Source organism: Mobula birostris, chromosome 12, assembly GCF_030028105.1.
Source record: "Mobula birostris isolate sMobBir1 chromosome 12, sMobBir1.hap1, whole genome shotgun sequence".
NCBI classification, from domain to species: Eukaryota; Metazoa; Chordata; class Chondrichthyes; order Myliobatiformes; family Myliobatidae; genus Mobula; species Mobula birostris.
Genome location: NC_092381.1, coordinates 18958583 through 19081648, shown reverse-complemented (window position 1 = coordinate 19081648; position 123066 = coordinate 18958583). Strand labels below are relative to the sequence as shown.

Here is a 123066-nt window from a genome sequence, read left to right as displayed (position 1 = left end):
TGGAAACACCAATGCCCTTGAACAGAAAATCCTACAAAAAGTGGTGGATACGGTCTTGTCTATCATGGGTAAAGCCCTCCCAACCACTGAGCACACCTACATGAAATGCTATCGCAGGAAAGCAGCATCCGTCATCATAGACTCTTACCATTAGGACATGCTGTCTTCTCACTGCTGCTATTAGGAAGAAAGTACAAGACCTCAGGACTTGCAGTACCAGATTCAACAATAGTTATTACCCCTCAACCATCAGGCTCTTGAACCGGTGGGGATAACTTCACTCAATTTCACTTGCCCCATCATTGAAATGTTCCCTCAACTAATGGGCTCACTTTCAAGGTGTCTTCATCTCATATTCTTGATGTATCTTGTTTATTTATTTATTATTATTGTTTTTTCTTTTTGCATTCCAGTTTGTTGTCTTCTGCAGTCTAGTTGAACATCTTAGTTGAGCGGTCCTTCATTGATTCTGTTATGGTTATTATTCTATAGATTTATCAAGTATACCTGCAAGATAATGAAGGGTTGTATATAGTGACATACGTATATATACTTTGATAATACATTTACTTTGAACTTTGTACTTTTCCAAGTATAAGAGTCAATTTAGGCAACCACAAGACGTAAGTCAGGCAACACCAACATTCGCTCTGTAATAATTAGCAACCTTCCAAACCAGGACTCTTGTACCTCCCTCTAAAGCTGGACCCTTGACTTCCTGATCAGAAGCCCACAGTCAGTGCAGATCAGATATAACATCTCTTCCTCGCTGGTGATCAACACCAGTGCACCTCAAGGTTGCATGCTTTGCCCACTGCATTCATAACTGTGTGGCTAAGTGCAGTTCAAATGCCATTGGTAAATCATAATCAGGACTGACAAAGGGTCTCAGCCTGAAATGTCGACTGTACCTCTTCCTAGAGATGCTGCCTGACCTGCTGCATTCACCAGCAACTTTGATGTGTGTTGGTTGAATTTCCAGCATCTGCAGAATTCCTCGTGGTTGCATGATCATCTTGTATGGAGGGGCCAATGCACGGGATTGCAAGAGGCTGCAGAAGGTTATGAACTTAGCCAGCTCCACCACAGGTAAAACCCTCACCGCTATTAAGGATGTACCTCAAAAAAGTAGCATCCTTCCTGAAGGACCCTCAGCATTCAGGACATGACCTCTTCTTAATATCATCAAGGAGGAAGTACAGGAGCCTGAAGACCTACACTCTTCAGGAGGAACAGCTTCCTATTATTTTAGGAAACAAGTATTTTAGGAACAGCTTCTTCCTCTCTGCCATTAGATTTCTGAGCAGTCCATGAACCCATGAAAAGTACCTCATTATATATTTTTTTCTAAAATATTAATTTATTTCTGTAATTGATACGGTTTTTAACTTTGTACTGTACCGCTGCCAGAGAACGACAAACTTCATGCCACATATGACTGATAATAAACAGTCCGTTGCTGCTTCAAAGCTTGTGGTAGATGTATTGATCGAAGATACACAGGTTCATTTTCGTCATCTCTTCCAAGTAAGAAGCCACCTCATCAAAATTAGAAGCTTGTGTGACGGCGAGCATTCGGTAAGCACAGTCCTTCCTACGCACACAAACGTTGCCTTGTCATTCTGCTGTCACAGTGCTGAGTGTATGCCTTCCCTGCTATATTCTCATAACGGGTCTTAAACCGAGTTCATGTGCTCGGGTTGGCTTTACAATGCCTTTCCTGCCATACACTTCACAATATTCCGTTTCTTTACTTATGGGGATGTGTAAATGTGTATAGATTGTTTGTACTGTCAGAGCAGTGCTGCCAGGATAATCAAGGACACGACCCACCCAGCTAACACACTTTTCGTCCCTCTTCCCTCTGGGAGAAGTCTCAGGAGCTTGAAGACTCATACGGCCAGATATGGGAACAGCTTCTTTCCAACTGTGATAAGACTGCTGAACGGATCTTGACCCGGATCTGGGCCGTACCCTCCAAATATCCGGACCTGCCTCTCGGTTTTTTATCACCACCTTACTTTCCATTTTTCTATTTTCTATTTATGATTTATAATTTAAATTTTTAATATTTACTATTGATTTGTAATCCAGGGAGTGGGAAGCGCAGAATCAAATATCGCTGTGATGATTGTACATTCTAGTATCAATTGTTTGGCGACAATAAAGTATAAAGTATATACTCTATTTGATGTAGATACTTATGTTTATTTTGTAGTATGATTGTAACTACATCATATTCTAATTCACATGTAGTCTTATGTTAAGTTTTTGGATAATTAAAGATCCTGGAACATAGAACATAGAATAGTACAGCACAGTACAGGCCTTTCAGCCCACAATGTTGTCCTGTTGCCCAATAAACGGGGTTCATCACTCTCAGAAGGAGAGAGAGATAGGAGGTCTGCCAGGAGCTCACACTGGACAAAAATAGCACAAAGCTATTATTGTGCTTTCTGGTAGATATCTTTTTGTAAATGTTGGCTGTTTTCGCTAACTTTTCTAGGTTTGATTTTTGCCGCACCTGATAAACGGCCTTGAGCAAAAGTGCTGAGCAACTCCAGCAGTTTTTTTCCTTTGGTCATAACCCACATACTTAACAACTTGTTAGGGAATATAACCCACATGCTTTATAATCTCCGCAGCTCAGCTGGGTGTGAGTGAGCAGGTGAGTCTGTATTGACAAGCTAATATAACTGATAAAAGAAAATCACCTGAGGCTAACGACAAACATTTAAGCTGGCTCACACGCAAAAAATGCTGGTGAACGCAGCAGGCCAGGCAGCATCTATAAGAAGAGGTACAGTCGACGTTTTGGGCTGAGACCCTTCGTCAGGACTGCCTGTTTATGTCTAATGGATGTGGATGCTTCACTCTCTTGCCCACCACAATGCCTCATAATGTCCTTCATATAAACACAAGCCTTCATGGATCATAAGACCATGAGATGTAGGAGCAGAAGTAGGCCATTCAGCCCATCGATCACTGCCATTCTATCACCGATCCCAGATCCCATTCAACCTCATACACGTGCTTTCTCGCCATATCCTTTGATGCCCTGACCGATCAGGAAACAATCAATTTTCGCCTTAAATATACACACGGACTTGGCCTCCACCGCAGTCTGTGGCAGAGCATTCCACAGATTCACTACTCACTGGCTAAAAAAAATTCCTCTGTACCTCTGTTCTAAAAGGTCACCTCTCAATTTTGAGACTGTGCTCTCCAGTTCTGGATACCCCCAACATAGAAAACATCCTCTCCACATCCACCTTATCCAGACCTTTGAACATTCAGTAGGTTTCAATGAGATTCCCCTGCATTCTTCTAAATTCCAGTGAGTACAGGCCCAAAGGTGCCAAATGCTCCTCATATGTTAACCCCTTCATTCCCGGGTTCATCCTCATGAACTTCCTCTGAACTCCTTTTGGAGATAACGGGCCCAAAACTGTTGACAATACTCCAAGTGCGACCTGACCAGTGTCTTATAAAGTCTCAGCATTATCTCCTTGCCTCTATATTCAGTTCTCCTTGAAATAAATGCCAACATTGTATCTTGCCTTCTTTACCACAGACTCAACCTGTAAATTAACCTTCTGGGAATATTGCACGAGGACTCCTAAGTCCCTCTGCACCTCTGATGTTCATGGACAGAAATGGTAACACAAACACGAGGAAATCTGCAGATGCTGGAAATTCAAGCAACACACACAAAAAGTGCTGGTGAACGCAGCAGGCCAGGTAGCATCTATAGGAAGGGGTACAGTCGACGTTTCGGGCTGAAAACCTTCATCAGGACTAACTGAAAGAAAAGCTAGTAATAGATTTGAAAGTGGCAGGGGGAGGGGGAGATCCAAAATGATAGGAGAAGACAGGAGGGGGAGGGATGGAGCCAAGAGCTGGACAGGTGATAGGCAAAAGGGATGCGAGAGGATCATGGGACAGGAGGCCTAGGGAGATAGAAAGGGGGAGGGGGCATAGCCCAGAGGTTGGGCAAGGAGTGATAGTGAGAGGGACAGAGGGAGAAAAAAGGAGAGGAAAAAAAAGGGAAAAATAAATAAATAAACAAACAAACAAACAAACAAATAAATAAATAAGGGATGGGGTACGAAGGGCAGGTGGGGCATTAACAGAAGTTACAGAAGTCAATGTTCATTCCATCAGGTTGGAGGCTACCCAGACGGAATATAAGGTGTTGTTCCTCCAACCTGAGTGTGGCTTCATCTTTACAGTAGAGGAGGCCGTGGATAGACATATCAGAATGGGAATGAGATGTGGAATTAAAATGTGTGGCCACTGGGAGATCCTGCTTTCTTTGGCGGAAAGAGCATAGGTATACAGCGAAACGGTCTCCCAGCCTGTGTCGGGTCTCACCAATATATAGAAGGCCACACCGGGAGCACCGGACGCAGTATATCACCCCAGCCGACTCACAGGTGAAGTGTCGCCTCACCTGGAAGGACTGTCTGGGGCCCTGAATGGTGGTAAGGGAGGAAGTGTAAGGGCATGTGTAGCACTTGTTCCACTTACAAGGATAAGTGCTAGGAGGGAGATCGGTGGGAAGGGATGGGGTGGATGAATGGACAAGGGAGTCACATAGGGAGCGATCCCTGCGGAAAGCAGAAAGGGGGGAGGAGGGAAAGATGTGCTTAGTGGTGGGATCCCGTTGGAAGTGGCGGAAGTTACGGAGAATTATATGTTGGACTCGGAGGCTGATGGGGTGGTAGGTGAGGACAAGGGAACCCTATTCCTAGTGGGGTGGCGGGAGGATGGAGTGAGAGCAGATGTGCATGAAATGGGGGAGATGTGTTTGAGAGCAGAGTTGATGGTGGAGGAAGGGAAGCCCCTTTCTCTGAAAAAGGAGGACATCTCCTTTGTCCTGGAATGAAAATCCTCATCCTGAGAGCAGATGCGGTGGAGACGGAGGAATTGCAAGAAGGGGATGGCGTTTTTGCAAGAGACAGGGTGGGAAGAGGAATAGTCCAGGTAGCTGTGAGAGTCCATAGGCTTATAGTAGACATCAGTAGATAAACTGTCTCCAGAGATAGAGACAGAAAGATCAAGAAAGGGGAGGGAGGTGTTGGAAATGGACCAGGTAAACTTGAGGGCAGGGTGAAAGTTGGAGGCAAAGTTAATGAAGTCAACGAGTTCAGCGTGCGTGCAGGAAGCAGCGCCAATGCAGTCATCGATGTAGCAGAGGAAAAGTGGGGGACAGATAGCAGTATAGGCTTGGAACATGGATTGTTCCACAAAGCCAACAAAAAGGTAGGCATAGCTGGGACCCATACGGGTGCCCATGGCTACACCTTTAGTTTGGAGGAAGTGGGAGGAGTCAAAGGAGAAATTATTAAGAGTAAGGGCTAATTCCGCTAGATGGAGGAGAGTGGAGGTAGAGGGGAACTAGTTAGGTCTGGAATCCAAATAGAAGTGGAGAGCTTTGAGACCTTCCTGGTGGGAGATGGAGGTATATAGGAACTGGACATCCATGGTGAAAATAAAGCAATGGGAGCCAGGGAACTTAAAATCATCGAAAACTTTCAGAGCGTGAGAAGTGTCACGAACATAGGTAGGAAGGGAGATAAAACAGTGTCGAGGTATGCAGAAACGAGTTCGGTGGGCAGGAGCAAGCTGAGACAATAGGTCTACCTGGACAGGCAGGTTTGTGGATCTTGGGTAGGAGGTAGAAACGGGAAGTGCGGGGTGTGGGAACTATAAAGTTGGTAGCAGTGGATGGGAGATCCCCTGAGCTGATAAAGTTGGTGATGGTGTTGGAGACAAGGGCCTGGCCACCTGGTGCTCCTTAGTGGGATCATGATCGAGGGGTAAAGAAGAGGAGGTGTCCGCAAGTTGTCGCTGTGCCTCAGCAAGGTAGAGGTCAATACGCCAGACTTTTTAAGCCTCATTCCATTTGTGTATTTTCTCACAATTTTACAACAGAAATGGACACTGAGGGTTCTATCATCCTTTTCACTACGTACTTGTTTATCACAATGGTAGCAGTGCAATCGAGTATAATATCCTCCAAAGGGAGAATACCTGTATGTGACTTCACTTAAAGTAGGGCTGCTGATGCACGGTCCTTGACAGGTCAAGGTCAGGGTCTAGTGGCATGAGAACTCCTGACCTTTCATTGCTGCAACCTTCCTCCATCTTCACTGCCATTGTGATGTGTCATCATCACCCGCCAGTTCCACTCTTGAGGTCTTGGTTGGATTATTCTTTGTCTGGAACCTTCCACTTGACCTTAGCATCATTAGTGACCCTACTAGGAGCTGAGCTCCAGATGGCTCGGGATCTCAGGAGCTCATAAACCTCTTCAGCACAACAAGCTGATGCTCCTCAGAGAAGTTCTTAGTTCAAGGGTGACTATACCATACCAAATCCTAGTCGGGAACAGGTGTCCTCTCTCCCCGTCCTTCACTTTCCTGAGGTCTAATTCCATCACTAGTGAGAGTCTTTCCTTTCCTTCACTGGGATGGATGATGACTTTGATGCTAAGAGACCGGAGGAATCTTTATCATGAAGTCATTGAGCTGAACAGCACAGAATCAGGCCATTCGGCCCAATTCATCAGTGCCAACCAAGGTGCCCGAGCCCTGTTTGGTTGTGTTTGACCCATATCCCTCTAAACCAGAGGTTTCCAACTGTTTCAATGCTATAGACCACTACCATTAACCAAAGGGTCCTTACTCTAACCCTAGGGTCCTTGGACCCCAGGTTGGGAACACCCGCTCTAGGCAAAGCGTCGTAAGTGCATGGAACACCCTGCCAGGGGTGGTGGCAGGGGCATTTACATTAGGGACATTTAAGAGACTCTAAGGTAGGCATATGGATGAAAGAAAAATGGAGGGCTATGTGGGAGGAAAGAATTAGATTTATCTTGGAGTAAGTCAAAAGACAGCTTTACTTGACACATGTACATCAAAACATTGAACATACAGAGAAATGTGTTTTTGCTTCTTTGTTTGTGATGTGCCTGGGACAGCCCACAAGACTTGGCATACTTCTGGTGTCGACATAATATGGTAGTCAGTGGCTGTTCACCTTAAGCATGCCCCTCGTGATTTTATAAACCTCTGTAAGGTTATCCTTCATTCTCCTTCACTCCAGCCTAGCCAGACTCTCCTTAGAACCCAAACTCTCCAGTTCTAATAACATACTTGTAAATCCCTTCTGGACCCTCTCCATTTTAATGACATCTTTCCTACAGCTGGGTAACCGGAACTGTACACAATGTTCCACACGTGGCCTTACCAACGTCTTTTACAGCTGTAACATGTCATTCCAGCTCCTGTACTCAATTAACCAAGGCCAGTGTGCCAGTCGCCTTCTTCACCACTGTTCCCTCAAAGCTGCGCGGGTGCGTGGCCGTGCAGTAACTGAAATGCTCCCATGCACATATCCTTTGATGCCGCGAAGCTGGAATTTCCTTTGACATAACGCTGTATTAAAGTGCCACGCAAGTTTTCAAGCCACGTAAAAATTTTCTGCTCAGAGCAATGGTTAGTCCACGCAGCTGTGAAAAAAATTTAGAGGGAGCATAGTTGGCCATCCACTCTAGTCTACCTGTGTCATCATTTTTTAGATCTCTGGATTCCTGAGTCTTTCTGTTCAGCATCATTCCCCAGGGTCTAAGTCCTAATATTCTGGAAAGGGTGTAAAAATTTCCAAGAAAGTTACTTTGTTTCAGAAACTATGTCTGTGGAATCTGATATCATGGAAATTGATAGCAATTTGTATGATGAAGGGCCTCAGATTGAAACTTCAACTGCTTATTCCCTTCATTGATGCTGCCTGACCTGCTGAGTTCCTCCAGCATTTAGCGTGTGTTGCCCTAGATTTCCAGCATCTGCTTCCAGAATCTTCTGTATTTATCATACACACTGATGTCCAGAGACTGTTCTGCTGAAGGAGGAGGCTGATTCAGGCCCTCCAGCCCAACCTATTCATGCTGTTCACGATGCCCAGCTAAACCGGTCCCATTTGCCCGCATTTGACCCATATCCCTTTGAACCTCACCTATCCATTTACACTCAGTGGCTACTTTATTAGGCTCATTAATGCAAATATTTAATCAGTCAATGTATAAAAGCATGCAGGCATGGCCAATGTGGTCAGTTATTGTTCAGACCAAACTTCAGAACAGGGAAGAAATCTGATCTAAATGATTTTGCTAGTGGAATGATTGCTGGTGCCAGATGGAGTAGCTTGAGTATTTCAGAAACTGATGATCTCCTATGATATTTATGTGCAACAGTCTCTAAAGTTTACAGAGTGAACGGCAGTTCAGTGGCTGAAAACATTTTGTCAATGAGAGAGGTCAGCAGAGGTCAGCAAGACTGATTCAAGCTGACAGGAAGGCAACAGTAACTCAGATAAATAGTCCCTGCCCTTCATTGCCACCACCTCAGTCTTCGATCAGGACCAAAGCACTTGGTTGCAGCAAAAGTTCATCAAGTAAGGGTTTGCTCACCAAGGGAGAGTTGTGTTATCTCACTGGTGAGAGATTGCAGAACTCTGAGATGCAGAGGCATCTGGGCGTTCTACAGCCCCAAATGCAAAAGGCTAGTAGGTGGGCAGAGCAAGTCATTAGAGAAGCACGCGGAATGTTATCATTTATTGCTCGGGGAGCTGAATTGAAAGCTTCATTTATATGAGGCTCTAATGGGCCACAAATGGACTGCAGTGTAGAATAATACCAGAATCAGGTTTATTATCACTGATCATCGTGAAATTTGTTGTTTTGCAGCAACAGTACAGTGCAAAGCGTAAAAAACTATGTTACAATAGCACATAAATAAATAAACAAACAAATATACAATAAATGAACAAATAAATAATTATAAATGCACAGATAGATCAGAATCAGACGAAGAATCAGGTTTAATATCATCGGCCTGTGTTGTGAAACTTGTTGTCTTTGTTGCAGCAGTATATCGCAATACATAATTAAAGAGAAAGAAATTGTGAATTACAGTAAGCATACACATATTAAGTAGTTAAATTAAATAAGCAGTGCAAAGAAATGGAATAAAAAACTAGCGAGGTAGCGTTCATGGGTTCAATGCCCATTCAGAAGTCGGATGGCAGAGGAGAAGAAGTTGTTCCTGAATCATTGAAGGTGTGCCTTCAGGTTTCTGTATCTCCTTCCTTATGGCAACAATGAGAAGAGGCCATGCCTTGGGTGATGGGGGTCCTTAATGATGGACGCCACCTTTTTGAGATATTGCTTCTTAAAGGTGCCCTGGACACTACAGAGGCTAGTGCCCATGATGGAGCAGACTAAGTTCACAACTCTCTGTAGCTTACTTTGATCATGCGCAGTAGCCACACTCCCCTCCCACCCCACAGCAAACAGTGATGCAGCCAGTTGGAATGCTCTCCACGTTACATATGAAAAGAAATCTGTGGATGTTTTTGCTGACATACCAAATATCCTCAAACTCCTAATGAAATAATGTCTTGCCTTATTTTATAGCTGCATCGATATCCTAACTGATAGGCTCCAGTTAGGTCCTCAGATATATTGACACGTAGGAAATTGAAATTGCTCCCTCTTTCCACTTCTGATCCCTCTATGAGGACAGGTGTGTGTTCACTCGTCTTACCTGTTCTGAAGTCTTTTTTTGTTCCTTTGTCTTACTGACATTGAGTGAAAGGTTGTTGTTGTGACAGCACTCAACCAGCTGACGCCTCGCTCCTGAACGCCCTCTCATCACCATCTGAAATTCTGCCAACGATGTTTGCATCATCAGCAAATGTATAGATACCATTTGAGCTGTGCCTAGCCACACAGTCGTGGGTGTAGAGGGAGCGGAGCAGTGGGCTAAGCACACACCCCTGAGGTGCACCCGTGCTGATTGTCGGTAAGGTGGAGATGTTATTTCTGATCTGCACAGATTATGGTCTTCCAGTTAGGAAGCCAAGGATCCAGTTGCAGAGGGAGGTACAGAGGCCCAGGTTCTGCAGCGTTTTGACCAGATAAATATTGCAAAAATAGAGCAATAGTCTTCAGACTCCTGTACCTTCTCTTTGTTGGTAGTAATGAGAGGAGGATATGTTCTGGATGTTGAGGGTCCTTAATGATGGATGCCATTTTCTTGAGGCATCTTCTTAAGCTTAGGTAGAATGGACGTCCACTTCTTTCTTCCCAGGGTAGATTTGGTTAATACGAAGGGGTGTAACTTGTAAGTGTTTGAAGGAAAGTATAGGGGGGATGTCAGGGGTAGGTTTTTTACACAGAGAGTGGTAGGTGCATGGAACGTGCTCTCAGGGGTGATGGTACACTGAGATACATTTAGGGACATTGAAGAGACTCTTAGGTAGGTACACATATAAAAGGGAAATGGAGGGCTTTGTAGGAGGGATGGGCTAGACTGATCTTGCAGTAGATCGAAAAGTTTAAGATTTAAGATTAGCTTCATTTGTAAACATGTGCATCAAAACATTGAATCATACAATAAAGTATGTTGTTTACATCCTCGTTTGCGATGTGCTGGGGGCAGTCTGCAAATGTTGGCATGCTTCTGCTGCCAAAATAGCATGTCAGCAACTGATTATCCCAAACCGCACATCTTTGGAATGTGGGAGGAAGCTGGAGCACTCGGAGGAAACTCATGAGGTCATGGGGAGAACATTCAGACTGGTCAGCACATGACAGAGGGCTGAAGGGCCTGTACTGTCGTGTATTGTTCGAGTTCATTTAAAATAAGTGGCTCTTTAGGAGAGATGAGGGAATATTTGTTTTTCTCTCTCAGAAGTTCTTGACTTACTTCCTCAAACGACAGTCTTTGAATGGGCTGAGACAAATTGATACTTGGTAAACAAGTTGGGGGTGGGAGGCGGAAGGTTTGAGGGAGTAGGCAGGAATGTGGAGATGAAGTTACCATGAGATTAGCTAGTTCTTTATTAAGTAACAGAATAGGTTTAAATAGCTAAATGCATACGCCTGCTCCTAATCTGTCCGTTTGCATGCTTGGCTCAGTGCATGATCAGAGGGGCGAGACAAATTTGGGCAATTAGTGTTTGTAAGAAGGAATACAGGCAGCCTTGGGGTAAGGTGTTTCTGTTTTTTCCTCCAGTGGAAACACTGGATGATTTCAGCCTCTCATTAGGAACACTTACAGTAATAGTCCCCCCAGCTAAGGTCAGAATGGATCATTTCCCTATCCTAAGCCCAGACATGTGATGGAACAAGTCGGCTCAGTTTTACTCGTTTATTCTTGCGTGACTTGGTGGAAGGCATGCCCTACCTAATAGATCTATGCAACTGTGAGTACCGGATTAGTAAAGTAAAAATCATAAGTTTATTAAATAATAATCCTCAGATGTAACAGCTGCAAATAAAACCTATTATGTAAGCACACTTGGCAGTACTGTTTACTTGGTTTCAATCTGCTGCCCTAATGCTCAGCCGGTTTAACCTCTTCAGATATGAATACTCTTGCCTTCCAAGGCTGTTATGAAGTCTGTTCCCACCAATCCCTCTGGTGGGGCTTTGCATATCCTAATCCCCTCCGCTCTTCAGAAAAACCTAAAGGTGGTGTCCTAGTGTTATTTATTAGCTCAAAACAAGTTGCTGGAGGAACTCAGCAGGTCAGGCAGCGTCTCTGAAGATGAACAAACCGTTGCGGGCCGACACCCTTCTTCAGGCGCCAGAATAAAAAGGCGGGGGAGGGGAAGGAGGATAGCTAGAAGGTGAAGCCAGGTGATGGGAAAGGTAAAGTGCTGGGGAAGAAAAAATCTGATAGAACATAGAATAGTACAGCACAGTACAGACCCTTCGGCCCACAGTGTTGTGCCGACCCTCAAACCCTGCCTCCCATATAATCCCCCACCTTAGATTCCTCCATATACCTGTCTAGTATTCTCTTAAACTTCACTAGTGTATCTGCCTCCACCACTGACTCAGGCAGTGTATTCCACACACCAACCACTCTCTGAGTAAAAAACCGTCCTCTAATATCCCCCTTGAACTTCCCACCCCTTACCTTAAAGCCATGTCTTCTTGTATTGAGCAGTGGTGCCCTGGGGAAGAGGCGCTGGCTATCCACTCTATCTATTCCTCTTATTGTCTTGTACACCTCTATCATGTCTCCTCTCATCCTCCTTCTCTCCAAAGAGTAAAGCCCTAGCTCCCTTAATCTCTGATCATAATCCATACTCTCTAAACCAGGCAGCATCCTGGTAAATCTCCTCTGTACCCTTTCCAATGCTTCCACATCCTTCCTATAGTGAGGTGACCAGAACTGGACACAGTACTCCAAGTGTGGCCTAACCAGAGTTTTATAGAGCTGCATCATTACATCGCGACTCTTAAACTCTATCCCTCGACTTATGAAAGCTAACACCCCATAAGCTTTCTTAACTACCCTATCCACCTGTGAGGCAACTTTCAGGGATCTGTGGACATGTACCCCCAGATCCCTCTGGTCCTCCACACTGCCAAGTATCCTGCCATTTACTTTGTACTCTGCCTTGGAGTTTGTCCTTCCAAAGTGTACCACCTCATACTTCTCCGGGTTGAACTCCATCTGCCACTTCTCAGCCCACTTCTGCATCCTATCAATGTCTCTCTGCAATCTTTGACAATCTTCTACACTACCTACAACACCACCAACCTAGGAGAAGAGAGTGGACCATTGGAGAAAGAGAAGGAGAAGAGGACCCAGGGGGAAGTGACAGACAAGTGAGAAGAGGTAAAAGAGCATTGTGGTGAATAGAGGAAGAAGGGAGGGGGAGGGATTTTTTTTAACTGGAAGGATAAATTGATATTCATGCCATCAGGTTGGAGGCTACTCAGATGGAATATAGGCTTTTGTTCCTCTGCCCTGAGGATGGCCTCATCTTGGCACAAGTGAAGGTCATGGACCGACATGTTGGAACAGGAATGGGAATCAGAATTAAAATGTGTGGCCTCTGGGAAGTTCCGCTTCTGGTTGATGGAGCGGAGGTGACCGGAAAAGCGGTCCCCCAATTTACAACGAGTCTCACCGATGCAGAGGAGGCCGCATTGGCTGCACTGGACACAATAGAGGACCCCAACAGATTCGCAGGTGAAGTGTTGCCTCATCTGGAAGGACAATTTGGGGCCCTGAATGGAGGTGAGGGAGGAGGGTGTAGTACCTTGGCCGCCTGTAGGGATGTGCCAGGAGGGACGAATGGACAAGGGAATAGTGGAAGAAGCAATCTGCTGCAGAAAGTGGAGAGGGAGCGAGGTGAAGGTATGTTTATTGACAAAAGGAACTGTTTAGGCAGCAGGAAGATGGGGTGAGTGTGGATGCTCGGGAAATGGAGGTGATGCAGGTGAAGGCAGCATTAAAAGTGGAAGAACGATACAAACTGCAGAAAATCTTGAACAATCATTTGGGTTATTGACCTATTTAGAAAATATACTCCCAGATTGGACCATCTTGGAGAGGTCACCCAATGCAGTGGATTTCCCATCTCCCTACCCGGTTTCTCGTAGTACAAAGATACAAAGGAACGAGAAATGGATTGCGAGAGACTGTGGATGCTGGAGTTGTTTGCTTGCCCGCACTCCACTCTCTGTAACACTTTATTCCGCATTCTATTATTGTTCTCTCCTGTACAACGTCAGTGCTTTGTTGTAATGAAATGACCTGTATGGATGGCATGCAAAACAAAGATTTCCCACTGTACTAGTGACAAGACCATTAGACGGTAAGACATAGGAAGAGAATCGTGGCATTTGACCCATCCAATCTGCTCCTCTGTTCAATCATGGCTGATTTATTTTCCCTCTCAGCCCCATTTTTCCTGCCTTCTCACCCTTACTAATCAAGAACTTGGCTTCCATAAGCATCTCAACTCGATGGGTTCACCTCCCTCCGGCTACAGAAATGTCACCTCATCTCCGTTCTACTTGTATTCTGAGGCTGGGCCCTCGGGTCCTAGGCTCTCCCACTATCGGAAACATCCTCTTCACACCCACTCTATCTAAACCCCGTTCCCTGAGGACATCTCTCTTTGATGTACTGGAATGGAAAACTGCGTCCTGGAACAGAAGTGACGGAGGGGAAGGAAGTGAGAAGAGGGAATAGCATTTTTGCAGGAGACAGGATGGGAAGAAGCATAGTCAAGATAACCGTGGGTTTATAAAAGATGTTGGTCGACAGTTTTCCATATACTATATATATTGTGTATATTCTTTGATAATAAAGCCACTTTGAACTTCATACTAGGTCTGCCTACATACATCCAATCTTCCCCAGCCCCATCAGACATTTCTTTCCTCTCCTCCCGCACTCCATCTGCCCACCTCATACACACACACACCCCGCCCACTGGTTCCCCATTGGACCATTGTTCCCATCTGCCCAGCCTTCCTCCCTTATTTGGTTCTATGTTCCACCTACCTCCCTTATCAAATTCCACCACCGGCAGCCTTTGTAACCTCCACCTAACACCTCGTTACCTTGGCTGCTATTTCTACTCTTCCCTCCCCCATCTGCCTGTTACCCCTTCTTGGTTTGATCGCTTACTGTAGAAAATTGGCATGGAACACGTGGTCCAAGATATTCCCATCTGTACCTAGACATACCCATAGCGAACCGTCTCTCTGAAGCCATGTACACAAGTGCTGGAGGAACTCAGCAGGTCAGGCAACATCTACGGAAGAGACCAAGCAGTCAATGTTTCGGGCTGAGCCCCTTCGTCAGGACTGGGAAGGAAGGAGACAGAAGCCAGAATAAGAAAGTGGGGAGGAATAAAGGCTGGTAAGTGACAGAGAGGGGGAAAGACGGTCGGTGAGTGAGGGAGGGGGCAATGAAGTAAGAAGCTGGGAGGTGATATGTGGAAGATGTAAATGGTTGAAAAGAAGGAATTTGACAGAAGAGTATTTTGGTTTCTTTCTTCGGTCAATAGTACCACATTTTGTTTGCATCAATGAAAGACTTTTTTAAATAAAAGGTAAGGGGCTGAAGAAGGAATCTAATAGGAGAGGACAGTGGACCATGGAAGAAAGGGAAGGAGGAGGGGCACCAGAAGGGGTGATGTGCAAGTGAGGAGAAGGAGGAATGGAAAAGGAGAGGAGGGGGAGGGAGGGAGAGATTACCGGAGTCAGAGAAATCAGTGTTCATGCCGTAGGGTTGGAGGGCTTGCTGAGTTCCTCCAGCATTTTGTGTGTGTTGCTCAAGATTTCCAACATCTGCAGAACCTCTGGTGTTTATTTGTCTGAAGCCAGCCACTTATCAGCCGATCTTGTGGTATGTGGAATCTTCTTCTGTGTATTACAAACATCTGACATTCACAAACTTTGAAACAGATGCCTAACAGCTGACGGTTAATCAAATGTTATTAAAATTAAAAAATTTATTAAATACCATTTTAATTTTTTGCAAGTGATTGGAACAGTTAAGGCAATAAACAAGACATTTCAGTTGACGACTAAAGTACGTTTCAGTTGACAACTACATTTAGTCTCCCCATGTTGCTGGGAACTACAGAATGCTGGGTCCCCTGAGGAGATCAAAGATGAAGTATAGACAGAATAACATTAGCAGAGACATCCAAGGATGTCTTGGGCTTGTGTATTTACATGAATGCTCCTTAGAAATGATTTGAGTTGTAATTGAGACCATTTCCCACAGAACGGTCAGGCACCACTTTTAGAATTTGTTTACAGGTATAAGGTTCAAGGTACAAAGGTTCAAAGGTCAAATTTGATACCAGACTGGAATGCTTTTTCTTCACAAAAATCCGCGCAAACAATGAAGCACCCCAAAGAATGAACAACAGTTAGATATAAGAACCCCAAAGTCCCCCCACTCCCCTCCCTCCCGCACATAAGCGCAGCAAGCAATGATACCCCCTCCCCCCACTGGCAAAACAAAAGCATCAGCACCCAAGCGTGAGCAAAGCAACAGCAAAGACATAGACCTGCAGTTACCCTAAAGACTTTGTGTTTCACCCAGGATTCGACGTACCACAGATTCTCTCTCTCCCTAATAAGGGAGAAGGAGGTGTCTCCATTTTTCCCAGTGAGCAGGGAGACATGACAGACAATTTGCTGGTTTATGATGTTAAAAGTCCATTACGTCACTCTTTCCGAGCTCTGTTCCCAAAGATCTCAAGGATCCTGGGTCTTTGGGTACACAGCAGTAGATTTTCTGACTCCGCTGATGTCACATGGGCCTCCAGCCATGACACCGACCCTCGATCCGCCCGTTTCCAGAGCCCTGAGATCTTAGGCTTCCAAATCTGAGCCGGATTCTCAGGCCGAACTCTTGGCGTGCCGAACAATGGCCAGTCCTTAAACCCCTTTCCCACAAAGAACTGAAGTCCGCGTGTAACTCCAGGTCAGGGTCTTCAAAAGAACCCTGAAAGGGAAAAATAAAGATATTAAAGATGGAAGTCGAGCTGTTTCTGAAGACGCAAGCAAAGGAGTTGCTGTTTAACGCCATCTTAACTTCGCTCCGCCTTCAGACTTCAGTATAAGTGGCTTTCTCTTCTACCATGGGAAGGAGAATCCTACAAAAGGTGGTGGATAGAGCCCAGTCTATCACGGGTAAAGCTCTCCCCACCACTGAGCACATCGACACTGAGTGCTGTCACAGGAAAGCAGCATTCATCATCAAGGACCCCCACCACCAAGACCATGCTCTCTTCTCACTGTTCACATCAGGAAGAAGGTACAGGAGCATCAGGACTCTAACCACACGTTCAAATACAGTTATGACCCCTCAACCATCAGGTTCTTGAACCAGAGGAGATAACTTTGCTCAAGTTCACTTGCCCTTGCACAACCTATCAACTCACTTTCAAGGGCTCTTCATCTCATGTTCTTGATATGTATTGCTTATTTGTTAATTATTATTGTTATTATTATCTTTGTATTGCACAGTGTGAGTTCTTTTTCACATTGGTTATTTGTCTGTCCTGTTTGGTGCAGTTGTTCATCGATTCTATAGTGTTTCTGTGTATGCCTGCAAGAAAATAAATCTCAGGCGTGTATATGGTGACATATATATATGTACTTTGATAATAAATTTAGTTTGAACTTTGAACTTTAAATCAGAACTGATTCAATGTATGAGAATATGTTGAAGTCAAGATGCTTTTACAATTCCCAATACAAGTATGTCCACTTCAATTCTTCCCATCCAGTCATCTCCCCATTGTAATCAGCCCACCAACACTGAGTGGTGATCAGCTGGGATCTGCAGGCCCCTTCTACTCACCTGAGTCATCAGAGAAACAGTGAGGCCTAGGTAGAGTGAATGCGGAGAGGACATTTCCTGTGGTGGGGGAGTCTCGGAGCAGAGGGTAAGAATACAAAGACATCTCTTTAGAACAGAGATGAGGAGGAATTTCTTTAGTCAGAGGGTGATGAATCTGTAGAATTCATTGATACGGATGGCTGTGGAGACCCAGTCAAGTTTAAATTTGTTTAATTATCATTCAACCACACATGAATATAGCCAAACAAAACAGCGTTCTTCTGGTGCCAAGGAACAAAACACATTACCAACAACACACAGCACACTGCAAATAGTACAAATGGTTACAATTTCAGAAAAAGATACCGTCACAAAGAAAGGAAAAGTAATATAGCAAAGTCTCTGAATGGCATGACTTTAGATTGTCCTGATCCAGCTTGTTCTTCCACTGAGTGAACACCGGAGAGCAGCACCAGGTGAACACCAGAGGGCAGCACTGAGCAAACACTGGAATGCAGCACCGAGCGAACACTGGAGAGCAGCACCAGGTGAATATCAGAGGGCAGCACTGTGCAAACACTGGAATGCAGCACCGAGCGAACACTGGAGAGGTGAACACCAGAGGGCAGCACTGAGCAAACACTGGAATGCAGCACTGAGCGAACACTGAAGAGCAGCACCAGGTGAACACCAGAGGGGAGTGGTTGATCGGTTCTTGATCAGAAAGGGTCTCTAAGGTTACAGGGAGAAAGCAGGAGAATGGTGTTCGGAGGGATAGTAAGTCAGTCATGATGGAATTACAGAGCAGACTCGATAGGTTGAATGGCCTAATTCTCCTATGTTTTATGATCTTATGATCATATGGTCTCTAAGATAAGCATAATTCATTCCATTGCTTTGACAATGTAGCTTGTTCGATGAGCTGTATTTCCTTCCAAACAGCAAAACTGCAAATTTTCTTCTGAAGTGGAATTGTGCAGATAAAGATTAAAAATACTCTTCTATGTGGTATTAAGGCTCTGGTTCAGACATTTACATATATTCCAGTTTGGAACCAGGCAAACAACTTGGCAGAAACAATTTCATCACTGCACTGGGCTGAACCAATCTATTGGATAGTGAAAGAGTCCGAGAGGATAAATGGTAATATCACTTTATGATTTGCGCATGAGTTACACGTATTGTGTTGTGCACCTTGGCCTGGAGAAATGAAACATTTCGCTGTATGTTTTGATGTACTGTGTTGACCACCTTGGTTTGGAGGACATTGTTTCGTTTGGTGGTATACACCTGTATGGTTGAATAACAATAAACTTGAACTTGTTGACAAGGGGCTTACTTGCACAGGCTGGGGAGTTAAGAACTCAACAGGCATAAACCCTGGTTGGCCATTTAGTTGAGAGAGGAGGAGAAATTCTTCATCCACAAGGCTGAGAATCTACTCTGGAGAACTGTGGTTGATCAGTCTTTCTGGCCAAAGATCGATAACTACACTCAGTGGCCAATTTATTAGGTACCTCCTGCACCAAATAAAGTAGCCACTGAGTGTATGTTCATGATCTTCTGCTGCTGTAGCCCATTCATTTCAAGATTGACGTGTTGCCCATTCAGAGATGTTCCTCTACACACCACTTTTGTAATGCCTGGTTATTTGAGTTACGGTCGCCTTCCTGTCAGCTTGAACCAATCTGGCCTCTCTCCTCTGGTTGCTCTCATTAACAAGGTGTTTTTGCCCACAGAACTACTGGATGTTTCTTTATGTCGTCACACCATTCTTTGTAAGACTGTTGTGCATGAGAATGCCAGAAGATCAGCAGTTTCTGAGACACTGAAACCACCCTGCCAGGCACCAACAATCTTTCCACAGTCAAAGTCATTTTGATCAAATTTCTCCCCGATTCTGACGTTTGATCAGAACAACAACTGAAACTCTGGACCATGTCTGCCTGCTTTTATGCATTGAGCTGCCACATGATTGGGTGATTTTAGTAGATATTTGCATTAATGGACAGATGTACCTAATAAAGTGGCCACTGAGTGCAGTTGGGACACCAGGGCAATGAAGGTGGAGAGGCAGGAAAATAAACTTGAGATTAAGGTTCACAAGTTATTATTGAATGGTAGTGAAATATCAAGAAACTTTGCTGGTCAGGTATCCTTTTATTTGCTATTGCAATGTATTACACCAAAAATATCTTTTCAGCACTTTCACTATCGTTATGTATGTCCAATCTTTGACATTTATGTGACAAACAAATAAAGAGTTGTGATTTAATACAGAAAGCAGAATAATCCAATCATTCCAATTGGAACAGAGATTAAATCTGTTTGAGCTATGTGTATGGAATATTGTGCCTTATAAAAGTATTCAGCCCCTTAACCTTTGTTCACATAAATGAGAATTACAACCAGGGATTTTGATCAATTTAGCTGAGAATTTTTATTTGTGAATCACATGCTCCTTTTTTCACCATAGAGCCCCAAAAAAGGGTAAATTGTAAAGCATGAAACACAAAAAAATCCAAAACTGTAATGTCTGCAGATCAGAGGTATTCATCCCCCTTTGTCCTGTACTTAGTTGAACCATTTCTGACAGCTATTGCAGCCTTTCTGGATACCAATTCCTTCTTACAACATTGCTCAAGCTGTACCTGGTTAGTTGGGGAGTGGTGGTGGACAGCAATGTTGAGATTTTACCAGAGATGTTCGATTGGGTTGAGGTTAGGACTCCGACTAGGTCACCGAAGGACAAGAATTTTCTTCATTTGAAGCCACTCCATGGTTTCTCTGGCAGTGTGCATTGGGTCGGTGCCCTCCTGAAAGACGAACTTCCTCTCCAGGTTAATCTTTCTGGCAGAGTCTAGCAGGTTTTTATCCAAGATCTCTCTGTATCTAGCAACATTCACCTTCCCATCAATCCTGATCAGATTTCCAGACCCTGCTGCTACCTCCACCATACTTTACAGTCGGGCTGGTATGACCTGGCTGATGCTCAGTATTAGATTTATGCCACACGTACTGGTTAGAGTTGGGGCCAAAAGTTCCATTTTAGTCTCATCCGACACAAGACCTTCTTCCACATCTTTACAGTATCTTCTAATTAATGCTCTGAAGAGCCTTTGCAGACAAGGATATGCATTCTTTATTGCCAGGGCTTTTCCTTACCACTCCTCCATAAATACCTTTTTTGTGCATGGTCCTAGAGGTTGTGAAACCGTGAACGTCATCTCCAATTGCAGCCACTAACTTCTACAGCTCACCCAGAATGACTGTTTGTTTCACAGTAGCCTCTCTCACAAGTGCCATTCTAAGAGAGTGGCAATTAAGTTTAGAGGGGCTGCCTACCCTAGGCAGTGTGGCTGTGGTTTCATATTTTTTCCACTTTTTCATGATGGGCTGCACTGAGCTCTGAGGTACGCTCAGTGCCTTTGAGATGGTCTTGTACCCTTCCCTAGACTTGTGTTTCTCTATTATTATTTCCCTGACTTGCCTTGAATGCTCTTCTGTCTTCGTTTTATTTGCTCTGTTGAAAATCTACCATACTGCTGGACCTTACCTAGAGAGGGAGGATTTTTTTCCCCTATGAATTCATTCAAAACAGGTGATCCTCAAATTTTCTACATCAACTAATTGGGTGAGTTAACAATACCGTATTGCACTTGAGGAAAGTGAGTGTAGTAATTTTATTTTTACTAAATTGTTGACAGGTTTTGGAATTTTTCTTTTGATTTGACATGACACGCAATGTTTTGTGGATTAGTTAAAAATCCTACTTCAACATATTTTAAGTTTAGAAAATGAGACAGTAAACTGTGAAAATAGTTGTGGGGCTGAACACTATTTCAAGGCACCGTATCTTTGAAAACATATTGTTTGCTTCAGTTCACAACCTATCATTCCTTTCATATTCTGTTCCCATAGAAACTGGAGATTGCTTTCCATTATATATTTATGCTTTGTTTCGTTTTAAAAGACAGTGCAGTGAAACAGTGTTCACTGTGTGGCCCTGTCTAAATATTAGCTGGATTTGGGGTTGTTTCCATTCAGAATCGATTAATTTAGATGAGAATAGATTGGATTTATTCGTCACATGTGCATTCAGTAGAGTTATTAGAGTCATCAATTGAGTTGTTCGTTCATTAAATCTGTGGGTGATCATGGTCTTTCCATGACCATGATTGTTCTTGGAAAATTTTCTACAAAAGTAGATTGCCATTGCCTTCTTCTGGGTCATGTCTTTACAAGACGGGTGACCACGGCCATTATCAATGCTCTTCAGAGATTGCCTGGCATCACTGGTCTCATAACCAGGACTGGCGATATGCACCAGCTGTTCATATGACCATCCACCGCCTGCTCCCATGGCTAATCGGGCGGGGGTGGGGTGCTCATCAGATGCTACACCTTGCCCAAGGGTGACCTGCAGGCTAGCAGACGGGAGGAGTGCCTTACATCTCCTTTGCATCTCCTCCCCCAACCCCTACAGTGCAGTCAATTACTCGAATGTCATGGAAATGCAGAAAATCTGTATTTTTGAAAATACTTCTCTCTCTTTCTTATACATTGTGTAGCCCTCCATTCACATACAAGGTCTGCAGACTTGAGAAAGATTTGGATATGATGGAAATGTGAAGCACATTCAGAAAGGAGAAAGGTATGCTAAAAGGTGGGGAAAAGGCAAGAAGGTGGACTTGAGTCCATGGTCAGATCAGCCATGATCTTATTAAATGGCGGAGCAGGCTCGATGGGACAGACGGCCGACTCCTCCTCCTATTTCTTATGTTCTTATTCCTCTTTTAATGGGTTGCAGAAAAAGCAACAAAGAAAGAAAGATAGAAAGATTGACCTTATTTGTTACATCTACATCAAAACATAGAGTAAAATGAGTGAACAACAGGAATTCTGCAGATGCTGGAAATTCAAGCAACATACATCAAAGTTGCTGGTGAACGCAGCAGGCCAAGCAGCATCTGTAGGAAGAGGTGCAGTCGACGTTTCAGGCCGAGACCCTTCGTCAGGACTAACTGAAGGAAGAGTTAGTAAGAGATTTGAAAGTTGGAGGGGGAGGGGGAGATCCAAAATGATAGGAGAAGACAGGAGGGGGAGGGATAGAGCCAAGAGCTGGACAGGTGATAGGCAAAAGGGGATACGAGAGGATCATGGGACAGGAGGTCCAGGAAGAAAGACAAGGTGGGGGGGTGACCAAGAAGCTGGGCAAGAGGTATATTCAGAGGGACAGAGGGAGAAAAAGGAGAGTGAGAGAAAGAATGTGTGCATAAAAATGAGTAACAGATGGGGTACGAGGGGGAGGTGGGGTATTAGCGGAAGTTAGAGAAGTCGATGTTCATGCCATCAGGTTGGAGGCTACCCAGACGGAATATAAGGTGTTGTTCCTCCAACCTGAGTGTGGCTTCATCTTTACAGTAGAGGAGGCCGTGGATAGGCATGTCAGAATGGGAATGGGATGTGGAATTAAAATGTGTGGCCACTGGGAGATCCTGCTTTCTCTGACGGACAGAGTGTAGATGTTCAGCAAAGCGGTCTCCCAGTCTGCGTCGGGTCTCGCCAATATATAAAAGGCCACATCGGGAGCACCGGACGCAGTATATCACCCCAGTCGACTCACAGGTGAAGTGATGCCTCACCTGGAAGGACTGTTTGGGGCCCTGAATGGTGGTAAGGGAGGAAGTGTAATGGCATGTGTAGCACTTGTTCGGCTTACACGGATAAGTGCCAGGAGGGAGATCAGTGGGGAGGGATGGGGGGGACGAATGGACAAGGGAGTTGTGTAGGGAGCGATCCCTGCGGAATGCAGAGAGGTGGGGGAGGGAAAGATGTGCTTAGTGGTGGGATCCCGTTGGAGGTGGCGGAAGTTACGGAGAATAATATGTTGGACTCGGAGGCTGGTGGGGTGGTAGGTGAGGACCAGGGGAACCCTATTCCTAGTGGGGTGGCGGGAGGATGGAGTGAGAGCAGATGTACGTGAAATGGGGGAGATGCGTTTAAGAGCAGAGTTGATAGTGGAGGAAGAGAAGCCCCTTTCTTTAAAAAAGGAAGACATCGCCCTCGTCCTAGAATGAAAAGCCTCATCCTGAGAGCAGATGCAGCGGAGACGGAGGAATTGTGAGAAGGGGATGGCGTTTTTGCAAGAGACAGGGTGAGAAGAGGAATAGTCCAGATAGCTGTGAGAGTCAGTAGACTTATAGTAGACATCAGTGGATAAGCTGTCTCCAGAGACAGAGACAGAAAGATCTAGAAAGGGGAGGGAGGTGTTGGAAATGGACCAGGTAAACTTGAGGGCAGGGTGAAAGTTGGAGGCAAAGTTAATAAAGTCAACGAGTTCTGCATGCGTGCAGGAAGCAGCGCCAATGCAGTCGTCGATGTAGCGAAGGAAAAGTGGGGGACAGATACCAGAATAGGCACGGAACATAGATTGTTCCACAAACCCAACAAAAAGGCAGGTATAGCTAGGACCCATACAGATGCCCATAGCTACCTTTAGTTTGGAGGAAGTGGGAGGAACCAAAGGAGAAATTATTAAGAGTAAGGACTAATTCCGCTAGACGGAGCAGAGTGGTGGTAGAGGGGAACTGATTAGGTCTGGAATCCAAAAAGAAGTGTAGAGCTTTGAGACCTTCCTTATGGGGGATGGAAGTATATAAGGACTGGACATCCATGGTGAAAATAAAGCAGTGGGGGCCAGGGAACTTAAAATCATCGAAAAGTTTAAGAGCGTGAGAAGTGTCACGAACATAGGTCGGAAGGGATTGAACAAGGGGTGATAAAACAGTGTCGAGGTATGCAGAAATGAGTTCAGTGGGGCAGGAGCAAGCTGAGACAATAGGTCGGCCAGGACAGGCAGGTTTGTGGATCTTGGGTAGGAGGTAGAAACGGGAAGTGCGGGGTATGGGAATTATAAGGTTGGTAGCAGTGGATGGGAGATCCCCTGAGTGGATAAAGTCGGTGATGGTGTGGGAGACAATGGCCTGGTGCTCCTTAGTGGGGTCACAATCGAGGGGTAAATAAGAGGAGGTATCCGCGAGTTGTCACTATGCCTCGGCAAGGTAGAGGTCAGTACGCCAGACTGCAACAGCACCCCCTTATCGGCGGGTTTAATAATAAAGTTAGGATTAGTGCGGAGGGAGTGGAGAGCAGAGCGTTCGGAAGGAGTGAGGTTGGAATGGGGACAAGGTGCGGTGAAGTCGAGTCGGTTGATGTCCCGTCGGCAGTTAGCGATAAAGAGATCCAGAGCAGGCAGAAGACCAGAGCGGGGTGTCCATGAAGAAGAGGAGGGTTGAAGACGGGAGAAGGGGTCATCGGTGGGGGTGGAAGAGTCCTTGCCAAAGAAGTAGGCTCGGCGACGGAGACGGCGGAAGGAGAGTTCCGCATCATGGCGAACACGGAACTCGCTGAGGTGTGGGCGAAGGGGGACAAACGTGAGGCCCTTACTGAGGACAGAGCGCTCTGCCTCCGACAGTTGAAGGTCGGAGGGGATGGTAAAGACCCGGCACGGATGAGAGCTGGGATCAGAGGGGGGAGGGGGAGGCTGGGGGTGTCAGTGGAGAGGGGAGGATTGGGGTGAGAGGAAGATGGAGCCTCTGAGGGCCCAGGAGCTGACGGTGGGATCTGAGGAAGATGGGGCTGTGGAGTGGTGGTGGGGGAAGGGGAGACGGGAGTCACAATAGCAGCACATAATCGCCGTTTTTTTGACTTTGTCATGTTAGGCAAAGATCGCAAGGTCCTACATCTACGGACTCCAGAGCCTGCCGGCCCCGACACCAGCAGGCATGAACTTCAGATTGCGGCCCCTGCCACTGATCTCGGTGGCTCCAACACCTCAGGGCATATTCAAAACCCGGACTCCAGCAACGACCATGGACACCTTCACAGCCATTGCGCAACCACCAACTGCGACGCCAGCCTTGAACTCCAGGCCGGGTCTTTATGTGCTGCTATTGTGACTCCCGTCTCCCCTTCCCCCATCACCACTCCGTCTAGCGGAATTAGTCCTTACTCTTAATAATTTCTCCTTTGGCTCCTCCCACTTCCTCCAAACTAAAGGTGTAGCTATGGGCACCCGTATGGGTCCTAGCTATGCCTACCTTTTTGTTGGGTTTGTGGAACAATCTATGTTCCGTGCCTATTCTGGTATCTGTCCCCCACTTTTCCTTCGCTACATCGACGACTGCATTGGCGCTGCTTCCTGCACGCATGCAGAACTCGTTGACTTTATTAACTTTGCCTCCAACTTTCACCCTGCCCTCAAGTTTACCTGGTCCATTTCCGACACCTCCCTCCCCTTTCTAGATCTTTCTGTCTCTGTCTCTGGAGACAGCTTATCCACTGATGTCTACTATAAGCCTACTGACTCTCACAGCTATCTGGACTATTCCTCTTCTCACCCTGTCTCTTGCAAAAACGCCATCCCCTTCTCGCAATTCCTCCGTCTCCGTCGCATCTGCTCTCAGGATGAGGCTTTTCATTCTAGGACGAGGGCGATGTCTTCCTTTTTTAAAGAAAGGGGCTTCCCTTCCTCCACTATCAACTCTGCTCTTAAACGCATCTCCCCCATTTCACGTACATCTGCTCTCACTCCATCCTCCCGCCACCCCACTAGGAATAGGGTTCCCCTGGTCCTCACCTACCACCCCACCAGCCTCCGGGTCCAACATATTATTCTCCGTAACTTCCGCCACCTCCAACGGGATCCCACCACTAAGCACATCTTTCCCTCCCCCCCCCCGCATTCCGCAGGGATCGCTCCCTACACAAGTCCCTTGTCCATTCGTCCCCCCATCCCTCCCCACTGATCTCCCTCCTGGCACTTATCCGTGTAAGCAGAACAAGAGCTACACATGCCCTTACACTTCCTCCCTTACCACCATTCAGGGCCCCAAACAGTCCTTCCAGGTGAGGCATCACTTCACCTGTGAGTCGACTGGGGTGATATACTGCGTCCGGTGCTCCCGATGTGGCCTTTTATATATTGGCAAGACCCGACGCAGACTGGGAGACCGCTTTGCTGAACATCTACGCTCTGTCCGCCAGAGAAAGCAGGATCTCCCAGTGGCCACACATTTTAATTCCACATCCCATTCCCATTCTGACATGTCTATCCACGGCCTCCTCTACTGTAAAGATGAAGCCACACTCAGGTTGGAGGAACAACACCTTATATTCCGTCTGGGTAGCCTCCAACCTGATGGCATGAACATCGACTTCTCTAACTTCCGCTAATACCCCACCTCCCCCTGGTACCCCATCTGTTACTTATTTTTATGCACACATTCTTTCTCTCACTCTCCTTTTTCTCCCTCTGTCCCTCTGAATATACTTCTTGCCCATTCTCTGGGTCACCCCCCCCCTTGTCTTTCTTCCCGGACCTCCTATCCCATGATCCTCTCGTACCCCTTTTGCCTATCACCTGTCCAGCTCTTGGCTCCATCCCTCCCCCTCCTGTCTTCTCCTATCATTTTGGATCTCCCCCTCCCCCTCCAACTTTCATATCCCTTACTCACTCTTCCTTCAGTTAGTCCTGACGAAGGGTCTCGGCCTGAAACGTCGACTGCACCTCTTCCTACAGATGCTGCCTGGCCTGCTGCGTTCACCAGCAACTTTGATGTGTGTTGGTTGAGTGAAATGAGTGATTAGTGTTAAATTTAATCAGTCAAAGTCGAAGTGTAGCTATTATCAAAGTATGTTTAGGTTGAACAAGTTGGGTCTTTATTCTTTGGAGCGTAGAAGGTTGAGGGGGGACTTGATAGAGGTATTTAAAATTATGAGAGGGATTGATAGAGTTGACGTGGATAGTCTTTTTCCATTGAGAATGGGGGAGATTCAAACAAGAGGACATGAGTTGAGAGTTAAAGGGCAAAAGTTTAGGGGTAACATGAGGGGGAGCTTCTTTACTCAGAGAGTGGTGGCTGTGTGGAACGAGCTTCCAGCAGAAGTTTTTGAGGCAGCTTCGATGTTGTCGTTTAAAGTTAAATTGGATAGATATATGGACAGGAAAGGAATGGAGGGTTATGGGTCGAGTGCAGGTCAGTGGGACTAGGTGAGAGTAAGAGTTCGGCATGGACTAGAAGGGCCGAGATGGCTTGTTTCCGTGCTGTAGTTGTTATATGGTTATATGTTATATGGTTATATACAACCTTGAGATTTGTCTCCTTACAGGCAGCTGCAAAACAAAGAAACCCAATAGAACCCATTAGAACAAAAGACCATCAAACACCCAACATACAGAGAGAAATAAAGAAAGAAAAAAAAGTGCAAACAAATAGCATTCAGAACCGAAGTTCACAGAAGTGAGTTCACACTGTGATAGTTGCCACAGCTCAGTGCAGAGATGAGTAACCCTCGCGGAGTAACGAGTTGAAGTTCAGCGTGGAGACGAGTGAACCTCTCTCATTAACAAGAAATGCTGCTCACTGGATGTTTTTTTTTGTTTCTTACACTTCTCTCTGTAAATTCCAGAGACTGCTGTGTGTGAAAATCCCAGCAGATCAGCAGATTCTGAGATACTCATCTTGCACCAACAATCATTCCACAGTCAGGGTCACTTAGATCACATTCCTTCCCCATTCTGATGCTTGATCTGAACTACAACTGAACCTCTTGACTTTGTCAGCATGTTTTTATGCCATTGAGTTGCAGCCACACGATTGGCTGATTAGATACACTCACAACACGCTGGAGGAACTCAGCAGGTCGGGCAGCATCCGTGGAAAAGATCGATCGACGTTTCGGGCCGGAACCCTTCATCAACCTGAAACGTTGACTGATCATTTTCACGGATGCTGCCCAACCTGCAGGGTTCCTCCAGCGTGTTGTGAGTGTTGCTTTGACGCCAGCATCTGCAGATTATTTTGTGGCTGATTAGATACCTGCATTAGGGAGCAAGTGTACAGGAGTACCTAATAAAGTGACAACTGAGTGTGTATCATATAGCAATAAATTAGATTTAGACAGTAGCGATGTAGATGAATCCTGTAATATAATTCAAACTGCATGTACCTTTACAAAGAAAAATACTTTGTAATATAGTGCAAAGTCATACTTATAAAGTAAAAGTATAGACAGCTTCTTATTTTCTCTTCCTATCGTCTCTACTTATGTGATAAATCACTGCTAAATCTGAATGTTATTCCAAATTCTTGGAATTCAATGAAGTTTTCTTTGGAATTGTGTCCAAATGTTCCACAAAGACTGAGAGTGACTTGGAGACAATTGCTGCACGGTGAACGCAGTGGATTGCAGAGATATTGTTGAACTCCAGTCATACCATCGAGTTCAGAGGATGATGGAGGTTCCTGATGGTCTATGCTCCACTTGCAGCTCAGGGCCCAAGTAAAGTAGCTACGGTGGAGACAATTGCAAAGTAGTTAGCAGTTAAGGCAATTCATTCTCAGTAAGAACAAATAAATACCAACGAATGGTCAATGAAATTATCTTGAGTTAAGTTGGTTGAGGGAGAGTGATATGGCAAGCTCTCAAGATGATACATACAGTAACTGTGCTGTTCAATTCCCCTTTCCAGGCCTACACTGATCTATCTGTCCTTGGCCTTTTCCACTATCAGGGTGAGGCCCAATGTAAACCAGAGGAACCACACTTTATATTCTGTCTGAGTACAGAATAAATGCACAATAAATTTTACAATTTCTGTTAAGTCACCTCCGATGTGCCCTCACACCTTTAGGTCCTCCTATTTTTGTCCACTTTCCCTAACCCCTCCCCTGCTTCCCATCACAATTTTTTAATCCCATCCTCCCTCCTCCTGGTTTCATTTGTCACTCCCCACACATTTTGCTCACTGGTACTCCCACCACTTAATTCTGGTTCCTTCTGCCATTCACCCTAATAGTTCCCATGATCACCTTCCTTTCTTATCAGATGCCTGCATTTGTTGCCCTTGCATTTCAGCTTGACACCTTGAAAACCTGCCTCCACCTTTACCCTCCTGTCCCCCACCTTGCTCCACCTACCTCTCCTTACTTATGTCATGCTCCATCTGTCATCCACATTCCTGACTCCCTCTTCCTTCCCCTAGCTCGTTCAATCTGCCTAGCAACCTTCACTCTTCCCCAGTGCACCAATCGCCTTGGCTCCTGTCTCAGTACAATGGCTCTCCTTCTTGATACTGGCCATCTCCCCTCCCCAGCCTCTGCCCCGTAGCAGAGCTTACACCCAAAACATTAAACAATACATTTTCTCCCACGGATGCTGCTCCTCCAGCAAATCGTTTGCAGCTCTATGTTCCAGCATCTGCGGTCTTTTAGAGCCTTGTCATGGAGTTCTTGTACATTACAGCACAGAAACACTAAGTCCCTACTGAGCTGTTATTTTGCCTAGTCCCAATGAGACATGTGTGGATCACAGCCCTCCACACCCATCACATCTATGAACTTATCCAAACTTCACTTAAATGTTGAAATGGAATCTACATCCACCACTTCCTCTGGCAGCTTGTTCCACACTCGCACCACACTCTTAGCGACGGTTCCCCTTAAATATTTCACCTTACACCTTTAACCCATGACCTCTAGTTCTAGTTTCACCCAAGCTCAGTGGAAAAAGCTGGCTTAAAATTTACCCTATATATAATTTTGTATACCTCTATCAAATCTCCCCTCATTGTCCTACACTACAGGGAATAAAATCCTCACCTTTTCAACAGTTCCCTATAACTCAGGTCTTCAGACCCCAGCAACATCCTTGTAAACTTTCTAACCTTATTGATATCTTTCCTGTAGGTTGGTGATCAGAACTGCACACAATACTCCAAATTAGGGACAAGAGAAAATCTGCAGAAGCTGGAAATCAAAGCAATACACACGAATTGCTGGAGGAACTCAGCAGGCCAGGTAGCACTTATGGAAGATAGTAAACAGTCGACATTTTGGGCTGAGACCCTTCATCTAAATAAGGCCTCACCAACATCTTCTACACCTTTAACGTAACATCCCAACTCCTGTGCATAATACTTTGATTTATGAAGTCCAATGTGCCATAAATTCTCTTGACAACCTATCAACCTATGACTCCACTTTCAAGGAATTATGGATGAGTATTCCCAGATCCCTCTGTCTATTACACTCCTCAGTGCCCTACCATTGCGTTTCTTCACTACTGTCTCCCACCTATCTTCATATCATCAATTAGTTTAGCAGTCAAACGCCATCTCTGTCATAATTGCAGGTTGCAAGGAATTGAGCCAACACCACCGTCCTCTGGTACCCCTCAATATTTATCACTTATCAATCCAAGTAAGTACTTAACAGGGGAGGAGATGGTACAGGGGAGATTCACCAGGCTGTTGCCTAGGATGGAATATTTCTGTTTTGGGGAGAGACTGGATCTATTCTCCCTGTCCCAGCAGGACAAGAGAGGCCATTACTGAAATATACAAAATAATGAGTGTATAGATACAGTAGGCTGCAAGAAACATATCCCCTTATCAGAACTGGAGGACATAGATTTAAGGTAAGGGCAAAGAAATGCAGAGGGGAACTGAAAGAGAACCTTCTTCACCAAGAGAGTGCGGAGTACCAGGAGGGAGTACTGAATGCAGAGTCACTATCTGCATTTATGAGGTATGTAGACAATCACTTGAAACTCCTAGGCATAGATAGCTATGGGTTAAGTGTGGAAAGATGGGATTGCCTTAGGTTACTTGTCACCAGGATCAGGAACAGTTATTACCCTATCAGACTCCTGAACCAGCATGGATAACTTCACTCAGATTAGTACGGAGGTGAGTGCTCCGTGAGTGCTCCACTGCTCATGTTCTCAGTATTACTTATTTACTTTATTTAAATTATTTGCATAATTTGTCTTATTTTGCACATTGGTTGTTTGTCAGCTTTTGTTTATGTACATATTTTAATAAATTGTATTATATTTCTTAAGGTTGTTATAGCTGGGGGTGGTAGCGGGGATAAGCTGCCTATTAAATGCTCCCAGTGGGGGATGTGTCAAATAGCCTCTGAGCACCAAGTGCAGCTCCTGCCCGTCACATGTGGACTAGCTACTAAACCCGAAGGATCTGTTTTTACTGAGTGGAGAAGGAGCAAAGGTAGGTTACTGGTGCCTTAAGGTCACTCACTTTGGGTAGATGGGGCTTGTCAGCTGTGGTCGGCAGCGCATCTAGAAAGAAAACCTGATCTCAGACCTCCTCTGCCTTGGGAAGGGAATCGGGAGTAAACCCGGAGGGAAAAGCAGGAGATCCTAAGGCAGTCGTCCAATGAGTTCAGCTCTGACTGGCAACTCCTGCGACTCCACTGATGCCAAACTGTACTGGTCTCTGCTGGTCCTTTGGTTTCATCAGCTGCGTGGGCAACAGCTTGCCCTCCATATTGTTCTGCCCTGACCTGCGTACTTAGGGAGCAAGTGCACAACATCCATGCTCAGGTAACCCCACCATCCGGGTCATGCCCTCCCCCCGCTGCCACCATCAGGCAGGAGATACAGAAGCTTGAAGCTCCCCATCATCAACTTTGGGAACAGCTACTTCCCTTCATCTATCCATATTGTGCTGCCCTGACTTACGTACTTGCTTGAGTATCAGTAGAGAGCTCGGACGCAATATCTGTGGTCGATCCTAACCAATGGAGAACCTCAAGATTGTATTTGTTTAGTTTCCTGTAAATGCTTGAAAGAAAGTGAATCTCCAGATAGCGCATGGTGACATACATGTACTTCTACTTTGACTTAACTTTCACTTTGACTAAAATGGCAGCACGCGCGGCCTCTCTGGTGATGAATATCTGTTATCTGTCAAGTAGGGGACCGTGCACAATTCTGATTTGATGGAGACGGACGTGAGAGTACGGAGGAACATCTGAAAAACTTCTGAAATGCCCGCTTCGCTGCCGCTGCTACTGTGTGGTAACCGGAATCTCCAGAGCAGAAGGCCCCGAAATCCTCGGCTTTGTGTGTTTCAGCGGCCGGGGCGAGATCGAAGGCACTCGGGAGGCTGTATCAGAGCGGCTGGTTGGAGGCTTGAAGTTTTCAGACGGACGGACTCAGTGTCGGCTGTGGTCGGCTGCTTCCAAGGCATCGGCAAGTTGACGGTGCGTAGAGGTTTATGGCAGGGATTTTCTCCTTTTGCCGCCTACTATCAGGGACTCGGGGACTTTTGAGACTTTTTTTTACCATGCCCATAGTTTGTTCTTCATCAAATTATGGTATTGCTTTGCACTGCTGTAACTATATGTTATAATTATGTGGTTCTGTCAGTGTTAGTCTTTGGTTTGTCCTGTTTTCTGTGATATCACTCCGGAGAAACATTGTATCATTTCTTAATGCACGTATGCATTTCTAAATGACAATAAACGAGGACTGAGTGTTCTCATAATCTAATCTAAATGGATGGATGCCCACTAGCCAGAGTGGATGAGATGGACTGAATGGCCTGTTTTCACACTGTGACTATGACCCATTTATTCAAGCATCCAGTTTCTTGTAAGTTTGGCAGCCCGTTATCCATATTACTCCCTTGCCATGAGCATTGCTATTTGAAATATTAACCAGCTGTTCAAAGTTAGTGTGCGTTACGATGTATTTTTTTCAGTCGGGAAACATTGATGCTTTCAGTGCCTTGACTGGCTTCCTGGGAGAGTTCATGCTGTTCTGACACAGTAAGAGATTACTCCTAACACCATTTTAATTGCATATTTTCATTACTTTTCTTTCTGCAGAATTCAAACCTCCAGCGTTAATATGGATAAACTTCTATTAATTTTCACCCTTCACACTTCAAGAAACCCACGTGCAATTGTTATTTTTAAGCTGGGTCAATTTTTGTGCCAACAGTCCAAAGACACAGGAATTTCATGTTGGTTTATAAATTAACTTCGTGTGGTGAAGCTGAATGTATTTAAGTGGAAGGGGTCAAAGTTGACATCCTTCTAAGTTGACTACATTTAGTCGACATCTGTAAATTATTCAGCAGCCTGCCCTGTTTTGAGTTATATCCAGTTTATCATTAACAGTTTTCCATGAAATGCTGTTAAAATTGTGACTTCACCTAATTTTTGGAATTCCTGGATTATCACTTGGAAAATGATCCTTTTTTAAATCTATAGTAGTAAAGAATTACAACTCAAGATTATTTTAATTTCTTTAATGGAAAATCCTACAAAAAGTGGTGGATATGGCCCATTTATTCATCTATTGATATATAGTGCAGAATAAGCCCTTCTGGCCCTACAAGCCTCGCCGCCCAGCAATCCCCAATTTAATCTTAGTCTAATCACAGGACAATTTACAATAACCAATTAACCAAACTTTGGACTGTGGGAGGAAACCCTGGCGGTCACGGGGGGAACGGTACAAACTCCTTACAGGCAGTGGTGGGGATGGGTCGGCTGCTGCCTGTACTGTGAAGCGTTGTGCTAACCACTATACTGCTGTGCTGCCCAAGCACCGCAAGAGAAATTCCTTATTCATAAATTGATAATGGAAGTGGTTATCCATATTATGACCCTCCAAGTACCCTTTTGTCTCATCCCTACCTACAGATCCTGTCACAGTTGTTTGGCTAAGTGGCTGAATGTTGCCTGGATCTTTTTTGCTTACGTGAGATACGTAATGCGGAGTCTGTTTGTGATTTAGGATGTGCTTCTTGAAATAGATACACTGAGTACGTGCCTTCAAGATCGTCTACCTCCTCTCTGATTGTAGAAGGCATTTCCTGGGAGGTCATCATCATCATTATTATTATGTGCCGTGTTGTATGACGTGGGCGATCGTGGTCTTCTATCTATCTTTAATCTGAAAAGTTCTGAAAATCCCTTCATAACTTTTGCCTGTCCATTCCTTGATGTAACTTGTGAATGCCATGCACTGACGACCGTGGCTTTTTCTTCCACCAGCCTGGGTGGTGGGGGTCCTCGATAACGGATGCTGCCTTTTTGAGGCACCGCCTTTTGACAAAGTCCTTGATGTTGAGGAGGCTAGTGTCCATGATAGAGCTGTCTGAGTTTACAACTCCCTGCTGCATTTTCCAATCCTGTGCAGTGGCCCCTCCATACCAGAGGGTGATGCGAGTCATTTCATTGCATCTCTTCTCTTTTTTCAATTCTCCCTGCATTCGAATCAATTTCCTCCAAATTCACCGCTCACTGGGGGCAATTTACAGTGGGGAATTAATTTACCAACTGGCATGTCTTTGGGATGTGAAGGGAAACTGGAGCATCCAGATAAAACTCACAAAGTCACAGAGGGAACTTGCAGACTCCACGCAGAGAGCGCCCAAGTTCGAGACTGAATCGACACCTCTGGGTCCAAGAGGCAGCAGCGCTACTCGATGTAAGCTGGAGAATGTAGAGTCATAGAAAAGTACAACACAGAAACAGGTCCTTTGGCCCATCTAGTCCATGCCTAACCATTTTAAACTGCCTCCTCTCATCAACCAAGTGGCGCGTGGTCAAGTGGTTAAGGTGTTGGAATAGTGATCTGAAGGTCTCGAGTTTGAGCCTCAGCTGAGGCAGCGTATTGTGTCCTTGAGCAAGGCACTTCACCACACATTGCTCCTGCATGTTTATAGCCCAGAGGTGGCGGTTGGTGCAGTATGGACAAGACAAGACAAGACAAGACAAGACCTGCACCCGGACCATAGTCCTCCATACTCCTACCATCCATATACTTATCCAAACTTCTCTTAAACATTGAAATCAAGCTCACATGCAACACTTGCACTGGTAGCTCATTCGACACTCCAACAACCCTCTGAGTGAAGATGCCTTCCCTCATGTTCTCATTAAACTTTTCACCTTTTCAAAGTTACTCATCACTTCTATTCATGAGGGCACATTGTTATTGCAATGTTACAATAGTCATGGGAGATTTCAATATGCAAGAGATTGGGAAAATCAGGTTGGTGCTGGATTACAGGAGGGGGAATTTCTAGAGTGCCTACAAGATGACTTTTTAGAGCAGCTCATGGTTGAGCTCACAAGAGGATCAGCTATTCTGGATTGGGTGTTGTGCAATGAACCATAATTGATTAAAGAGCTGAAGGTAGAAAAACCCTTAGGGGAAAGAGATCATAATATGATTGAATTCACCCTGAAATTTGAGGAGCTAAAGTCAGGTGTATCAGTATTACAGTGGAGTAAAGGGAGTTACAAAGGCATGAGAGAGGAGTTGACTGGAAAAGAACACTGGCACGGATGATGGCAGAGCAGCTATGGCTGGAATTTCTGGAAGCAATTCAGAAGGCACAAGATATATACATCCCAAAGAGAAAGAAGTATTCTAAAGGCAAGATGACACAACCGTGGCTAACAAGAGAAGTCAAAACGAACATAGCAGCCAGGGAGGGCATATAATAGAACAAAGATTAGTGAGAAGTTAGATTGGGAAGCTTTTAAAAACCAACAGAAAGCAACTAAAAAAGTCATTAAGAAGGTAAAGATAGAATACAAAAGTAAGCTAGCCAATAATATTAAAGAGAATACCAACAGCTTCTTTAGATATATAAAGTGTAAAAGAGAGACGACAGTGGATATCAGACCACTGGAAAATGATGCTGGAGAGGTACTAATGGGGGAACAACAAAATGGTGGATGAACTAAATAAGTATTTTGCATCAGTCTTCATGGTAGAAGACACTAATAGTATGGTGAAATTTCCTGGTGTTGGGGCATGAAGTGTGTGAAGTTACCATAAATAGACAGAAGGTTCTTGGGAATCTGAAAGGTCTGAAGGTAGCAAAGTCACCTGGACCAGATGGTGTACACCCCAGGGTTCTGAAAGAGGTGTCTGAAGAGATCACGGAGGCATTAATAATGGTCTTTCAAGAATCACTAAATTCTGGAATGGTTTCAGAAGACTGGAAATTTGCAAATGTCACTCCCCTCTTCAAGAAGGGAGAGAAGCAGAAGAAAGGTCTGACCTCAGTGAGTGGGAAGATGTTGAAGTCCATTATTAAGGTTGAGTTCTCAGGATACTTGGAGGTATGTGATAAAATAGGCTGTAGTCAGCATGGTTTCCTCAGGGGAAAATCTTGCCTGACAAACTGTTGGAATTCGTTGAAGAAGTAACAAGCAGGATGGACAAAGGAGAATTGGTTGATGTTGTGTACATCACAAGGAATAAGCTGTTCCTGAATTGTTGAGTGTGTGCCTTCAAGTCTTGTACCTCCTCCCTGATGATAGCAATAAGGAGAGAGCATGTCCTGGGTGATGGGGTCCTTAATGATGAATGCTGCCTTTTTAAGACATCATTCCTTTAAGATGTCCTGGATGCTGAGGAAGCTAATGCCTGTGATGGAGCTGACTTATTTCACAACTTCCTGCAGCTTCTTTCGTTCTTCTGCAGTAGCCTTCCCTCCCCATACCAGATGGTGATACAGCCAGTTGGAATGCATCTGTAGAAATTTGTGTCTTTGATGACGTACCAAATCTCCTCAATCTCCTAATGAAATATAACTGCTGTCGTGCCTTCTTCATAACTGCATCAATATGTTGGGCCCAGGATAAGTCCTCAGAAATGTTGACACCCAGGAGCTTGAGACTGCTCACTCTTTCCACTTCTGATCCCTCAATGAGGTCTGATGTGTGTTCCCTCATCTTACCCTCTCTGAAGTCCACAATCAGTTCTTTGGTCTTACTGCCGTTGCGTACAATGCTGTTGCTGTTGTAGGGTAACTTAATTGGGAGAAATGTTCATAATTCACAACCACTGACACTGAGGTGGCCTTTCAGTTTAAGAAGCTGGTCTGACATGATGTCCTTATTACATAAAGATTTTTAGCTTCCTTTTGTTTTTAGGTTTTGGAGTTCAATAAAATGTGTTACAGGTTTCATTAAACATAAAATGCCTGACTTCATAAAGAATGGAAAAATAGAAGGCTATGAATAATCCTAGGTAATTTCTAAAGAAAGTACATGTTCAGCACAGCATTGTGGGCAGAAGGGCCTGTATTGTGCTGTAGGTTTTCTATGTTTCTATGTTCTATGTTCATTTTATTTGTGAAACCCTACATTGGTGATCCTGATGCTCTAGGACGTTTCCAGAGTTATTGAACATGTCAGACAACACAGTTGCTTAGAAACTGCTGGAGCTTTGGGAGCAAAATGCAGGGTTTGTACTAGCCTGATTTGCTCTGCAAGAAATCACTGCTGACGGCACCAAATTCTACTACAGGTCGACTTTCACTAATTGGGCACCATTGGGACCTGAGGAGTGCCGGATTAGTGAGAATGCCGAACTACAGAAGGATCACATTAAGCATAGTCAGTGCCGGATTACAGGTAGTTGGATTAGTGAAGGTCGACTGTACGTGGTAGCACACTCAGCAATTCGATAGCTGCAAGAGTGGTGAGTCTGCTCGAACACCCACCTGAACACAATAAATACCGATCACCAAAAATTCACCTTTCGCAGACTTTTGGACTATCGGAGTCTGAGCACACCAAACAGTTGCTCTCCTTGTCCAGTCTCGACGATGTGAAACCGGCAGAGCTAAAGGACGACATGCTGTCTGTCCTGGGAAGTCACCATCTTTGTTTTATTTTTAAAGAATTGTTCATGCAGCAAATGCCTGATGAAGTTTGCATAGCCCTCACTAATGCACCTGTGAAGGACCATAGGGAGCTTGCTAAAATGGCTGATAGTCTACACTCAGCCAGGCAGAGACACATAATTCCTCCTCTTTCCGTGCCTCAGTAAGCCCAGTCAGCAAAGTCCCCAACATCCGCAGCCGCAAAGCAGACAAGGCCGGACCTGTGGTTTTACCTTGCTCACTTTGGTAGGAATGCTTGGAAGTGCCGACCATCTTGCAGCTTCAACAGTATCTGTGTATTGGGACATGAGAGGTCTGTGAAAACCATAGGTTCCAGCTGCCATGGATGCCTAGAGTCATCACAGACACCATTTCGGGCAACGCTGGTCATAACCACGGATTCGACAGCGCAGTAGATACGGCAATTGTGCTTGTGAATATGTACGTGTCAGCTAATTATTATTTAATTGTGATAGTATTTAACTCCATACTTGTCATCGTAGTGCTTGTCGAGACTTGGACAGAGCACAGCAATGCTTTGCTGCCTGTTTGCATTCGGCCTTCCCTGAGAAATTGGACTGTCGAGTCAACTGACTCTGTAGGCTAGCGGTATTCGTTTAGTGTTTAGATGTTCTTTCAGCCACAGTGTAGGCTTCATTTTCCATTTCAGTGTTTTAGTTAACGGCCCTGTTTGGCCTGGTGTTTTATTTTCCCAGTAACACTGTTCGCCTTAAAGTCTGTGAACCATTGACCTGGTTCAGTGTCTCTCATTCCGCACTTGGGCCATATCTGAACCTGGTGACAACGCTTCCTGTGTGACATGGGTGCTCAAGTGAGTGTGCTGCTAGCAGTGCCTAATGATGAGAAGGCAAAGAGGGGCGAGACTTCACTGGAGGCTGCCAACAGCAGCAAGATCCACACTTACAAGACATGACAGATGACACTCTGCTTCAGGGGGCAACGTTACACATGGGACTTCATCCTGGCTAAAGCAGCTAGATCTCTGCTTGGTACAGATTTCCTGTGTGCCCAAGGACTTAAGAATTGTCGGCTTGTGGATGTCAAGGACTTTGAGTCGTTACCCTGCTCCCCCAGTAAATTCCCCACAATGCACATGCACCATTGCATATGAGTTTACTCGACTGCTGGGCGAATTCCCAAACCTCACTAAGCCCACATTCTCCACTACTGTTGCAAAACATATTCCCACAACTGGCCTGTCAGTCCATGCCTGCATGTTCAGACTGGACCTAGAAAAGCTGGCAACGTGAAGATTGAACTTGTCAACATGAGAAGACTCTGCATTGTGCACCATTCGTATAGCCCCTGGGCTTCACCCCTCCATATGGTCCCTAAGTCTGATGGTGGTTGCTGCCCATGTGGTGATTACAGATGCCTTAACGAGGTCACCACCCCCCATCGTTACCTAGTTCCACACATCCAAGGTTTCTCGGCATGCTTAGCTGGAAAGTTGGAGGCTCGAAGTTTTCGGATGGACGGACTCAGTATTGGGTGCTTCCAGTGCATCGGCAAGTTTTCGGTGCCTGGAGGTTTATGGCAGGGGGTTTCTCCCTTTTGCCGCCTGTTATCGGGTACTCAGGAGTCGATCAGGACTTTGAGACTTTTTTTTTTTTACCATGCCCATGGTCTGCTCTTTATCAAATTATGGTATTGCTTTGCACTGCTGTAACTATATGTTATAATTATGTGGTTCTGTCAGTGTTAGTCTTTGGTTTGTCCTGTTTTTCTGTGATACCACTCTGGAAGAACATTGTATCATTTCTTAACACATGCATGCATTTCTAAATGACAATAAATGAAGACTGCGTGTTCTCATAATCTAATCTAAGTTAATTTTTTTAACAAAGATAATCTAGTTAGGGGCTACCATCAGGTGCCTGTGTGCTCGAAGTACATCCCCAAAACAGCTGTGATAACCTGTATGGTCTTTTTGAGCTTCTGCGCATGCCATTTGGGCTGAAAAATGCAGCACAGACTTTTCAACGTCTGATGGACTCTGTATTAAAAGACATAGATTTTCTTTTTGTTCACCTGGATGACATACTTAGGAAAATATATTTTCTATTTTCTCAATTGTTATAAGTAAACATAAGAAAGTGAAAAAAAACATAAAAAACATAAGCCAGTGCTTCCAAATCTGAACACATATCTCATCTCTGCACACTTTTTCAGTGCTTAAGCCAACACAGATTGATTATTAACTTTCTTGGCCATCGTATTTCTGCGGAAGATGCATAACTTCGGAACAGTACTCCTTGGCTGGGATCTTTGGTAACCGTTTCTTCGTTCGCTGGCCATGGAGTCTCTGGAATTCGTTGTGATTGCCTCATCACTGCACTGTGAATCCACAAGTCTCTCCTCTCAGCTATTTTGTGAATTACTGGGACTCTCTGAACTGCCACTTCAAGACTGTCCTTGAGTAAGATCTGTTAAGAACGAATTCTAAGTTTGACTGTAAGGGATCTATAGACGCATAACACTGTTAATTTCTGTTTAAGAAAGTAGTTTATTTAATTTTCTATGTTTTGAGTAGATGTAAATAAATATAATGGTTTTAATATTAACACCCGACTTTATTTGTCATCTCTTGCTGCTGGTACATTACGGGATCGTAACAGAACATTTTAGGAACAGATTCATCCCCTCTGTCATCAGGTTTCTGAACGGACAATGAATCCGTGACCACTACCTCACCACTTTCTGCTCTCTTTTTGCACTATTTACTTCATCCATCATTAAGGACCCCCACCACCCAGGACATGTCCTCTTCCCATTGCTACGATCAGGAAGGAGGTACAGAAACTTGAAGGCACACACTCAACATTTTAGGAGCAGCTTCTTCTTCTCTGCATCTGATTTCTGAATGGACATTGAACACTACCTCACCACTTCTTAATTTTCATCTTTGCACTGCTTGTTTAACTATTATATATAAGTACACATGAATTACAATAAGTATATATGTATGCATGTGTTCACATATATAATATACATACACACACACACACACACATATACTTACTGTAATTCATGTTTTCCCCCTATTACTTTGTATTTCATTGTACTGCTGCCACAAAGACAACAAATTTCAGGACATATTCAGTGATATTACACCTGATTCTGATTATATATTATTGTAATTTGTAGTATATTTTATGTATTGCACTGTCCTGTTTTTGCAAAGCAACAGATTTGATGACATACACCAGTAATAATGAACCTGATTCTGAAATGAGACGAATATGAGATTGGTGTAGTTGTCGATGGCCAGTGCAGACTCAGGGACTGTTTCTGTGCTGAATTTCAATGACTCTGCAATACAGAAAAACAAACAGTCTGTAAACTTTTATCAACAGATTTATTTTTATTATGTACAAAATGTTTTGACAAATTAAAACAGTTTTAAGGTATCATTAGGATAACTACCAAAAGACAAAGGTATGGTCTGTCTATCATCCTCTGCAGTGACACCACGAGTCAAAATTTAAAACACTGTGTGCAATTTGTAACATCAGGAGTCCTCTTGCATTTCCAGTTCTGCATATCCTCCTATACACTTAAAGTGAATTAAAGAAATCTATACGATTTAGGAAGGAGCATATTCAAAATCTGCACAGATTATTCTGTTGAACAGACTGTCTATAGGTGTTCTAACGTAGCTGTTTGTGCCATTAATGCAGTATACTGATCCATGGTAATCCAGGAAACACAATTGCACTGTTTTTTAAACTGGAATCCTACCATCCTGGCCATGTTCTCTTCTTGCTGCTGCCATCAGAAAGGAGGTCCAGGAGCCTTAGGACCCACCCCACCAGATTCAGGAACAGTCATTACACTTCAACCATTAGGCCCCTGAACCAGTGCGGTTAACTTCACTCATCCCAACACTATACTGATTCCACAACCTATGGACTCACTTTCAAAGACTCCTAGACTCACGTTCCCAATTTTATTTATTTACTTATTGTGTGCTTGTCTGATTTCCTTTTGTATTTTCACAGTTTGCCTTTGTTTGCCAATTGGCTGTCAGTCTTTGTGTGTGGTCTTTCATTGATTTTGGTTCTATTGTATTTCTTCATTCTACTGTGAATGCCCACAAGAAAATGAATCTCAAGGTAGTGTATAGCAACATATACATACTTTTGGACTTTCAACAATAATTTGAACAATTTCTGAAATCATATTTGTGTTAACAATAGAAAAATCATTTTCATAAACAACACGATGCTAGACCCCTGCACAAGTTTCAGTAGAAAACTCTGCTTTGCTGTTAACCCTTGCACGAAGTAACTAATTGACAGTCAACTGATTGAAAGGTGATTATAAACTGCATTATCCGAGATATTTATCGGGAACGCTGGGTAAAGAGGGGCCTTAGCATCATCAATAATCCCTCCCATCCGTCCACCAAACTCTTTGACCCCCCTACCATCAGGCAGGAGGTACTGTAGCATTAGGACAAAAACTGTTAGAAAAGGAAACAGCTTCTTTTCATAGCCCTAAGACTACTGAACTCCCTGCCGCCACCCAGGTCTCATCATGTTTAAAAAGCCAGTAGCGTTATACTGTTTTCTTTTTAACTTGAGTCATGAATGCACCTTATTATCTGTTAATTTATTTGTGGTAATATTACTGTGCGTGGTGTGTGTGTGTGTTGTGTACCTTGGTCCGGAGGAACATTGTTTCATTTGGCAGTTTATATGTATACAGTTGAAATGACAATAACTTTGAACTTGATTAAGCAAATACATCTTTCCTACACATATACCGTCATAAATATAGTTACATAGCTACATTGGCAGTCAATTAAAACACTGCTGGATGCTGTTCAGAAACATAATTATATATAATATTACTATTTGAAATATAATTTACTAATAAAAAGTGTCCCAGTTCACATACTCAACTTTATAGTAATGTACGTCAAGAAAATACAATGTTGTGATATGTACAGTGTGATAAAAATTGACATTAAAAAAGTTTTAAAAAAGGCAATTTAATTCTAAATCAGTAGTGGACACACATACCATACAGGTTCCAGCAGATAAACCAGTGAATCTGAAATGCAGTAATATGGTTTTTGTTACTGATGGATAATTTGGATTTTCAGGCAGAAAAAGGCAAACTCCCTAGCTTATTATCAATGGCACAAGAATGCACAAATAATTACTATTTAGTTTGCCCTAATAAGTAAGTGCAGAGTTGAATGATGATAATATTTTGAACACATGAAGGCTTCCCTGCAGTTGAACAAGTAAACTTTATTCATATTGCAGGAGTGGCTAAGAAAGCAGTCCGTTAATCTCATTCACCCAATGAAAATGCTGAACCAAGTCTCTATGCTATGAATGCATGTTTCTGGAAATCTCTACAGGAGACAGTCGTGCAAATGACTTTAGCTTCAGAAATTGCTCAATGTGTATAGGATATGGAAGTGCAGTAGAGTGAGACTCTGCCCTGCAGGGACTCCACTCTGTTTCAAGCTGATTGTAAAGAAGCCCTTAATCAAAACAAATGCAGCTTATTAGTGAGACGGACTTCAGAAAATGTGAGATTTATACTTACTTTGCTGATTTTTTTTAACCTTCAGTCTGAAAAGTAGTGAATTCAGTACATTTACCTGATTACAATATTATTCCAGCAGTCATGAAATAAAATAGAAATTCCCCCTGTATTGCAAACGCATAGACATCTTAAATGAGAAACATCATGAATAGTCATTCCTTTTAAATGTTTTATGAACGTTTCTAAACACACATTGATCTGTTAGTTAATTCTAATGTTCTTTGGTTGAATTATTCAAAATATATTATTTACTTTGAAGATTTCACACAAAATACTTCACAGGTCTGCTATTTTTAACCTGTGGAACTTAGTATATCAAAGCAATTTATTTTTAAAAACACATTCCGAATATGAAAGGAAACGGGCACTTCTTTTGAAACGAAGCAAATAGGCAGCATCAGTAGTAAAGTGCAGACAGCAGCCATGACCAACTTTTGACTTAACTAGCCTAGAGCACGGCAGATAACCAAGTGCCACATTTGAGACAGGGCTGGCAAAAAGGGAGTGACTGAATAACAATGACACATGAGATCAACTGGTCAACCTGTTTGTATTGGGTTAGAAATAAGCACTGTCTAGAAGACACAGACTGCTAGAATCTGCCAGACACTCTTCCATGGAACTTCCCAATGTTTGTTGCCTTTGGGCGTGTTTTTCCAGGAGCAGAGGGACATAGAACATTACAGCACAGTACAGGCCCTTCGACACACAATGCTGTGCAAACTTTTAACCTACTCCAAGATCAATCTAATGCTTCCCTTCCACATAGCCTCCTCCCATTTCTTTTTCATCCATATGCCTATCTCAGAGTCTCTTAAATGTAGCTGAGCCTGTTGGAAGTCTACAAAATTATGAAGGAATGGACAAGGAAAATAATGATCTTTGTCCCATGGTGAGGGTGTCCAAGACCAAAGGGCATTGGTTTAAAGTGAGAGGTAGGAGGTTTAAAGGGAAACTGAAGGGGAATATTTTCAAAAAGAGATTGATTGTAATCCGGTATCCACTGCCAGAAGTGGAGGATCCTGTCCGAACATTTAAGAAGTATTTGAATTGCAAGGACTAAATGCAGGTGCATAGATGGGTGCAATGCTTGGCATGGATGTGATGGGTCAAAAGGCATCTTTCTGAACTTGGTGAATCTACGACAAAGTCACCATAAGAATGGAAACATCGTTGTTCCAGCATTCAATATTTAAATAGACAGGTGTTCCTCACTCAAATTCCTGGGCACCCTAGCCCAGCAGTGCAGTGGAACTGACACAATGAGGAACAATGGTGTAGTCAGTCCCACCTTCAAAAGGCCAACGAGCAAGAGTCAAAAACTTGTGTTTGTCAGTAGCTCCCCCATTCCAAGAAACACTTCTGAATCACTGTCACATTAAAGACCCTCAAAAGTACAGGGTACACTTCTCCATTGCTGTGAAGCGGAGTTTGCAGTCCTGGCTAAAATTCCTACCCCAGTCAAAGGACAGGCAGATAAACTAGTTGCTTAACTTCTTAACACAAGAGATTGTGCAGATACTGGAAGTCCAGAGTAACACACGCAAAATGCAGTTGGAACTCAGCAAGTCAGGGCTTCTTCCACCTTCCTTTTCAATGATGATGAAGGGTCTCGGCCTGAAACGTCTTTACGCCTCTCCATAGAAGCTGCCTGACCTGCTGAGTTCCTCCAGCATTTTGTGAGTGTAGCTTAAGTCATTGCTGCTTGAAATGATATTTATCTGCCGAACAATTCTCAGTGCAATTAAAAAGCAACTCACTGTGAATTCATCTTGCACCTGGCATCTCCTTTACCTGACAATGCAGGACAAGCGGTAAGATATTTTTTAAGTAACAGTTATTTAACTAGGTTTTCATGACAGTGGGTCTCTACAAATCACGGTCCTCACATTTATTTATTGATTGATTTATTTTTTGCATGATTTGAACTCATTTGCACATTAGTTGTTTGTCAGTCTTTGTTATGTAAAGTTTTCATAAATTCTGCAGCATTTCTTTATTTTCCTGCAAGTGCCTGCAAGAAAACAAACGCCAAGGCAGTATATGGTGACATACAGTGTACGTACTCTGATAATAAATTTACTCTGAACTTTGGGTTTAAAACCTCTGAGGAAACTCCAGCACAAACAAAGTGCTGGGATGTACTGTTCTACCATTACGCTGCACGGGCTCTCTAGGACATTTCATTCTCCTCCGGTAACATCCCGACCAAGCTAGAAGGAAAAAAAATAACCTGCAGCAGGCTAGCCTCCATCAATCTGATCGGGACCACACTTTGGCTAAAGAACCAGAGGGAGGCTGAGGGATCCTCTCTTAATTCTATGGGTTTTGAATTGCACTTCCACCATGCATAACAGAAGCAGACTGAAAGATAAATGGGAACGCAATATTGGTTTGAGTGTACAGGTACACATAAAACAGAAAGGATAGTTGGACTTCAGTGCAATAACTGCTGATACTAAGAGCCTGTAATCTTCAAAGAGCCTGTAGAGATATAATGGGATGATTGGCCACCTTGTATGTGGTAGTATCTTTTAAATTCTGATTCATAGATAGAGTTCGGTCAATATTTACTCATATAATCAGAGAAAAGTTAAGCGTGTGACACTTGTGGGCTGCCCAACACAATCCTCACTCATTTGATTTGACGCAAATGTCACATTTCGCTGTATGTTTTGATGTACGTGTGACATTTTCATAACATATACCGGTGATATTAAACCTGATTCTGATTCTCATAAATAAAGCCAATCTAATCTTTATCTTTGATAACATCTGGGTTCTGTGCTAACTGGAATTCAGAAGAATGAGGGCGCGGGGATTGCATTGAAACTTAACCAAAAGTTGAAAGGCCGAGATAGAGCGGATGTGGAGAGAATGTTTCCTAAAATGGGGGAGTCTACAACCAGAGGGACTTCTATTTAGAATGGAGATGAGGAGGAATTCCTTTTGCCAGAGACTGGCGAATCAGTGGAATTCATTGCCACAGGCACCTGTGGAGGCCGAGTCATTGTGTATACTTAAGGCAGAAGTTGATAGGTTCTTGATTAATCAGGCCATTGAGGGATGTGGGGAGAAGGCAGGAGATTGGGGCTGAGAGGGGAAATGGAGCAGCCAAGATGAAATGGAGGAACAGACTTGATGGCAGAATTAGTTCTGCTCCTATATCTTATGGTGTGTGGTCTTACATGGGTCTCGTTTCAAGCATAATCTTATTTCTGACTGTAAAAGCCCTTTTAATATGGAATTTCATTACACTCCATCCTTCTGAAGAGCCATTGTCACACTGCCATTAGTACATTTATTCCATTATCTTTGCAATAACTGACAAAGGAAGAGAACATTAACTCTGGCACAAGCTTGTTATTACACAAACTGTAGTTGTAACAGACAGATCCACAAGGTTTGCCCTCGGTTTTATCCCACTTTTCCTACAGCTTCTTCTGGCTTTCAGGAGATCCTTATGAAATCAGTGACAATGGCCTGTAAATATCCTAAATCTACTAATGCTACCCTCTAAAACGAATCTCTCTCATGCCTCAGTGAGTGACATTTTGGTGCCTTGGAAAAGACATGATAAAATATTTACCAGGTGGTATTATATGGAACTCTGCCATGGACAGTGCCAAGCCCGGCCGCCAAACGAGGAGATTTGGGCATGGGGCTAGCAACCCCATCCTGTAAGAACCCAGAGCTACAGAAATGCCAACCGAAGCTCCAAAGACCTCATCCCTGGGAGAGGAAGGGTCAATGAAAATGGGCTGCACCTGGAAACAAGCTGAAAGGTTGGCCCAGCACAAAGGATTCGAGCAAGCCGCTGTCGGTGGTGTATGCCCCGGTAGGGGTGATGGACCTACGCCATTATATGAGTAATATATGAGTGGTAATTTTCATCGGCTAGTTACAGATTTACAACCCAGAGTTCAATTTGCCAACTAGTTAATTATGTTAATTACAAACCAATAACCTTTAGGGTGAAAACAGGCCCTTTGGGCACCCCATTGTGCCAATTATGTTGTCGGATTGAGTCAGTACTATTGACTGCATTTGGTCCATATCCCTTTCAACCAGGGCTTCCCAACCTGAGGTCGACGGACCACTTGCTTATTGGTATTGGTCCAAGGCACAAAAAGGTAGGAACCCCTGTTTTAAACTTTACTGAATTATGGGACATTTCAAATGCCTTCAAAATGTTGCAATTGTATCCACTTCCTCTGCAGCTTAGTCCATATACTCACACCACCTGTGTGAAACATTTGCCCCCCCCCCCACCCCGGTCCCTTTTAAAATCTTTTCTGTCTCACTCTAGTTCTGGACTCCGCTTCCTGAGGGTGGCGGGGTGGAGATACGTCTCTATCAAAGGAGCTGTCAGGTGCTTCTTCCCTCCGTTAGCCTGCAGGTCACCCTTGGGCAAGGTGTATTGCCCCCCCTCACTCCCCCCCCCCCAGATCAGGGTCACGTGAAGCCACGGGAGCAGGTGGGGGATGGTCATATGAGCAGCCGGTGCCTATCACAAGTCCTGGTTATGCGATCACTAACGTCAGGTAGACAATCCCTGAAGCGTTTTGCTAATGGCTGGGTCACCCATCTTGTAAAGACACTGCCCAGGAGAAGGCAATGGCAAACCACTTCTGTAGGGAAGATTGCCAAGAACAATCCTGGTCACAGAAAAGCCAAGGTCACCTCTACATCATAAGACACAGCACATAACGAACAAAAATCAACCATAGGGGAAAGATCACAAACAGGAGAAAATCTACAGATGCTGGAAATCAAAGCAACACGCATGAAATGCTGGAGGAGCTCAGAGCTCCTGCCGAAGGGTCTTAGCCCGAAACATTGACTGTTCCATTTTTCCATAGTTGCTGCCTGGCCTGCTGAGTTCCTCCAGCATCTTATGAGTGTTCCCTAGAGAAAAGACTTTGGCCATAGTTAGGTAGTTATATAGGATAGGTATATGGATAGGAGAGGTATTTGGGGCTATGGTCCGGATGGAACTAGGAAGCAAAATAGTTTGGCATGGACTAGATGGACTGAATGGCCTGTTTCTTCTGCAGTATTCTATGAATCTGTATACCTTATCTGTACCCCTCACAATTTTATAAACCTCTCTCCTCCTACAAGTCTGGAAATGACAGAAGGCAGAGTGATGAAATTAGAATGAAAATGAATGCATCACTCCTCTCCACAGCCCCTCAACTCCCTTCATCATCTTCCCCCCCCAAGCACTGCCACTTTATGCTTACACTCCACACCTCATACCTGCACCGACACAGTCACTGTCCTACTGTGTTTTCACCTGCCCGCTGCTACCGAGAGGAGCTCCCCTTGCCAAGAGTCATTGTCACTTTATCATTTCCCTTCAGCGTCACCTTGTGCTTACATACTCCTGCACTTAGTGTCAGGCATGTATGTATAGGCAGTCTACGTAGGCTAATCATACTTATATGTGGCCACACTCAAACAGTTAATGTACATTGTATTTCATAGGATTGTTTTTACATTGTGTTCTTTATGATTAATGTGTTTTTATGGTGTATCAGATCCAGGATTAATCATTTTGTTCTCCTTCTCGTATACAGAAGAATGGCAAGAAACAGTTTTGAACCTTGAACTACGGGTCAGACAGTGTTGACAATAAAGCGTTAATAGCATTGGGGCTAAACTACTGCTCTTGTATCCTGAGGGGTTGACACTCGATCTGGAGATGAGTTTAAACCTCATCACAGCAGGTGGGGAATTAGAACTCGAGTAAGTACATAAATCCTAGGAGGATTGAGACAAGTGAAGCTTCCCCATCTCCCCCCCCCCCCACCATCTTAACTGAATTTTACAGGAGCACCTTTGAGACCGTCCTGACAAGCTGCAGCTCCATATGGTATGGGAGCAGCAGAGCATTGGACAAGAAGTCCCTACAAAAGACTGTGAGAACAGCTGAGAGGATTATAAGGGGTCTTCCTACCACCTATCAGGGACATTTATCAGGAGCGCTGCGTACGCAGGGCCCTTAGTATTATTAAGGATCCCACCCATCCAGCATCCTTTAACTTTCTACCATCAGGCAGGAGAGTCCGATGCATAAAGATAAGAATGGTCAGGATGGGAAACAGTCTCTTCCCTCAGGCCATTAGGCTTCTGAACTCCCTGCCGCATCGCATTCGAAGTGTCACTGATTAATCTGTTCTGTACATTACAATATTTAATTTATGCACCCTTGTTTACTTATGTGTAATTCAACTGTATATTTTATCCTTACTGTCCTAAGTTAATGTGCATTATATGTGTTTTATGTGTACTACTGTGCTTTAGGTTTGGAGAAACAATATCTCGTTTGATGATATACATGTATATACTTAAATGACAACAAACTTGACTTGATCTGGAACTTTGGGAAGAGTGACCATGAAAGGATTTGGTTGACTTCAATGCCACCTGATTCAATAATGTCCTTTAGGTAAGCATATCTGCCACCCTCACTGGGTCTGGCCTCTACACTCAGTGGGCACTTTATTAGGTACACCTGCTTGTTAATGCCAATATCTAATCAGCCAATCACGTGGCAGCAACTCAATGCATAAAAGTATGCAGACTTGGTCAGGAGGTTCATCTGCCGTTCAGACCAAACATCAGAACGGGGAAGAAATGTGATCTAAGTGACTTTGATCGAGGAATGATTGTTGGTGCCAGATGGAGAGGTTTGAGTATCTTAGAAACTGCAGATCTCCTGGGATTTTCACACCCAACAGTCTTTAGAGTTTACAGAGACTGGTTCCAAAAACAAAAAAACATCCAGTAAGGAAGGCATCGGTCACTCAAATAGCACAACATGTCAATCCTTGAAGTGGATGGGCTACAGCAGCAGAAGACCATAAATATACACTCAGTGGCTACTTAGGTAGAGGAGGTACTTAACGAAGTGGTACTGAGTATATATCACTGCAGGCACTTGTTCTGAACAAGTCGTTAATTCAGAAGAACCCAGGGAAGGGATTATGAAATATCAATCTGACCCTGGGAACCTACTGTTTTTATAATGAGCATATCCTGATACACAAGACTGTTAGCTTTAATATGCCACTTAAAAATCATCTGGAGTTCTCACTTAAAGGATAAAGGAATGTGTTGTGGATTTTGTCGGGATTTAGGGATGCAAAGAGAAAGTCCTTGAGTCATAGTTATACAGCATAGATCCTAGCCATCTCGCCCAAGTCAAACTGCCCAACTGCATGCATTTGGCCCGTGTTCCTCTAACACATACCCATCCGTGTACCTGTCTAAACGTAATTTAACACACTCGTCATTATCTTGAAGATGTAATCCATTTTCTCACCATTAGGTGAAGAAAAAGTGGTTTTACCCACACTACCACAATGTGGACTAAAGCAGCTAAGTACATGCCTTCTTGCGCTACGTAAAAAAATTGGAATGACATCAGATATATTACAGAAATAAGAATATGACATTCAGACCAATCATCCAGCTAAATTCATCTGAAAACCAGCTCAACATCTACCTAATTTCTTGAAGCAAATGATTAATGTAATTGTAAATTAAAAAAACAGGTCTAACAGCCTCTGTGGAGAGAGAAGCAGAGTTAACATTTCAGCTCTGATCACTTTTTATCCACCTGGAGCATTATCTCCTCCAAAGGACCACAACCTTGTCATTGGGTTTGGGGGCTTGTGGGCCTCAATAACCAGAAGAGCTTTGTTGGCTGGAGTCAGCACTGTATGCTTTGGCTCTTGGTAGGGTCACCCATGCCAAACAGGTCAAAGGGTAGAGGCCAGACTGAGAGTGGTCCACCGGTCCTCCAGGTTCGGGGGTTCAGCTCAGGGCTAACAACCTGAGTGGTCAAACAAAATTGTTACAGAGACAGCAATGAAGAATCCTTCTACATCTGTGTGCGATGGTATTCCTGAGTCTCCACCCAGTTCTTGCATGGCTAACTCTTGTGAAAACTAAGAGGAAGCTACTGACATGATGAAGGAAGCCCTGAACACCTCCAGAGATGGAGGACCTTCATTGCTGCCCTAAATGCCTGGGGTGTAATGAGCAGCAAGTAAATAAGTGAAACATTAATTCTTTTTTCTCTCTCCACAAATCATGTCCACACTGTTGCTTATCTCCAGCGTTTTCTGTGTTTTTTTAAAAATCAACATCTACAGTGTTTTTCTTTTGGAACAGTGATTGAATTGACATTCCTTCAGTAACCGAAGGCAATAAAGTGACACTTCCTCCATAAATACTTCTCTCAATATTTTAACAAAATCAGAATGTGCTGGAAAACCTCAGCAGGTCAGGCAGCGTCCATGTAAAGAGGGAGCGTTAATATTTCATGTCTGAGATCCTTATTATCATTTGCTGTCATTACTTACCCGCTCCTGGCTCCTGCTTCATTTTGACACTGGGGCTGTACAGGCCAATGATGGGTGCTTTGCACCCTCTGCTGTCGAAGCGACTGTACTATCACCTTGGCACTGACTTCCAGAAAACTCACGTTCCAGGATCTGCAGTCACTTGTGGCTATTGTGCAAACCGCACCCATTACAAGCTCTCTGTAAGCCAGGAACAAGTTAAGGCTATTGCAATTAAAATTAATTGGTCAATGGGAAACATGGTTCAATATATAGGAACCGCTTTCTAGGAAAAACACATGCATACTTTGACTGCTAGGGTCAAGGTGCATGCAAGGTACAATATCAGTGGTGGGGAGCCGGCGGGGGGGTGGGTGTCAAACGTCAATCCTTCACAATGACTTGCATCTCTCCGTCACGCTGTAGCAGCCGCAACAAGGCAGCAAGCTCGCATTCACAAGCGTCAAAAAGGGAGGCGACTTTGCTCGTCGTCGGTGACAGAAAACGTGTGAGAGGGCGACTGCTCCCTCGCTCCCCATTCAGCTGAAGTGAATGCACAGGAATGACCCATGGGTTCAGAATAACAGGTTCCAACTTTATTCCCTGGAGCACAGCAGAATGGGGGGAGATTTGACAGAATCACTACAAAATTCTGAAGGGTACAGATAGGGTAAACGCAAGCAGGCTTTTTCCCACTGAGGTTGGGTGGAACTACAACTGGAGGTTATAGGTTAAGGGTGAAAAGTGAATTATCCAAAGGGAACATGAGGGGGAAGTTCTTCACTCAGAGTGTGAAAGGAGCTGTCAGTGGAAGTGGTGGATGTGGGATTAATTTCAACATTTAAGAAAAATTGGGACAGGTACATGAATGGGAGGGATATGGAGGGCTATGGGCCAGGTGCAGGTCGATGGAACTAGGCAGAATAATAGTTTGGCCTGAACTAGATGGGCTGAAGGGCCTGTTTCTGTGCTGTAGTGCTCCATGACAATAGGGCTTACAAGAGACTGCAGATGCTGGAGCCTGGAGCAACTAACGAGCTGCCACAAGAACGTGGCAGAGTCTGTGCAGGCAGACGGTTAGTCAGGGCTTTGACTTGAAACCGCTCTTCGGGACGTTGGCAAAGGGATGGTTGATGTTTTGCATCTGATGCAGGGCCTCCGTCTCAACAGACGCTTGCTCAGCCTGCTGAGTTCGTTCAGCAGTTCGTTCTTTTAACTATAAGCAGGGACCAATCCCAGGACTAGTAACCAAAGACCAAATGCTAACTTGTCCTCTTCCCCACAAATAAAACATTTGTTTATATACACTAAATTAATGTGTACACATACAAAAGTATATGGTAAACACAAGAAATTGTGAAGATGCTGGAAATCCTGAGCAACATACACAAAATGCTGGAAGAACTCAGCGAGACAGGCAGCATCTATGGAGGGAAATAAACAGTCGATGTTTTGGGCCGAGAAGTTGACTATTTATTTCCCACCACAGATGAACCTACCCACTCCAAGATCAATCTAACCCCTCTCTCCCACATAGCCCTCCATTTTTCTTTCATCCATCCACTCTCTCCTTCCGCAATTTCCATAATTCAAGCATCTCACTCCCTTAACGCCCTCTTGTTGAAGGACCTCAACCCAAAAGGTAGACCACCCCTTTTCCTCCAAAGATGTTGCTCGACCTGCTGGGTCCTCCAGCAGCTTGTTTCCAACTCTCTGCCACTGTGGCCCTCCCTCACCCAACAGCCTCTATTTCAGCCCTCACCAACCTTCCTATCCCACCCAACGTCCCTTCTAGGGTCACTGGAATCACAAAAACTGACTGCGCCCCCTAAAGGTATTCACACTAATTTCCCATTCCCAGCTCTGGCGTGAGGCGTTTCTTCATTCCAAGTCCAGGCACCTTCTGTAATAACATGCACAAAATGCTGGAGGAACGCAGCAAGTCAGGCAGCATCAATGGACAGGATCAATGTTTTGGGCTGAGACCCCTCATGAGGACCAGAAAGGACTGGGGGAAGAAGCCAGAATTGAGACATAAGCCCTGAGATTTGTTGCTGTACAGGAAGTGAGCTCCAGTAAACCCAGCCCCCTACTCTCTAGATGAACAAATACATATATAGTTCCACGATTCCGCTCCGATATCCGATCCGTTGCCTTAAATCTGGAACCTCCCTGCCTGGGTCACGCAACCCCATTACCTCGAGTGCAAAGGCTTTTCTTTCCTTTCCAAGCAGTGCTTCAAGCAACTGATCTGCTCAGGAAACCTTTACCTCACTATCTTAAGATCATAAGACAAAGGAGCAGAAGTCGGCCATTCGGCCCATCAAGCCTGCTCCGCCATTTTATCATGAGCTGATCCATTCTCCCATTTAGTCCCACTCCCCCGCCTTCTCACCATAACCTTTGATGCCCTGGCTACTCAGATACCTATCAATCTCTGCCTTAAATACACCCAATGACTTGGCCTCCACTGCTGCCCGTGGCAACAAATTCCATAGATTCACCACCCTCTGACTAAAAAAATTTCATCGCATTTCTGTTCTGAATGGGCGCCCTTCAATCCTTAAGTCATGCCCTCTCGTACTAGACTCCCCCATCATGGGAAACAACTTTGCCACATCCACTCTGTCCATGCCTTTTCTTATACCCTTATACCCTTCCACCTCACCCTTTACTCTCTCCTGGCAGCATCCAGCCCTCAGGACCCCCAACACCCAGGACATACCCTCTCCTCATTGCTACCATCAGGGAGGAGGTCCAGGAGCCTGAAGACACACACTCAACATTTTAGGGACAGCTTCTTCCCTTCTGCCATCAGATTTCTGAATGCTCTATGAACCCATGAACACTATCTCACTATTTTTGCTCTCTTTTTACACTACTTAAATCTTTTGTTAGCACTTCTTATAATTTATAACTCTTGACCTCTTCTACCTCACCATTTTGCACTACTAATTTATTTTTTGATTATTTCTTATTGTAGCTTATAGTATATTTTATATATTGCACTGTACCTCTGCCACAAAGCACAACAAATTTGTAGATATGTGTCAGTAATAGTAAAGCTGACTCTGATTCTGATTGGGGTTCTTCAACCTTCTGGTACGTTGCATCTTCTTGTGCAGCTTTGTCAGGTAAAGCCCTTCCAAAAGGCACGTTATTTTCCCAAGTTATTATTTTATCTCTATAAATAAGTTTGGATAAAACCACCCAACAGTTTACTGAGTGCTGAAATCCTGATATCATAAATATTACCTATATTTAAAGGCTGGGAGACACCCGTCAACACCTCTCCTCCTGCGCTCCCAAAAAACGTGGCACAGTTAAGATGCACAGTAACATTATTCCCAGCAGAAGCGAGACACCAACCGCGATATTCCATCTGTTGTCTCACATGGGCGCAGCTAAAAATATATATATATGTATAAAATAATGCATTTTAAAATATGAGGTTAATGTTAAAAAATAATGCTGGTGAATTCGACTGGATGAGAAGCGATAAGGAAACTTAACATTGAGAGGGCGGCTGCTCAAACACAAGAGATTCTGCAGACGCTGGAAATCCAGAGTAACACACACACACACACACACACACACACACACATACACACACACACACACACACACACATACACACACACAGAACGCTGGAGGAACTCAGCAGGTGGGGCAGCATCTATGGAGAGGAATAAACCGTCGATGTTTTGGGCCGAGACCCTTCATCAGGACTGCCTCTTGCTTGCACTCACCCAGGAGCGCCGGGCTAGTGCGGGGGCCACCTTCCACTCTATTCCGCCCTCATCTGTTCTCTGACGTCGCAAGGCAGCCCGTCGAAGAGGGTGTCCTCCACCAGCAGCCCGCTGCGTTTCAGCGAGCGGCAGTCTCCCAGCTCCCGGGGCAGCGCCTCCAAGTGGTTGCCTTTCAGCTCCAGCAGGGTCAGTAGTGCCAGGTTGCCGACCTTGGGCGACAAGATGGAGAGGCTATTGCGGCCCATCCTCAGCAGCTTGAGCTTCTTGCAGAAGTACAGCTCGTCAGGCAGGCTCTCCACCTTGTTGCCCGTGATGCAGAACTCCTGCAGGTTCTGCAGCACCCCGATCTCCGGCGGGATGAAACGGATGTCGTTGTGGCCCAGGTCCAGTGTCCGCAGCTTGTTGCACAGGAAGAGGTGCGAGGGCAGCACCTCGATCTTGTTGTAGCTGAAGTACAGGCACTCCAGGCCGCTCAGCTTCTTGATGTGCTCCGGGATGTACGCTATGCTGTTGTGCCACAGCTTGAGGCTGGCGAGCTTGCGGCAGTGCTGGAAGCTGATAATTTCCTCCACCGACCGCAGGTTGTTCTCCTTCAGGTCCAGCTCCTGCAGGCTGGTCAGGCTGAACACAGCGTGGGGGATCCGCTCCAGGTCGCAGTGCACCAGGCTCAGCTCTGCCAGGTTGGTTAGCTTCTTCAGACTGTTGAGCATGACCAGCTTCGTGCCGTCATTCTGGATGCACAGAGTCTGGAGATGGCTGGAGGTTTCAACGATGGACGGCGGGATCTTGGTCAGGTTGCTCTTAATGCACAGGACCTTGAGGCTTTTCAGCTCCCGCAATGACTCCAGTGTGATGTTCTTGGACAGGTCGGGGCTCAGGGTGCCTTGGAGGTGAAGCTCCTCCAGACACTTCATGCTGTATATCCAGCTGGGCAGCTCCCGCATGTCGTCGAACTTGACCCTCAGGACCTTGAGGTTGTCCTTCAGGAAGGCCAGCGCCGCGCTGTGGATCTTCACGGAGCACTGGTACAGCGAGAGCTCCTGGAGCCCCTCCAGCTGCACGATGGTGGCCGGGATGGTGACGTTGTTGATGATCTCCAGCCTCAGCGACTGCAGCTCGGTCAGCTCGAACACCGTGTCGGGCAGCCCGGACAGCATGAAGAGCTGCAGCTCCAGCCTGTTCTGGCTGTTGGTCTGCAGTCTCTGGCGCAGCTTGTCCGGAGTCCACTCGTTGTTGAGGTTCAGCTGCTTGAGTTTGTTTTCGCTCACCTCGGAGAGGAAGACGGCAAACCTCTTGGAGTACAGGGGGTCGTACTGGTCGATGAGGTGCAGCATGAAAGCAAAGTCGTTCTTGACGTCGGGGATGTCGTCGATGCCTGTCTCGTGCCGGACGTACTCGAAGGAGTATTCCTTAAGGGAACGGTAGAAGAGCCAGTAGAGAGTGTAAAGGCAGGTCAAGCCATAAACACTGACAAAGCACAGGTAGCAGATGGACAGCTTAGAGAACAAGTGTGCCATGGTGTGGTTGCAAGAAAACTTACGGTAGCCAGTCATCTCTTGAATGTTGACCTCACAATCCACCATGAAGTTGACCTTGGACACCAGGATGCTGTTGTAGACCACGATGAAAATGAACTTAATGACTTTGATGATGGTCTGGCGCACATACATGGAATACAGGAGATCTCCTTCTTCCACGTGCAGTCGGAACTTCTTGACCTTCTCAAACAAAGCCTTGGCTTGCTCACCTTCCTTCTGGTCCAGGGCACTTACAGCTGGTTTCTCCACCACTATCTTCTCGGGGATGGAGCGCAGCGACTGGGTCTTGGCCAGATTACCCTCCGAGACAGACAGGCCTGGCGCTACCTTGGCCACATTGTTCACCTCGCCGCCCTTGCTGTCCTTCTCCTCCGGATTCTCGCCAGAGACCTCGGAGAGAGCGCGGGTCGTCCAGGGAGAGTCAAAGCACTTGCCCAGGATTGAGATGAAATGCTCTATCTTGGAGCTGGACCCGGGGAACTTGAACCAAAAGTTGCTGCACAGCATGAAAATCAGGGTGTGTATCAGGACGAGATAGGGGAAATACTTGGCATACCAGTGCAGGGCCCGCTCATAGCACATTTGGTTTATGAAGCTGTACTGCTGGAGGTCAAGGTTAGTCTTCAACCCTTTCATTTCATTGGTAGAAGCTGACATCGGTGTCTGTGACGGGGTGGGTGTCGTGTATTTACTGGAAGAAATGTTGACCAGAGTTTGGTTTGGAACAGGATGCAGGTTATAGAGTGAAGTTCGTTTCGGAAGACAAATAATCTTGTCTTGCATCACCTGGGAAAGGCAGAAACCCAAGGCATTACAATGGATAATGTTTGTGCTAGTTTAAATTGACATATTTAACAAAGAGTCATGTTATTTTTAGAAATTACACCATAAAAACTGCCCAATCTTTTCATTATTCTGCTGCTAGCCTGAGCTTTACAGTTCCTGTACAAAAAAAAATTCAGGAAGTATGAAAGCGAAATGCTGAAAATGCTCAGTGGGTCAGACAGCATCTACAGAGAGAGAAAACAAATTAATATTTCATGTTAATGACATATCAGAGCATGTTATCTGATTTTAAAAAAAGCAAACAATGTGATTATTATCTACATTATTTTTGTTGCTTTTGTAAAGGACATTCAGGCTGCAGAATACTTCACAGTTAATGAGACACATCGGAAATGAGATCAATTTTGTAATGTAGGAACAGAACATAAAACACGACAGCACAGCACAGGACCTTCGGCTCATGATGTTGTGCCAAGACTTTTATCTATTCCAAGACCTGTCTACCACATAGCCCTCCATTCCTCTTTCATTCATGCACCTAACAAAGTTCAAAGTATATTTATGATCGAAGAATGTATACATTAAACAAGAATCGTCTCCTTACAGGCAGCCGGAAAACAAGAAACCCAAAAGAGCCCATTAAAAAAATCTGACAAACACCCAACGTGCAGAGGCAGAAAAAAAAGCAAGCAAACAGCATTAAGAACGAAAGTCAGTCCTCACACTAATCTTGGCCTAGCTAAGAGCCTCTTAAACATGTTTTTTTTTGCTGGCTATTTAGAATTAGAATTTATTTAAATCCTTCATCCATCCCACAACATGAGGGAGTAAAAATCTTGCGTTATGACTAAGTTGCAAAGTACAGACATGTGAATTTAAAAGTCTAATGGCTTGCAGAAAGATGTTGTCCCATTGCCTGTTGGACCTGGCTTTAATGCTGTGCAACACACACAAAATGCTGGAGGAACTCAGCAGGCCAGGCAGCATCTATGGAGAAAAGTACAGTCAACGTTTCGGGCTGAAACCCTCCAGCAGGACTGATGCTGAGGTAATGCTGCGGTAGCATTTGCTGGACGGAAGCAGCTGAAACAGTTTATGGTCGGGGTGACTGGTGTCCCTGATGATCTTCCAGGCCTTCTTTCTGCACCTGCTGCTGCGAATGCCCCCAGTAGAGGGAAGTTCACATCCACAGATGTGCTGGGCTGCCCGTACCACTCTCTGCGGTGCCCAACAGTCAAGGTTGGTGCAGTTCCCGTACCAGGTGGTGACACAGCCAGTCAGGATGCTCTCGATGGTGCCCCTGCAGGTGGTCTTGAGGATTTGGGGGCCCGTGCTGAACTTGAGTGTGCTGTGTATGTTTTGCACCCTGGTCCCAAAGAAATTATGTTTTGTTCAGCTGTAACAATGTATGGTTGAATGCTAATTAAACTTGATTTGATTTAATTTCATGTCCCTAATGTATCTGCATCAACCACCAGACTGGCAGAGTATTCTACACATATGCCACTCATTGCAAAAGAACATTCGTTTGACATTACCCCCCCCCCCATACTTTACTCCCACCTCCTTAAATTTATGCCCCCCCCCCCATATTTGTCATTTCTGCCCTTGGTAAAAGTCTCTGGCTATCCACTCAACACATTCCTCATATCATCTTGTACACCTCTATCAAGTCACTTCTGAACTACCTTCTCTCCAAAGAGAAAAGCCCTAGCTTGCTCCACCTCTCATGGGAAACTGTGCAGGTAGCAAAGAGTAACACGTGATGGTGGTTGAGGTATAAAGGACTGTCCAGGACAGTGTGAGAGGTTGATTTGAAAAAAATGTCACAGGATCTTTTCAATTCAAAATCTCACCTTAAAACTGACATAATCACAAGAGCAGTACTCCCTCACCAGAAGATCCCGAAAGTTAATTGGATTATATCCCTGAAGTGGGATTTGAACTCAAAAATCCATAAGACTGTAAAACAAAGGAGCAGAAATTGGCCATTCGGCCCATCGAGTCTGCTCCGCCATTTTATCATGAGCTGATCCATTCTCCCATTTAGTCCCACTCCCCCACCTTCTTACCATAACCTTTGATGCCCTGGCTACTCAGGTACATATCAATCTCTGCCTTAAATACATCCAATGACTTGGCCTCCACTGCTGCCCGTGGCAACAAATTCCATAGATTCACCACCCTCTGACTAAAAAAATTTCTTCGCATTTCTGTTCTGAATGGGCACCCTTCAATCCTTAAGTCATGCCCTCTCGTACTAGACTCCCCCATCATGGGAAACAACTTTGCCACATCCACTCTATCCATGCCTTTCAACATTCGAAATGTTTCTATGAGGTCTCCCCTCATTCTTCTAAACTCCCAGGAATATAGTCCAAGAGCGGACAAATGTTCCTCACATGTTAACCCTCTCATTCCCAAAATCATTCTAGTGAATCTTCTCTGTACCCTCTCCAATGTCAGCACATCCTTTCTTAAATAAGGAGACCAAAGCTGCCCACAGTACTCCAAGTGAGGTCTCACCAGCGCCTTATAGAGCCTCAACATCACATCCCTGCTCCTATACTCTATTCCTCTAGAAATGAATACCAACATTGCATTCGCCTTCTTCACCACCGACTCAACCTGGAGGTTAACCTTAAGGGTATCCTGTACGAGGACTCCCAAGTCCCGTTGCATCTCAGAACTTTGAATTCTCTTCTCATTTAAATAATAGTCTGCCCGTTTATCTCTTCTGCCAAAGTGCATAACCATACACTTTCCAAAATTGTATTTCATTTGCCACTTCTTTGCCCATTCTTCCAATCCATCCAAGTCTCTCTGCAGACTCTCCGTTTCCTCAGCACTACCAGCCCCTCCACCTACCTTCGTATCATCAGCAAACTTAGCCACAAAGCCACCTACTCCATAACCCAAATCGTTGATGTACAATGTAAAAAGAAGCAGCCCCAACACTGATCCCTGTGGAACACCACTGGTAACCGGCAGCCAACCAGAATAGGATCCCTTTATTCCCACTCTCTGTTTCCTGCCAATCAGCCAACCCTCTATCCACGTATGTAACTTCCCCATAATCCCATGGGCTCTTATCTTGTTAAGTAGCCTCATGTGTGGCACCTTGTCAAAGGCCTTCTGAAAATCCAAATATACAATATCCACTTCATCTTCCTTGTCTAGCCTACTGGTAATTTCCTCAAAAAATTGTAATAGGTTTGTCAGGCAGGATTTTCCTTTAAGGAATCCATGCTGAGTTCTGCCTATCTTGTCATATGCCTCCAGGTACTCTGTAACCTCACCCTTGACAATCGACTCCAACAACTTCCCAACCACCGATGTCAAGCTAACAGGTCTATAATTTCCTTTCTGCTTCCTTGTCCCCTTCTTAAATAGCGGAGTGACATTTGCAATCTTCCAGTCCTCCGGAACCATGCCAGAATCTATCGACTTTTGAAAGATCATCGCTAATGCCTCCGCAATCTCCACAGCTACTTCCTTCAGAACACGAGGGTGCATTCCATCTGGTCCGGGAGATTTATCTGCCTTTAGACTATTCAGCTTCCTGAATACTTTCTCTGTCGTAATTGTGACTGCGCACACTTCTCTTCCCTGCCACCCTTGAGTGTCCGGTATACTGCTGATGTCTTCCTCAGTGAAGACTGATGCAAAATACTCGTTCAGTTCCTCTGCCATCTCCTTATCTCCCATTACAATTTCTCCAGCATAATTTTCTATTGGTCCTATATCTACTCTCACCTGTCTTTTACTCTTTATATACTTGAAAAAACTTTTAGTATCCTCTTTGATATTATTTGCTAACTTTCATAGTTCGTCTTTTCCCTCTTAATGATCTTCTTAGTTTCCTTTTGTAAGCTTTTAAAAACTTCCCAATCCTCTGTCTTCCCACTAATTTTTGCTTCCTTGTATGCCCTCTCCTTTGCTTTAACTTTGGCTTTGACTTTTCTTGTCAACCACGGTTGCATCCTTTTTCTGTTCAAACATTTCTTCTTTTTTGGAATATACCTGTCTTGCACCTTCCTCACTTCTCGCATAAACTCCAGCCACTGCTGCTCTGCCGTCTTTCCCGCCAGTGTCCCTTTCCAGTCAACTTTGGCCAGTTCCTCTCTCATGTCACTGTAATTTCCTTTACTCCACTGAAATACCGACACATCAGATTTCGGCTTCTCTTTTTTATATTTCACAGTGAACTCAATCATGTTATGATCATTGCCTCCTAAGGGTTCCTTCACCTCAATCTCTCTAATCACCTCCGGTTCATTACACAATACCCAATCCAGTACAGCCGATCCCCTAGTGGGCTCAACAACAAGCTGCTCTAAAAAGCCTTCTCGCAGACATTCTACAAATTCTCTCTCTTGAGTTCCAGTGCCAACCTGATTTTCCCAATCCACTCGCATGTTAAAATCCCCCACAATTATCATAACACTGCCCTTCTGACAAGCCTTTTCTATTTCCTGTTGTAATTTGTTGTCCACATCACTGCAGCTGTTTGGAGTCCTATAAATAACTGCCATCAGGATCCTTTTACCCCTGCGATTTCTTAGTTCAACCCATAAAGAATCTGCACCTTCCGATCCTATATCACCTCTTTCTAACGATTAAATATCATTTCTTACCAATAAAGCCACACCTCCCCCTCTGCCTACCTTCCAATCCTTCCGATACACCGTGTATCCTTGGATGTTCAGCTCCCAGAGACGTGCATCCTTTAGCCAGGTCTCAGTGATGGCCACAATATCATACCTGCCAATCTGTAGCTGTACGACAAGATCATCCACCTCATTCCTTATGCTGCGTGCATTTAAGTACAACACCTTAAGACCAGTATTTGGTACTTTTCACTTTGATTTCACTGCAACTTTATTGCACTGCAACTCATCACAATGGCTACAAATTTGCCCCATCACCTGCCTGTCTTTCCTGACATCTTTATTGCTCACTATCTTAGATTTATTTCTGTTTTCCCCTTCCTCCGCTCTATCATTCCAGTTCCCATCCCCCTGCCAAATTAGTTTAAACCCTCCCTAACAGCTCTATTAAACCTTCCCGCCAGGATATTGGTCCCCTTCGGGTCCAGGTTTAACCTGTCCATTTTGAACAGGTCATACTTCCCCCAGAACAGATCCCAACGGTCCAAGAGTCTGAAGCCCTGCCCCCTGCACCAGACTGTCAGCCACGCATTCATCTGCTTGATCCTACTATTCTTGCCCTCGCTAGCACGTGGCACAGGTAGCAATCCCGAGATTACTATCCTGGAGGTCCTGCTTCTCAGCTTCCTTCCTAACTCCCGGAAATCTCTCTTCAGGACTTCCTCTCTTCTCCTATCTATGTCATTGGTACCAACATGTACCAAGTCAACTGGCTGCTTGCCCTCTCCCTTCAGAATATTCTGGACCCGATCCAGACATTCCGTATCCTGGCGCCTGGGAGGCAACACACCATGCGGGTATCTCTGTCAGGCTCACAGAATCTCCTGTCTGTTCCCCTGACTATGGAATCCCCTATGACTAACGCATTACTCTTCACCCACCTTCTCTCCTGCGCAACAGCGCCAGGCTCAGTGCCAGAGACCCGGTCATCGTGGACGTCCCCTGTCAGGTCATTCCCCCTCAACAGCATCCAGAACAAGATATTTGTTGCTGAGGGGGACAACCACAGGTGTGCTCTCCACTCTCCAGGCATTTTTCTTCCCTCTCCTGACAGTCACCCAATTTTCTGACCCCTGTAGCCTAGGGATTACTACCTCCCTGTAGCTCCTGTCTATCGCCTCTTCACTTTCCCTAATAAGCAGTAGGTCATCAAGCTGCTGCTCCAGATCTCTAACACGGTCTCTGAGGAGCTGCATCTCGGTGCTCCTGGTGCAGATGTGGCCATCAGGGAGGCTGGAGGTCTCCCAGGATTCCCACATCTGACACCCTGAACAAAGCATTAACCCTGCAGGCATGCTATCTAATTCTACAGGAATGAAACAGGAAAATCAGCATGGAGATGAGAACACTGAGCCAAGGCTAATGCCAAATAGTATCTTCAACTGTCCATGTTCCGGCTAACCCTCAAGGAAAACGCAAAAGTTATCAAACAATTATCATATACAGTGGCATGCAAAAGATTGGGCACCCCTGGCCAAAATTTCTGTTACTGTGAATAGCTAAGCGAGTAAAAGATGACCTGATTTCCAAAAGGCATAAACTTAAAGATGACACATTTCTTTAATATTTTAAGCAAGATTACCTTTTTATTTCCATCTTTTACAGTTTCAAAATAACAAAAAAGGAAAAGGGCCCAAAGCAAAAGTTTGGGCACCCTGCATGGTCAGTACTTAGTAGTATCCCCTTCGGTAAATATCACAGCTTGTAAACGCTTTCTATAGCCAGCTAAGAGTTTTTCAATTCTTGTTTGGGGGATTTTTGCCCATTTTTCCTTGCAAAAGGCTTCTAGTTCTGTGAGATTCTTGGGCTGTCTTGCATACACTGCTCCTTTGAGATCTATCCACAGATTCTCGATGATGTTTAGGTCAGGAGATTGTGAGGGCCATGGCAAAACCTTCAGCTTGCACCTCTTGAGGTAGTCCATTGTGGATTTTGAGGTGTGTTTAGGATCATTATCCTGTTGTAGAAGCCATCTTCTTTTCATCTTCAGCTTTTTTACAGATGGTGTCCCACAGGGATCAGTGCTGGGTCCATTGTTATATGTCATCTATATCAATGATCTGGATGATACTGTGGTAAATTGGATCAGCAAATTTGCTGATGATACAAAGATTGGAGGTGTAGTGGACAGTGAGGAAGGTTTTCAGAGCCTGCAGAGGGACTTGGACCAGCTGGAAAAATGGGCTGAAAAATGGCAGATGGAGTTTAATACAGACAAGTGTGAGGTATTGCACTTTGGAAGGACAAACCAAGGTAGAACATACAGGGTAAAGGGTAAGGCACTGAGGAGTGCAGTGGAACAGAGGGATCTGGGAATACAGATACAAAATTCCCTAAAAGTGGCGTCACAGGTAGATAGAGTCGTAAAGAGAGCTTTTGGTACATTGGCCTTTATTAATCAAAGTATTGAGTATAAGAGTTGGAATGTTATGATGAGGTTGTATAAGGCATTGGTGAGGCCGAATCTGGAGTATTGTGTTCAGTTTTGGTTACCAAATTACAGGAAGGATACTAATAAGGTTAAAGGAGTGCAGAGAAGGTTTACAAAGATGTTGCCGGGACTTGAGAAACTCAGTTACAGAGAAAGGTTGAATAGGTTAGGACTTTATTCCCTGGAGCGTAGAAAAATGAGGGGAGATTTGATAGAGGTATATAAAATTATGATGGGTATAGGCAGAGTGAATGCAAGCAGGCTTTTTCCACTGAGGCAAGGGGAGGAAAAAACCAGAGGACATGGGTTAAGGGTGCGGGGGGAAAAGTTTAAAGGGAACATTAGTGGGGGCTTCTTCACACAGAGAGTGGTGGGAGTATGGAATGAGCTGCCTGACGAGCTGGTAAATGCGGGTTCTTTTTTAACATTTAAGAATAAATTGGACAGATACATGGATGGGAGGTGTATGGAGGGATATGGTCCATGTGCAGGTCAGTGGGACTAGGCAGAAAATAGTTTGGCACAGCCAAGAAGGGCCAGAAGGCCTGTTTCTGTGCTGTAGTTTTTGTATGGTGTGATGTTTCCTTCCAGAATTTGCTGGTATTTAATTGAATTCATTCTTCCCTCTACCAGTAAATGTTCCCCATGCCACTGGCTGCAACACAAGCCCAAAGCATGATCGATCCACCCCCGTGCTTAACAGTTGGAGAGGTGTTCTTTTAATGAAATTCTGCACCCTTTTTTCTCCAAACATACCTTTGCTCATTGGGGCCAAAAAGTTCTATTTTAACTTCATCAGTCTACAGGACTTGTTTCCAAAATGCATCAGGCTTGTTTAGATGTTCCTTTGCAAATTTCTGATGCTGAATTTTGTGGTGAGGATACAGGAAAGGTTTTCTTCTGATGACTCTCCCGTGAAGGTCATATTTGTGCGGGTGTCGCTGCACAGTAGAACACTGCACCACCACTCCAGAGTCTGCTAAATTTTCCTGAAGGTCCTTTGCAGTCAAACGGGGGTTTTGATTTGCTTTTCTAGCAATCCTACGAGCAGTTCTCTCGGAAAGTTTTCTTGGTCTTCCAGACCTCAATTTGACTTCCACTGTTCCTGTTAACTGCCATTTCTTAATTACATTACGAACTAAGGAAACGGCTACCTGAAAACGCTTTGCTATCTTCTTATAGCCTTCTCTTGCTTTGTGAGCATCATTTACTTTAATTTTCAGAGTGCTAGGCAGCTGCTTAGAGGAGCCCATGACTGCTGATTGTTGGGACAAGGTTTGAGGAGTCAGGGTATTTATAAAACTTTGAAATTTGTATCACCTGGCCTTTCCTAACGATGACTGTGAACAAGCCATAGCCCTAACAAGCTAATTAAGGTCTGAGACCTTGGTAAAAGTTATCTGAGAGCTCAAATCTCTTGGGGTGCCCAAACTTTTGCATGGTGCTCCTTTCTTTTTTTTCACTCTCTATTGTACAAAACAAAAATAATACACTGATCTTGCTTGAAATGTTGAAAAGAATGTTTCATCTTTAACTTTATGACTTTTGGACATCAGTTCATCGTTTACTCACTTAACTATTCACAGTAACAGAAATTTTGACCAGGGGTGCTCGAACTTTTGCACGCCTCTGTATACCAATGTTCACCAAGTGTCCACATGTACTGATATGAACTGTCCCACTATATAGTTTTCAGAGTAATTGTGGAAGTTTGGCAAAGTCCCATTACGCCTGTGGCAAATGCCACTTAAGAACGTAGAGTCATAGAAAAGTACAGCACAGGAAAAGGCCCTCCAGTCCAGCAGGTCCATGCCAAAACACAAGTTGACCAATTGACATTTTGACCCTTCTGCACAACTCATGCAGGTCGGAAAAGTGTGAAGTGATTCACTTTGGAAGGTTGAATTTGAAGGCAGAGTACAAGGTTAATGGCAGGATTCCTGGCAGTGTGGAGGAACAGAAGGTCCATGTGCTTAGATCATTCAAAGTTGCCACACAAGTTGTCAGAGTTGTCAAGATGGTGTACGGTGTGTTGGCCTTCAGTAGTCAGGGGACTGAGTTTAAGAGCCGTGAGGTAATGTTACAGCTATATAAAACCCTGGTTAGACCACACTTGGAATATTGTATTCAGTTTTGGTCACCTCATTCCAGAAAGACTGTGGAAGCTTTCGAGAGGGTGCAGAGGAGATTTACCAGGATGCTGCCTGGATTAGAGTGCATATTTCATGAGGATGGGTTGAGTGAGCTCGGGTTTTACTCTTTGGAGCAGAGTAGATTGAGAGGTGACTTGATAGAAGTGTACAAGATAAGAGATATAGATTAGATGGATAATCAGAAACTCTTTCCCAGGGCGGAAATGGCTAATACAAGGGGGCATTATTTTAAAGTGATTGGAGGAAGGTATGGGGGTGGGGGGCGGTGAATGTCAGATGTAGGTTTCTTACACAGAGAGGGGTGAGCGCATTGAACGCCAGGTCAGGGTGGTGGTAAAGGCAGACGCATTAGGGATATTTAAGAAACTTTTAAATTGGCACGTGGAGGTTAGAAAAATGGAGGTCTTTATAAGAGCAAAGGGTTAGATAGATCTTGGAAAAGGTTAAGAGGCTAGTACAACATTGTGGGGTAGGCTTGATGCTGTACTCTCTCCTTCCTTCTCCTCCCCTCCTTCTCCTCCCCTCCGCTCCTTCTCCCTCCCCTCCTTCTCCTCCCCTCCCCTCCTTCTCCCTCCCCTCCCCTCCTTCTCCCTCCCCTCCCCTCCTTCTCCCTCCCCTCCCCTCCTTCTCCCTCTCCTCCCCTCCTTCTCCCTCCCCTCCCCTCCTTCTCCTCCCCTCCTTCTCTCTCCTCCTCTTCCTTCTTCCCCCTCCCCCTGAAAATGAAACTTTATAAACAACAGAAGCTACATGTAGAAAATGCTAGAAACACATGGCAGCATCGGAGAAACATAGTTACCAATTTAGAACTGAAGGGGCTTCAACATCAAATGAATTCTCAAAGCTCAAAGTTAATTTTGTTATCAAAGTACATGTATGTCACCATATACATCCCTGAGATCCATGTTCTTGTGGGCATATTGAACAAATGTATAGAATAATAACTATAACAAAATCAATGAAAGACCACCCAACTATGGTGTTCAACCAGGGTGCAGAGGACAACAAACTGTTTCCCTTTTCACAGACGCTGCCGGACCCACAGAGCATTTCTGGCATTTTTTGTTTTTAAGGTAAGGGGCTAAGAACTGTTCCAATAGACCAGGTAAGGCCACACCCAAGACCCTACTTCACTGCAGAAAGACTTCTCTCCTCCTGTGCTCAGATCATCTCATAATAAAGGGCAACATACCTGTAGTCTTTCTAAGTGTTTGCTGTGGCTGTGTGTTCAGTATGTTGGGTATGAGGTTGCCCAGGGACCATTTGGATTAATGCTGCCCATTTTGTCAACATTTAAGACATGCATAACTTTCTTGCTGTGTGCACCGAAGTTAATAACTTCACACTTTACAATACCATATTGTGTCTGCCATGATCTTGCCCATTCATTCAGCCTACCTATATCCCCCCTCCACCCCCATCCCCAAAGTCTCCTTATAAATTTTTTCTTTGAGATACAGCATGAAACGAGCTCTTCCAGCCACACCACCCAGAAATCCCCAGATTTCATTCCAGCCTAATCACCGGTCAATTTACAATGATCTATTAACCTACAAGCTGGTACAACTTTGAATGGTGGGAGGAAACTAGAGCACCCAGAGGAAACCCACACGGTCACGGGCAGAACATACAAACTCCTGATACGAGGAAATCTGCAGATGCTGGAATTTCAAGCAACACACATAAAAGTTGCTGGTGAATGTAGCAGGCCAGGCAGCATCTCTAGGAACAGATACAGTCAACGTTTCAGGCCGAGACCCTTCGTCAGGACTAACTGAAAGAAGAGCTAGTAAGAGATTTGAAAGTGGGAGGGGGAGGGGGAGATCTGAAATGATAGAAGACAGGAGGGGGAGGGATGGAGCCAAGAGCTGGACAGTTGATTGGCAAAAGGGATATGAGAGAATCATGGGACAGGAGGCCTAGGGAGAAAGAAAAGGGAGAGGGCGAAAAAAGCCCAGAGGATGGGCAAGAGGTATAGTGAGAGGGACAGAGGGAGAAAAAGGAGAGAGGGAAGAAGAATGTGTGTGTATATAAATAAATAACGGATGGGGTACGAGGGGGAGGTGGGGCATTAACGGAAGTTAGAGAAGTCAATGTTCATGCCATCAGGTTGGAGGCTACTCAGATGGAATATAAGGTGCTGTTCCTCCAACCTGAGTGTGGCTTCATCTTTACAGTAGAGGAGGCCATGGATAGACTTATCAGAATGGGAATGGGACGTGGAATTTCTCCCCCATTTCATGCACATCTGTTCTCACTCCATCCTCTCGCCACCCCACCAGGATTAGGGTTCCCCTTGTCCTCACCTACCACTCCACTAGCCTCCGGGTCCAATATATAATTCTCCGTAACTTCTGCCACCTCTAACGGGATCCCACCACTAAGCACATCTTTCCCTCCCCCCCCCCGCATTCCGCAGGGATCTCTCCCTACGCAACTCCCTTGTCCATTCGTCCTCCCCATCCCTCCCCACTGATCTCCCTCCTGGCACTTATCCATGTAATCGGAACAAGTGCTACACATGCCCTTACACTTCCTCCCTTACCACCATTCAGGGCCCCAGACAGTCCTTCCAGGTGAGGTGACACTTCACCTGTGAGTCGGCTGGGGTGATATACTGCGTCCGGTGCTCCCGATGTGGCCTTCTATATATTGGCGAGACCCGACGCAGACTGGGAGATCGTTTTGCTGAACACCTATGCTCTGTCTGCCAGAGAAAGCAGGATCTCCCAGTGGCCACACATTTTAATTCCATATCCCATTCCCAGTCTGATACGTCTATCCACGGCCTCCCCTACTGTCAAGATGAAGCCACACTCAGGTTGGAGGAACAACACCTTATATTCCGTCTGGGTAGCCTCCAACCTGATGGCATGAACATCGACTTCTCTAACTTCCGCTAATGCCCCACCTCCCCCTCGCACCCCATCCATTATTTATTTGTATACACATATTCTTTGTCTCTCTCTCCTTTTTCTCCCTCTGTCCCTCTCACTATACCCCTTGCCCATCCTCTGGGCTTTTTCCCCCTCCACCTTTTCTTTCTCCCTAGAGTGTTGCTTGAAACTCCTTACACGTGGTGATGGGAAATGAACCTTGCCACTTGTACTGTAAAGCATTGTGCTAACCACTACTCTACAGTGCTGCCCCCAAACTTCGTCTGTCCTACTTGACATCCTACCTAGATTAGAACCATTTGCCAATGTGAGAAATATGACATTCATTTCCCTCAGCCATATTGTTGATTTAGATTGCGAATAGCTGTTGTTTAAACACTGATGTACCCCACTATTACAGTTTATGAACCTTAGAAATCTCCAGTTTCTGTCCTATAACCAGTTCTCAATTCATGTTATTACACAACTCCAGACATCAAGAGCTCTGACTTAACTGTCCAAACTTTATCAGAAGTCTGCTGAAAATACAAGCACATCACATTTATTTATCCCCTTATTTATTGCATCAGATAAATCCTCAAAGAACACCAAAGGATAAGTCACTGGCTTTCATAATGAATTAATTATTTCCTTTATAAAATCCAAGTAGACTGTTCAATAAATAAATCAGCCATGACAGAAAAGCAGAGCAGTTTGATGGGCTGAATGGCCTAATTTGCTCCCATGGGCTAATTTGTTATGGTCAAATACTATTCTTATAAAGTGTTCTGCAATTACAAACTTCTTTATACAATGCAATATCTTCACTATCACTGATGTTAGGATAACACTTCCTGTTTTCTCTTTTCCTCCTTTCTTAAAGAGTGTGGTCACACTTGATATCTTCAAATCAACTGGTACAATTTCAGAATCTATGGCACATCGGAGGATGATAATCAGTGTGTTCCCCACCTCAAGTGCCACCTTGTTCAAATCCCTGGAAAGTAGAAGATCAGATCCTGAGGGTTATCAGCCTTTAGTCCCTCCAGTTTCTCTAATACTTATTTTTACTGACACAAAGTTCAAAGTTCATTTATTATCAATTTATGTATACTATAAGACCATAGGATCATAAGATATAGGAGCAGAAGTAGGCCATTTGGCTCATGGAGTCTGCTCCGCCATTCAATCATGGGCTGATCCAATTCTTCCAGTCATCCCCACTCCCCTGCTTTCACCCTATACCCTTTGATGCCCTGGCTAATCAAGAACCTATCTATCTCTGCCTTAAATACACCCAATGACTTGGCCTTCACAACCCCTCATCTCAACAAATTCCACAGATTTACCACCCTCTGACTAAAGTAATTTCTCTGCATCTCAGTTCTAAAAGGACGTCCTTCAATCCTGAAGCTGTGCCCTCTTGTCCTTGAATCCCCTACCATGGGAAATAACTAACCTGTTCAGGCCTTTTAACATTTGTAGTGTTTCTATGAGATCCCTCCTCACTCTCCTGAACTCCAGGGAATACAGCCCAATAGCTGCCAGACGTTTCTCATACGGTAACCCTTTCATTCCTGGAATCATTCTCGTGAATCTTCTCTGAACCCTCTCCAATATCAGTATATCCTTTCTAAAATAAGGAGCCCAAAACTGCACACAATACTCCAAGTGTGGTCTCACAAGTGCTTTATAGAGCCTCAACATCACATCCCTGCTCTTATATTCAATACCTCTAGAAATGAATGCCAATATTGCATTCGCCTTCTTCACAACAGACTCAAATCAGCATTTTGAACTCTCTCCCCATCTAAATAACAGTTTTCCCATTTATTTCTTCCACCAAAGTGCATGATCATACACTTCCCAACATTGAATTTCATTTGCCACTTCTTTGTCCATTCCCCTAAACTATCTAAGTCTCTGTTTCCTCAACACTACCTGCTCCTCCACCCATCTTTGTATCATCGGCAAATTTAGCCATAAAATCCATTAATCCCATAGTCCAAATCATTGATATACATCGTACGATATACAATCTTGAAATTTGACTTCTTACAAGCAGCCACAAAACCAAAGAAACCCAACAGAACCCACTAAAAAAAGACCGTCAAACACCTAATGTGTGAAAAAAATACTTATTTTCTTCAGTTTCTAAGACCATAAGACCAAAAGATCACAAAGTGATGCCTCAAAAAGGCAGCATCTATCATTAAGGATCCCCATCACTCAGGACATACGGCCTGTTCAACGATGGAGGTACAGGAGCCTGAAGGCGGATACTCAGTGCTTTAGAAACAGATTCTTTCCCTCAATCATCACATTTCTGAATGGACAATGAACCCCTGTACACCATTTCAATTTTTTCATTCTTTTGCCCTCTTTATGCACTGCTTATTTAATTTATTGTGTTTACATTTCTTACTGAAATATATAGTGTAGGTTTATTACCTATTGCAATGTACTACTGCTGCAAACAAGAAATTTCATGACATATGCCAGTGATATGAAATCTGACTCTGATTCTGACGCAACCATGGCACTCCCTAAGATAACAAGTCCCCTTTTATGGAAGTCCCAGACAGCCTCAAAATACAGTAAACTCTAACGTACCCAGTGCCATTCCCACATTATCCTCTATAGACCATAAGACCATAAAATATAAGGGTAGAATTAGGCCATTTTGCCCATTGAGCCTGCTCCGCCATTTCATCATGGCTGATCAATTTTTCCTCTCAGCCTCAATCTCCTGCTTTCTCCCTATATTTCTTCATGCCCCAACCAACCTCTGTCTTAAATATACATAAAGATACACAGCTGCTTGTGACAAAGAATTCCACATATTCACCACTCTCTGGCTAAAGAAATTCGTTCTCAAAAGACGGCCCTCTATTCTGAGGCTGTGTCCTCTGGTCTTAGACTCTCCCATCATAGGAAACATCCTCTCCACATCCACTCTATCAAGGCCTTTCACCATTCAATAGATTTCAATGAGGTCACCCCTCATTCTTCTGAATTCCAGCGAATACGGGATCAGAGCCATCAAACGCTCTTCATATGACAAGCCACTCAATACTGGTATTGTTTTCGTGAACCTCCTTTGAACCCTCTTCAGTTTAAGCACATCCTTTCTATGATAAGAGGCCCAGAACAGTTCACAATACTCCCAGCGAGGCCTTACTAATGCTTTATAGAGTCTCAATATTACATCCTTGGCTTTTACACTCCGGCGGCCCAATCAGCTCACAGTGAGGAGGTTTCTCACAGGTCAGCGGGAGCAGCCCAGGCACCAGAAAATAAATGTACAGAAGGCACGAGCGGAAGCGGCCATTTTCGGGAGTGGGCCTGTGGTGAGAGTGGGAGTGTCAGGATTTGGCTCAAAGGAGGCTTTGGCTCTGGGTAAGTTTCTGTTAAGTTTCTCTTTTTTATTTCCTGTGTCAGAGGTAGTTAGTGTAGTTTAAATGGCGATTGTGTGTTCTTCATGCTGGATATCTGAGTCCTGAGAGACCCAGAGTCTCCCAGGGAACTACATCTGTGTGAAGTGCATCCGGCTGCAGCTCCTTGAAGACCGTGTTAGGAATCTGGAGCAGCAGCTGGATGACCTTTGACTTGTACGGGAGAGGGAGGAGATAATCGATCAGAGTTACAAAGTAGTCACCCCTAAGTCGTAGGAGGTGGGTAGCTGAGTGACAGTCAGGAGAAGGAATGGTTTGGTGATTAGGCAATTAGCACAGAGCACCCCTGTGGCCATTCCCCTCCATAATGAGCACACTGTTTTAGATACTGTTGTGGGGGATGACCTCCCAGGGGGATGCCATGGAGACTGGGTTACTGGTACTGAGCATGGGTCCATGGTGCAGAAGGGAAAGAGAGAGAAGGAAAGAGCGGTAATGATAGGGGACTCAATAGTCAGAGGAACAGGGAACAGACAGGAGATTCTTTGGATGTGAACGGGACACCCGGATGGTATGTTGCCTCCCAGGTGCCAAGGTCAGGGATGTCTCAAATTGCGTCCACAGCATTTTGGAGGGGGAGGGAGAGCAGCCAGATGTCCTGGTACATGTTGATACCAATGACATAGGAAGGAAAAGCAATGAGGTCCTGAAGAGAAAATTTAGAGAGCTGGGCAGAAAGCTGAGAAGCAGGACCTCCAGGGTAATAATTTCTGGATTGCTACCTGTGCCACATACCAGTGAGGGTAGAAACAGGATGATCTGGCAGGTAAATGCGTGGCTGAGAAGCTGGTGCAGGGGGCAGGGCTTCAGGTTCTTGGATCATTGGGATCTCTTCTGGGGGAGGCATGACCTGTATAAAGGGACAGGTTGCACCTGAACCTGAGGAGGACCAATATTCTTGCGGGCAGGTTTGTTCGGGAGGGTTTAAGCTAACTTGGCAGAGAGATGGGAAGTGGGGTGAAGGGACTCAGGATAGGATGGATGGTAAAAAAGCGAAGTTAGCATGCAGTCAGACTGTCAGGAGGGCAGGAAGATGATAGGACAAAAATGAAGCTAGTAGGGTGAGTCTCAGTGCATTGGAATCAAAAGGGTAGTAAATACAGTAATCGAAGTGTTATATCTCAATGCATGGAGTATAAGAAATAAGGTGGATCATCTTGTTGGACTTTCACAGATTGTTGGGTATGATATTGTGGCTGTCACTGAATTGTGGCCGAAGAATGGTTGTAGTTGGGAGCGGAATGTTCAAGGTTACACGTTGTATCAGAGGGACAAGGAAGGTAGGCAGAGGGAGTGGCGTGGTTCTGTGGGTAAAGAATGGCATCAAATCATTAGAAAGATGTGACATAGGATTGGAAGATGTTGAATCCTTGTGAGTTGAGTTAAGAAACTGCAGGGGTAAAAGGATCCTGATGGCAGTTATATACAGGTCTCCCAATAGTAGCTGGGATATGGTCTACAGATTACAATGAGAAATAGAAAAGGCATGTCAAAAGTGCAATGTTATGATAGTAATGGGAGATTTTAACATGCAGGCAGATTGGAAAACTCAGGTTGGTTATGGATCCCAAGAGAGTGAATTTGTTGAAAGCCTATGAGATGGCTTTTTTGAGCAGTTCATTATTGAGCCTGCTAGGAGATCAGCTATACTGGATTGGGTGTTATGTAATAAACTGGAGGTGATTAGGGAGCTTAAGGTAAAATAACCCTTTGGAGGCAGTGATCACAATGTGATTGAGTTCAACTTGAAAGTAAAGTTAGATAGTATTTCAGTGGAGTAAAGAATATTACCGTCGTATGAGAGAGGAGTTGGCCAAAATAAATTGGAAGGAGATGCTGGCAGGGATGACAGCTGAGCAGTAATGGTGTAAGTTTCTGGGAAAAATAAGGAAAGTGCAGGACTTGTGTATTCCACAAACAAAAAAAAATACTCAAATGGCAAAATTGTATGACCACTGCTGCCAAGGGAAGTCAAAGTTAATATAAAAGCAAAAGAAAAGGGCATATAACAAAGCGAAAATTAACAGGAATGTAGAGGATTGGGAAGTTTTTAAAACCCTACAGAAAGCAACTAAAATAATCATTAGGAGGGAAAAGATAAAATATGAAAGCAAGCTAACAAACAATAGAAAAAGCTTTTTCAAGTATATAAAAGGTAAAAGAAAGTTGAGAGTGGATATAGGAACGCTAGAAAATAAGGCTAGAGAAATAATAACAAGGTACAAGATGAACTAAATGAGTATCTTGCATCAGCCTTCACTGTGGAGGATAGTAGCAGTGTGCCAGATGTTGAAAGGCGTGAGGGAAGGGAAGTGAGTGCAGTTACTATTACAAGGGAGAAGGTGTTCAAAAAGCAGGAAGACCTAAGGGTACACAAGTCACCCGGACCAGATGAACTGCACCCTAGGGTACTGAAAGAGGTAGTGGTAGAGATTGTGGAGACATTAGTAATGATCTTTCAGGAATCATTGGACTCTGGCATGGTGCCAGAGGACTGGAAAATTGCAAATGTCACTCCACTCTTTAAGAAAGGAGAGAGGCAGCAGAAAGGAAATTATAGACTAGCTAGCCTGACCTCAGTGGTTGGGAAGATGTTGCAGTCATTTTTTAAGGATGTTTCTATGGAATACTTGGTGACAGAGGACAAGATAGGACAAAGTCAGCATGGTTTCCTTCAGGAAAAATCTTGCCTGACGAAGCTGTTGGAACTGTTTGAGGAGATTACAAGTAGGATAGATAAAGGGGATGTAGTGGATGTTGTATATTTGGACTTTCAGAAGACCTTTGACAAGGTGTCACACATGAGGCTGCTTACCATGTTAAGAGCCCTTGGTAATACAGGAAAGTTACTAGCATGGTTAGAGAATTGGCTAATTGGTAGGAGGCAGCGAGTGGGAATAAAAGGATCCTTTTCTGGTTGGCTGCCAGTGACCAGTGGTGTTGGTGTTGTGACCGCTTCTTTTTATGCTGTATATCAATGATTTACATGATGGAATAGAAGGCTTTGTTGCCAAGTTTGCAGATGAAACAAAGATTGGTGGAGGGACAGGTAGCGTTGAGGAAAAATGAAGGCAGTAGAAGGACTTCGACAGATTAGGAGGGTGGTCAAAAAAGTGGCAAATGAAATTAAATGTTGGAGAATGTATGGTAATACACTTTGGTAGAAGAAATAAATGTGCAGACTATTTTCTAAACAGGGAGAAAATCCAAAACTCTGAGATGCAAAAGGACTTGGGAGTCCTTGTGCAGAACATCCTAAGGGTTAACTTGCAGGTTTAATTGGTGTTGAGAAAGGCAAATGCAATGTTTGCATTCATTTCAAGATGTCCAGAATATAAGAGCAAGGATGTGATGCTAAAGATTTATAAGGCACTGGTGAGGCCTCAACTTGAGTATTAAGAACAGTTTTGGAAAAGATGTGCTGGCATTGGAAAGGGTCCAGAGGAGGTTCACAAGGATGATTCTGGGAATGAAAGTGTTATCATTTGAGGAACGTTTGATTGCTCTGGGTCTGTACTCACAGAAATTTTAAAGGATGAGGGGGGATCTCATTGAAACCTTTTGAACGTTGAAAGGCCTCGACAGAGTAGATATGAAAAGGATGTTTCCCATGGTGGGGGAGTCTAGGACAAGAGGGTACAGCCTCAGGATAGAGGGGCGTCCATTCAAAACAGAGATGCAGAGAAATTTCTTTAGCCAGAGGGTGGTGAACTCGTGGAATTTGTTACCAGCTGTAGAGGCCAGGTTATTGGGTGTATTTAAGGCGGAGATTGATAGGTTCTTGATTGGCCATGTTATCAAAGGTTTTGTGGAGAAGGTCGGGGAGCGGGGCTGAACATAGAACATAGAATAGTACAGCACAGTACAGGCCCTTCGGCCCACAATGTTGTGCTGACCCTCAAACCCTGCCTCCCATATAAGCCCCCACTTTAAATTCCTCCATATACCTGTCTAGTAGTCTCTTAGACTTCACTAGTGTATCTGCCTCCACCACTCAGGCAGTGCATTCCACGCACCAACCACTCTCTGAGTAAAAAACCTTCCTCTAATATCCCCCTTGAACTTCCCACCCCTGACCTTAAAGCCATGTCCTCTTGTATTGAGCAGTGGTGCCCTGGGGAAGAGGTGCTGGCTATCCACTCTATCTATTCCTCTTATTATCTTGTACACCTCTATCATGTCTCCTCTCATCCTCCTTCTCTCCAAAGAGTAAAGCCCTAGCTCCCTTAATCTCTGATCATAATGCATACTTTCTAAACCAGGCAGCATCCTGGTAAATCTCCTCTGTACCCTTTCCAATGCTTCCACATCCTTCCTATAGTGAGGTGACCAGAACTGGACACAGTATTCCAAGTGTGGCCTAACCAGAGTTTTATAGAGCTGCATCATTACATCGCGACTCTTAAACTCTATCCCTTGACTTATGAAAGCTAACACCCCATAAGCTTTCTTAACTACCCTATCCACCTGTGAGGCAACTTTCAGGGTTCTGTGGACATGTAACCCGAGATCCCTCTGCTCCTCCACACTACCAAGTATCCTGCCATTTACTTTGTACTCTGCCTTGGAGTTTGTCCTTCCAAAGTGTACCACCTCACACTTCTCCGCGTTGAACTCCATCTGCCACTTCTCAGCCCATTTCTGCATCCTATCAATGTCTCTCTGCAATCCTTGACAATCCTCTACACTATCTACAACACCACCAACCTTTGTGTCATCTGCAAACTTGCCAACCCACCCTTCTACCCCCACATCCAGGTCGTTAATAAAAATCACGAAAAGTAGAGGTCCCAGAACAGATCCTTGTGGGACACCACCAGTCACAATCCTCCAATCTGACTGTACTCCCTCCACCACCACCCTCTGCCTTCTGCAGGCAAGCCAATTCTGAATCCACCTGGCCAAACTTCCCTGGATCCCATGCCTTCTGACTTTCTGAATAAGCCGTGCAGTGGAAAGGGGCCAGTGAGTGACTGAGCCAGTGAAGGAGTGGAGCTTTGAGGCTTTGACTCGAGAGGCTTCGACGAGAAGAGGCGGAGGACAAGCTAGCTCGCAGTTAGTTTTTACAATGTCTCCTGAGACGGTGATGTGCCTCTCATGTGAGATGTGGCAGTCTTGGGGGAACTCCCCTCTCCCGCAGAGTCACATCTGCCAGAGTGCATACGGCTGGGTGATCTGGAAGACCGTGTAAAGAATCTGGAGCAGCAACTGGATGACCTTCGACTCATAAGGGAGAATGAGGCAGTCATAGATGAGAGCTACGGGGAGGTAGTCACACCTAGGCTGTCGGAAGCAGGCTGTTGGGTGACAGTCAGAGGGGGGAAAGCGAAGGTGAGCAGACAGGTAGTGCAGAGCACCCCTGTAGCCATTCCCCTGAATAATGTCTACCTTCCTGGATACTGTTGGCGGGGATGACCGACCAGGTGTGAGCCATGGTGGCAGGGCCTCTGGCACTCAGTCTGACCCTGTGGTGCAGAAGCGTGGGATGGAGAAGAGGAGATCTGTCGTCATTGGAGACTCTATAGTCAGGGGAGCAGACAGGAGATTTTGTGGGCGTGAGGACACCCGCATGGTTTGTTGTCTCCCGGGTGCCAGGGTCCGGGATGTCTCTGACCGGGTGCACGACATCCTGGTACGAGAGGGAAAACAACCAGAAATCGTGATACATGTTGGGACCAACGACATAGGCAGGAAGAGGGATGAGGTCCTGAAGTGTGAGTTTCGGGAATTAGGCAGAAGGCTGAAGAACAGGACCTCAAGGGTGACGTTCTCAGGATTGCTGCCAGTGCTACGTGACAGAGATGGTAAGAATTGGAGGAGATGGCAGTTGAATGCGTGGCTGAGGAGTTAGTGCAGGGAGCAGGGTTTTAGATTTTTAGATCATTGGATCTCTTCTGGGGAAGGTGGGACCTGTACAGATTGGATGGGTTGCACCTGAACTGAGGGGGAGCAATATCCTTGCAGGTAGGTTTGTTAGCATGGTTCAGGAGGGTTTAAACTAATTTGCGAGGGGGATGGGACCCAGAGCGATAGAGCAGTGAAAGAAGTGCATGGAGTAAAGCCAGATCTAACATACAGAGAGGCTTTAAGGAAAGAGAAGCCGAATAAACGGTGTAAAGACAGTAAGTGTGTGTACCTCAATGCAAGAAGCATCAGGAACAAAGGTGATGAACTGAGAGCTTGGATACATACATGGAATTATGATGTAGTGGCCATTAAAGAGACTTGGCTGGCACCAGGGCAGGAATGGATTCTCACTATTCCTGGATTTCAGTGCTTTAAAAGGGATAGAGAGGGCGGAAAAAGGGGAGGAGGGGTGGCATTACTGGTCAGGGATACTATTACAGCTACAGAAAGGGTGGGTAATGTAGCAGGATCCCCTTTTGAGTCAATATGGGTGGAAGTCAGGAACAGGAAGGGAGCAGTTACTCTATTGGGGGTATTCTATAGGCCCCCTGGTAGCAGCAGAGATACAGAGGAGCAGATTGGGAGGCAGATTTTGTAAAGGTGCAAAAATAACAGGGTTGTTATCATGGGTGACTTTAACTTCCCTAATATTGATTGGCACCTGATTAGTTTCAAGGGTTTAGATGGGGCAGAGTTTGTTAAGTGTGTCCAGGACGGATTCCTGTCACAGTATGTGGACAGGCTGACCAGGGGGAATGCCATACTAGATCTAGTACTAGGTAATGAACCGGGTCAGGTCACAGATCTCTCAGTGGGTGAGCATCTGGGAGACAGTGACCATCGCTCTTTAGCATTATCATGGAAAAGGATAGAATCATGTGGTCGATGTTTAGAGATCTCTTGCGGGATATTAGGGATAAATTTGTCCCAGTGAGGAAGATAAAGAATGGTAGGGTGAAGGGTGACAAGTGAGGTGGAAAATCTAGTCAGGTGGAAGAAAGCAGCATACATGAGGTTTAGGAAGCAAGGATCAGATGGGTCTATTGAAGAATATGGGGAGGCAAGAAAGGAGCTTAAGAAGGAGCTGAGAAGAGCAAGAAGGGGGCATGAGAAGGCCTTGGCGAGTAGGGTAAAGGAAAATTCCAAGGCATTCTTCAATTAAGTGAAGAAAAAAAGGATGACAAGAGTGAAGGTAGGACCGATTAGAGATAAAGGTGGGAAGATGTGCCTGGAGGCTATGGAAGTGAGCGAGGTCCTCAATGAATACTCTTCGGTATTCACCAATGAGAGGGCTGAGGTGGGGGAAAGAACCCGGATCAGCCATGATTGAATGGTGGAGCAGACTCGATGGGCCAAATGGCCTAATTCTGTTCCTATGTCTTGTGGTCTAGTCCTCTTGCAATGAATACTAACATTGCATTTGCATTTCTCACCACAGACTCAATCTATAAATTAACCTTTAGGGATTCCTGCACAAGGACTCTGTGTTGCCCTTAAGGCATTTATTTGACTTTGTTAAATTTCTGCTTTAAATAATTTGTTTGTAACTATTTTCTAGTTAAAGTTAAAGATAAAATTCATTGTCTATGGTATATCGCGGCATGTGATGACGTCACCCCCGGTTTCGCCGCGCTTTGGGGGTAACTCTCTGGCTCGGAGAAGTTGAAAAGGTGGGGCCGTGCGTGAAGAGCTCTGTGTCTACCCACAAAGAAACACTATAGAAGCAGCACCGTAAGTTCCCATGACAGTATTTGAAGTAAAAATATTAATGCGGATTCTGTTAAAGGAAGCAGCGCGCGTGGCGGCTTTTCAATTTCAAACGCGGGGTCGGCTCGAGCCCGGCGGCAGTTTGACGCGACCCCCTCCCTCCCCTGGGCGGCTGGACACACTCGCTAAAAGAAGAGAGAACGTGTGGTCTCCAGAATGAAACAGACACTGTATATGTTTGTATTTTTTTTTAAAAACAGTTTTCAGCATACGATGTTAATGTGGAAGAGTGAACAGTAAATTGTTAACCATACTACGACTCTGTCTTCATTGGCTCTGGTTTAAATTGGTGTTTAGTCAGAGTTTCAACACACTGCACGAGAACACTACAGTGAAAAGGCGGAATCATTAGATGTTTCGACAAGTGGTACGATGGCTTCGCGATCAAGCACCAAGTCACTTGCACTCAGCGCCAAGAGCAGTAGGACGTGGACAAGTGTGGCTGCCCTCGCATGAGTTAAAGCAGAAGCCGCCAATGTGCGAGCGTCATACGCTAACCAAGAGGCTAAACTGAAAATGGAAAAGGCTGCCAGAGAAGCGGAAAACCAGTTGGAAAAGGCAGGGATAGATACAGAGTTAGAAGCGCTGACACTACGAGAAGCTGATGCGGCCGCGGTGGAAGCACAAGTGTTGGAAAACGCTGAAGAAATGCACGTTCTACACGAAGCAGGAAAATCTACGTCAGAAAGGGCCAAATTGGAATGCACCAGCGAATATGTCCAATCTCAAGTTGACCTGCAGATTCAGTCTCCCTCTCCATACTTGCCTGTTGGCATCCCATCTCATGTGGAATCACAGGGAAGCTTCACTGCATCGCGTCCACCTGGGGAAGACAACTCACAATTGCAACCTTGCAACAAACTCAAGTATGAAAGGGCTGACTACAAATACTTCCCCACACCAAACTTACCAGATCCAGCGAGGGCAGAGACAAAGGCTGAAGTCACATCAAATCCCATCATGAACGTACATGCCCAGTCATACGTCCCCCAACATATTCCCCCAGCTAGCATGCCACCTGCAGCAGAATGCTTGGCACAGTGTTTAGCGCGACGAGACCTCATCAATTCAGGACGGTACCAGTTTCACGATAAGCCTGAAAATTACCGTGTGTGGTACTCCTCATTCACCAGTCCAGCCTTTTCCTAGGGTGTCAGCCAAGGACTACAATAAATTACGAGAACTCGGAGATTTACTCGTGGAGATTCAAAGTGCTAAAGAAGACGGCTATTTAACTGGCCTGTTGTATCTGGATACTTCACGCAGAGTTGGACCAATTGTGGACAGGCTTCCATTTGGGCTGCAGGAAAGATGGGTGTCTATTGGCTCAGAGTACAAAGAAGAGAGTGTTGGTCAATTCCCTCCCTTTGAGTATTTTAGTAGGTTTGTGTGCAAGGAGGCGAAGAGGCGAAACGACCCTAGCTTCATGAATCAAGGCAGCACCACAACTCACACCAATCCAGTCAAACCCATTTCGAACAATTTTGACATCAATAAACCCATCTCAGTGCACAAAATTGAAGTCACCACAACCAACGATGACCCTAGCAAGAATTGTCCATTGCACAACAAACCCCACCCCCTCAAAAAATGCAGAATGTTTCGAAACAAATCCTTTGACGAAAGAAAGGCCCTTCTCAAGGCAAAAAGATTATGTGTTAAGTGCTGTTCCTCTACTTCCCACCTCGCTAAAGTGTGTATGTTCCCCATAAAGTGCTCGGAATGTAACAGCACTAATCACGATGGATCCATGCATCCCGACCTGTCACCGCAAACTGCCAAGGCTCCTTCACTCCCACAGAGGATGGCGGGGAGGGAGAGGATCACTCCAATACAACTATTGTCAGCTCGAGCTACACAGGAGTTTGCGGTCCAGGTCAGTCAAGCCGTTCGTGCTCAAAGATCTGCCTCACTAAAGTATACCCTAAGGGAGCCAAGGACAAGGCCATCAAAGTCTACGTAATTCTGGACGACCAGAGCAACCGGTCACTAGTGAGACCAGAGTTCTTCGAGTTGTTCAGCGTAAAGGGTAATCCATTCCCATACTACCTCAGAACTTGCTCTGGCATCGCAGAAACACATGTCAGGAAGGCAGAAGGCTTCCGACTCAAGTCGCTGGATGGCAAAGTCGTCATCAGTCTCCCTCCACTCTTAGAGTGCAATGAGATCTTGAATAACCGATCCAAGAGTCCAATGCCAAGCGCAGTGCTACACCAGCCCCATCTCCACTACATTGCCAAGCACATCTCCGAACTGGATCCGGAAGCAGAAATACTCCTGCTACTCAGAAGAGACGTCTTAGGGTGCACAAAGTCAGGCAGCAGGTCAATGGACCACACAATGCCCCCTTCGCCCAACATCTGGATCTAGGTTGGGTGGTGATAGCAGAGGTGTGCCCTGGCAACGTACCCAAACCGACAGTTAACACGCTCAAGACTAATGTGCTAGAGAGAGGCTGCCATTCAATTTTTCAGCCCTGCAAAAGTGTTATGTGTATCAAGGAAGCACAGCAAAAGCACGAGCATAGTAAAGTAACTGAGACAGTCAGTCTTCACCCAAACTGAGCACGACAATAAACTCGCTCCACCAATAGATAAGGAGTCAGCACCATCACCAGCCAAGGAACCTCCTCCAGCAACAAAGAGTTACCAACCAAGGAATCAGCTCTATCAATGGACAAGGATACAGCACCACTAATGGACAAAGAATCAAAACGACAAATGGATAAAGGACTAAAGCAACAAATAGAGAAAGGATCAAAAGAAGTACCAGACGAAGACACAAAGACTCCAAAGGTCAAAGACAAAAAAAGACATTCAAAAGTGATGTCTGAGCCACTCCCTGATCTTAATCCAGAGCTAATCAAAGCAGTATCTCAGGTAATTGTGGGTCTTATTTTGGACAGATTTGGCTTATCAGAAGGAAAAGAAGCCCGGGAGCATGTGAAAAAAGCGACAGAATTCAGGTGAACGCCAGAAACCCATTTATAAATTTGCACAATCCTGATATTACTAAAGTAGGGCTTTTAAAAGACGTGCGAGCAACGAGGGACTTAATGATATGCCAGTTAGCCCATGGTGTTGGTCAAGATCCGGATCTTGACTATGAGAATGAGAATACAGATGAAGAAATAGAAATTCAAAGCATAGACAATTTTGTGAGTATACTTCATGAAGGCATTGGAACGTTTGCTATCAACATAGAAGAAAAGCTTTCAATTTCCAAGGGAAGTACTAAGAAGACAGAAGTGGAGAGAGACCAGTTGTAGGGGTCATTCTATTTCTACCTAAAGACAGATCTAGTGACTAAAGTTCTATACCATGTTCGTAGTGACCTCACAAAGGTCAGGCGGGGAGTGTGTTGCCCTTAAGGCATTTATTTGACTTTGTTAAATTTCTGCTTTAAATAGTTTGTTTGTAACTATTTTCTAGTTAAAGTTAAAGATAAAATTCATTGCCTATGGTATATCGCGGCATGTGATGATGTCACCTCCGGTTTCGCCGTGCTTTGGGGGTAACTCTCTGGCTCGGAGAAGGTGAAAAGGTGGCGCCGTGCGTACAGCATGAACATGAAGAGCTCTGTGTCTACCCACAAAGAAACACTATAGAAGCAACGCCTTAAGTTCCCATGACAGTATTTGAAGTAAAAATATTAATGCGGATTCTGGTAAAGGAAGCGGCGCGCGTGGCGGCTTTTCAATTTCAAACGCGGGGTCGGCTCGAGCCTGGTGGCGGTTTGACGCGACCCCCTCCCTCCCCTGGGCGGCTGAAGACACTCGCTAAAAGAAAAGAGCGCGGGTGGTCTCCAGAATGAAACAGACACTGTATATGTTTGTATTTTTTTATCAACAATTTTCACTATACGATGTTAATGTGGAAGAGTGAACAGTAAATGGTTAACCTTACTACGACTCTGTCTTCATTGGCTCTGGTTTAAATTGGTGTTTAGTCAGAGTTTCAACACACTGCACAAGAACACTACAGACTCCCAAGCCCCTTTCTACCTCACTTTTTGTATTTTCTCTTGATTTAAAAAATAGTCAACCTTTTCATGTCTTCTACAAAGTGCATGAACATACATTATCCATGCTAGAATCTTTCCTGTAATACTGTGGGCACATAACTTGTTAAGCAGCCTCATGTGTGGCACCTTGTCAAGGGACTTCTGAGAATCCAAGAACACAGCATCAACCAATTCTCCTTTGTCTACCTTGCTTGTTATTTCTTCAAAGAATTCCAACAGATTTGTCAGGCAAGATTTTCCCTTGAGGAAACCATGCTGACTACGGTCTATTGCCTCCAAGTACCCTGAAACCTCATCCTTAACAATCAACTCCACTCCCTCTGCCTCCCTGGCTGCCCTTTTGAAATAATGTGTGTCCTTGGACATTAAACTCCCAGTTATAATCTTCTTTCAGCAATGATTCAGTGATGCTTACATCATACATGTCAATTTGCAACTGTGCTGCAAGTTCATCTAACTTATTCTGTATACGGCACGCATTCAGATACAACACCTTCTGTCCTGTATTCACCCTAATTGATTTTGCCCACCTTTTACATTGCAACTCATCCCGTTGACCACAGTTTTACCCTATCAACAGCCTCTCCTCACTACACATTGCCTCTGTTTGTAAACCAGCTTCCTCATCTTCAACACTATTATCCACATACTTCTTGCATTGAAATATATGCAGATCAGGACATTGCTTGCATCATGCTCAACCTTTTGATTCCTAACTTTCATGTCTTACCAACATCTGTCTCCACTAACTGTTCTGGCACTCTGATTCCCATCCCCCTGCAACTCCTCTTTAAATCCCACTGCACAGCATTAACAAACCTTCCCGCTAGGATATTAGTCCCCCTCCAGTTCGGGTGAAAACCATCCCTGAAAGAGAGCCCAGTGATCCAGGAATCTTATACCCTGCCTCCTACACCAACTCCTTAGCCACGTATTAAACTATATAATCTTCCTAGTTCTGGCCTCGCTAGCACATGGCTCTTCTAGCAATCCTGAGATCACAACCCTGGAGGTCCTGTCCTTTAACTTAGCACCTAATTCCCTGACCTACCTATGCAGAACCTCGTCACTCATCCTACCCATGTCATTGGTAGCTACACGGACCACGACCTCTGGCTGTTCACCCTCCCATTTAAGAATGCTGAGGACTCAGTCTGGATGTTCCAGATGCTGCCATCTGGGTGGCAACGTACCATCCAGGAATCTCCTCCTCGCCCACAGAACCTCCTGTCCATTCCCCTAACTAACAAATCCCCTAACAACACAGCGTGCCTCTTCTCCCCCCTTCCCTTCTGAATCTCAGAGCCAGGCTCAGGGCCAGAGACTCAACCACTGTGACTTTCCTCTGTGAGGTCATCCCCCCTGACAGTATCCAAAGTGACATTCTTGTCGTTGAGGGGGATGCTCTACACTCCCTCCTTAACCCCTTTCCCTCTCCTGACTGTCACCCAGTTTCCTGTGCCCTGGCCTTTTGGCGTAGCAACCTCTCTGTATGTCCTATCTATCACCCTCTCAGCCTCCTGAATGATGTGGAGTTCATCCATTTCCAGCTCCAACTCCTTAACGTGGTTTGTTAGAAGCTGCAGCTGGATGTACTTTTTGCAGTTGTAGTCATCAGGGACACTGGAGGCCTCCCTGCCTTCCAACATCCTGCAAGAGGAGCATTTCCCTATCCTGCCTAGTGTCTCTACTGTCTGAGCTGAGCAGATATAAAGAAAAGAATGAAAAAAGCTTGAGCTTTTCTTTCCTTTGCTTTCTCTGACTGAAGCCTTGAGGAGCTAAAGCCTCAAGATCACCACTCAGACGATGATCGCTGTGCTTGCCCCTGACTTCCTTTAATTTACTCTTACTAATCAATCCCAAGTGCCGACCGGTCGCTAGTCAAAGCTCTTCCTCGCTGCTGTGACCTGCTGCTGCCTTTTATCCTTGGGTGGTGGACCTGATTGAAATCCCCTCCTCTCAAAACTTCCGATGTCCGGATTAGTTCTTTATAGTGCCTGAATATTTAATGCCTCAATATTAGAATTCTCAACCTAGCTATCAAATCCATCCATGGGCTCACTCATCCTTGGTCGTGTAAATCCCTGCAGTGCACCAACGTTCTGAATTGTCTACATCTCTCCTATATGCCTTTTAACTACCCCAGATATTTATTGCCCCATCACTGGCAGCCATGCCTTCAAATACCAACGTGGCAAACTGAAATTCTTTCCCAAGAAACCCTTGACCTTTTTACCCCCAATTTTTTTCCTGTTACAGTTCTTAGCCACGTGTGCTCAGCATGCGATATAGAAAAGGACAAACACAAGAAATCCAGAGTGACACAAAATGCTGGAGGAACTCAGCAGGTCATGATGAAGGGGCTTGGACTGAAATGTTGACTGATCATTCCTCTCCATAGAGGCTACCTGACTTAAGACCACAAGACATAGAGCAGAATTAGGCCATTCAGCCCATCGAGTCTGTTCCACCATTTCATCATGACTGATTTATTATCCTTCTCAAACCCATTCTCCCCATAACCTTTGACACCCTTATTAATCAAGAACCCACCAAACCTCCACTTTAAAAATACCCAATGATTTGACCTCCACAGACGTCTGTGGTAATGAATTCCACAGATTCAATACCCTCTGGCTAAAGAAATTCCACCTCAACTCTGCTCTAAAGGTACGTCCTTTCATTCTGAATCTGTGCCTCTCGACCAAGACTCCCCCACGACAGGAAACATGCTTTCTATAACCACTCTATCTAGGCCTTTGAATATTTGAAAGGCTTCAATGAAATGCCTTCCACCCCCAAATGCGTCTCAACAATTCTGATAGTGACCACAAGATGGCAGCGCATCCCGCTCTGTAAACAACTAGACCCACAACTGCTCAAAGCATTCAATCAACAAACTCAAAAACTATTTAACGGTAAATAAACTGAGTGAATATTCAAAGAATTGAATGCTTACATTATTGTGCTATTAGTTACAGGCATCTAAAGTGCTTCAAGGATTGCTATTAACGAATGAATTAATAATTAAATCCAAGTATAATTATATAAAATTTTGATATTGATATTAAGAATCATCTTTATTTGCCATACACATTTACATGTATTAGGAATTTGTTGTGGTGTGTTGGTCAGAATGTGAAATGCAACATCCAACAATTATAAAGAATAATATAAAAAATAAGTTAGAGGTTAAAATACAGATATGGAACGAAAGTGCATAGATACATTAACACCAACATGATTTAAAATGTAAACCATTTATAAAAAGTGGTTTAAAGTGTTTACAGTGCAGTGTAGTGACATGGTAATTTGTAGAAGGAGTGGGGGGAACTAACCAGAATGGCTGATCAGATTAATTGCCTGGGGGAAGAAGAAAGTGTGAAGTTTTTGTTTTAATATTTTGTTATTTCAAACACCACGCAACGTCCAAATGACATGTCTCATTATATTACTATTGCTGTTACCATTTGTGGGGTACAATATGTTGTTGCTTTACGTTACGCTTGTTAAAGAGCAATTAACGGATTCTATTTTGGGGCAAATATAGAGACATGAGAGTTAGTCTCTGTGGGATCCACACCCATGTAAGTCAATATCTGTAAGCCTGTCTTCTGTGGAACTCTTCCCCAAGAGAGAATCAGTACACTTTAGGAAGGGTACGTCGATGGAACACATACCAATCCTCATAGAGGGATCAGAAGTGAAGAGAGTGAGTAGCTTCAAGTTCCTGGGCGTCAAGATCTCTGAGGATCTAACCTGATCCCAGCAGATCGATGTAGTCATAAAGGAGGCAAGACAGTGGCTATACTTTATTAGGAGTTTGAAGAGATTTGGCACATCAACAAATACGCTCAAAAACTTCTATAGTTATACCATGGAGAGCATTCTGACAGGCTGCATCACTGTCTGGTATGGAGGGGCTACTGCACAGGACCGAAAGAAGCTGCAGAAGGTTGTAAATCTAGTCAGCTCCATCTTGGGCACTAGCCTACAAAGCACCCAGGACATCTTTAGGGAGCGGTGTCTCAGAAAGGCAGCATGCATTATTAAGGACCTCCAGCACCCAGGGCATGTACTTTTCTCACTTTTACCATCAAGTAGGAGGTACAGAAGCCTGAAGGCACACACTCAGCGATTCAGGAACAGCTCCTTCTCCTCTGCCATCCGATTCCTAAATGGACTTTAAAGCTTTGGACTCTACCTCACTTTTTTAATATACAGCATTTCTGTTTTTGCACATTTTTCAATAATCTATTCAATATACGTAATTGATTTACTTGTTTATTTATTATGTTTTATTTTACTTATTATTATTATTTTTCTCTCTCTGCTAGGTTATGTATTGCATTGAACTACTGCTGCTGTTAACAAATTTCACGTCACATGCCTGTGATAATAAACCTGATTCTGATTCTGACTGGAAACTGCCCTGCAAGGACTGACAGTGTGAGGCATCCATCCACCAGGGGGAGTCATTGGACATCAGTGTGTGTGCATCTTTCTCCTGATATATACTCTGTGGCCACTTTATTAGGTACACCTGTACACATGCCTATTAACACAAATATCTAACCAGTCAATCAGTTGGCAGTAACTCAATGCATAAAAGCATGCAGACATGGTTAAGAGGTTAATTTGTTGTTCAGACCAAACATCAGAATGGGGAAGGAATGTCCAAATGACTTTGACCATGGAATAATTGTTGGTGTCAGATGGGGTGGTTTGAGTATCTCAGAAACTGCTGAACTGTTGGGATTTTCACTCACAGTTTACAGACAATGGTGCGAAAAACAAAAATCAACCAATGAGCGGCAATTCTGTGGGCAAAAATGCCTCATTAATAAGAGAGGTCAGAGGAGAAAGGCCAGACTGGTTCAAACTGACAGTAACTCAAATAACCACGCATTACAACAGTGGTGTGCAGAAGAGCTTCTCTGAATACACAACATATCAACACTTGAGGTGGAAGAGCTATAGCAGCAAAAGACCATGAACTTACACTCCATGATACCTTATTAGGTACAGGAGGTGCTAATGAACTGGCCACTGAGTGTACAGTAGATTTGGGTGGGATTTTATAGTTCCTATGATCTCTCTGTGTTCCCAATGCTCAGCTGCACTTTAATTATTCCAAAGTCACAAGAAAGCAGCAACATTCCCAGAAGACCATAACAGATATTTGCAAAAGTTCCTTGGACTACGGAAGTAGAGGAGCAATAGATGGTGACAAAGGACCACTGATCCACTGGACCACAGCAATGAAGCATGACTGAAGAGAACGTGAAAGCTCACCAGAGGTTCTGCAGATGCTGGAAATCTTGAGTAACGCACACAAAATGCTGGAGGAACTCAGCAAGACAGGCAGCATCTATGGAGGGGAATGAACAGTTGACGTTTCAGGCTGAGAGGCTTCATCAGGACTGGAAAGGAAAGGGGAAGAAGCCAGAATGCAAAAATGGGGGGAGCGGGAGGGGGAGGAGTACTAGCTGGGAGATGATGGGTAGGTGGATGGTGGGGAATATGTTTGAACGCCTACATTAGCACAAGTATCGGTGAGGTAGCCTTCTGTTCTCTGAGGGCACTGGGTTATGGAGCCAATTTATGGAAATAGAACTTGGTTACACTTCATAAGCTTGCTCAGTCTAACCTCATAAGTTACACTCTCTAGTTAGGTATCATCCTAGTAAATCTCCTCTGCCTCCTCTCTAAAGCTTCCACACCCTTCCTATAATGAGACGATCATAACTGAGCACAATATTCCAAATTTGGTCCAAGCTCGGTTCCATAGAGCTGAAATATTACCTCACAGTTCTTGAACTCAATCCCCTGACTAATAAAAGCCAACACACCTATGCCTTCTTAGCCACCCTACAAATGCCCGTGGCAACTTTGAGGGTTCAGTGGACATCGGTCTCAGGGATCTGCATTCATATTTGACCTTCCAAAGTGAATCACTTCACACATTTCCAGATTGAACTGCATCTGCCACTTCTCAGCCCCGCTCTGCATCCTGTCACTGTCCCGTTGTAACCTACAGCAACCTTCTGCACTGTCCACGGCACCTTCAAACTTTGTGTTATCTGCAAACTTACTAACTCACCCTTTCACTTCCTCACCCATGTAATTTATAAAAATCACAAACAGCAACACCACGAGCCACAGTAATGCAAACTCATGACAGGCTTCAGAATCACAATAGTGATTACATGTCAAAACTAGTTCAATGACAGTAAAGCGCATTGGGATCTTGCTGATCTCAAACCATTGCCTGACTTACGGCTACACCCACTCATCGCTTTGTGAGTCAACCCTGAGGAAAAATCCAGAGCTGGAGTCTCTAAGGAAGTCCTACGTGAGTTCAACGCTGAGTGGCAGCTCCTGTAATGGCACTGGTGCCAGACCATATCTTTTTCCCTCCAGTCTTTCTGGAGGGTCTCGGCCAGAAACGTTGACTGTTTACTCTTTTCCATAGATGCTGCCTGGCCTGCTGAGTTCCCCCAGCATTTTGTGTGTGTTGCCACAGTGTATCTGTCTCTGCTGTTACTTTGGATTCATCAGCTGCATGGAGAGGGGGTGCCTGTTGCACAGGCAACAGCTTGCTCTCCAAGTCGTAGTGCGTACTAACTTGCGTATCAAGTAGACAGCCAAACACAATGTCCATGGTCAATTTTGACCAACAGAGAGTCTCACATGATCTTCATGGAACTGTAATTTTTACATGGACACTTCTACTTTCCATTAAGTCTTCCAGAGCGGAAATGGATAATAAGAGGGGACATGATTTTAAGCTGACTAGAGGAAAGTGCAGGGGGTATGTCAAAAGTGGTGGGTGGATGGAATGCTCTGCCAAGCCTGGTGGTGGTGGTGGCAGATACATTAGAGGCGTTTAATATACTCTCAGAAAAATGGAGGGCTATGGTGGGAGGGAAGAGCTAAACTGATCTCACAGTAAGTTAAAATGTCAGCACAACATTGTGGCTGAAGGGCCTATACTGTTCTATGTTTTATGTACTTCTGGGGCCGAACAGACTGCCTATATCGTTTTATGTGGCAGATATATTTGAGTATTCTGAATTACCTCAGGCCCTATTAAGCATTAACCTTTCCAGATACAAGTTACAGCCACTCGTTCATTGTCCATTATAAAGGGAAATGAGCAGAGTTTGGACTGGAAACACTGACAATTCATTTCCTCACACAGATGCTGTTTGACCCCTGTTGAGTTTCTCTGGATTCCAACATCTGTAGTCTCTGTGCACATGTAATCGGAAAGCAAAGGCATCGATCCCATTCCCTTCCAGTCTTAATGAGGGGTCTTGGCCCGAAACTTTGACTATCTATTCATTTCCATAGATACTGCCTGACTTGTTGAGTTCCTCCAGCATTTTGTGTGTGTTGCTCTGGATTTCCAGCATCTGCAGGGTTTCTTGTGTTTATGATAGGCTGAAGGATCAGGGATGTATTAGGAATTTGCTGTGGTGTGTTAGCACAGCAAAAAAAAACAAAACAACATAAAGCATAAAGAATTTTATAAAAATAAGATTAAAATTAAGGTGAGATGGGAAAGATTTAAATGGGGCGGGGGCAAATTCTTCACGCAGAGTGTGGTGTGTATGTGTAATAAGATGCCAAAGAAAGTAATTGAGGCAGGAATCACGACATGTAAAAGACATTGGAAAACGACATGGACAGGAAACGCTTAGAGCAGAGTTTCCCAACCTGGGGTCTATGGACCCCTCGGTAAATTGTAGGGATCCATGGCACAAAGAAGGTTGGGAACCCCTGTCTTAGAGGGATATGGGCAAATGCAGACAAATCTCAAGGCTGTGTAACTGATATATCCTTTGATAATAAATGAACTTTGACTCTTTGAAAAGGGCTCAGCTGAGGTGGGTATCCTGATCGGTGATCACTGGTGCTATAGAGCAATTGTACTAACCACTCAACTATGTATCATGCTTATTTGAGCACTGGACACGATACTCAAATTAGAACTAAGCTTTTATGTAAGATTTTAAAAATCTCTTGGTGTAAGACCCGAAGAATCTTCCAATATTCTATTTTTTTACTTTCCTTTTGACTAACTGCGTGTAGCAAGCTGTTCAATTTCGAAGAATACAAACACTAGCAAACTCTGCTGATGGGGAAGTTACATCAGCTTCCTACTTTGTGCTTTAAGTCATCCTAGAAGCTACAGACCTTGTTGGTGGCCCATGCGCATAAGGAAGGAAAGAAGTATTACTAAAAGCCAATAAATAGCTATGAGTCAGTGCATAGCTGGCGATGAGGTACACGGAAAGCTGAAGGCAGAAACTATGCTTCTACTTATAATGGAAAAGATCCCAGATACGTTTTGTTCACTTGTCCTGTTTTGTAACTGCTCAGCCCTTTCATGAGGACTAGTGTGTGTTCCCTCAACTTCCCCTTCTCGAAGTCCACAATCAGTTCTTTGGTCTTACTGACATTGAGTGCGAGGTTGTTGTTGCGACACCACTCAACCAGCTGATCTTTCTCACCCTTGTATGCCTCCCCATCAGCATCTGAGAATCTGCTGACAACAGTTGTGTCATCAGTGAGTTTGTAGACACTGTTTGCGGTCTGCCTGGCCACGCAGTCACAGGTGTATAGAGAGTAGAGCAGCGGGCTAAGCATGCTTCTTTGAGGGATTGTCAGTGAGAAGATATTTCTGCAGATCTGCACTGACTGTGGTCTCCAGAAGAGGAAGTCAAGGATCCAGTTGCAGAGGAAGGTCCAGGGGCCCAGGTTTTGAAGCTTGTTGATTAGTACTGAAGGTATGATTGTGTTGACAAGAAAGGACAGGAAACTTGTTACAGAAAATAATCGGAAGTTTATTTTTTGTGGCTTCTGATTGAGGAGTTTACCATAATTACCTTGAAACTAATGGCACTATGATCACTAGATGCAAAGTCTTCCCCTACACAAACTTCTGTCACCCGCCCTGTCTCATTCCCTAACAGGAGATCAAGTGTTGCTCACTCTCACGTTGGGATTTCTATGTACTGATTCAGGAAACTTTCTTCAACACATTTGACAAACTGTATCCCATCTCGACCTTTTACAGTATGGGAGTCCCAGTCAATTTGAGGAAAGTTAAAATCACCTAACATCACAACCTTATGTTTCTTACAACAGTCTGTGATCTCTCTACAAATTTGTTCCTCTAAACTGTTGGGTGGTCTATAATATAATCCCATTAACTTGGTCATACCTTTCTTATTCCCCAATTCCACCCAAAAAAGCCTCACGAGATGAGTTCTTCAGTCTGCTCAGATGGAGCATTGCTGTGACATTTTCCCTGACTAGCAACACCACCCCTCTCCTTCAATCTCTAGATGCTGCCTGGCCTTCTGAGTTCCTCTAGCATTTTGTGTGTATTGCTTTGGTTTCCAGCACCTGCAGATTTTCTCTTGTTTTAGAGAGTTTTGATGTTAGGCTACTGTACAGTCATGTTCTCAATGAATGACAAAACAGGCTTGAGGGGACTCATGCATGGCCCTGTTTTTACCTTCCTTTGTTGACAACATATTAGAAAAAGGGCATTTAGAGTAACTATGGACACAAAAGGGTAGGCCGTATTGAACAATTGCTGCAGTTTCTTGCTTTAACCAGCACAATAGATAAGGGTGAATCAGCTAAAGTGCTGCAATTGGACTTTTAGAAGGCTTGGCACTCCCCCTCCAAGATTATTATGCAAACTGAGAGTATATGGCATTGGCTGTAACGTACGGAAAAGTTCATGGACAGGAAAGAATTGAAATAAATAGATCTAGCAATTTTGACAGACGTACGGTGGAGAGCATTCGGACTGGTTGCATTGCAGCCTGGTATGGAGATGCCAGAGGGTTGTACACGCTACCAGCTCCATCATGACACCAGCCTCTCCACCCGAGGACATCCTCAACAGGGGGTGCCTCATGCAGCTGGTGTCCATCATGAAGGATCCTCACCATCCAGGACATGCCTCCTTCTCATTTTTACCATCTAGGAAGTGATACAGAAGCCTGGAGACACACACTCAATGACTCAGGAACAGCTGCTTCACCTCCATCATCAAATTTCTGAATGGTCCCTGAACCCTCGTCTCTAATTGGCTCTCTTTTTGCACTATTGTATGGTAGTTTTTTTTAACAAACCAACAAATTTCACAAAGTACGTCAGTGATAATAAACCTGATTCTGATTCAGATTCAGATTCAAACTGAGATTGGAGCAAGATACAGATTACAGAGAAAGATGAGAGAGATAAATGACAGAGATAGCTGAGAGAAATAGATATAGAGAGACAGAAAGATAGACAGAGTAGAGAGAGATAGAGACAGATTAGAGAGAGAGATTAGAGAGAGACAGATTATAGAAGACAGATTAGAGAGATAGACAGATTAGAGAGAGAGATGAGAGAGATAATGAGAGAGATAGACAGATTAGAGAGAGAGAAAGATTAGGAGATGAGAGAGATTAGAAAGAGAGAGACAGATTAGAGAAAACAGATTAGAGAGAGATATGGAGAGAGAGATTAGAGAAAGATGAGAGAGATTAAGATAGATGAGAGAGATAGACAGATTAGAGAGAGAGAAAGATTAGAAGAGATGAGAGAGATTAGAAAGAGAGAGACAGATTAGAGAAAAAAGATTAGAGAGATACGGAGAGAGAGATTAGAGAAAGATAGATTAGAGATAGACAGATTAGAGAGAGATACATATTAGAGAGAGAGGTTAGAGATAGACAGATTAGAGAGAGATACAGAGAGAGAGAGGTGGAGACAGATTAGAAAAAGGGAGATTAGAGAGAGATTAAAGAGAGAGAGACATAAATAAATGAATAATAAAAGCACAATGGTACAGGAGATTGGCAAATCATTGTAAACTACTCTGTAGATCTAATAATTACTTCTGTTATCACCATTATACACTTTTGTGTTCTGTATTCTGTATTTGCCCACCATGAGAAACATCCTCCCAGCATCAATTTGTCAAATCTTCTCAGAGTTCTGTATCCAACCTACTCAGCTATTTCTCCTGAGTTAATCAATGAATTTGAAGATGAATATAGTTGCAAGTCTCCCATGTTTCAAAGAACATAGGCAAAGGCCCTTTGGTCCACAATATTGTGCTGAACCAATTAAATTAGTAATAAAGTAGCCAACCAAACTAATCTCTTCTGCCTACACAATGTCCGTATCTTTCCATTTTCCTCACATTCATGTACCTATCTAAACGTCTGTTAGCAGTCTCTAATGTTTCTGTCTCTATCACCACCCCACCAGGGAGCACATTCCAGGCGTCCACCACTCTCTGTGTAAGAAGAAACTTGCCCCTCACATTTCCTTTGAAACTACCCCCCTCATCTTAAATGCATGCCCTCTGGTACTAGACATTTCAACTCTGGGAAAAAGATAATGCGTGTCTACTCTAGCAAGCCTCTCATAATCTTATAAACCTCAATCATATCTCCCCCCAGCCTCTGTAACCAGAGAAAACAACTCAAGTCTGTCCAACCTCTCGTTATTGTACATGCTCTCCAATCTAGGCAGAATGCTGGTAAGCCTCTTCTGCATCCTCCCCAAAGCCTCAACACCCTTTCTATTATGGGGCAACCAGAATTGCATGCAATACTCTAGATGCGACCTAACTAGAGTTTTATAAAGCTGAAGCATAACTTCCTGACTTTTGAACTTAATAACTTGACCAATGAAGGCAAGCGTGCTGTATGCCTTCTTAACCACCCTATCAACCTGTGTAGGCACTTCCAGGGAGCCAGGAACTTGAACCTCAAGATCCTTCTGCTCATTAACACTGTTAAGGATCTTGCCCTTAACAGTGTACTGTCTCTTCACATTTGGCCAAGTTAATCTCCATCTGCCATTTCTCCACCCCTATCTGCAACTGATCTATATGCCCCTGTATTCCTTGCCAGTCTTCTACACTATCCCTCACATCAGACTGCACTACCCTTATCTCACACACTTACCGGAGCGAAAGGCCAGGGCAGTTCTATTTCGAGAGGTCACATTCTGCTAATCACCATCAGCATGTGCAGGATTGGGACAGATCTAACTGCCACCCATCAATAAGAGACCATTAAATCTTATTGTAATGATGTACTTCGAGACACCCATAAAACCCTTTGCTGCAGTCAAAGGACAGCGGTGACTATATCACATTCATTTAGGAGAGCGCCAACCACATCATCAACAATAATCAGCATCCTTTGGTGTTACTGCTTCATATCTTCTATCCAGCATTAGGGTAAAAAAAAATGGTGAGCCTAATTCTGCCCCGTGGAAAAGGAAGAGGGACATTATGGTCAAGAGATGACGCCAAATGTCATCAGGAAGCGACAAGAAGAGGGGGAGAACAAGAACTGGATGAGGCCAGGGCCGCACGACTCCAGGATCAAACAGTCAGGACAAAAAAAGATGAGAGAAGAAGAGACGGAGGAGGAGAGGCATGCACGTCTCCAGGATCAGAGACAAACAACAAACAGCAGAAGAGCTGAAGAGACGGGGGATGAAAGGGCTACATGTCTTCAGAATGACAACGAGAGGCACAAGGGTGGCAGATAAACCAGAAATGATGCCATCAAAAGTGCCCTTCGTTAAATGAGGAGCAGCTATATTTGCTTTGCTACATGTCGTTCTTCTTTCATAAACTAAGGTTTTCTACTTTAGTTTCCAAAGCAAAGCGATACCAATAGCATTCAGGAAAATTTAATGTTCATTCTGGTCACATCAGACTGCACTACCCATCTCTCAAAGGGCACCCCAACGAATCACCCTGTTAGTAAGTTTCTATAAACTTACTAACCCGCCTATCTACATTCCCATCCAGGTCACCTTCTACAGCTGCAAGACTTCCATAGCTTTTTAACTTCATTCCATTTGCACAAAGAGAAATATTTCCATGGTGCACAGGAAACTGAGGGGTGATTTATAAAATAAATAAAATCATGTAAGGCGTTGATAAGATTGATGGTCACAGTCTTTATCCCAGGGTAGGAGAGTGTAAAACTGGAGGACACACTGTAGATTTAAACTGAGAGAGGAAAGGTTTAAAAGCGCACTGAGAGGGGTTCAGAGGTGGAGAGGGGCACTAACTTCAAATTTCTAGGTGTTACCATGTCAGAGGATCTGTCCTGGGAGCAGTGCTTAAGTGCTATCACAAAGAAGGCATGGCAGCATCTCTACTTTCTTAGAAGTTTGAACACATTCATCATGCCATCTAAAACTTCGACAAATTTCTATGTACAGGTTTCCCCAGCCATCCAAAGGTAGATCGTTACTATGAAACGGTTCATAAGCCGAAATGTCGTAAAACGAAGAAGCAATTACCATTAATTTATATGGGACAAAATTGTGAGCGTTCGCAGACCCAAAAATAACCTACCTAATCACGCCAAATAACACATAAAACCTAAAATAACAGTAACGTATAGTAAAAGCAGGAATGATATGATAAATACAGAGCCTATATAAAGTAGAAATACTTTCCCACAATCATTGCTGAACTGTTCTCCGTAGCGAAAATCTCGCGCAAGCGCCGTCGGCAGAAAATCTCACGCAAGCACTGTTGCCAAGAACACTCTCTCCGGTAACCTTTAAGCTATGAAGCTGCCAAATCATACCAAATAACACGTAAAAATACACAGCTGATATAAAGTAGAAATAATGTATGTACAGTGTAGTATCACTTACGGGAATCTGGAAGGTAGCTTGCCGAGCACACTGATGATGGTGTGTTAGACTGAGTCGTCGGAGTTTGGGTGGTGCAGTGGCCCCCACCCTCCAGGCTGCCGAGCTGCCATTGCTGCGAAGCATGCAGGAATGCAATGGTAGCTGGGAGGTACACAGCACATCTTTAAGAAACAAGCCGAAATAAACAAGCAAGTTAATTAGGTGCCACCTGACACGTAATTGTCGGCCCAGATCAGTGCCGATTTCCGATTGTATCATCTCTGATCTGGGCCGACAATTACGTGTCGGCGGCACCTAATCAATTAGCATGTTTATTTCCGCTTTTTTCTTAAAGATGTGCTGTGTGCCTCCCAGCTACCGTTGCATTCTCCGCGAATTGGTACTGTATCTGTCCGTGGCCTGGGGGTTGGGGTGGTGGGACACTGGGGTGTCAGAGCAGGCAGCTCATCTTCTTCTATCTCTGACCCGCCTCGATGTCGAAGGTCGAGGTTCGTTGTCTGCTGTGGCTGATGTGGAAGGCTTGCTTGCCTGCTGAGCCTCGCGCATTTTTCTATCAAACAGTTCTTTAATAAGGACTTAAACCATCCTGCAAATATCTCCTAAACCGACGTACCCTTTCAAAATTAAAGTCGTACTTTATCATTACTCATTCGGTTTCGATTGTTATCCTTTTTTCTTCCAATTGCATCAGCTCTTCATCTGTCAGTCCTTGGTAATGGGATGCCAAAACCTCTTCAACATCATGTTCATCAGCTTCCACAAGCCAAACTCACGTTGTCCTTACTTCATTCACCATGATTGAAACGCTTAATTATGTCTAGTTTTACCGTAAGTGTAACACCCTTACGAGCTCTTTCAGGCTTTTCCAATACCATAGAACTCATCTTGCAAACGGCTGCTTACAGGCATGTGTTAAAGCAAAGAAGTTCCGAATCCGGGGGAGAGCGGCTGCTCGGCGCGCACGCTGTCTTTTATCGCGCGCTGATTTTTTTTTCGTAACAGTGAAAACACCTTCTGAAAGCCAAAATAGGGTACTAATGTAGGTCTTTCATAACAGTGAGGTTTCGTAAAGCGAACGTTCGAAAAGCAGGGGACACCTGTATAAGTACGCTGGAGAGTATCCTGTCTGGTTGCATCATGGCCCGGTATGGTAATACCAGTGCCCAAGTACGGAAAAGCCCACAGAAGATAGTGGACACAGTCCAATCTGTCACAGGCAAAGCACTCCCCACCACTGAGCACATCTGAGCAACAGGAAAGCAGCATCCATCATCAAAGACCCCCACCATCCAGACCACACTCGCACATCGTTACTACGATCCGGAAGGAGGTACAGGAGCCTCAGGCCCTACCCCACCAGAGTCAGGAACAGCCGCTACCTTTCAGCCATCAAGCTCCTGAACCAGTTTGGATAACTTCACTCATCTCAACAACGATCTGATTCCACAAACTACAGACTCACTTTCAAGGATTCCACAACTTGCTCTCAGTATTATTTATTTACTTTCATATTATTTTATAATTTTATACTGCATAACATACTGTTTCTGTTTAAGATTGTCTGCGGGCCAAAAAATCACAAGAGGTAAGATGGTGCATAGCTGAATGGATTAGACTGAGGGTAGAGGCTTAGAAGGGGATAAAAAGGGGCTACTTCTCTGTACTAGCTGGAATTTTGACTAGTCAGGGCATCAAGAGTTACAGGGAGAGGCCAGAAGACTGGGTTTGAGAGGGATAATAAATCAGCCATGATTGAATAGTAGAGCAGACTTGATGGGCTGAATGACCTAAATTGGGCAAAGTCACATCTGGCATTTTAAAGGCAACTATTATGGTACAGTTAGCAAAGTGGGAGCCTCTCATGATACTGTCATCTAGCAATGTGATCTGCGTAAAGTGGTACCGGGTACCAGGAGAACACTCAGAGGTCTTGGGCGTCATAGTGGAGTTATTAACACAAGGTACTTTCAAGCACGCAACCTCAGAATACAGCAGTTCTGTTTGGCCAGTGAGGAAACTGGATGATAGTTGAAGGGTAACAGAAGATTATCACCAGCTAAATAAACATGCATCTCCATTAACTATTGCTTTCCAGAACATAGGACTTCATAGTGGAGACAGAGTCACCGAGGGCCAGTAACATTGAATTCCTTGGTGTTATCATTCCAAAGGATCTATTCTAAGACCAGCATTTAAGAGCTATTAAAAAGAAGTTTGCACAGATTTTGCTTGCCATCTCAAACCTTGACAAGCCTCTATGGATGCACAGTGGAGAGTATCATGACTGGTTGCATCACAGGCTGGTATGAAAACACCAATACCATTGAATGGAAAAGGCTTCAAAATGTGGTGGCTACAGCCCGGTCCATCACAGGAAAAACTCTTCATGCCATTGCGTACATCTACAAGGAGGGCTGCCACAAGAAAGCAGCGTCCATCAAGGACCCCGACCACCCAAGCCATGCTCTTTTCTCACTGCTGACATTGGGGAGGAAGTACAGGAGCCTCAGGATCCACACCACCAGATTCAGGAACAGCTCGGGGACCTTCAACTAACAGGGTCCTGAACGAGCACGGATAACTTCACTCACCACGGCTCTGAATGGAATTGCACAGTTAGTCTACTTTTGGACATTGGTTGTTTGTCCATCTTTGTTAGGTGAGCAGTTTTTCATTGATTCTATTGTGTTTCTTTGTATCTACTGTGAATGCCTGCATGAGAATGAATCTCAGGGTAGTATAGGGTGACATATATGTATTTTGATAATAAATTTACTTTGAACTTTGACAAGGAGACAAGAAATGGCACGCCCCAACAGATCTGGCTAATCTATTCTTTTCCAATGCTCTGTCGCCAGAGTCAGAAGATCAAGTTATAGACAACAGACAATAGGTGCAGGAGTAGGCCATTCGGCCCTTCGAGCCAGCACCGCCAGTCACTGTGATCATGGCTGATCATCCACAATCAGTATCCAGTTCCTGCCTTATCCCCCATAACCTTTGATTCTGCTATCTTTAAGAGCTCTATCCATCTTTTTGAAAGCATCCAGAGACTTGGCCTCCACAGCCTCCTGGGGCAGAGCATTCCATATATCCACCACTCTCTGGGTGAAAAAGTTTTTCTTCAACTCCGTTCTAAATGGCCGACCCCTTATTCTTAAACTGTGGCCTCTGGTTCTGGACTCAGCCACTCACCTTCTCAAGGGTAGGCAGACAGTACACCTTCACCAGATTGCCTTGGGGTACATTCAGAGCCCTACCTTGTGTAACAGGCTGATATTAAAGCCTCCTTAAGTAAATGCATTTCTACTTGATATACAGATGACATTTTACTAAGCGGACCCACTAGAGACGGGTATCTGAAGCCCTGGGCATGCTGGTAAGCCACTTGAAGGATAAAGGATTGTTGGTCGCAAGGAAGGCCAATGCAATACTAGCATTCATTTTGAGAGGACTGGAAAATAAAAGCAAGGATGTAATGCTCAGACTATATAAAGGAATTGGTCAGACTGTACTTGGAGAATTCTGAACAGTTTTGGCCCCCCTTATCTAAGAAAGAATGTTCTGGTATTTGAAAGGGTCCTGATGAGGTTCGCGAGAATGATCCCAAGAACTAAAGAGGAGCACTTGGTAACTCCAAGCCTGTATCAGCTGCAGTTCAGAAAAATGGTGGGGGGGGGGTGTATTTTTGAAACCTGTTGAATATTGAAATGGCTAGATAGAATGGACATGGAGAGGATGTTTCCTATAGTGGGGGAGTCTAGGACCAGAGAGCACAGACTCAGAATACAAACACTTCCCTTTAGAACAGAGATGAGAGGGAATTTCTTTAGCCAGAAGGTGGTGAATCTGTGGAATTTATTGCCACGGACGGCTGTGGAGGCCAAGTACATTGGGTATATTTAAAGTGGAGGTTGATAAGGTTGTTGATTAGTCAGAGCATCAAAGGTTGTGGGGAGAAGGCAGGAAAATGGGGTTGACAGAGATAATTAATCAGCCATGGTGCAATGACAGAGAACACTTGATGGACCAAATGGCCTAATTCTTCTCCTATGCTTGATGGTCTATGAGGGGTAGTTAATGTACAAAATGTACAGGGGCTGAGTCAGACAGTTTGGCTTTTGTGTATCTGGTTTCATACTTTATCTTGAATCACTTGATGTCTTGAAACCCAATGGATACTTCCAGCTCTGGAAGAATGGTCCCATTACCTTGCCCCGTACTTTTATTTTACATATTTTTTTAAGTCCCCTGTTCCCCATTGCACCCAGACTTTCTGTTCAATTAAGATGCTTTTGGACTCTTCATACGAAGGCAGATTCAAGATTGTTATCTGGCAATTGTGAAGTACGTGAATTGTGTTGTGTGTATGCTGTTGGCCCCCAACATGTTTGCCCAATGACATGAAAAGCAGAAATGCTAGAAACACTCAACAGGTCAGGCAGCGTCCACAGAAAGAGAAACCATTAACACTTCAGGTCAGGGACACCAGAGGTACTGCAGGTGCTGGAAATGTAGAGCAAATCACATAATGTGCTGCAGGAAGTCAGCAGGTCAGGCAGCATCTATGGATGGGAATAAACAGTCGACATTTCAAGCTGAGACCCTTCATCAGGGTTTCTACATCAGAACTGGGATAGAGATACAAATGAAACAAACACAAACACAAGAGATGCTGCAGATGCTGGAAATCCAGATCAGCACACACAAAATACCAGAGGAACTCAGCAAGTCAGGCAGCATCTGTAGAGAGGAATAAGAAGTCAACAGTTCAGGCTGCGTTCCGATGAAGAGTTCTAGCCTGAAACACTGACTATAGCTGCTGTCTGACCTGCTGAATTTCTCCAACATTTTATGTGCGAACAAACACAGACATTTCGATCAGACCTGACGTTCTCAAGGGCCAACCTATCATTGGTGGCATTACTTATCCTGCAAGGTGGAGTGAACCTTACCTCCAATTCACTGTTCCCTCTAGGCTGCGCAGGTGCATAGGCCACACAGTAACTGCAATGCTTCCACACACATAGCCTTTGTTGCCATGTAGGAGAAATTTTCTTTTTAAATAACATTAATATAATTTGAATTTATGTTACCAAAGATTTGAATTTGTTAATATAATGTTGAAATCTATGTTATAATTGTGATTAATGTGCTAATGAACATAATCCATAAATTTTCTAAATATTAAATGTACCAACCTTTACTTTGAAACATTTTAGAGTTTCAAACACAGAATGGAAGTCAGTTGCTCACTGTTAATAAACCACTAGTCTGCTGGACACTGGCACTGTCTAGTCATTGTGCCTGTCAATTGCTTTGACTGTCTAACATCATTTACTTGTGTTGTGAGTTGTGGTTTGTGTTTGTTTGATGTGAAAAATGCTATATTCTGACTTCCTTGGTAAGTATTCAAAAGTATGTAATGTTTCAATTTTCTTTTTAAATATTCATAGTATACATATTACAAAACATCTAAAGTGCCACAAACATGAGAAAATCTGCAGATATTGGAAATTTAAAGCAACACCCACACAAAACGCTGGAGGAACTCAGCAGGCCAGGCAACATCAATGGCAATGAGTAAACAGACGAAATGGCCTAATTCTTCTCCTATGCTTGATGGCCCAATGTTCCCTCTAATTTGTAATGACCAGTGTGTGCAAAAATCTTGAGCTGTGCAATTTTTTTGCCCAGTGACAACAATTTGTGTGCACTGAATTTTATACATAGAGGTATTCATTTTAACGGCTAGCAAAACACTGTCAATAAGAGCTTTGATCTCCTCTGGGTTTGACCATTTTAACCCTTGCAAGCCTGTAGCAGGTAATGAAGGATTTTCTCACCAGAGCCTTTGCACACTGTCCATATGTGATTTGCTTGCTAAGTGACGCTTTAAAAAGTCAAATATCCAAATATCACTTCACTTCTTCCTACTTGCAAATTCTCCAGCAACTTTTGCATCACAACAATACACTTGTAGCTGCACGTTCTTGACCTCATGAGCTTTCAATGTAGCAGTTTGCACTGTTTCATTGAGCGATTCTGCTTTAAAGGAACTAGCAGTTCCTTTGTGCTTCACACCCTTTGTTTCTCTGGAATTCGACAGAGTGAATCAATAATTTCTTCAGCAAAAACAGTATAAATAAATGAGTTCTAAAATCTGCAAACAAGTCATGGTAAACTCCATGTTGTCAATACAGTCTGCATAAGAAACTGGAAAAGGAAATGTGATTGTGTACAATCCATTAACATGCCAACGAGGTAGAGGGTGACAGCCTTTTGCGTGCAATCCAAATTCCTTTGTGCGCTCGTAGCAAAAGCTATGTGCGTGCACACACACGCACACACCTTAGAGGAAACGTTGAAGCTGCCCATTTCTGAAACAACCTCTGTTACAGAATGGCATTTCCCTTTCTGTGTATATGCCTTGGACAAGACTAAAGAGAAGACTGTGGACTTCAGAAAGGTGCAGTTTCACTATACATAAATGGCTCTTCCTAGGAGAGAATTAGGAGCACCAAGTTTCTGGGAGTGCACGTAACGAACGATTTCACCTGGTCCCTCAACACCACCTCTTTAGTTGAGAAAGCACAGCACCTCCTGAAGAGATTGATGTGAACGAGGCTCTTCCAAGTCCCCCGCGCCATGCATTCTAACCAGTTTTTACAGGAGGACCGTTGAGTGTCCTGACCAGCTGCATCACTGTCTGGTACAGAAGTTGCAAGGCATCTGACTGCAACACCTACAAAGGATTGCCAGGACAACTGAGAGGATCGTCGGGGGCTCTACTTCACCCATCTGAGACACCTAACAGGAGCGTAGCATCGCAGGGCCCTCGGCATTGTCAAAGATCCCTCCCATCCGTCCAACAATCTCTTTGACCTCCTACCATCAGGCAGGAGGCACCATAGCATTAGATCAACAACTGTTAGGATGGGAAACTGCTTTTTCTCCAACGCTGTGAGACTACTGAACTCCCTGCTACCACCCAGCTCTCATCGGGTATTAAGCGGCACTGTTTACTTTTTAACTTGTGACATAAATGCACCTTATTATTTGTTAATTTCTTTGTGGTAACATTACTTTATATGTTGTGTGTGAGTTATGTGTAATGTGTTGTGCACCTTGGTCCAGAGGAACATTGTTTCCTTTGGTAGTATACGTGTATATGTTTGAAATGACAATAACTTTGAGTTTGAACTTGATGACAGTGAGTGAAAGAGAGGGAGCAATGTCAGCAAACTTAAGAAAATTAAAAGAAAAAGGGGGCATCAATCAGAAACATCTCCTCTTTGACGTTCAGGGCTCCTTACATTTGTTTGAATTAATTTCCCCGCTGGGCAAACTAAAGGCCGACTGGATGATCACCTAAAGGACTTAGCAATTGTGCCTGCGGTTTTCCACACTGAAACTGTTTTTAAAGATTCCCTTTATTTGTCACACGTACATCGGTGAAATAGGTCAGTCGCATCAAATCAAATCAGTGAGGATTGTGCTAGGTCCAGCCCCCAAGTGTCGCCACACTTCTGGTGCCAACTTAGCATGCCCACAGCACGCTAAGCCTAACCGTACGTCTTTGCAAAGTGGAAGGAAAACAGAGCACCCGGAGGAAACCCACACGTTCGAGGGCCTGTTGGAAGGAGCTGTTAAAGAGATTGTTGGACGGATGGGAGGGATCACTGATAATGCTGAAGGCCCTGCGAATGCAGCACTCCTGACAAATACCTCTGATGGGTGGAAAGGAGATCCCGATGATCTCTCAGCGGTCCTCACAACTTTTATAGGGTCTTGTGGTTAGATGCCTTGTAATTCCCATACCAGACAGTAAGCAGGACAGATTCCCCTCCATGGCACGGTAAGGGAAATAGGGCCAGCAACACAACTGAAGGATATAATCAGCCACAATGGAATGGGGGCACAGACTCAAATGGGGCAAATGGCTTAATTCTGCTCCAATGTCTTATGGACTCATAAAAGGGGAGGGCTTTGGGTATCTCTGCAGATATCAGTGTGAGGAATTTACTAAATCAAAATGGCTAATGCAGGAGGTGGAAATTTGCTCACAAGCCTCCCTCCAGCCACCTTTCACCGCTGATGTCGATGTCTTTAACACTATTCAGAAATGCTTCATAGCTGTTCGCTGGGAAACCATGTCCTTACAGATCCAAAATCATCCCACTTTTAGCTAAAAAAACAATGAAAATCATCCTTCGTGGAAAGAAATCACACTGCTGCCATTGGGAAGGATACAGAGGAGCTCTAGGTTCCACATCACCAGGTTTATGAACAGTTATTACCCTGCAACCATCAGGTTCCTGAACCAGCGTGGGTAACCTCAACACTAAATTGATTCCATAACCTATGGACTCACGTTACAATTTATGTTCTCAAGATGTAGCACCATGGTCCTGAAAAACGTTGTCTCGTTTTTACTGTGTACTGTACCATCAGTTATGGTCGAAATGACAATAAAAAGTGACTTGACTTGACTTGACTTATTTCTTACTTATTTATGATTATTATTTTTTGATTTGCATAGCTTGTCTTTAGCACATTGGTTGTTTGTCTGTCTTTGTGAGTAGTTTTTCATTGATTCTATTGTGTTTGTTTGTACCTATGGTGAATGCCCTCAAGAAAATGGATCTCAGGGTAGTATGTATATGGTGACATATGTGTATTTCAACAATAAGTTTACTTTGAACTTTGAACAAGTGGCTACTCAGCTTAAGGTACTAGACCTACCTGTAATGTGCATCCAAATACACCAATCATCAGCATGGCGATGGCTATGTAGTCGGTGAAAACATCCCACCATGGCTTCAGCACTCTGAACGCAGGTTGATGGTCGGTGAACTGCTTAAACTCCGTGACTGGAATCATTGCTCCTGCCAGAAGAAAATTAAAGATTTAACAATTAAAATACGTATAATCATAAGAGAACACATATTTGTGCAGCAGCATAGTGCAGCGATTAGTGTAATGCTATTACAGTCCCAGCAGCCCAGGTTCAATTCCCACCACAATCTGAAAGGAGTTTGTACCTTTGCCCCGTAACCGCATGGGTTTCCTCAGGGTGCCCTGGTTTCCTCCCACACCCGAAAGACATACAGATTGGCGGGTTAATTGGTGACATGGGTATAATTGGGCAGCCAGAAGGGCCGGTTACTGTGAATACAGTTGAATTTTGGACAAATTAACATGCACTACAATAGTGACAATCCTTCAGATGTACCCTGTTGATTATGAAAAATTCTAAGAATGCAAAAGCAACAATACAGTTGCAAATGTTGTACTTTTAAAAGTTGTGCTGTGAGAATTGTAATGTTTGCCAGCACTGGCTCACCAAAAGTTTTCCACTTCTGTTTAAGGATTTTGAGTGTTTCTGTTTTAAGACACAGAAACATACTACTTATAATTTGTATTTTATTTTCTATTTTCATATTTGAATTAAGCAGATTTATTTACATAAAGATTAAATAAGCAGGCTGTCTGTTGCACATTTCCCCAGTGACTAGTCAGGCATCCATGGATCTCAAAATGTTTAACAACTGAGGGGAAACTTGCTCTAAATTCCTAGTGCTGTGTTGATTTGTGTCGATTTATATTCCCTCCACCCTTTCAGGAGTTTTGATGTGTTTGCATGGATTAGAGACTGCCAACTGTGGGAAATAAATAAGGTAAGCCACAAGTAGCGGTGAGATGCTATTGAGGATGGACTTGAACGTTTGAAGAGCACAAGGGGAGGTTTAAAAGGCAAGGGGACTGACAGGATGTCACAACTCAGGATGGCCCCTATAGGAAAGAAAGATGAACATTAATGGGAGCACTTACCACTGCAAAAAGGAATCAAGAAAAAAATAAGCCTGCAAGCATTTTGCTCTAGTATCCTAGCTAGAAGAAAAGTATCTGGGAAGAGTTTCTCTGATGCAGTTATTACTTGTGTGGATTGACAATGATTAGTAAAGTGTCAAAAAGGAGACAAAGGACAGCGACAAACATTACTGAAATTTGGCATCAGAAGAAGTCTAAAAGCTCACTTGCGGGCTAAGTATGGCAATAGGATATCAAATACTATGGATGAAGCCATCACAGCAAAAGTACATAGCTGATGCTTGAGAGAAACTTGATGAAACTGTTCCACAGAAGAATTGAAAAGATTAGATGTTCATTCCCCCCCCCCTCCCCACCAAGGCTATGGAAGAGCTAAAGATGTAGCAATTCAGCCTAACAGCTGAAAGCAATAAAGTCTGTCAGCACTTAGCTTCAGGAGATCTGAACTGAAGCTTGTGAATTTTAGAACTAAACCTTTCGCAAATGAACTGGATAGTGAAGGAAGGAGCATGATGACATCAGGAAGCAGAGCAAACACAAGGAACACTCTGAATTCAGACTCTTTCCATCCAAGACAGCATGGCGAAAGTACTTTCAGATGAAGTTAGAGAACCATAGCATGGGGGACTATTCATTTGGCACTTGTTCAGATCCCATCTGGAAAGGATGATAGGCAGAAATCCACAGAAGCACATTAGTTCAGAAGTTTATGATGCCAGATCATAACTGGCACGCAATGCAGGAAGGGATGATATGCAGATGTCCACACATGCACAACATTAGTACTGAGCATGAATGCAAAAGTGATGACAAAATATATACTAATGATCCTGGAACCAACAAGAACATCCAAGGCGGTATGATTTTGGAGAGTTAGCTGAGTACACATCGAAGTATGGGCTGCAGGCAAAGTAGAGAGTGAAAATTAAGAGAGAGATTACTCAGTATTCTCTTCTTAAGCATGGCAAAAATATTGTTTTCTGAATGAGAAGGTGATTGGAAGCCAACGAGCGAATGACCTGGAAGCATGCAGCATCTTCGTGACAGCCAGATCAGTAGGGCAGGAGAAGTGGAAAGAAATTCTTTAGCAGGATTGTCACAGCTAGATTAGGATTAGTGAAGAGCATGCAGTACATATCTGGCATCTCTCTGCCATGCTGTGATTGGCCAGGCCTGGATGACTAATTCCATTTCTGTGCTGTCTTCTCCTAAAGGTAATACCTTGCGCTGGAGTTTCACTCCAAGAGCCTCCATTGTATCTTGCTTATCAAAGTCCTTGACCATGTGTGCCTATCAGATGATTGATGAGCCGGTGAAGGCTCAGCTTCCACCAACATCCTGACTGTCAGATATTAGATGGGAGGCTATAGCAGCATGGCGGTTGGCATGACATTATTGAAGCTCCAGGTGTCAGAGCCAGGAGTTCAATTCTGGCACCATCGGTGAGGAGTTTGTACATTCTCCCCATGACTGAATGGGTTTCCTCTGGGTGCCTTGGTTTCCTCCCACAGCCCAAAGACACAAGTGCTATTAGGTTAATTGGTCATTGTAAATTGTCATGTGATTAGGCCAGAGTTAAATGGACAAGCGTCTGCTCCACACCGTATCTCTGAAAAATTAAATGAATGAAGAAGGAAGTCAAGGAGATTTTGATCATCTCCTCACGTTTACAGTCAAAGGGCTTTACTGCAGAGGCCTCTGCAGAACATTGAGGCCAAAGGGAGCAAACCCTGCAGAAACTAGCTCGAGATGTTCTTAGCCTGCTTCACTGAGTACCCAACACTCCATATTCCAGCCACGGTATTTCTTGGTGGCTTCATCCCCACCATTTTCAATCATTCATGACCATTCTTGATTAAAGGAAATGTCAGCATCCTTTCAGTATCTAGACTTTGCAGACATGTAACGCGAGTGATGCCCTTTTCCGAGTAATAGCTCCTGAACATTGCAGCATACACATTGCAAGAGGATTGGGAAGTACGCACGTGGGAACGACATCTAGCGGTTAGCCCATGCGGTTTCCAATCTGCCAAAAAGAAAATAAAAGCTCTTTTAAGAACAGAAATGAGAATAAATCCAAACAGGAGCCACAAGTGGTATAGATTTGGAAATTCAGGCTTATTCATTGTAAATTTCAGGTAACAGGATTACAATGTGCTCCTAACAACAGTTCATTAATCCAAAAGAATTCAAAGTTAAAGCTACGATTGCTGTTAGGAAATGAATTTCCATCATTCTCATAGGAAAAAGGTTCTTAAAATATCTCTGTTCACATTACACTTTTTCACATGCTCATATGATCCACCCCTGTGATGAGAAGTGTTTGATGTCTCTGCACTTACTGGAGTTTAGAAGAATGGGGGGGGTGGTGGTTATCATTGAAACCTACCAAATATTGAAATGCCTGGACACAGCAGACGTGGAGAGGATGTTTCCAACAGTAGGGGAGTCAAGACGTTGGGTGAAGGTTGAGATGTTCTTGATTAATAAGGGCATCAAAAGTTAGGGGGAGAAGGCAGGAGAATGGAGTTGAGAGGGATAATAAATCAGCCATAATGGAACGGTGTAGCATACTCAATGTGCCATAAAATGTGCATTTAATAACATTGCTTTTTCACTACACTTCCAGTTTAGGAATTGTGAAATTCTTTTCAGAAGAAAACCTTGCTTAAGATATTCACTAATTTGGTTAAAAGGAATACTTCCAGGTTAAAAAAAAATTCTTACTCTTATTTGACACAACCTAATTCTAATTCATGATAAAATTTCAGTGCAAGTATTACTGTGGAGACAAGTTTCTATTCAAGGTAGTAGTGTGATTCCTTGAATTGAGTACAATGTTCTAAGGTGGATTCCCTTAATGGAGAATGAGTGTACATGGCTTTGTTTAATGTGGGGAGGCTAAACTGTGAGCAGACACCACAAGATCATTAACAGATCGGGATCAGGGTCCAGTGACATGGAATGCAAGATAACTTCACTGTTGCAGTCTCCTTCGCATACATTGCCATTGTGATGCGTCATCATCTTCTGCCAAATCCACCGCTGAGGTCTTGGTTGGATTGTTCTGTCTGGAACCTCTCCCTTGATCTTATCATCATCGGTGACCCTACCAGGAACTAACCTCCAGACAAGATCACTCTCATGATATCAGAAATACACAAACCTCTCCACCACCACGAGATGACGATCCTCTGAGAAGCTGTTCAGAGTAACCATGCAGGGAGTATGCTAAAGGACAGAAACCAATGGCATTTGTTCATCTTAGGTGGTTTCCACCAATCAGCTGGACTTTGGTAGAACTACAAACCTTGTTCAAATGCCAGTTCCCAGCTGATTGTCCCAACTATCACAAATCCCCAGCCAGACCTCAATTTAAACGCAACTTCTATCAATTTCCATACTTACCTACACAGAAAGTATTGCCTCTTTCAAGGAGGTGGTTTGTGACTTTATAAATTCTCTCCTTCTATAACTCCAGCATGAATAGAATTATCAAAACCTGCAAAATAATAATGCAAAAGTTTTTCTATAAAACTGTTAGAGCAAAAATAAACTACTCCATAAAATACCCTTTGACATTTTAACATATCTTTTCTTGGCTCAAAAATATCTCAGATGGAGAAGAATTGCATATATGTTGTCAATCTACACTCCAAGTCAGCACATTGCTACTTGATCACTGGATCATGCATTTAACCCATTGAAACTGTCTGACTCTCGGAAAGATTTCTCCATTTAGTCATACCCCCAAAGGCCCGCACAATTTCCCTTCATTATAAACCATTTCCCTTTAGATTCTGATTGTACCTCCATTTTCTGGATAATTTCAGATTCCATCCCCCTCAAACCTCCCTAATCGAATTTTTTTGGGAGGTAATAAATCTGATCTCAGCTCTTTTGAAACTTTCAATTAGATTAGGCTTAGCTTTATTTGTCTCACATAGACTGAAACATACAGTTTGTATGAATGACCATCACAGTCTAAGGATGTGCTGGGGGCAGCTATGCTTCTGGCACCAACATATGTGTGCAGCAGGATGTTGGAGATGTTGGAGATCTTTTACCAGTCTGTTGCAGTGACTGCAACCTTCTTTGTGGCTTTACCTTTACATTGATGCTGGTGATGCAAAAAGACTAAATAAACTCATCAGGAAGACTAGATCTGTCCTTGGCTACAACCCAGACTCTTTTGAGTTCGTGGTGGAGAGGAGGTCACTAAACAAGCTGTTATCCATTATGGACAACCTGGCACATCCTCTCCATGACCTACTGAATAAGCAGCGGAGCACCCTTTCAAACAGACTTACTCAGCTCCACTGTCACAAGGATCATTACAAGAAATCTTTCCTACCAAATGCAATAAGCATATACAACAATTCGTTTCTATGCAACAAGAGAACTCACACACAACAGTCTCTGTTTTATTATTTTGTAGATCATTATTGCACATTATTCTGTACTTTATTGTTAATTAAGTCTTCACACTGCTGACTGTTGCTGCTGTAACAAAAGAATTTCCCATTGGGATCTATAAAGTACTCACTATTATTATATCATGCCAACTACTCACTGACCCTTATTTTGAATGTGGGAGGAAGAAACCCATGCGGTCATGGGGAAAACACACAAACAGCGGTGAGAATTGAACCTCAATCGCTGACGCTGTAAGTTGTTACTGTGCTCCCCTCATTCCCGGACACTGCAATACTGGACCAATGTGTGAAGTCAACGGAGCAAGCCCCTATTCCAGCTCTCTGGTTCACAAAATCGATGTAATATATGTTCCCCGACAAGGATCGTATCAGATAGTGAATTATTAAGAACTGAAAAGCAAATTTGCTATCAAAGTTTTTCATCAGAATTTTAAACATCTCAGCCAAACCTCCCCTTGACCTTTTCTACCTTATCGAGAAAAAATTTGGTTCTGCTCTGTGACATACTAATAAATCTCCGCAGTTCTCTCCCTTATATGTTGAAAGCTCGAACTGAGCGCATTACTCCAGCTTAATTGTTTCTAGGGTTTGTCATACAGTCAGTGCCCACTTCATTAGGTATACCTGTATAAAAAGCACACAGACGTGGACAGGAGGTTCGTTGTTCATCTCAAACATCAGAATGGGGAAGGAATGTGATCTAAGTGACTTTGACCGTGGAATGATTGTTGGCGCCAGGCAGCGCGATTTGAGTATCTCAAAAACTGCCAATCTCCTGGGATTTTCACACACAACAGTCTTAATTTAAGAGTTTACAGAGAATGGTGCGAAAGAAATGTCATCCGGTGATATGCAGCTCTGTGGGTGATAACGCGTTGTTAATGAGAGAGATCAGAGGAGAACAGCCAGACTGGTTCAAGCTGACAGGAAGGTGACAGTAACTCAAATAACAAGATGGCGTGCAGAAGAACATTTCTGAATGCTCAGCATGTCGAACCTTGAAGTGCATGGGCTACAGAAGCAGATGTTTCCACTCCTGTACCTAATAAAGTGGCCACGGAGTATAGGTCTCTTATTTTAAGCTGCAGTGGCCGTGTTTGCAAAGCCAGTGTTAGGTTATGACCGGGGAAGGTGCTGTTGCTGTTAGATCTTAAACACAGATTTTTTTCCAGCTATTTAGCTAAGGCGGGTACTTACACCAGCACAATAAACACATTCTTACTCTAGTTCAGTCAGGGATGATACATAATCATACTTGGCAGGGTTGATCTAGCAAGCTTGAAGCTGAACCCTCTCTCCAAGGGAGTGACCACCACAGCTCGGCAGTATGAATTTTGGCTGATCCCATAATTGACTACAAAGTCTCCAGAGAGTAGAAGATTAGAGGTAATTCAAGTTGACTTTATGCTCCTTTCTAATTATCAGTTTCATATCCCACATCTAGATAAGAGGCATAGATTGAGAGGACAGCCAGGGGCTTTTTCCAAAGGCAGAACTAGCTAATACAAGGGGGCATAATTTATCCATTTCATATCCCACATCTAGATAAGAGGCATAGATCGAGTGGACAGCCAGGGACTTTTTCCTAAGGCAGAAATGGTTAAAACAAGAGGCATAATTTTGAGGTGATTAGAGTATACAGTAGGGAGAATGTCAGATGTTCTTTACACAGAGAGGTGAAAGGAGGGAAGTTTAGGGGGCAAACAACAGGAATTCTGCAGATGCTGGAAATTCAAGCAACACACATAAAAGTTGCTGGTGAACGCAGCAGGCCAGGCAGCATCTCTAGGAAGAGGTACAGTCGACGTTTCAGGCCGAGACCCTTCGTCAGGACTAACTGAAGGAAGAGTGAGTAAGGGATTTAAAAGTTGGAGGGGGAAGGGGAGATCCAAAATGATAGGAGAAGACAGGAGGGGGAGGGATGGAGCCAAGAGCTGGACAGGTGATAGGCAAAAGGGATGCGAGAGGATCATGGGACAAGGAGATCCGGGAAGAAAGACAAGGTGGGGGGGACCCAGAGGATGGGCAAGGGGTATATTCAGAGGGACAGAGGGAGAAAAAGGAGAGTGAGAGAAAGAATGTGTGTGTAAAAGTAAGTAACAGATGGGGTACGAGGGGGAGGTGGGGCATTAGCGGAAGTTAGAGAAGTCGATGTTCATGCCATCAGGTTGGAGGCTACCCAGACGGAATATAAGGTGTTGTTCCTGCAACCTGAGTGTGGCTTCATCTTTACAGTAGAGGAGGCCGTGGATAGACATGTCAGAATGGGAATGGGATGTGGAATTAAAATATGTGGCCACTGGGAGATCCTGCTTTCTCTGGTGGACAGAGCGTAGGTGTTCAGCAAAGCAGTCTCCCAGTCTGCGTCAGGTCTCACCAATATATAGAAGGCCACATCGGGAGCACTTGTCGCAGTATATCACCCCAGCCGACTCACAGGTGAAGTGTTGCCTCACCTGGAAGGACTGTTTGGGGCCCTGAATGGTGGTAAGGGAGGAAGTGTAAGGGCATGTGTAGCACTTGTTCCGCTTACACGGATAAGTGCCAGGAGGGAGATCAGTGGGGAGGGATGGGGGGGACGAATGGACAAGGGAGTGCGTAGGGAGCGATCCCTGTGGAATGCAGAGAGAGGGGGGGAGGGAAAGATGTGCTTAATGGTGGGATCCCGTTGGAGGCGGCGGCAGAAGTCACCATATTACCACCCCACCAGCCTCCGGGTCCAACATATTATTCTCCATACTTGCAAAAACGCCATCCCCTTCTCGCAATTCCTCCGTCTCCGCCGCATCTGCTCTCAGGATGAGGCTTTTCATTCTAGGACGAGGGAGATGTCTTCCTTTTTTAAAGAAAGGGGCTTCCCTTCCTCCACTATCAACTCTGCTCTTAAACGCATCTCCCCCATTTCATGTACATCTGCTCTCACTCCATCCTCCTGCCACCCCACTAGGAATAGGGTTCCCCTGGTTCTTACCTACCACCCCACCAGCCTCCGGATCCAACATATTATTCTCCGTAACTTCCGCCACCTCCAACGGGATCCCACCACTAAGCACATCTTTCCCTCCCCCCCCTCTCTGCATTCCACAGGGATCGCTCCCTACGCAACTCCCTTGTCCATTCGTCCCCCCCATCCCTCCCCACTGATCTCCCTCCTGGCACTTATCCGTGTAAGCGGAACAAGTGCTACACATGCCCTTACACTTCCTCCCTTACCACCATTAAGGGCCCCAAACAGTCTTTCCAGATGAGGCATCACTTCACCTGTGAGTCGGCTGGGGTGATATACTGCATCCAGTGCTCCCGATGTGGCCTTTTATATATTGGCGAGACCTGACGCAGACTGAGAGACCGCTTTGCTGAACACCTACGCTCTGTCCGCCAGAGAAAGCAGGATCTCCCCAGTGGCCATACATTTTAATTCCACATCCCATTCCCATTCTGACATGTCTATCCACAGCCTCCTCTACTGTAAAGATGAAGCCACACTCAGGTTGGAGGAACAACACCTTATATGCCGCCTGGGTAGCCTCCAACCTGATGGCATGAACATTGACTTCTCTAACTTCCGCTAATGCCCCACCTCCCCCTCGTACCCCATCTGTTACTTATTTTTATACACACATTCTTTCTCTCACTCTCCTTTTCCTCTCTCTGTCCCTCTGAATATACCCCTTGCCCATCCTCTGGGTTCCCTCCCCCTTGTCTTTCTTCCTGGACCTCCTGTCCCATGATCCTCTCGCATCCCTTTTGCTTATCACCTGTCCAGCTCTTGGCTCCATCCCTCCCCCTCCTGTCTTCTCCTATCATTTTGGATTTCCCCTTCCCCCTCCCCCTCCAACTTTCAAATCCCTTACTCACTCTTCCTTCAGTTAGTCCTGATGAAGGGTCTCGGCCTGAAACGTCGACTGCACCTCTTCCTGAAGTTTAGTGGGGATGTCTTTATATACAGAGCACTGGGTGCAGGGACTGCCCGGCCAGGGGTGGTGGTAGAACCTCTTAGGTAGACACATGGATGATAGGGAAAATGGAGGGCAATGTAGAAGGGAAAGGTTAGGTTGACTTTAGAGTAGGTTTCACGGTCGGCACAACACCGTAAGCTGAAGGGCCTGTACTCTGCTGTAATGTTCATTGTTCTATCCCTCCCATCACATACTCGCTTCTACCATACAGGTTTCAGATGGGTACATGCACACCCTATGCTTCCTCTCCACTCTCACCACGACCCTCATAGAGTCATAAAGCATCACAGCACAGAAACAAGCCCTTCATCCCATCTAGTCTATGCCGTCCTAGTCCCATTGGCCTGCACCTGGACCATAGACCTCCATACCTCTCCCATTCATAAGTATCAAAACTTCCCCTAAATGTTGCAAATGAACCCTCATCTACCGTGTCCGTTAGCAGCTCATTCCACACTCTCACCACCCTCTGAGTGAAGAAATTTCCCCTCTGGTTCCCTCATATATTTCACCTTTCACCCCTAACCTATGACATCTAGTTCTCATCTCACCCAACCTCAGTGTTAAAAGCCTACTTACATTTACCCTTTCTATATCCCTCATTATTTTGCGTTACTGTCCCTCTCCACACCTAGTGGCGCACCGGGCAGCAGCTTTGCCGTTTCTTATAATCATAGTCATAGTCATACTTTATCGATCCTGAGGGAAATTGGATTTCGTTACAGTTGCCGCAACCAAGAATAGAGTATAAATATAGCAATTCTTCAGCATCGGTCTGCTTTTTACGAGACTAAGTGGCTAGATCGATGCTCCACTCAGCCCAGGTGGAGAGCGTGCAAGGAGCCAGCTGGATTCGAACCTGACACCACTCGCTTCGAAATCCAGTGCAGATGCCACTACCCCATCAGCTGGTATAATCTTGTACACCTCTATCAAGTCTCCCTCATTCTCTTACAATCCAGGGAATAAAATCTTAACCTATTGAACCGTTCCCTATAGCTCATGTCCTCAAGTCCCGGCAACATCTTTGTAAATTCTCTCTGCATTCTTTCAATCTTATTGTTATTTTTCCTCTAGGTCTTTCATGTCTTTCTCCTATCAGAGAACCCTGATGATGTGCTGATGTTTTTTGAGGACACTGACTGTGTATGTCTGTCCAGTTCATCTGACTGTCCTTACACAGCACTGGATGCTTTTAGAGATGTGACTTACATGAAAAGTGCGGACCCAGGACCAGGCCACAGGGAAGGGACAACTTGATTGCCAGCTCTTGCAAAGCTTCTGGTTCACTTTCCCACCTGCTCCGACACGCAACACACCAGCAACTCACCAGGTCAGGCAGCATTTAATTAGTCATAGTTATAGTCATAGTCATACTTTATTGATTCCGAGGGAAATTGGTTTCCGTTACAGTTGCACCAACCAAGAATAGAGTATAAATAAAGCAATATAAATCCATAAATAATTAAATAGTAATATGTAAATGCCAGGAAATAAGTCCAGGACCAGCCTATTGGCTCAGGGTGTCTGACCCTCCAAGGGAGGAGTTGTAAAGTTTGATGGCCACAGGCAGGAATGACTTCCTATGATGCTCAGTGTTGCATCTCGCTGGAATGAGTCTCTGGCTGAATGTACTCCTGTGCCCACCCAGTCCATTATGTAGTGGATGGGAGACATTGTCTAAGATGGCATGCAACTTGGACAGCATCCTTGAGGAGGATGGACAGCCGGCACCCTTTTCCCTTTTCCCAGAGTGACAATGGCTAGTACCACAGGACATCATTTTAAGGCGAGTGGAGGAAAGTTTAGGGGAGATGCCAGAGGTGGATTTATATATATATATACACACACACATCCTCGAGTGTCTAGAATGCACTGCTGAGGGTGGTGGTAGAGGCTGATAAAATAGGGACATTTAAAAGGCTCTTAGGTAGGCATATGGATGAAAGAAAAGCGGAGGGATATGTAGAGGATTGATTGTAGAGTAAGTTAAGGGTTGACATAAGATTGTGGGCTGAAGGACCCATACTGTTCTATGTTCTGTACATTTCCCCAGCTGCTGCCACATCAAAAATTCAGTCTCTCAGAATCAGGCCAATTCCTTCCTGTCCTAAGTTCATTGGCCCTTTAAATACCTCTGGCATAAGGATTCTTCCTGTTGTGTAGACCTGTTTTCGCGCCCACACTCCACAGTGTGTACAAGTTTGTTAGGGCAGGTGCCATTGCATGATTACTGACATCAGCACTGACCATACAGAAAGGTGCACTGCCATGGGGTGTTTCAATATGTAAGTGGCATGCCGGTTAATTCTGTGAAAATATTGGGTCTTTACACATTGGAGTTTCTGTGCAACACACACAAAATGCTGGAGGAACTCAGCAGGTCAGGCAGCATCCATGGAAAGGAATAAACAGGGGACGTTTCAGGCCAAGACCCTTCATCAGGATGTAGAGGAAAGGGGAAGAAGCCAGAATAAGCTGGCGGGGTGGGGAAGGAGTACAAATGGGAAGAAAGGGAACGAGGAGGCTCACCATGCAGAAGGAGGTGAGAAGTGAATGGGTGATAGAGGAGCCAGAAGGGGAATGGAAAAGGGGGGGGGGGGGAAAGTGGTGAGAAATTACTGAAATTTGGTGCAATTGATGTTCCTGCCACCGGACAGAATCCGAGGTGTTGCTCCGCCAGCCTGCGAGTGGCCCATCATGGCAGTAGTGGAGGCCATGGACTGACGAATTGGATTGGGAGGGCAAACTGAAATGGGTGACCATCGGGAAATCCCGCCTTTTGTGGCAGGTGGGGTTCCCTCTTCCTCCTATCACCTCCCAGCTTGCCACTTCATTCCCCCCCCCCAATCACCTGGTTCTACCTATCACTCGCCAGCTTGTATCTCTTCCCTTCCCCTCCCCACACCTTCTTATCTGGCTTCTCCCCACTTCCTTTCCAGTCCCAAAGAACAGTCTCAGCCCAAACGATCAACTGTTTATTCCTCTCCATAGATGCTGCCCGACTTGCTGAGTGCCGCCAGAATTTTGGGTCTTTTGCTCTGGATGTCCATCATCTGCAGAATCTCTAGTGTTTATGGTTTGGAATTTCTCAGCCTAATAGGGTAAGACTCAGTCTGTCCACGCAGTTACGTACACACACACATAGAAACAAAGCTGAACGAATGGAGGACCTGAGTTATCAGGGAAGATTGAATAGGTCAGGAATTTATTCCGTGGAACATAAAGGATTGAGGGGAGATGTGATCGAGGTATATAGAATTATGAGGGGTCTGAATAGGGTAACTGGAAGCAGGCTTTTTTTTCACTGAGGTTGGGTGGAACTACAACCACAGATCACAGGTAAAAGATAAAAGGTGGAAAGTTTAAGGGGAACATGAGGGGAAACTTCTTCACTTAGAGAGTCGCAAGAATGTGGAACTAACTGCATGTGAGCTCGATATCGTTGTTAAAGAGAAGTTTAGGTCAGTACATCAGTCCTGCTGGAGGGTCTCGGTTCGAAACAGCTGAGTTCCTCCAGCATTTTGTGTGTGTGTGTGTGTGTGTGTGTGTGTGTGTGTGTGTGTGTGTGTTGCTTGGATTTCCAGCATCTGCAGATTTTCTCTTGTTTGTGACTAGATCGGTAAACGGACGGTCGGGGAATGGAGGGCTATAGTCCCGTAGCAGGTCGATGCCAGTAGGCAGTTTACATGGCTTGGCACAGCCTAGATGGGCCAAAGGGCCAGTTTCTGTGCTGTACTTTGCCATGACTCTGTACTGGATGTAGTTAGTGGGCTACCAGCAGAAACCTTGTCTTTCTTTCTCCACATATGCTGTCTGACCCACCAGTGCGTGCATTAGATTGAAACACAAACTCCAGGGAAATGTTATGAACTAGGGGAGGTGCAATGCTGCAAGTCGTGACGCACTACCTCGCAAATTTTCCTTAATTAATCAGCAAGGAATCTGGAAACCCCCGGCTTTAAATTCGGCCTCACACAAAGCTACATAATGATGCCACATTCGATCCATTTCCACCAAGTAAATTGTTTATGAAGTCTTGGTCAGGTGTTTCCTGCGTTTGTCCATCCAGACCAACATCCTGCTGCATCAGAAAATGTTAAGACGAACTGAAGCAGAGTTGCGTAGCTGATTCACCGCTGTTTGAGCGACGTGTTACCGCCATCCGGCCCCAAACAACACACCGGGAGTTCCCTCACACTGTAACGTCAAATACCGGCGTGTGGCATTGACAGGCCGATGAGACGCTCGGGCCTCTCCCCTTCCCCTCTTAAGAACAGAATTATTCCCATTTCCAATCTTGCTAACAAAACATTTTCCAAGTGACACCTTCTCAAGCCACATGCGATAACGGGGAGCTACAGGCTGTCTCGAACCGCAATTTTTCTATTGTGTTATTTATACCTTAATTCATTACACCTTCGCAACCTTAATCTGGGTAAAACCCACCCAGACACCTTTTAATTCCGCTACATATACTTGGCACGAGTCGCCCCATACAAATGCATACTCTCTATGCAGCCGCGTGTACAAAGAGAGAGGCAGATTTAACCCCACCCTCAGAGCCGTCTCTACTGTCTGCTGCAGAAACCCAGTCAGGTAAAGTCAACAGGCGGTTCGACTCCGATTAGAAACTGGCATTAGTCGGGATGGCAGAGATTAATGATAACTTTCTGTTAATACCCACTGAACTGACAAGACATAGATCGCTCCGACCCTTCCAAAAAAAAACACCAGCCTCCAAACAAAACCCGTCGTGTCTCGTTTTCCTTAGCCCAGCGAGAGAGGACGAAATGCCGACTGTTGTGCAACGTTAGGGGCATCGGCAATTCACACAAAAAGCCGGAGGAACTCAGCATTTTGTGCGTGTTGCTTCGATTTCCGGCATCTGCAGATTTTCTCTCGTTTGTGCTTGGGCCTCGGTAATATATAGGACTGATACGCAAGTAAATGACTCGGTGCTGAATGAAGAAGCTGGGCGCTTTTCTGTAGTAGCCCCCACTCCTCTCCACCCCCTCCCTTCCACGACAGAGCACGTTTAATATTAATAACTTACATTAGGAGACATCGGCTAGCAATGAGAGCGTTTGAGTCCACAGCATGAGTACCGTTTTACATGAGGCAAACGCCCAAAGATTCCCAGCACTTTAAAATAAAACCGGAGCTGTTCATCCCGAAGAGGCAGACAATCCGGGTCTTTCCTGGCCTTAATTCTAAAAAAGAGATATTCCCTTGGTCGCAGAAGTCACGTTGCATGTTTCACATTTTTCACCTTTTCCTTCAGGGAATGAGGAGTCACCATTCAATCCAAGTGGGACTGGGAGTGCTGGTTAACGGTGGCTAGTGTCTTCTTCAGCTACTGCCCGCAAGGCGCACCGGCTAGCATCCCTCTTCATGCAGACCACAACCATTGCCTCGCTGCAGCGCGGAACACCACTCCCCCCGGCTAGAATGACACATCTGGCTGCTTTAGCTTCGCATATACACGGTGCTACAGTCTATTCTGCAGGAAAAAGGACGGGTCTCTCCTCCTTCCGGGTCTACGGAGCGTTCAGCCAGATCTCCGCGCTAAAGAGTTAATCAGGAAGGAGGGGGGAGGGGAAAGACGAACACCACCTTCGCTGCACTGAGTGGGAGACGGTGGGTGAGGATCCTCTGCGTCATGTGACCCCGGCCCCGCCCCTCCCGGCGCCCATGTGGACCGGAGGTGGGAGTCGGCGGAGTTGAGGCGTGCTTGCTGGGTATCTCGGGCAATCGGCGTTAGGGTGGAGGACGCATTGGGTGGCTGTGCTGCAACACCTCCTAGTCAGACATCAACAACGCGATTATTTCTGGATTGGTGTGTCCTGTTGCGGAATAGAAGGGGGCTTTTCAACTGTGCACGGAACGATACAAACTGCAGAAAATCTTGGACAAGCGTTTGGGTTATTGACCTATTTAGAAAATATACTCCCAGATTGGACCATCTTGGAGAGGTCACCCAATGCAGTGGATTTCCCATCTCCCTTCCCGGTTTCTCGTAGGACAAACTGTATTTTTAAACCTTCTCTCTAGATACAAAGGAACGAGAAATGGATTGCGAGAGACTGTGGATGCTGGAGTTGTTTGCTTGCCCGCACTCCACTCTCTGTAACACTTTATTC

The 123066-nt window shown here is 44.5% G+C and overlaps 1 protein-coding gene across 5 annotated transcripts; it reads right to left on the bottom strand.

Moving 5' to 3' along the window:
- Positions 1–39775: 39775 nt before the first annotated feature.
- Positions 39776–122562, bottom strand: lrrc8c (leucine rich repeat containing 8 VRAC subunit C). Of its 5 annotated transcripts, none has more exons than XM_072273394.1 (6): positions 121980–122562; positions 111937–112030; positions 110514–110554; positions 107440–107582; positions 55379–57702; positions 39776–41022 (listed from the first exon to the last, which is right to left on the bottom strand). In XM_072273394.1, the coding sequence occupies exons 3-5, from the start codon at positions 110524–110526 to the stop codon at positions 55417–55419; spliced, it is 2442 nt and encodes an 813-aa protein (XP_072129495.1). In that variant the 5' UTR covers positions 110527–110554; positions 111937–112030; positions 121980–122562; the 3' UTR covers positions 39776–41022; positions 55379–55416. The 5 variants fall into 5 exon arrangements, with proteins under 5 accessions (XP_072129495.1, XP_072129497.1, XP_072129494.1 ...); XM_072273396.1 differs by lacking the exon at positions 39776–41022 and adding an exon at positions 41059–55033; XM_072273393.1 differs by lacking the exon at positions 39776–41022 and having other exon boundaries at positions 41059–57702.
- Positions 122563–123066: the final 504 nt, after the last annotated feature.

What these genes read in the sequence shown, in the direction of transcription:
- lrrc8c (XM_072273394.1), bottom strand. An exon ending in TATTTGGATGCACATTACAG is followed by an intron (nt 57,703 to 107,439) that starts GTAGGTCTAGTA and finishes TGCCTTTCCCAG; the next exon opens with GTGATGCAAGACAAGATTAT.